Source organism: Gallinula chloropus (genome assembly GCF_964237585.1).
Source record: "Gallinula chloropus genome assembly, chromosome: 28".
In the NCBI taxonomy this organism is placed as follows: domain Eukaryota; kingdom Metazoa; phylum Chordata; class Aves; order Gruiformes; family Rallidae; genus Gallinula; species Gallinula chloropus.
In genome coordinates, this window is record NC_140113.1 from 4,698,588 (window position 1) to 4,838,519 (window position 139,932).

Consider the following 139,932-nt stretch of genomic DNA (forward strand, 5'->3'; position numbering starts at 1 on the left):
TAATGCAGATACGTGAGTGCAAACGTGCAGGCAGCAGTCTGCCCATCTCCTTTGGGGGGTTTTGGGGTCTGCTTTTTGGCCTCACGTGATTCCCAGATGTTGAGTTCCACTTGTAGAATCAGTTATCCTTACACTATTAAAGGACAACAGAATTACTTGGGGCCCCTCATCGAGTTTGGATGTTTAGTTCTTGTACAAATGGTCTGCAAGCACGGGGAGGGTTGTACCTCTTGCTCCAGGTGTGGAGCTGCTCCTATCAGTCCATCACCTTTGCAGGAATGTTCTCCCAAGTCCAGCAGGTATGTACGTGTGTGTGGGGGGGGGGTTAATCCCATTTTGACAGACAATAGGGTGTGAAGGGAAAGTTTAATTTGATCGTTCGAAACGGTCTAAATGCTCTGGATTTTGCTGCAGGGGAGGAAGCCTCTCAGGCAAAGCGAAGGTGAGGAGCGGCCCCCAGAGCGTCAAACCTCTTCTCACAGCTGGGGAGGCTCAGTCCCCCTGTGCCCGCGGCTCTGCTTTCCCAGGCCGCGCCGTGCCCAGGCTCTGCAAACTTGTCAGGCAACGTCCTTACCCACCCTTAGGTGGGTTTCTGAAGCCGGCGGTCACCGCGCGTTTGGCGCCGGAGGAGCTGAGTGGGGAGGGACGAGGCCTCACCGGCCGCGGCTGCTTCGGCGGGCGCCGGGCCAATGCGGGGCCGCCGCCAGGTGCCTCCCGGCCCAGCCCGTCCCCTCACGGCCCCTCGCCCCGCGCGCGCGGGGGGTAGGCGGGAAAGTGTAAAGGGCGCACGTGCCTCGCGCCGCGCGCCGTCTCCGGAGCGACGGGGGCCGTAAAGCGCGGCTGCGCGTGCCGCCTGGCGTTTCGCGGCACTTCCGGCCGGTGCGGCCTAGCAGCGGAGGCGGTGGCGGCGCCCCGTTGTCCCGCAGCCATGGAGATGCCGCTGCCGCCCGACGGTGAGCGAGGCCGAGGGGAGAACGGGACGGGAGGGGAAAGGAGAGGGGGTGCCGGGGCGGGAAGGGAAAGGGGGGAGGGGGGCGCGGCGGTGGCGGTGGGGCGGGCTGACGGCGCTGCCTCCCTGCAGACCAGGAGCTGCGGAATGTCATCGACAAGCTGGCGCAGTTCGTGGCGCGGAACGGGCCCGAGTTCGAGAAGATGACGATGGAGAAGCAGAAGGAGAACCCCAAATTCTCCTTCCTCTTCGGGGGCGACTTCTACGGTTACTACAAGTACAAGCTGGCCCTGGAGCAGCAGCAGCGTGAGTGGGGCCCGCGGCTTGTGCAGGGCCGCGGCGGGCGCTGCCCTCCTCCCTCGCGGCCACCGGTTCTCGGCCCCAGCTGGCGGAGCCGCTTCTCTCTCTCCTGGTCTCGCTCTGACCCGCCAGGACTGGTTTGCAGCCTCTTCCTGTCCTCTCGACTCCAGGGAGTTGGCTGAGCCCTGCCTGTGGCTCCTCGCGGCCCTCTGTGTGCGGGTTTGGAGGTAGGCTGGGCCCACTGCAGGCACCGGGAGCGCCCGGAGGGCCCTGAGAATAGGGTGGCCTGGTGCAGCAGCTCCAGGGACAGGTCTTATTTTGGGGTCATCCCTATCAAAGTGCATGAGGAGTTGCTGACGCTCCTCTACTGCACCAGCCGTCCTTGCCTGCACGGCTTTCCTTTCGTGCAAAGCAGCGTTGTAAAGAGCAGGGGTGTGGTTTGGAACTGGCATGGTTTTCACGTGTGGGCTGGTGGCAGCTTATTTCTTTGAGGTTTACTTTAAAAGTTTACTTTGTCTGATAGTGTTGTGCAAGCAGAATCAAGATATTGAGGCTACTGCACAGATCCAGCCACTGCCACAACCGTCTCTCCCACCGGCTGCGCCTCTCCCCGCTCCTCAGGGCACTCCTTCCGTGGAGGAACTTATCCAGCAGAGTCAGTGGAACCTGCAGCAGCAGGAGCAGCATCTGCTTGCCATGAGACAGGTTGGTTTCAGATCAGCACTTACCTGGTTCTTCTGAGGCTCCGGTGGCTGTAAAACTGGGGAGTGACCGGGGAGAGGAAGGTTTCCTTCTGCCTGGCAGCATCACGTGTTGGTGAGGAGAGGGACTATTGCTTTCCTTGGTTTTGTTCCATGGCAGCTGCTGCCACCTCAGAGGTGTCTGATGTGCCAGCAAGGTGGCTCTTTGGTTAAAACAGTTTAATGACTGTATGAAAAACCCTGAGGGTTTGCAGACCATGACTGGTTTAGTGCTGCAGATTGCTGGGAAATGAGACGTTCCAGTACTCTAAGGTGGGTTTTGATTAGGGGTGAAAGGGACTTGGGAGGTTGGAACTAGTTGATTTTTGCAGGTGATGTTTTGCTCTTAAAGCTACTGGGAGCCAAACTGGAGAGTTCCTGGAGGAAAGCAGTATGCCTATGTTATGTCATACATATTTAGGATCATCTTGCAATTTACTTGGTTTTTATGAGAGAGAGATTTTTAGAGGGTTAGTAAACGAGACTGCTTGAAGAATGAAGAGTCTTTTCCAACAAATGTGGTTATGTTGCTTGTGAAAGTTCTTTGAGATAGCTGCTTATGGTTAAGAGAACAGGATACAGTGGGTTAGTTCTCTAAAAGAATCTTGGATGTAATGTAATTCTCCTGGCCTTTTTTCCTTCCTTTTTTTCAGGAACAGGTCACATCAGCAGTAGCCCTTGCCATTGAGCAACAAATGCAGAAAGTTCTGGAGGAAACCCAGTTAGATATGAACGAATTTGACAACTTGTTGCAGCCAATAATTGACACTTGCACGAAAGACGCAATCTCAGTAAGTGATGTCAGTCTGAACAGCCCTTGGGCAGTGGTATGGATCACATACAGCTTGAATTCTGAGGCTGTGGAGTAAGCAGCAGCTTTGCTGTGGTGTGGCGAGTCAGGAGAGAGCGGTTACTTGAGAACTTCCTTTCTCGCAGTTGTTTCGGGGCTCTGGGGAGAGTCCACGTGATACAAACACATTCAGCTAACTTAAAACACTTTAAATTTGCTTTCCCAAGGCTGGCAAGAACTGGATGTTCAGTAATGCAAAGTCTCCTGCACACTGTGAGCTGATGGCTGGGCACCTGCGGAACCGTATCACAGCGGAAGGAGCTCACTTCGAGCTTCGCTTGCATCTCATCTACTTAATTAACGATGTCTTGCATCACTGGTAAGAAATTGGAGGTTACAGGGTAATATTTTGATTGATTTGATGACATCTCCCTCTGCTAGACACGTTGTTAGTTTGACTAGTCACTTTTTAATGTATTAATTGTTTTCAGCAGCTGTCTTAAGATGGCCATAGCCAGCACAAAGATCGAGTGCTTTAATAATCCAAGCCAGCTTTTACCTACTGTGTGTATTTGTCCTCCAAACAGGACTTTACAGTAAAGATGTCAAGGAGGGAAGGCTCTGTCTTAGGAACCCACTGCTTTTAGTGTGACAGAAGTCAGGATAGATCGAATACTGCAGTGTTCTTAGTGTTACAGAGGAAGGCACTGACTCTCTTCTTCCCATTCCTTTTTTGAAGCCAGCGGAAGCAAGCACGAGATCTTCTGGCTGCTTTACAGAAGGTGGTTGTGCCTATTTATTGTACCAGTTTTCTAGCAGTGGAGGAGGATAAGCAGCAGAAAATAGCCAGAGTGAGTGTCTGGGTTTGGTTTAACTGCCTGCTTTGCTTTGCTTTGCCTCATGGGGTTAGTGCTGGGCAGATTTGCACGTAGGAGGGTGGAAGAGGACTGCTGAGATTTGTTCTAGTGTGATTGTCTTAATGAAGTCTGTTACAGGATGTGCTTTTTAATTCATGTTTAATCTAGAACTTAAAGCTGCCTCGGCTTCCTTTAGAAGTTCCTGTAATGATGAATGCAGCTGAATCTTCTGTGGTTAAAGACAAGTGCCAAAACCCTGGGTCTTTTACCAAAGCTGGAGACATATAAATGCTGTGTCTCAATTTGCCTTTCATTGTTCCTTGTTTCTAAAACCCTTTTGCTCTTGAATTTATGCAGCTGCTTCAACTCTGGGAGAAAAATGGGTACTTTGATGAGTCAATTATTCAGCAGTTGCAGAGCCCGGCTCTTGGACTTGGCCAGTACCAGGTTAGCCACGACAGTAACACTTTTCTTATTAATATTCTGGAAACAAACTTAGGAAATGTTTTCTTTTTTTTGAAAGGTAAATATTAACCTCCCCTCCCTCCCCCTTTGAAGTTGTTTATAAGGGATTACAGAAATAATTTAAACCATAACCTTGTTACTTCAACCATTCAGTAACCTGGCTGCTGATACCTCTGCAGTCTGTGCATGTTGGACACATGTTCTCTTATTGTGGAAATGAATGCTTGGGAAAAAGGAAACTAAAGAAACTGTAGCTTTAAATTTTACACACTGAGCAGAGAAATTGTTGCAGCAGCTGGAACCACTCATTTTTACAGTTAATAGTGTATGCTGTTGGTGTTAGCTGTGACTGAAAGCTGGGCATTAATGTGGACAGTGGACTTCAGTGTGTGGAGAGGATTTTGGAAACCTTTGCAGAGCTTCATAGCATCACTGGGTGGTTCTGCCAGCAGGTCATCCTGCTTTCTTTTGTGTTTCTTGGGAGGGTGTGGAGAGCAGCATAGGAGATTTGGAATGAGCAGGTAGGATAACTGTCTAGGTACAGTCTTAATTTGCTCTTCATTTATCTCTATCAGGCAAACTTGATCACTGAATATGCCACAGTAGTGCAGCCTGTGCAAGTAGCCTTCCAACAGCAGATACAGAACCTGAAGACTCAACATGAAGAGTTTGTGAACAGTTTAACGCAGCAGCAGCAGCAGCAACAAATACAAATCCCCCCTCTAGAGAACGAGGTGAAATCGACCCCCCCACCTCAGGCACCCACCGCAGCACCAGCCTCGGCTCCGCCATCTGCCCCGGTCACACAAGCAGGTAGGAACTTTTTTCCTCCTTATTTAGTAGTGAGCTGCTGTGGTTTGGTTTAGGCAGAAGCCTTTGGGGGCTTGCAGCTGGCATGGTCTGATGCTGGAATTTAAAACAAACCAAAGATGTGAATGTTAAACTGAGACCAGAAATCTCCCCCAGTAGATTTGTTTACACAACCAACAAAATTCAGATGGAGCCAGTTGTGGGTGTGCCAGTGTTTTATTAACTACGTGTGCTCTGGATGCTTATAACAGTCTCCACTGTGTTTCAGATGATGGTAAATCTCAGCTGCCTCTAGCTGGTTCCTCAGAGTATGACACAGCGGGGTCTGGAGTGCAGGATCCTGCCTCTGGTGGACCCCGTGGCCCAGGATCTCACGATCAGATTCCTCCAAATAAACCACCCTGGTTTGACCAACCTCACCCTGTTGCACCGTGGGGTCAACAACAGGTAAGAAACATTGTGAAACATGATGGAGAGGGAGGTGGAGGTTCAGAATGATTGTTGTGGGTGTGGAAGTGTGGTGAAAAAGCTGAGAGAGTTGCAAATCCAGATCCAAATGCTAAGCACTCCCATTCTGAGCCCAGTTACAAACTGTGTTTCCCGTTTGTCAGCCACCACGCTTTCTCTGTGAATAGAATGAGAAGTATTGAGTGCAGAGCTGTTCAGCCCTTGTATTGGGAGGGTTTGTTCACTGTGCATGTTGTCCCACAGGCTCTGTTTGCTCCAACATGTAGATGCTTTATTTTGTAGCCTAACAGCCAGGCTTCTTTTCTTTCCTACTAGGGACCACCTCACTGTCCTCCGTGGAATAACAACCATGAAGGAATGTGGAATGAACAGAGAGATCAAGGCTGGAACAACCAGCGAGAGACACCTTGGAACAACCAGCCTGATCCTTCTTGGAACAACCAGTTTGAAGCCCCGTGGAACAACCAGCACGAACAACCTCCATGGGGTGGGGGTCAGAGGGAACCTCCATTTCGAATGCAGCGGCCACCTCACTTCAGAGGCCCATTTCCTCCACATCAGCAACATCCCCAATTCAACCAGCCCCCGCATCCGCATAATTTCAACCGCTTTCCACCTCGCTTCATGCAGGATGATTTTCCACCTCGCCATCCCTTTGAAAGGCCTCCTTATCCTCATCGTTTTGATTACCCCCAGGGGGATTTTCCTCAAGGTAAAGTGTGTACCAGGCCAGGTTTTCTTCCGTCGCGATGCTGCTTGCCATGACAAAATTCTGTAGTGCCTGTTCTTGGTGGACTGTTGTGGTTTTCCTGAGAAATACTGAGTTTCTGGGGTTTGGGAAGCTACAGCTAAAGATTTGATAGGAAATACATGCAGAGCTGGAGGCTTCTTCTCTTTTTTGAGCCTTCCTTTCCTAATGGATGCAGATGACTAGAAATTGTAATCAATACTCAACTCAGCATCTCTACAGGCTCTCCTTCTGTGATTGTTTCTCTTTAAAAATAGTAAGCTCAAAGGAGAGAAGCAGCATTTGCTTGTGAATTGGATTTCCTGACGTCAGGCCGTGGGTGAGGGTTCTTTGGCTGTGTCCTCCTTAGATGTAGGAAGTTAGAGGGAGACAGGCTGGAAGCATTTGTTCTTGGCATACGTTTTTCCACACCTGTCTTCTATCTCTTAATTTTCTGCCTTGATGTTGTGTGGCTTGGTAGTGTCTGGTGAAATGATCCTCACCTCCAGTCTCCCTTAGTGTTTAGTGTGCCCTCTGGCTGGCTGGAACACAGGGATATCCAAGAGCAGCTCCACACTGCTTGCCTGACCTCTTGGCTCAGGTTTGGCTGCAGGCTCCCTCGTGAAGTCAGGTGGAGTTCTGTCCCTGCATCCTTTCGATTCCACATGCAGAAGTTATGACTCTTAATGATCTTTATCAGCGTAAAGTCTAAAGATCACTCTGGCTCTGCGTGATGAGCCACTTAAGGGCAATTATCTTCCTATCTAGGAGTTGCTATTTTAAGCTTAAAAGATTCTCAATTCCCCAAGTCCAAAAAACATTGAAAACCAATAAATTAGTGCTTATCTGTTTAGGATTCTGATTGACTTCTCCAGTAGAGATCTTTTTTCTTTCTTTTTTCTTTTCCCTTGGGTTGTTGGTTGGTTGTTTTTCTAAGAGTTCTGGTAGCAGATAAGGAGAGCAGCTCTTCCAGTCCTGGGGAATTAAGGTTTAAGCTCAGGAAAAGATGCTCTATTCTGGTGTGTAGTGGTGATCCAAACCATCTGTTGCATCATGTAGAGTTGTTGGAGGAGGGGATCTACTAAAACAGATGGCTACAGTTAGGAAAGCAGTGGAGCAATGACAAAGCAGACACAGGTTCTGATGAAGATGACTCAAGTGTTACTGGCTGAAGATTGGGTAGTGGCTGTAATGACTTTTCCTGGCAGAGCTGTTGGTGCTGCTGCAGGTGTTGATTTCATCTTGCATTTTTTCTGTGTAGTGCAGAGGGTTCAGCAGGGTGTCCTGGCGCTCGTGGCACGTGGCTCGTCCATCAGTGAGTGGATGGATGTCATTCGCTTCCCTGTTCTAAGGGGATATTATCTCTGCCTCTTCTCCAAACACCTCTTTAAACAAAGTGTTTTCTTGTCACCTACTCATGTGAGTTAATTCCTGCTGTATTTATGTCATTGTACGTGCTGATTGGGCATGGAGACACAACTAATTCCAGGTCCGTGTGAATTCATGATTGTGTGTTTAGGCTTCAGAAATAGATCCCACTGGTAGCTGCCCTGCTGCATCTGGAACTATCTGTTCTTGAGCATATGTATCTTTCCTTGTGGTATCTTTTGACCACACCGTGTCCCAAAATAAGCAGTGGTTTAGGGTTAAAGCATCCTGTTGCCTTCAGAGTGGTTGCTACAGCCAGGGAGGGAGATGTGCTGCAAGATAGTTATGAATGTGGACCTGTAGCCAGCCTCTAGTTGTTCAGATCCTCTGCTTTTCTGGGTCTGCAAGGCTCTGGGTGCCAGGACTGTGTTTTGGGAGAAGTGCACTAATTCAAGTACATCTCTCTGGCTGCTTTCCTTTCTCTATAGCTAAATAAAATGTTTTAACCCTTCCACTCTGCAGAAATGGGACCTCCACATCATCACCCTGGTCACAGACTGCCTCATCCTGGAATCAGCGAGCATCCTCCCTGGGGGGGGCCTCAGCACCCTGATTTCGGGCCTCCCCCCCATGGGTTTAATGGGCAGCCTCCTCACATGCGGCGACAAGGGCCCCCTCACATGAACCACGATGATCCCAGCCTGGTGCCAAACGTTCCCTACTTTGATCTTCCTGCTGGACTGATGGCTCCTCTTGTGAAAGTAAGTGCCTCCAGTGGGCCCTGATGAGTAGGATTAAGAGATCCAAACCCTGTGGTCAGTATTAGGGACAGTTTAACGTGGACAGTTGTAATTTCAAATGTTTCCATCCAGCAGCCATTTGCTGCAGGATGTCCAAGGGCAGGAGTGGGGGGAGAAGGTTGTGAAAACAGTAACATTTGCAAGTGGTGTGTCCCAGGGAAGCCATTATTGCTCACCCATGTGAAAGACTCACTCACTCTGAAAATCGTACCCCTGTTTTTAGAAAACAGAAATCCCCAGTGACTTTTCAGCTGGGCAGAGGGACCTTGCAGTTCTGATGTGGCCACTGTGTACCGGTTTTGTATTCAGAGGTGTCTTGCAGTGCTAATGTTATGTATACTGTGAGTGAACAGGACATGTATCTGTGCCAGCAGCTTCAGGGATATGAACTCTTATGTGTTCTGTGTTTGGGGTGAACAAACAGGTCTCTTCCATCTCAAACTTGGTGTTACTCTCCACACACACCAGCTCTTGCCAGGCTTCCATCCAGCCACTGTTATCACAAAGGTGGATAGATGAGATCTGCATCTTATCTACCTGGTGATCCAGTTAATGCTGCAACATGTAGTGCTGGCTTGTCTCATAGAACCCAAAATGGGAGCGATAGCACGAGGAAGCACGGGGTCACCTGCAGAATCCCTATTTCTGGACCGTTTTTTATCCAGTGGTGCAATGTGAGGTCCCTACACAGTTAAACCTGTATTTATCTCTTCAGGTAGCCACCCCATGACACATGACAAGAATGTCATTTGTTTTGTTTCCGGCAGCTTGAAGATCATGAGTATAAACCTTTAGATCCTAAAGATATACGTCTTCCACCCCCAATGCCCCCCAGTGAGAGACTACTGGCTGCGGTTGAGGCATTTTATAGTCCACCATCTCATGACAGGCCTAGAAACAGGTAAGAGTAGGTGTAGCTAATGATATGGTAAGGAAAATGCCCTGAGAAGCTGTCTCGAACCACGAAGTGCCTCTCTCTTCCTTCGCCTGTGTCTTGGTTCTTCTAATGCTGAAATGAGTGCTCTTGTTGCCTTTTGACCTGCACACCCCGTTTGCTCTTGCACTGAGACCTTTTCACCCGGGCCCTTTGTTCCCTACAAAATCTAGTGGAAATCCTGAACGTCTCTTGGTCAAGTGGAACGTTACAGATGTCCTTTCTGTGTGTGGTTGATTTATTGCAGTGAGGGCTGGGAGCAGAATGGACTCTACGAATTCTTCAGAGCTAAAATGAGAGCGAGGCGGAGGAAAGGTCAGGAGAAGAGAAACAGGTGAGAGATCCTGCCTGCTGATGTGTGCCCATTCATTTGGAAGGTGCTAGGGGTAACTCAGGCTAAATGCTGAGAGAAGGTCCTGCTCAGTGATTCCCTGACTGAGCTTCAGCTGGTGGGAATTTGTAGAAAATAGTTTTTGCCACACTCAGGTTTTCACTGTCTGCAGAAATAACAGTGAGTTCAGTTCAATCAGAAGTGTAGTGGTGTTTGTTGTGCTTCTCTCAGGAGTTTCACAGGAGTTTCTCTGCTTCTCTCTGTGCAGTGGGCCTTCTCGGTCTCGCAGTCGCTCTAAGAGCCGAGGTCGCTCGTCCTCCCGCTCCAATTCTCGATCTTCAAAGTCATCTGGCTCCTATTCGAGGTCCCGATCTCGTTCCTGCTCTCGATCGCGATCCTATTCGCGCTCTCAGTCCAGGTACGGAGCAGCGGGCTGCCTCTTGGGAACTGAGGGGGTGGGAAAAGCCCAGCGCTCAGGGCTGAGTGAGGAACCCTGGGTGTTGCTCTGGCAACTTGTGTGTCTGACCTGGTGTGCTCTCCCTTTGCAGAAGCCGGAGCAGGTCCCGCTCTTCTCACAGCCGCTCACGGTCGCGGTCACGATCGAGATCAAAGTCGTACTCGCCGGGAAGGCGGCGCCGGTCGCGGTCCCGCAGCCCCACTCCCCCGTAAGCTTCTGTTTGTTCCTTCCTCCTTTTAACTGTGTGGTCTGGATGAGGACAGAGGAGGGTGCTTTCTCATGAGCATTTCAACAAACTGTAGAAGATGGAAAGCAGATTTAGCACGTATTCACATGCTGTATGTGCCTACAGAATAGAATTACTGGGTTGGGGGTTTGTTATAACAAAACGCTGTAACTACTAAGGCCACATGTGCCTTCCTAGGAAGCAGGAGGAATCCTCCCAGTACCCTGTGTGTTAGGGGCACCGTGGTGTTTGATTGCCCTTGCACTCAGAGGCAGTTAGGGTGTTACAATCCCTTTATAACACCATAACCTAGTAGTTTGTTAAAAGAATAGCGTAATAAAGTGTATGGGATTATACTGTATGTTCATGTTTAACAGAATGGAAGTGCCCTGGCTTTGCACTGGAGCAGTATCAGTTGTTAATTTGTTCTTCTTATTTCCTTAGCTCTTCTGCTGGTTTGGGCTCCAGTTCTGGGCCTCCTATCCCAGAATCCAGACTTGGAGAAGAAAATAAAGGCCATCAAATGCTAGTGAAAATGGGTAAGATGCTGTTCCTGCGCAAGGCAGGGAACAGTCAGGCACCCAACTCTGGGATAGAGTTAATTACTGCGTGTTTATAGGTCATTATCCCTTGGGATCCCAAGGTCAGCGTCAGGGTGGCCAGAGACAGAAGTACACAGAACACAGAGCAGTGGTGGGAGGGATGTGGAAGGCAGGGATGAGGGTTTGGCTTCAAGTAGAACTGGAAGCCCCAAGGTGTTTGGTGTGGATCAGCACCGAACTGGACAGGCCAGGCTTGTGCTCTGAAAAGGTTTTAGGGGCTGTGCAGGTGCTTGTCAGCTCCCAGAACCCCTGTGTGCAGGTGCTTTTGAAATAAATGGGATGGCTCAGGTGGTGGTTCACTCTGTGTCTTCAGAATTCTTGTAGTGAAAAAAAACAGCTACAAGGTTGTAATGCTGTGTCTTTTCTGCAGGATGGAGTGGGTCTGGTGGGCTGGGAGCCAAGGAACAAGGGATTCAGGATCCAATTAAAGGAGGGGACATCCGAGACAAATGGGATCAGTACAAAGGAGTGGGAGTGGCTTTAGACGACCCGTACGAGAACTACCGAAGGAATAAGAGTTACTCGTTTATCGCCCGCATGAAGGCCAGAGATGAATGTAAGTGAATGTTCCTCAGCACTTAAACCCTGCAGCCTCCATAGTGATTTTGTCCTGATTACTGCAGTCTGTAAACCCAAACCAAACTATTAGTAACTCTGAATCCTTTCTCATGTGTTGGATGCAGTAAACCCAACAGGTAAGAAGGCACGTACTCTGATTAACCCAGCCTCTTTTCCTTTTCAGGGGTTGTGTTCTATTCTGATTTCTGAAACAGTGATTAATTAATTAGCCTGTTGTGTGTAAGCCACTTCCTGGCTGCAATACTGAACCTGTGTCTTTTGAATGTTACCCTTAAACAGGAGCAATCCCATAGGTAGTGGAGGGAGCTGTACCACAGGAGGGATGGGTGCTGGAGCAGGAAGGGCTCTGTGGTCAGAGCACAGTTAGACCATGCTTACTGTTTAATTCAGCCTCACTCCAAGCTTCCTACAAGTAGTACTGTGCTCTGCCAAAGCTAGAACAGATAATAACGCACTGTAGTGCAGGCAGGGCTCAGGAGAAGTGGAGGTGCTTCTAGGAGATGAAGACAGTTACCTAAATGACAGATTTTTGCAGAGAGTCTGTAGTAGTAGAACTACTACACTTGCCAGTAATTAAAAGGGGAAGAAAATTGGCACACCAAATGAAAAGTCACTTCTGCCTCTGGCTGCAGTACATCTGTGTAATAAACCGGGTTTAAATACAGCCCCAAAGGAATAAAACACCGACTACTAAGAGCCCTTGTCCCATGAAACACTCAGACCCCTCAGGTGACTGCAGGATGTGTAAGAACTCTTTTCCCTATTGTTGCAGTGAAGCGTGAAACGCAAGACCCTCCACCACCTGAATAAGACTCTCTGAAGAAAGATGTCTTGCATCTTCCACAAGACATTAAACTTGTATAAATCCGGATTAAAGTCTGGAGGCAGCAACAAATGAATTACTTTTAAAACAAGTGGTGGAAAATGGAAAGCTATGACATGTACTTCAGCACTTGTCGCTTTAGTGTTAAAAAAGGCCAGTGATAACTCTTGACATGTCTAGCAACTTTAAGAATTTCCATTTATTTTGCAAATTTTTTTAATTAGTTACCCATTTTATACTAGACTAAAACCCCAGTCGAGCTGTCCCCCGGTGCAGGATTGTGACTCGTTCGTTCCTGTGGAATACAGACGTTATCTGCTGTGGTTGTATGTCTCTAGTTCCATAATGTATGTTTATTTCTCTCAAAAGGTTAATTCTATTTGAAGTGGAGGGGTGCTGCCTTGGGATCAAGTCAGACTGATGCTGAGCAGTGTATCCTAATGTCTAAATGGGGAATGAAGCATCTAGTTCCAGTACAGGTGACCTATGAGCACTGTGCGAGCTTGTTAGAACCTACCCTACAACTTAACACCCCTACACACCAGCTGCTGCAGTCCCACCTCTGCTCAGAACACGAGGGTTAAACTGTTGTAGCTTTCCAAGCGCTCTGAGGGATGGCCGATGCTTTGTAACGGAAGACATTCTTTCAGCTTTTTCTATTTTTGTATATACCCTTTAATAAAAGCTCATTAGCTGAATAGAAGAGAATTCACGTTCTCTGCTCTGCAAGTTTCTTAACAATGAAATGTTCTTGGAAACTTCCTTTAACCTAAATGAGAAAAAACACCCCGCAAACAACACCCAGCCTTTTGTAACCGTTTGCAGAGCCCACCAGCTCGAGGTGTTAGGCCCTGACACTGCACTTCCACTCCCAGGTCTGCGTGGTGGTAACCTCTTCCAGAGCCTTTTCTTTGTATAGCGGAACCCCCCTGAAACCTGTTCAGTTAATATGGTGAAATATCAGTTTGTTCTAGATCTACTGTAGTTGTGGAACTGTAACTGTCTGTGAATCAGCATATGACACCTGTATGTCATCGACTTGTGAATTTTATTGTTTTGCCCTCCAATAAACACGTTTTTTAAAATAAAAATAGATGAGTGGCTCCTGTTGCAGAGGAAACGGACCCCAGCAGGGTGGCTGCAAGCTGCCTTCTAGTGAGCGTAGCTTAACTTCACCTCTGTTTGGTTTTGCAGTAAGCTGAGAAGGATCATTCTGTGTAAACACTGTTTAAATGTGGTACTAAAGTCCTTCTCCTGTGGTGACATTCCTTGGGATAGTAGAGACTCTCCTCAGCAATCACAGATGTGATTGTGGCTCCCATATCTACCTGGTAAGCTGGCACAGTGTGGCTGTGAAGGCTCCTGCCTCCCCCTCTATCGTGTCACGAGTAAAAATAAATGAGGTCAGACAATCAATTATGTATCTTCTGACACAGAGATCTTCATATAGATCCTTCTAGTTCATAGTTTATACCTTATCTGTGTGACCTAGAAAGGTTTCTTGTTCTGGCTTGAGATCTGTAAACAGAATTTTTACATCAACTCCAGAGTCAAAGCAGCTTTTCCTCCTCTGCTTTCTGAATTTCCTCACGTGCTTGTTCAAGGGTCAGAGGTGGAGATTTGTGATTCTTGATGTACTGCAAAAAAAAGAGAGTTGAGTAACAAATCTTATGTAGATATACTTCATAGTACTTAATAAACCTTCAGGTGGAGAAGTGCCCTGCACTAGCACCAGAAAGTGAGGAGGAGCCTTGCTGGTGTGAGGACCAACAGCAGAAAGTTTGTTCTTTTGAAACTTTGTCCCCCAGGTGACTTGAATCTTTGTCACTCTATGAGCTCCTGTCTTCTATGGAGTAACTTACTCAATGGTAGCAGGAACTTCATCCGATTAATGAGTAACAGGCAAAGAAAATCTGTTTGCTACAAAGAGTAGAAGTGCTTGGAAGGGAACAAATTCTTATGTACTAGGCTGCTGTCCATCATAAATACCTCTTTAGTCTCTTCCAGGGTATGATAGTGGAACTTCTCATTCTCTAGTGACTCCACAAGGGAGAAGTGAAGCTGGTGAATGTTCTCTACAAACTGCTGAGTCAGCAGCAAGTGCTGTTTCAACATGGCATTTAGAACAAGAGCTGAGGGGCTGTATGCTGTCAAGGCTGCAAGAAAGGGAGGGTGGCTGCATTAGTGACCCATCAGAGTGAGGGTGGAACAATCCAAGCAGGGGTCAGGTGTATAAAGTACAGTGAAACAGGACAGTAACAAATGTTTTTCAGTACCTTCTACTGCATCTGTGCTGACGACGTGACTGGCGATAGGAACGGGATCGATGTACGTGTTTCCTACAGGTGGGTCGAGCGCCGCCGTGGTGTTTGCTGTGCAGAGGGTGAGATCAGAGTTAAGGTGTTTGGAGGGCAGAACAGTATGGTTTGTAAAAGTAGAGATACAATAAAAACACTGAATTCTATTTAAAAATGTTACTTGTGCTCTTGCAAGCTCTCTCACTAACACTGGTTCATCCACCCTGAGTTCTGGTGGGGTTTTATGGGGGTTTTTTAGCAATCACCAGTTCCAAGTTTTTCCTCTGTTTCTACAGAGAGCACATTAACATGTTGGGCTGTAGAAAGTTTTTAATTGAACAGGAGCTAGTACTGACACTAAGGCCTCTCAGCACTGACCAGGCCAGCCCATGAAACACTCAAATACCCAGTGAACTTACTCTTTGGCCAGCAATAGGTGAAGGGCAGATCCACTGTCTGAACCGCAGTCTCCTTGACCGTAACTCTGTGGACCCTGCCATGCTGCTCTCTGGCAAACGGTGGTGATGCTGAAGGTGAGTGTTTCCCAGAACACCTGCAGTGCTCAGAACGTTCCTCTGATGTTTCTGATACAGATTTTCTGTCTGTTGTAGACAGAGACCTTTCAAAGTCGTCAGAATACTCTGAGTTAACAGTTCTCTCATTGTCTTCGATGAAATCCTGTGTGTGTCTAGGAAAATCTGCAGAAACCCCACTTAAATGTTCAGAGATGTCAGCTTCAGTCACAGGTTTTTCACTATCCTCTCCAGAAGCATCTTTCACCACACTTCCTGCACTTATTTGAAGGGAAGCTTGGTCCTTTTCCACCAAGACTGCATCTTCTTGGGGATTTCGGTTTGATTCTTGAGTAGTCTGAATGTCTGTCCCCTGTAAGACAACACAGCTGTGTATTGGGAGACTCAACATACAACCTAGAGTATTCCTCCACTATTCAGCTGGTCTGTGGCACAGCACTGAGAGTTGGCTAATACTTATTAGGAAATACCAATGTATCTGTGTCACCTTGCAAACTGTGTGGTGCTGTTACATCCAGTGCAGAAATGGGGGCACTACAAAACAAATTTGATGAGGTTCCTGCAGCCCATAAAATCCTGTTGGAACTCTCAGAGCTGATGAGACACACCCACAATCAGAACACCCACAGAAGGATTCATTTGAGAATAGCCACCCTCCACCAAAGTAGAGAATGCAAACAGGTGCTGGTAGGGAGCTTCTGCTTACTTTATGCTTTAATTCTGCTGTCTCACTGGTGATACTTGGTGCCAGGTCATCAAGGCTCAGGATATTCAGTCTGAAGTCTGCAACCAAATGACATCATGAGACTCTGCATGGAAGGGACAGTATGCTTCCCTTCAAGTGAGGAAAGTGGTAAACAGGTCCATCAGTACTAGAGTCCCAGCTTAAAGTGCAATGATAAAAAGTAAAAGCAGTCAGCTGCTCTCAGGCTTTACCTTCATGGCAGCTCTTTGCAGTCTCCTCCTTTGCCTGTCACTGCATCTGCTAACCCAAGTCTGAGACCCTCACTGCTCCTCATTGACTTGTTCTCACTCAGACCTCACTGCTACATGAAAACTACAGCAAATGGTGCAGTCGTTTTGATGACACAATTAAGGACTGAGGGAAGCATCATTACACAGAGCCCATGACATCAAGAGCTAAGAAAAACACTAATACATTACACTAGAAAAAAAGAGAGATCCACATAATTCCTTTAGTAAAGCCCCAGTTTGTGTAAAAGTAACACTACTGGCTCCTTCCAAAGTGAGTATTCACCCCTGTTTATTAGGAAATGTGAATGTCAGTATGACTGATGCCAAGTCTACTGAGGCAATATTTAGAAAACTTACCATCTGAGCTGCTATGTGTTGGATCTTCTGCATCAGCTGCTTCTGAAAATAACTCATCTAATGACTTGATTTCACTTCTGTCCCTTTCAAGTGATCCTTGGCTTTGCTTGGTGTTGCCTGTTCGAGGCAGAGTAATCTTCACAGTATTGTCTTTAGTGGAAGATGACAGCGACTGAGCTCTCCTATGACGTTGTACTGACAGGTTTCTGCTGGCTGGTGAAGGTGTTGGTGAGTTAACACTGCCAAACCCACTTTTCTCTGAGTCTTTGCTATGAAAAGATGTTTTAGATACCTCTGTGGGTGAAATTTCCTTGTAAGGTGGTGGAGGCTTTCCTGATGAAAGTGGAGTCTTATCCTTCTGAACAACAGCAAAAAGAGATTTACATGTTACTTCATTTATTATGCACAGACCACTGAAAAGGAAAACAAATTATCCTGGGCAAAAAAAGAGCAATTTTAAAATGCAAATTGAGGCTAAATCATGTAATGAGCAAGCTACAAATGCAAAATCAAAACTGAGTTTCTTGTGTGCTATCTAAACAAAGTGCCCTGCCAATTAAAACAATTCCAAGCAGTGTAAATGAAAATACAGACTCCAGTGAGTCTGTGTTTTCGCCCCACTTAGAATCACTTACAGCAATTCTCTGATGCTCCCTTCCCTTGGAAGACTCCATGGAGCTCTCCATCAGTTCTCTCATCTCCTCTTCATCACTATCCAAACCAAGCTGCTGCTTAACCCTAAGGTTCATTTTAGGGCTTCGGATGCTCTCCTCTTCCTTAGAGCAGGCTTTACTGAGGGCTCCAGTTCCACCACCGGTGCTGTAATTCTTCAGGTACTTCTTGCCCCTCGTGCTGGGTTCATGACTGGAAGCAGAGGAGAAGGATTCTTCATCCAGAGGCTTCCGGCCCACGTCGGTACTTTGCAGCTCCCTCTGCTTTTTCCGATCCCTGATTTTGCTCTCCAGCTCTGCCGCTTTCCTCAGAGCTGAGCTCGACCGTGTGTGGGAAGCGCTACCCGGGACGCTTTTCCCCACAGGTCCGCTCGCTGCCTGCCCGGCGCCGCCCGCCGCCGGGCACCGCGGCACCCCGGGGACGCTCTCAGGGCGCATCGTCAGGAACCTGCCGCGGCAGCTCGGAGCTCTCCCAGTTTTCTCCAGCTCCGCCTCAACCCCGGGGAAGCCACCGCGGGCCCAGGGAAGGAGAAGGCCGCTGCGCCCGGCCGGGACCGCTGTCCGTCGAGGAGCATCGCCGTGTCCCTGCCGAGAAGGGGGTGCAAAGGGCTCTCAGAGGCCGGTGGCCCGGGTCAGCTCGCAGCTCCCCGGGCTGAGCACCAGCTCCCGCGGCCCCGCGCTCGTCCCAGCCTGTGCCGGGCCGCCTGTCCCCGCTCCCTGGCGCGGGCGCTCCCTGCACAAGGCTGGAACACCGGCCGGGGCTGCCCAGGTGGAGACCGAGCGGCGGCCGGGACAAAGGCTGGCGCCTCACCTCCGCTCTGGCCCGAGCGATCGCAGCCATCCGGGACGGAGCACCCTGAGGCACCGGCGGCAGCAACTCCCCCAAGCCAGGACCGCGTCCCAGAGACCGAGACTTCCCAACACTCCGTTCCCTCGTTGGCTCCGCACAGAACCCCTTCACGCGCCGGCCAATCACAAGGGAGCACACTGCCCACAGGAGCGCGGACTACAAGCCCCAGCATGCATTTCGCCGCGCGGGCACGTGCTGCTTACTCCTCCTTTAGAGGGGTGCTCAGCCAATCTGATCCCGCATAAATTGGAAAAGCGCAGCCAATCAGAGCCCGCCGTGGAAAGGGCGGGACCATAAAGGCGGGAGCTCCGCAGGTTGGCGCGATTCAAGGTGTCGGTGTGTGAGGGGAGGCTGCCAGGTCACCTGTGAGGAGGAGGGTGGGGAGCTGCCTCTCAGAACTCCCTTTGCTGTGCTGAGGCTGCTCCTTGGGGTGGCACTAGGCTCTGCCCAGGCTGCAGTGTGCTTTCAGGAGCAGTCTCTGGATGTAGGGAGGGTGAGGGTGAGGGGAAACAGCTGCTGGCAGCACCTGTGAGCGTGTGGGCTGCTGAGGCGGGAGTTCCCCTCACTGTGCTGTGCTTACTGACCCGAAATCGTGTCGTTGCTGGTGCTGGCATTGCAGGTCAGCCAGCTGGCAGAAGAGGTGGATGAGTGCTGAGTACAAGGCTGGCTTCCAGAAGTTTAAGCTCGCTGCAGGGAGGTCTTATGGAGATCCAGCATGAAGTAAAGGTATGTGGGCTTCACTAAGTGTTCTGGAAGCCCTGAGAGTTGGTGATTTGCCTTTATAGATGTGCCACATGTGGTGGTAAAAGCATTTGTTCTTTGTGGGTGGATAAAAATGTATGTTTGGATATTCTACTGGTATCCTTACAGGTCTACAAACTAGTGCAAGTTCTAAACTTTACGCTCTTTCCTCACAATTTAAGCCATTCATTCACAAAGGGAAAGCCCTGGTCACACTGTGAAGCATGAGCAGAAGGTGTGGTGGGGGATATATGAAGAATTTTTCCTCAGACTTAGATCAGAAGAAATAAAGTGGAGATATACATCATGTTTGGGGAGCTGGCAGTTACTTCTGTGTTGCTAAAATACCCTCATTGCTGTTGTGCAACTCTTAAAGGATGGCTGTGGAAATAGTAGACAAAAGCATGAAGGAAGGCTGCCTTAAAATAAGGATGTTGTGTCTGTAACAAGTTCGCTCTTCCATGCTTGAGAGATCTCTAAATATGTATTAACAAAATACATATTTATGTGAACATTCTGAGCTGATTTGAAGGACATAACTGAAAATTATTACAGTGAGCTTAGTAAAAAAATGTAGTTGCTCAGCAGGATTATTTTTTAAGACTTATCTGAAGTGTACTGTAGCCCATTATCTGTCTGTATACACTTGTATGTAGCTTCCAGTGACTTAGTGGAATTTCTGGTTTTATATATCAAAGTAAAACTTGTCATTGGTTATATAACTATACAGTTGTTCAGCTTGTGCCCTAGATAACTTTTATATTGCCTGAATTTTTGTTTTATGGGTTAGTTCTGAACTAAACCCAAACTATACAAAAATCTTTATTCTAAGGTAGATTTAGAGACTGAGTAGAAGCGAAGTCATCCATTAAAGATGGAATACATCAAATTATGTGGAATGGGGGAGATGCCTAGCAGAAATGGAAGGCAAAAGATAATCTCTTTGTACGGCCAGGTATCTGTGGATCTGAGACAGAGAGTCAGTGTTATTTTAAATTACAAGAATAAACCCCACCTAATAAGAAACCAATCAGATGCAAGGTAAATACACATTTCAAAGACACAATTTTTGACAACTTCTTGATAACAGATGGTGAGGTTTATGCATAAGGCTTTGGAGAGGAAACATGGGGAGAGACAAAGGTAACATGAAATTCTTGTGTCTGTTTCGGTTCTTTATTACCACATTTTCAAAATCCCCATGTCTAATCTCATCAAGGACCTATTGGTGCCTAAAAATAAAATCTTAATGTTAGGGTCCTGAAAAGGAAATTAATGTAGAGCAGAATGAGGAAGAGCAGAAGAAAAGCTTGCAAAAGAAAGGCTTACAGAAGAAAAAATGCTTTGACCAGCAGTTTAAGAAAAAGCAATAGAGAAAAAGTGATCTGGAAAGGATAGAGGAGTGCAGAACACTGTTGAGAAGGAAGAGTTCTAATTGTTACTTGATGTTAATATTTTTCTCACTTAAATAACTTAATGATTTTTTTTTTCACTTGAGGATTTCGATAACAACTTGAAGTTGAATTCAACCAGCATTTAGAAAGAAAAATTCAACATTGAATTTTGTGGCCAGTTTCAGTTACTTTTAATAAAACACCATGACATAGTTAAGTTCTCCATAGAAAAGGTTTCCTTTTTATTAGCTATATCTTAACACTGCTAAAATGTATTAAAACCACCTGTAATAAAGCACTAGGTTTTGGAACTCGTTTACACTCATAGTTTAATGCTAAATGTAATATTCATGCTCACTTTTGTTGGGGAAATATAATAAGCTGCTTATATTTCATTAAAGGGTTCAGCATGCCAAATGTGTGAAACATGTTTCACAACATACTTCAACCAACGGAGGAGATAAGCTTTGCTAAGCCTCTGTAATAGCTGTGCCCCTGTCAGAGTTTCCTGGATTACTGCAGCTGCAGAGCTGCTGTGAATGCACCATGGCTGCCCATGGCGCTTCTGCTGGTGGAATGCTCTTGCTCTGGGGTCACAGTGGTCTGTCCGTCCATAAATCTCTCCTTAGAGGTTTAAATGTATTTAGGGTTTTTTCCCCATTCAAAAATCTCAAATGAGTATGTACAGTGCCTGGAAGATGGCTTAAGTGGTTGGGGTTGTTTTCTGGTAGGGTAGGGAGCAGGAATTTGAAACAGTGAACCATGTGTCTCTGTCTGACCTGTCTTGTACTTTGTTCTTGTAACTTGGGATGAAGGAAGTGACTGACCTTCTTGGGTCTTTCTGCTCTTCTGCATTTCCTTCCCCTCTCCAAGAACTAGTGCTATAAATTTAGCAAAAACTGAAGCCAGGCTTCAAGAGCCAATAGTTTTGCCCTTACCTCTAGGCTATGCCAAGCCTGGCTGGGAAGGGTTTTGTGTGGTGAAGAGATAGGGAGCAGGAGGATCTGTGGGAGCCCTTGGTTTCCAGATGGGAGTGACTGAGGTCAAATTCTTTCACTTCTGCTTGTCTGTGCTGTCCTCTGCAGAACAATTCCAGTGACCTGTGGGGCAAAGAACTTTTGAAAACTGAAATGACTGTCACCATCTACCTTTTTTCTTACACATGCCACTGTTGACTTGGGTTTCATATGACCACATGATCTAGCTTTGTTCAGGCTGCTGTTTGATATTTATAGATTCCAGGCCAGGATTTGCTAGCTTTGTCAATTTAGTGCCGAGTACTTGATTGTAAACCAGAGGAAGCTTAATTTGGTGGAGGTTTCTTGTCCTGAAGTAACTGGGCTTGTCCAGGAGGAAGTCGGATGCCAATCGTTCCCCTACAAGGTCGATCAGGGCCGTGACTCGGTTACCTGGAAGAACGTTCATTCCGCAGGGCAGCTCCGCACTGCCCTAGCCCGACTTTGTCCGTACCGTGGGTGGGTCCCGGCCAGCTTCGCTGGAGGCGGCTGGAGGGGAGCCAGGGCAGGGGCTGAGCTGCAGCAGGACGGGCCAGCGGGAGCAGCCCCGGCTCGGCGGGGCGGGGAGCGGCTGCCGGGCACAGATAAGCCGCGGCCGCTTTATTCCCGGGACAAACACGGCTCCCGACCGAGCCGCGGGTGGCAGCGGCCCAGCAGCCCCCGTCCCCCGCCAGCCGAGGCCAAGCCCAAGCCCGGCCGGGCTGCGCGGTGCCAGGCGCAGCCGGCCCGTCTCCCGGCCGCCCGCCGCCGCTCGCCCCGCCTTCCCCCCGCCCCGGCCGCTGCCCGAATCAGTGGGAGGAAGATGGCGGCGCTCATCCCCCTCAGCCAGCAGGTAACCGGCCCGGCCCGACGCTGCCGGGGAGCGGCTGAGGGGAGGCGCGACCCCCTGGTCCCGGCGGCTGAGCGCCGAGGGGGGCAGGGGGAGCGGGGTCCCCCCGGTGCGGGTTCCCTCTCCCGCAGGCGGGTGCATCCGGGGCCGGTCGGCGCTGGGGCATAGGCCCTGCCTCTCCCCGCGGCCGGGGGGTGGCTCGGACCGTGAGGGGAGAGGGTGGGTGCGCGGCGGGGAGCGGGCCTCGGGCGGGGCGAGCAGCCCCCGGGTGTTCCCCGCCGACAGGCCGGGGTTGAGCCGGCTCTGTGGGGGCACAAAAGGCGCCGGCGCCCTCCCCTCATGGAGGCCCCAGAGCTGCCCCCCTGGGGAAGGGGCAGGGCAGCACTGAGGCTTTCCGAGCGTTTTCCTTCCCCGAGATGCAGCTCCTGCCTTTGAGCTACCGGGGTTATCGCGGTCCGGTGGCCCGAGGTCCGGGGCTGGGCTGCGGGAGGGATGGGGCTCGCTCTCTGCTCGGGACTCTGACTGAGGGCAGGTCACCCTGTTTGTAACGCAGGGTCGGCCCAAGCTGTGGGGGTGTCGTGACTGTGCTTGATATTTGGGAGGTAGTGCGGGTACACCGATGAAGGGCTCGGCGTGTAGGCATGGGAAGGAGGGGTTTACCCTTCGCCAGGAGAACGGGGCTTCTGCAGGGCGTGGAAGACCCTGAACCTTGGAGCTCGTCTCTGGCAAGGGAGGGCAGCATGTCCCTGGGAAGAAGCAGTGTTTGGAGCTCAGGTTTAATGCTTGGGGTCCTGGGGTAAATTATTGTTGTTTTTACGAGTTTTTTTTAAATTACTCACCCAAATAATTTAAACCTGAGCAGCTGATCATTGTTTGTTCTTTCCCATACTCCTGTGAAGACAGACAGTTTACTTACTTCCTTGAAAACAAAAGAAAAGCACCACCACTTCCATCCTAGTGCCTTGAAACTGAAGCTGTTGTCTATGCTGTGCTTAGGCCGGTCAGGAATCCAGAACAACTGCCACTGATAGTTTTATTTTTTAAAAAAAATATATCAACTTCCTTTTAATAGTGGACTTTTATTTGTGATAATCTGAAAATGTATCTTTCAAGGGAGTTATGTGATGTAGTATGTAATTTACTGTGCGCCTTGTTAAGAGAGCGTGCTGCTTATTAGCTTCTGAATAGCAGTCGGAGTCCTGATTAACATCTGTTTAATTAGATGAGCATGTTCAGAAACATCTGAAAACATCCATGCCCATGCAAACTTACCAACATTTTTCAAGTGATGCAATGCAAAACTTACATGTACAATAACCTCTGGACTTGAAATGGTTTGTTGTTGTGGAGCTTATGTAGTACATTGGTAAAAATGTATCAAATCTTTGTTTTACTGGGGCCGCTGGTTCTGTGAAGGTGTTTAAATGCTAAATAGTAATTGAGAGACTGACTTGAGGGGTATTTTCTTTTGTTAAGGGAAAACAGGCTGTTTTCTGTGAACATATCAGGCATTTTGACATACTATTTTCCAGCTAATTCAGCAGAAGCATTCTAGCTTTAAAACTACTTACTGTGCAGGGAACTGCCAAGAACAATCTAGCTGTAATCAGGGCGGTAAACAGAATTTCCCTTAAAATGAATATACTTCCTCTTTTAATAGCCCCAATTTCATTATTACTGTAGAGATAACATGCTAATTGTAATAAATGCCAGAAGTGGCCTTTAGAGGAATAGGGGAGGTTACATCTGCTGTAATGTTGAAGCATGTTCATTCAGAAAGATATAAGAATATTGGTATCAACATATTAAGAACTATAAAGAATATGGGTAATTCAAACACAGGGAAGTGCTTAATTATATTGTCATAAATTAATTCTATTATGGTACTGTTCTATGTAGTGATGTTTTTATGAAAGAAACTATTTAACAGGCTTCAGCTGGCTTTCAACTGGCTATGCATGAAATCAGTTGAAGAGCAAGAATGTAGAATCAGTCCTTGGAGTTAAACAACAACTGAAACTTGATTTGTCTTTGATAAGGTGATCAAATATTCAAGAAAAGAAAGTTATCAGTGGTCTTTCCACTGTGCCAGGCATGTTCAGCCTGCAGCCTCTGGACGTTGCGGAGAGTTATGTTAAACGCAGCACAGATCACTTTGTAGCTCAGTCTTTTGAGACAACTTGGGGTACTTGGCAGGTTGAGTAAGGGCAAAGGTAATCTTTCTGGGGCAGTGGCAACCTTCTTTTGGCTCTTTGTGGGGTACCATGTTCTTTTCCCCTTTCACAGTGCCTATTTTCATCCATCATATGATGTGACAAGAGTAGCTCAAAGAAAATTGTAAAACAGGAGGACACCAAGGAAAATAACCTGATCCAGAGCTCTTTGTGGCCCTGACACAACCTCAGGCAAAGCAGGCTGCTAGGAAATGGCTTTGTTAATTGTTCTGGTGGCAGCAGCTTATGCTGTCTTTAGTCCAGACCTGTGTTAAGGGACATGGAGACATATCCATGTGTGTGCGCTGTGTTCCACAGATGCCATGTGCCAGAGAGTGCAAGTTCCAGACTTGAACTTCAGGCTTTTTACAGGAAATCAGCTTAGTGACCAAGCAACAAGGCACCAGGGTTCTGAAGCATCTGTTTGGGAGATGGCATATAGTGTGGGTTACAGATGATGTTTTGGGGACTGTGAAGTAGGCATGGAAACCAGAGGGTTGTTCAACTGTGAGCAAGCTGACTTGTTACATCCTTTGACCACTCATCAACTGCAAACTCTTCAGACATGTTTTTGTCTGATTGCCAGCATTAGCACTGCCTTATGTAGGTTCTTTATCAGCAGATGCCATCAGGTTACAGAATCTTCTTGAATGTAGAGATGCAGTCTCGTGTGGTGATGGGTAGGTAGGCAGCGATGCTATTTTTATCACTTGAGCCCATTTTGTCTGGTTTGCTTCATCACAGAGATGCAGTCATTTAGGTAAATCGGTCAGGGAGGCTTCATCTTTGTACAGCTGTGCAAGTAGGGAAGCGACTGATGAAGTGCTTTCCAGTAGCACTGGGGTGAATGTAATGCTGTGGAAGAAACTTCACAGCATCTAAGCACATCGCCTTGGATTCCTGCCGCCTCTGTCAGGTAAGTCAGCTGTATGTCGTGGCTGACAGTAGCAAACGAGGGTGACAAGAATGTCTGGTGGCGGGATGAGATCACTCAGCGCTGCTGCTGGAGCAACTTCCTCTGTGCCTTGGTATGAATCCAGTCTCTGCGTGCTCTAGGATGCTCACCAACTTAGAGGAGCTTGCAGCTGGTCTTTGGTGAGCTTCTCTGGGCCTCCTGATAAGAGAGCTATATAGTTTGGTGACAGCTGGTTAAAATATACTAGACTTTATTCAGAGCTGGACAGAAAATTCCCTACTTCACACTTCCACCTTTCCTCTGAATTATGAGTTTCCTACTTTGGACGGGAACACAACGCTTCCCTGTGCTGATTGTTTACAAGCCAGCAAAAAGATGAGTCAGATTTATGAGCTATGGTCGCAGCTTTCTTCTTCTGAACTCCTGTGGAGCTTCTGGAAGAGCAAGAGGTTATAGAGGGTACTGGTGTTGGAGAATGCAGTGGTTTCTTCTGTTGATGGATATAAGTGAACTACATTTAAGACCTTTAGGGAGCTCTTCTGAAAATGTGTGATTTTTCTCATGAACCCTCAAACTAGTGTTCAAAGAGTTGATGTTTGCTGGTGTTTGGCTAATAGGGCTTAGTTACTTTGGATAGCTCCTTAAATTAAAATCTGGCATGTTTGCTGTACACTTACAAGACGATTCTCTTTGTGTAAAATAACCTTTCATGCTCTCCATTAGTCTTTTCTTACATCATATTTCTGGCTATCTTCACCTCAGTGTGGGCAGAACATCCGGAAGTCCACATGGATGACAAAGAGGATGGTAACATTTGGGAGTGATCAGAGGTAGCATGACCTGATAATTCAGGTGTCTGACTTAGGTCCCGGAGGTGGAGAGCGATTGTCCCAAGCAGCTTGTGGGAGGTTTTGACATCTGTGTCTCACTCATTAAACTCTGTCTATTGAGTGGGTTTGTTGCTTGTTTTTTAAGGCCTTTGACTACTCTAAGAGGTTTGAGACGGGCTTGTGCTGTTTTTGCCTCTTGGCATTGAGGCTGGAGAAGGTCTGGACTTATAACCTCTGTGTGGCTAGAATTGTATGGCAACTGTAGGAAACAGGTGAGAAGATGGATGTTGGGGCTTCTGCCTCTTTTGGCGTTCCAGTTCCCATTTGCTTGGTATGTTAGTGAGAGGGACGAGGAATCTGCTTGCTTAGTGTAATGAAAAGCAGAGCCTACACTTATGTCTGCTGCTTTGGTGTAATGCTGTGATAACACCAAGCTGAAATCTTCAAACAGCATTGCAGGGAATTGTGACATTTGTTAATTAACCATTTATTCTGTCATTTGTTTACTCTGTTTCAATTTAGGATCCTAGTCCTGAAAACACACAAACACAGGCATATCTTGATACCAGGGCTCAGTCTCTGTGTGTGTATAATTGTTGGCTGAAAATAGTCCATACCCAGATGTACAACCAGGAGGTAGTCAAGTCAAGTTGAAAACTCTGCCTTTGATAATCAGTAGTCTCAAACTGTGATCTGAAATACTTTGGCATAGTTCAAAGCTGTTCCATAAAACCTTATTACCATAAAATGTTGTTAATTAATAACTGCGTGAGTATCAGTATGAGTGCTAGTGATTAAGAGGTTTTAAGAGGTGGCAGTCTGTTTGCTGTAAGTTTGGGAGTTCACTGTTACCCACATTTAAATTTCAAGTGTCCAATTTGGAACACAGCAAATTAGCATACATTTTTGGTAGAAGGGATATGGAAATCACTATATGCTGCTTTTCCTGTCAGTCCCTTAGGGCAGGCTGTCTGTGATTGAAATTCATTCTTTGATTTCTTAATGTCTGTCTTTTATTTTTTTTCCAGTTTTCTACTGGGAATCCATTATATGAAACTTACTACAAACAGGTAGGTTCTTAAACAAAGAATGTTAAAATAAAGTATTGTTTCCTCTTCTCCAGGATTTCTGTTTTCCCTTTCCCCATTGCAATGCTCTAAGTTTTCTCTGCCAAGTGGCAACACATGCTTATGTAACTCCTTTTGACCAGGAGACAAGAGATGTTTCTTATCTCTGCTTGCATGACAGCCAGGCTTCAGCTGATTGTGGATTTTTCTCTTTCAGGTAGATCCAGCATACACGGGGAGAGTTGGGGCGAGTGAAGCTGCACTGTTTCTTAAAAAATCTGGTCTCTCTGATATTATCCTCGGAAAAGTAAGTTGAAGGAATTAGATAATCCAGTAATTATCTGTACGCTTGTTGAAGTGCAGCTAACCTTGAACTAAAAGCGTTTGCAAAACAAGAATTCAGTGGAATGCAAATCAAATCCTTTGAACATTGGGTTAACCCCAAACTGGTAATAGCTCCAAGGTCTTGTTCTGAGTTTCATAGGAATTAAAAGGAAAAAATGTCTTTTGTGTCATTTTTTCCGTTGTTAGTTTGAGAATTAAATAACATTGTATGTCATAACTTCAAAGCTGCAATGAACAGTTGAGGAAGGCTTGTGGGATGGACTGTTGAGCTGAGTCAAGTTTCATTTTAAAACCACAGTGACTTTTATTTTCTATCTCCACAGATATGGGATTTGGCTGACCCAGACTGTAAAGGATACTTGGATAAACAGGTGAATGCTACGTGCCTGTAGATGACTTAGGTTGCCTTACACAGATTAGCCTTGTTTCAAGAAAACCCTGATAGCCATAGGAGTTTAAACATAGTTGTGGCTTGGTTTTTTCCTAGGTTTTTGTTTACAAGATGAAGGGTTTTTCCTAGCACTGCTTGTATTCCAGTACATCTCTCAGTGAGACTGCTGGAAAAGTTTGGATCTAATTTTCTGTCCCTCTTGTTTTGTAAATAGTCAATGTGTGTGAGATCTATAGACACATAGTCATTGAGTCTTTAACAAAGACAAAGTATGATTTTAAGCTATATTTTAGAAGTCTTTCTTGCATGAAAAAAGTATACCTAGCATTACTAAAAAGGGCTTGGAATATCAAATACAGGTTACTTGGAGATATGGAGATTTTTAAAAATGTAACTGTCACTATGCAGTTAACTGAATGGGGCTGTGCATCTGTTGTTCCCTGTTGAGCTCCACGTGTGTAGTGTTAGTAAAAGTCATAAATGGGTTATTGGAGACTGATTTAGACTGGTTGCTTTTATTTTTAATAGCAAACACTGTTGTTTGTAGGGTTTCTATGTTGCATTACGCCTTGTAGCATGTGCACAGAATGGCCATGATGTTAACCTCAGCAGTCTGAACTTGACCGTGCCACCTCCTAAATTTGTAAGTAATATATACCTAAATGTATATATGTTTTATATGAGAGCTAAGGCTTCAGCTGGAATGCTGGAATAATCTTCTGTTTCATGAATGTGAGAGTTCTGAGACTTTGGGCTGCTGTCAAACTGCTCCTTAAGACAGCTGCAGTCATGATTGCCATGGTCCTGTCTTCCTGAATAGTATTCCTCCTTCCTGGACTGCAAAGCTGATGCAAGTTCAACTGTGGTCAGCTTGTTCAGGAAGCTGATGTGGCTAAACTCTAAATTTATGAAAAAAGAAAAGAAAAACAGGGACTGTTTGGGACTGGGTCAACAGGAGTGTGTAGGAGAGGGCACAACTGCAGCTTTGCCTGCAGTAGGTGCTGTGGAACCTCCTTCAGTTTGTCTTCAGTTCTGTGTTTGGGTGCCCGATGGCATTATTGAATATGGTAGTAGTATCAGTCCATAGAATTTGCTGTTTTAACTTGGGTACATGTGCAGACTATTTTTCAGTGTAGTTAAGCTTCGTGTCTATAACCGTTTCTTCAGGCAATTGGTAAGGATTAGAGACTGAAGTATGTGTATTTATATATGTAAATACATACGAAAAAAATCTTTGATTTTTAGCACGACACTAGCAGTCCTTTGCTGATCACACCACCTCCAACAGAGACTCACTGGGCTGTTAGGGTAAGTGTGAAAGACAGCACATTCATCCATTCTTTAAAAGTAAATATTTTCCTTGTCTGCAATTTCCCCGGTGAGAGAATTTTGTATTGAATATAATACCAGTTTCAGAGGGCCTGCACAAGACAGACTTGTGCACAATAGAGAATATTGAGCTGTAGTTTTATATTTGAAATAATTATTAAACAAGCCTTTGACAACCCCTGGTGTGATGTTTTTAAGGCACAATAAATTTTAATCTTCTGCCTGGATTTCTTCCAGAATCCTAATAGTAAGCACTTTGATGTTTGTATAAAGGAACCCCACTGAGTTCAGCAAAGCATTTCACAGAATCCATTCGGAAATATTAATTCAAAGCTTTAGTTCCTATGTTTGTGATACACACAATAGGTGTCATTGGGAAAAAGTAACTTCTGATACACACGTCTGAATATTTGTATTGGTGAATTTTCAAATGCAAACACTTTCTGAAAGGTAGAAGTTAAATGAAATTCTAATTATTTTTTTTTGCTTGTTGCACTTTAAAGTGGGGAAGCTAATTATTGGGGAAGAACAATTTGTAGTTCTACAGAGTTTGTCAAAGTTTGTTTAAAATCTGATCAGAATGCATTGTCCTTGGAGAACACTGCAGAAACACATCTGGTGTGCTGCATGTTCAAATCTCCTGTCGTAACCTTGGCCTTGAAATTAAGCTGCTAAATCTAGCTCCATGGGGTTTACATTTAAATACAGCATGCTGGCACTTGCAAGAAAGCTTGAAAATCTAGAATGATTACTGACCAATCTTAACTTCTTGCAAGATCTCATTTTCAACACTCACACAGGCACACTTTTTTACTTATTCAGGCTATTTCTTACCAACTAGGTGGAAGAAAAAGCAAAGTTTGATGGTATTTTTGAAAGCCTTTTGCCAGTAAATGGTTTACTTTCAGGAGACAAAGTAAAACCAGTACTGATGAATTCAAAGCTACCTCTTGACATCCTAGGAAGGGTAAGTACACTGTTTGGATTATGATATTCTCTATTTAGCTTCTCATAGTTGTAATGTTAAATATTTAAACTGAACTTATCAACATAGATCAGAGTTTGGCTGAGATTTTACATTGAGTGCATACTATAAAGCAAAAGCATTAAGTAGCCTTGAAGTCATCCACTTAGAAATAAGAATAATAGCAGTAATTTGGGCCCTAGAGTAGATGGGCTTCATTATCTCTATGTTCATTTTAAGAGCTGGAAATTTTTATTTCAGTGGCTTAAAAACAAGAAAACACTCTCCTAAACCATAATATCCCACTGTTTTGTCTTTTTTTCCCAAATACAAGTTATTAGACATACCATTAGATCTACTCACTGTACAAGAGAACACTTTAAACCATCCTAGTTTATTGTGGCTGTCAAATTGTCAAGTATTTATTCTGAGATCTGAGTTCAGTTCATCCATTACATATTTGCAAGGGAAGCAAAGCTTTCTGCTTCCATTTAATACATGTGTTCTTTAATGTTTTGCATGCTGATATGGCTGAGAGAGAATACCTTCTATGTAACAGCTGTATCTGTGTTATATACTTTGATTTATTAAGAGTAACTGTCTCTTTATCTGTATTATCTACAAAATCTGAGTGTGACTTGTTTTAATTCTGTACTTGAATATTATGAAGTAATCTGTCTCAAAAGGTTTTGTATTTTACCTTGTTATTGTCATGATAGAAATTCAGGAAGCTTTTTTTCTTGTTCCATGAAAACTAGACATTTAGGAATGGAATGCAGATTAGAAATGTATTGCCTTTTCTAAAACACTTCAAATTACTTGTAAGACAAATTTGGACAATCTACTAGCCCACACCCTCTGGACAATCCTGATATCCACCTCTGGATGTTTTTAGTCAGCTTGATGGCTCCTTAATTGCAACATAGAAAGATGAAAAACCTGCCTGTGTTGCATCCAGGACTTGTTAGCATTGGTGTTGGTTCACATGGCCAGAAAACCCTAATCCAGTCTGTTTCTTCAGAGAATGTTTAGCTAGGTCTAATGTAACTAATGTGGTCTTTATGCTTAACATAATGACAATTAACATCAAAAGCACAATATGTAATTTGTTCTCCAAATGGTTGTTTTTATCATCCTTGCTGTAGGTCTGGGATCTCAGTGATATTGATAAAGATGGGCACCTGGACAAGGACGAATTTGCTGTGGTAGGTTGCATTAGATTCTCAATTCACAGTGTGTCTGCTGGAGCAAAGGGCTCTGGGTTTTCTCAAGAGCTTTGCAGCTTTCTTTGCCACAGACAACTGTTCTGATCTAAACTGTTCACATGGAGCTATTAAATGATCTCTCTCAAATCCATCTACTGATGCTTGTCTGTGTCATCAGGATTCAGCTTTCTGGAATTACATTCAAAGTGATCTGCTCTGGCTTACATCTCTAATCTCCCTGTTTTACTAACATATAAATGAACGACACTAGAAAAATCTTGTTGCTTTTTCTTCTAATTGCTAATGTTATCTGACCTTTTTGCCTTTGCAGGCAATGCATTTGGTTTATAGAGCTCTTGAGAAAGAACCAGTTCCTTCACTATTACCCCCTTCTCTCATACCACCTTCTAAAAGAAAGAAGACGCCTGTCTTTCCTGGGGCAGTTCCTGTTCTCCCTGCAAGTCCTCCACCAAAAGACAGCCTCCGTTCCACCCCATCTCATGGTAGTGTCAACAGCCTGAACAGCACGGGGAGCTTGTCTCCCAAGCACAGCATCAAACAAGCACAGGTACAAATCTCTTTATTAGGGGAAATCAGTCAATAAGGAAAAATACCCATGTACTAGTCATTGGATTTGGTTGTGCCAGATAGTCAGCACATCTGACTCAATGTTATCTGTACTCAGTGCCTTGAGAAAGATGTTTATCATCTTCTAATATATAAAACTTTCTTTTACAGCCCTCTGTGAACTGGGTGGTACCAATGTCTGAAAAAGTGCGATATGATGAAATCTTCTTAAAAACAGACACAGACCTGGATGGTTTTGTGAGTGGCCAAGAAGTAAAGGACATATTTATGCATTCAGGTCTGTCTCAGAATCTCCTAGCACATATATGGTAAGAATTTCCTAGTAGCTGTATTTTTATAACTTGCTGATGTGGAAAGTCAGATTATCCAGCCAGAATTGTGATCCTAATACTAAAAAAAAAAGTGACACACAGCTCCCCACCCTCCCCCAACCCCTAACTCAACCTTTTTTAGCTTGTCCTGTTGTCACCCTATGACATGTAAGCTGTGTAGACAAACAAGGGGAAGAAACACTTCTCTGTGAGGGGGGTGTGGGTCACTGCAAATTGTGTTTTGGTTTGTTTGGGGGTTTTATTAGGTTTTGGTGCTCTACATATTTTCTCAGAGTAATACTGTTCTATTCAGTTAAATACATCCAATAAAACACTGCTGTTCATGGAATTCTTTCACTAGAATAAGCAAGATGAATCAAAAGACAATTACATGTATATGTGTATTTCAGGCTGCTTAGTAGAGGAGAAATAAGCTTTTCTTGCTTATAAGTATGATCTGTTTTTTACCAGGGCCTTGGCAGACACAAGACAAATGGGAAAGTTAAGCAAAGATCAGTTTGCACTAGCAATGTATCTCATTCAACAGAAGGTCAGTAAAGGGATTGATCCTCCACAAGTGCTGTCCCCAGATATGATTCCTCCCACAGAGAGAAACACTCCCATACAGGTAAGTTATTGATTATTGGTAGATAATACTGAACACATGTGCTTTGAAAGTACTGAGCTTTGAGTCTTTATTTTTTAAAAAAATAAAATTCTGTAATATTAGGCTACAGAATATTTCAAGAGGACATAAAAAATTGGCAATTCTTTAACATTTGAAAAATATATATGTGTTTTTAACAAGACAGTAAAGAACAATGCAGTAGAATATTGTGTAAATAAAAGAATAATAATGCTGAGTTTAGCATGAAAAATATTTTTGTCATAGAGAAGGTTTTATTTGACTTCAGGCAACTGTTAAAAGCTGGTTTAGTAGCCAGTTCCTGACTGTGATCAGGAATTCCTCCCATGAAAGTGTAGAAGTTCTTAATGGCTAAAGGAAGAGTGATGCATTCCTGGTTTCTAGGAACTGGTGGATTCAAAACCTTGTTAACATGACAGTCTATATCTGTCCAGGTTAATACCATTTTACTGGAGCATCTGATCTTTTGCTGAATGCTGCTTTGTTCCTTCAGTGGTGTGTTAATTTCTGAAGCTTAATTGCTTAAGTACTTCTATTGTGTCAATACATTCTTCTCTAAACTATACAGTATTTTCCTTTCCTTTTTTGAGTTTACCTAAGCAAAAAGCTTTTGAGCCTCTAAATATATTGAAACTGCTGCCATTGCTCTGGTCCTTTTAAGGCTTCTCCTGTATCCTTTTCCTATAGACTCTGTCAGGTTACTTGACCCCTGTAGGAACTGAGATCTCAGCACTAACAGAAATGCGGCGTGTGAGTAACTGTAACATCCAAAAGAACACAAATTGGCTTATGTTTGCTACCTGTAACCTGAAAGCTTTTGTTTTTATACCTTCTCCTGTCTCTTTGCTCTTGTGTTCTGTGACGCTTGCTGTTGGCATGATGAGAGTGTTGCAGTAGTGTGACGTTACCAGCGTTGGCTGTTGACCCAATGATCTTGCTTCCTGTAACAATGGTTTATCAAGAAGTTATTTGACAGGCAGCTCTGCATTGGCATGTTAAACTTGCTCAAGTACTAATTCTCTGAAGCTGTGGGCAATAAATATACTTTGGTGTGAGAGCTTTGAGCTTCCCATTATCTTCCATTCACTGTATCTTTTGTTTCCATCTACTGTGTTTTTAGCTGAATATAGCATGAAATAAACTGTATGCTGCTGTGAGCATCTCACTTGAGTCTTCTGTTCACATGGAACAATGAACTGTGTTATCCTAACTAAAAGGAGTTAGGAAATTGTATATAATTGCAGAAAAGGTTGTTAATTTGTGGCAGGGCACAAAGGCTGAAATTACAATCGGATATCACTAGGTTCCATGGAAGCTTTGCTATTGACTCTAGAAGAGCTGGGTTTTTAGGTTTTGAGTATTAATTCTACCCTTGGCTGCAGTTTATTTGTTGACATTGTGTATGTCCTTTAACTGCTGTGTATTTCAATTATCCCATCTGTTAATTGGGCATGGAGGAAACTCTCCTGTCTCCCAGGGAGAGTTGTGTGGCATGCTCAGTGGATGCTGCTTAATAATTTGATGTCTCCCATAGAATTTTGCAAATGAGTGTCATGAGGGTTGTGTCCCACCTTTGTCATCAGCCCTTGTAAAGGAAGATCTTCTGTTAGGACTTGGCATTTTAATAAGCTGTTTCATTCTTAACAGGACAGCTCCAGTTCTGTTGGATCAGGAGAATTCACGGGGGTGAAGGAACTGGATGATATTAGCCAAGAAATTGCACAGCTGCAGAGGTAATACTTGTGCACTACTAGCAAAATCCTACCAATTAATTATGTAGCACTGATGTGTTCATTACTTTGAGTGAGTTTATCGTTACTTGTCGCTGAAGTTGGTGGCAAATCTCCCACTGACACCCTACAGTTCGCCAGTTATGGATTCTGCCTGGTGCCTTCAGAAGGCTGATGGTGGCACAGATAGTAATTTTCAAAGAATAATACACCTTTACTCCTTTAAAGAATGTATCACAATATGGGCTGGCATTTTTGGTTGTGTGGTGTTTGGAGATTAATACTTAATTGATCTGTGTGTGTGAATGTGTGTGTTGTATTTAACTAATTATGAATACATGTGCCTGTGTTTATCCTGTAGAGAGAAATACTCGCTAGAGCAGGACATTAGGGAAAAGGAAGAATCAATCAGACAGAAAACCAATGAAGTTCAGGTAAAAACTCTGTTTATCATTATTAGTTTTCATTTTAATGTAAAATAATTGGGAATTAAGTGTTTTGTCTTCTGTCTTTCCTCATCTTGCTTCTGGGCAAGTCTTTCCTCCTTTCACAGGCTTTTCCCTTTAAAGATCTTTATTTTTCTGTTCTCCCTCTTTTTTTTTTTTTTTCTTCTGATGCTGGTTAAGATAATTAGAAGATGATACTTAAACAGTTTGAAATGCCTTTTTTGTTAGTGCTTGACTAACACCACAGTTCAGGAAATCATTGATCCAAGAGTATTGGTTTTGATAATTAGGACAGCTCAATTTCACGTGCCCTGTGCCAGTCTTTTTCCATCTTGTGGGCACTGATGTCTTGTACAAGTTCCTGCAGAAACAAAATGTATGTGTGCAGGGAATAACCTATATGACATAGAAAATCTTTAGGATTTCGCTAGCCTCTTTGTCTGTGGTTGATTGTTCCTATGAGGTAACAGCTAAATGTAAGTTACAAACTCTGTAATTTCCTCAGGAACTGCAGAATGATTTAGATAGGGAGACAAGTAACTTGCAAGAGCTAGAGGCTCAAAAACAAGATGCCCAAGACCGCCTGGATGAGATGGACCAGCAGAAAGCCAAACTGAAAGATATGCTGAATGATGTCCGGCAGAAATGCCAGGAAGAAACACAGGTGGTGAGTGTATGTTAGCTCTGGACGTGCTTAAGAGTGTTGTGTCTTTTGTTGAAGGAAATTCCATTCATTTAATGAATAAGTTTGCTTTGTTTATTAATTTATTATCATAAATAATGATTTCCACACATATACAGAGGTCCAAGAAAGAATTTCACTGATGTAGATACTTTTCATAATGGTCCTAATGGGGGAGGTTGAATCACATAATCTCCAGAGGTACCTTTCTGCATAAATTGTTTCTGTTTTGTGAATTTATTTAACCTAACAGGTAGTTGAGAAGCATTATTCCTGACCCAGGAGGTAGTCCATGGACAGTGCTGCATATTTTGATCACTGAACCTCATCGGTGTTCTGAGTTAAAAATGAGTTTTCAGGGGGATGCAATTACCACTGTAATTGCATGTTGTCTTGATATAGAAACTTAGCATATAAGGTCATGTGAAAAAGTGTATAAGGAGAGTCATATGTAGCTGTGTAATTTTAACTCTTGCCAGAGTTAAAAATCAACTTTACAGTACTTGATAAATGCCTGAATGGAAAAAGAGCCAAGTTCCAAAAACTACAAGGTGACCATCTTAGAAACACTTTTTAACTTCCGTTCTAATTAGTGTGGTATTTCTGTTTAAAATATTAATATTTCTTGGGTTTATTCGATGTGCTTTTAACAAGGATTTTGTGTAGCATAATAAGCAGCATGTACATATTCATTCGAAGCTCTCATATCTTTCTTAGCAGTTGATAAGTTGCTTTACAACTTTCTATTCTTTATTATAAACTCATGAAGTTACATTTTTTTCAAATTTCACTCTGATTTTTTGGTAACGTTTTTGTTTCAGATTTCCTCACTAAAAATGCAGATTCAATCTCAGGAATCAGATTTAAAATCGCAGGAAGATGACCTAAATAGAGCAAAAGCAGAGCTGAATCGCCTCCAGCAAGAAGAGACACAGCTAGAGCAGAGTATCCAGGCTGGAAAAGTGCAGCTTGAAACAATCATCAAATCTTTAAAATCAACACAGGAAGAAATAAACCAGGTATTCACTGTAGTTTATACAATAACTTTTTTGCTTCTTGAAAGGCTAAGAATTGAACATTACCTAGAAAGAAGAGAAAGAGGGGGAGAAAAACCCTCCTGATTCATGAAATGAGCCTTCTTGACTGGTGTTTAATGTTAATTCCCAGTTTGAGTCAGGAAGAGCTCAACTCTGGTGAGGGGAAAATGCAACTCTGGCTAGTGTGTTTAACAAGAATGACAGTGTTATTGAATGCCTAACATACTAAAGTGTTCTTCACTGCTTAGGCAAGGAGTAAACTTTCTCAGCTTCAAGAGAGTCATCAAGAAGTCAATAAGAGTATAGAAGAATATAATGAAACTCTCAATGGGATTCACGGTGGAAGCCTGACGAATTTAGCAGACATCAGTGAAGGCCTTGGGCAGACAGAAAGAAGCAACTATGGAGCTATGGTAAAAGCAATTAAATAACTGTTCTTTAGTGTATTTTACAATAATTAGGTTTGTAACTTGCACTGAATCTGAAATGAATGTGTTAGGTTGGCTTGGCTTGTTAGTGAATCCTGTGATCCCTGCAAGGCAGCAATCTTCAGTGCAAGGCAGAGATTTTAATGCTTGTGGAAATGCTGATTTCTAAGCCTTGGGTTAGATCTTGTGCTAGGATTTTGTGCCTATGGAGCAGTATGAATATGTAAGCAAACTAAGTAAATAAAAAAGGAAAAGGTGATGTTAACCCTTCATATGTAACTTGGCACATCTTTAGTCTCAGCAGGTAAGTTCTTTAGCTTACCAAGTCTTCTCTTGCTGTAAACTTCCCTTTAATCATGTATTTCTTTCTTGTTTCTAAAAGAAGCCATATACATTTCTCCTTTGTAGTGAATTAGGTTTATTACAAATTTCAGTAAAAAACATGTTCCCTTCCCAAAATACATACAGTTCTCTTCTGCATACAGCATCACTTACCTCATTATCTTTTAATCAGTGTTTTTCCTACTTCCTAAGTTCCTTCAGGTTCTTAAAGATTTTTCCAGTTGATTTCTTTGGTTGATTTGGGTATCTAATAAATTGCTGTAGATCACAAGATTTTCCACTTTTTAAGCCTGTTTCTTCACTTTAAGTATGAAAGTTGCATATTTGCTTGATTCTACTTAAACACCTGTTTGGTGCTCCCTCGTTAGGGTAATATACTTTCCTCAGTCCTTGTAAGCACAGTATTTACTATGGATTTAGTAAGAAGTTAACCATTTTATACAGCATATGAATAAATACTCATAGGACATACTACCTTTATGCCCTGCTTTACATTTTTTCTGTAAAAACAAAATGCTCAAAAGAAGTGAAGTGTAGACTAAAACCACCAATATGTTGAGGGAGGTGGCCTGAAAGCACTCTTTATGCTTCCATGGCCTGCATAAACTTTGTGTTTAATTTCTAGTGGAAACTTCCAGATGTTTCTCTTATTTCCAAAACCTGAGAGCCACTTACTGGAAGAAAATTCAATGTATGTTCATAGTAATTTTTTTTTAACCACTGTGTCCCTTTCCTGTTTCTTAATCCTTCCTCTTCCTCCTCTCCCCACCTCCCTCCCTGCTGTTCTGGGAAGTATTGATTAAGACTTAAGGGAGGAGAGAAATCTCGTCTCTTCTTCCTGTTGGAGGCAGTGTCAGTGTGTAGCTGTTACTAGATGTTTCTGATGGTAGAGTTGAATGGCTTTGATTCTCCATGGAAGCTCTGCTGGTGCTGGATGCATCTGCCAGCTGAGGCAAGGACTGTGGTTTCATCAGAGGGACCCACACCAGACAAAAGACTGGGGGTGTGAGATGCAAACGAACGTAAGGCAGGTGTTTCATAACTTCAGTTTTCTGCTGCTTCGTGCAGGATTTTTTGGTAACTTGGCAAGGCAATAGGTTGGCCTCTGCTGACAAACCCCTCATCACTGAAATGTTGGGGTAACACTTTTCCTGCCACGTAGTGCTTTGTAATGGGAAGTCAGTACTTGGAGATAGCTTTGAGCTCAAAAATGAGTCAACAAGGAGCAATCTTGAGTGTGACTACTCAGCAGTAATTTCTTGTGTTTGTAGTCCAGAAATGATTTTGGGATCCTTTTCTCTTAATTGCCCTGCCTGAAGCTGAGCTGTAAAATAACTGTGGAAGAAAGAATTTTTGGATGGTGTGGTTGTGCAGGTGCTTTAGAACTGAATATATTAATATGAGAGGCAGTTTAACCTTTTTATCTGAGTAGACTTTTGATGTTCTGGGTAGTCTCAGGCTATGTTACTGTGTAATTACTTCTGCTTAGAAACTGCTTATTTGGAAAGTTCTTTAGGAAGTAGTTCTTAAGATCAGCAGCCAAGATGCTCTAGAATTTCTGTGAAGTGAAATCTAGCATCTTAGTCATAGTAAGTTGCTGTAACGTTTCTCCCCTTAATTTTTAGGATGATCCATTTAAGAATAAAGCCTTGATGTTTACCAATAACACACAAGAGTTGCATACAGACCCATTCCAGTCAGAAGATCCTTTCAAATCGGACCCGTTCAAGGGAGCAGACCCTTTCAAAGGCAGTAAGTAACCAGTGGCTTACCAGAGACCTTGAACACCAGTTGTTGAGTAAATTACATTTTCACAAAATTTTACTATCTTGCTAAATAGTGGATAAAACAAATGATTTTTCTATTCTGCATAGGTGACCCATTCCAGCATGATCCTTTTGCAGAACAACCACCTGCTCCAGCAGGTAATAGCCCTTTTGATGACAGGGCAGATGTCATATACACAATTTGTAGCCAATCACAAAAATCTCAAATTTTCCTGGCTTCAGATTTTTGGTTTGCATGTGGGACAGGGTGTGCATCCAGGATCAAGATGTTAATAACCTGCATGTAACTCTATTAAGTCCATAACCTTAATATAAACATGTACTTGTCTGACCTTAGTAATACCCTGTTAGAGAGGTATCTGGAAGTTTTATTTGCTTGAACAAATAATTGTGTGCTTTCATATGAAAAATTACATCAGTGAGTATGATGTCAATTATAGAATGGTCCATTACAGGCATGGTAGGTGCTGTGTTCTATTAACCTCTCCATACTCCTCCTAGATCCATTTGGAGGGGATCCATTTAAGGAAAGTGACCCGTTCCGTAGCTCTGCCCCAGAGGATTTCTTCAAGAAGCAGGTGAAGAGTGACCCGTTTACCTCAGATCCATTCACAAAACCCCCCGCTTTACCCTCAAAGGTCAGTAACTTTTAAACCTGCACATAGCACATTTCTTTACTATTGACAAGCTTATTGTCTGAAAGAGGAATGAAATATCACTAAATACTCTTCTCCTACCTGATAGTAAATTTTCAAACTGAAGAGCAACTGCAACCACCATCTCTTTAAAAAGAAGCAATATACAGACTCTCTGAATTAACAACAATGTAAATGCCTGACCTGATTATTCAATTTCTTGCTTAAAAACTGAACACTTCGGGGTATAAAGTCTTCTTTTGCCCTGGCTACTAATACTGCTTGTATTTTAGCATGATGCACTTCTCACATTAATGTGTTTCACTTGTAGGTACTTGATGTTTTATTCAAGACTATCAATAACCAAATGTGCTAATAATACAGATTTCATAGAATCAGTCAATTTTATCCTACTATATGTCCACTCAACAGAGTTGTCTGAAATTGGAAAAAAATTTTCTAAGAGCAAAAGATTTTGATATGCATTAAAAGGCAAGTGCACAGGACCACAGAGCAATAATTCTGTGTATCTCTTCCTCTTTAGCCTGACCCTTTTGAAAGCAGTGATCCTTTTACGTCTTCCAGTATCTCTTCTTCAAAAGGTCCAGGTAAGGAGAAAAAATTTTCTCATGAAGATGAGTAAGAAATTATCTCTGAAAGAAGAGTCAAATGTAAAAGTCAAGCATAAAGAAAGTGTGAACTGTTAGCAGTTCTCATTGTGGTCCTGTTTCAGTTGTGAAAGTAAAGTCTCTTTGTATGCTATATGCTTCAGTTTTCTTCTCTCTCTCTCTTTTTCCTTTCCTCCAAACAACTTGTAGATCACTTATATTCTTTTATGGAATTCTTGTGCCAGATCAAAATGCAAGTGTTTTTTTTTATCACCTGCCTAGTTTTTTACTTTATTGTCAAAAAGCATTCTTCATATTCTTATCTTAAAGAACTTTGTTCCCCCTGTATCTCTTTCAGATCCATTTGGAACACTGGATCCATTTGGAAGTGGTGCTTTCAGTAGTGGTGAGGGATTTGCAGACTTCAGTCAGATGTCAAAGGTAAGGGTTATAAGGTCTTTTTAAAAATGAATGTACAAATAGGTGTTTTTTTCCAGGGTGTGATGTGATTGTAACTTTTAAGCTGACAACTCACTTTTAATTTTGTTCCGATCAGCCTCACCAGTCACTTAGCAAAGCATTTTCCATCCATCTCAAGTATGAGAAAGTCTTTGGTTGTAGATTCAGCAGGAATTAATGAATCTTTTCACAAACATTTTCAAGTTCCAGAGGAGCAGAAGAAATAACATCAAGTTTTTACTTGTAAGAAAAATTAGTTGTTCCAGATATTGGTGTATTTCAGTGTCCAACTTTATGTTTTAAAGCTTGTTTCTTGGGTACTTACCTCTCACAGCATTCTGACTTACTCTTAAAGTTCTCCATGAGTACAGGGAAGCATGGGAAGGTGAAAAACATGCTCTGTTGACATTTTATAGCTCTTAGTAGAACTGTTGCTTCCTTGGTTTCTTGGTATAGACTGTTTCAGATAGAGCTGGGTCCTTCCCCCCTCATCTGGATCAGGCAGCCTGCTGTTGGCTCTCTGACATGGAGTTTGGAATTTCCAGTTGACATCAGCTGCAGTTCCACAATAAAACTCGAACGTAGTAGAGTAAATATTAACTAGGAAATAGATTATCATATCACTTTGACTAATTAAACCTCTTGTATTTTTTTCTAACTTTTCTGACTGCATTTGAGGGGATTTTAGCTCTCCTCTAGGTGGCAACAGTCTTCACCAATATTGATGTGTTTGAGTCAGCTTGTAGTGAAGGTGCAGCTGTAAGTTTCTTAGCTTCGCATACAAAATCATTCTTTCTTCATTCCAAGATGATATGTATCCTTACCTGCCATAATTTGTCTGCCTTTTTTTAAATCAATAGAGTCGCTCACAAGAACCAGCTGAATATAGGAAACAGGAAAAAAATACTTTGGAATTCTCCCTAAGCTTTTGCCCAATTCCCTCCCCCAAACCAAATAGCTTTTTGTAACTTAAAGCTTGGGGGAAAAGCCATCCATTCTATAATCTACCTTTTTTTTACCAGTTACTATCGTGGTTGTGTTTACCCAAGTGAAGGTTGGACTGTAGTATGACTGTTCACAACCAAATAGTAAAACGTAGAGTTTTACTTCCTTTTATTTTTCTCATCAGTTTTTTGCTAAGACTAAAAGTTCTAAAGTACTTAGGTGATTAAGACTGTAAGTACTTCTGAATGTAAATGAAACCCTAGCACCTCTGTCAGTGGGTGTTAGCCTCTTACACCATTGATACAATTCTCTAAATCTGTCCTAATTTTTTTGAAGTGAATGCTTTTTACTTGAGTTAACCTGTAGCTTTCATGAAACAACAGATACTCTACAATGGGCTTAAATTCTTTTTCTTTTTTCCCCATGTAGTCAGTAGCTTCAGACCCCTTCGCCTCCTCTTTCGGAGGGGTGGGATTCTCAGATGACCCTTTCAAAAGCAAATCAGACACACCAGCGTTACCACCGAAGAAAAATGTCCCTCCACGACCCAAGCCACCCAGTGGTAAGGAGGTTCTCTTTTGAATAGCCATTTGCCCCAATTTTGTCTATGTTATTTGACATAAGGACAAGTTGACAGTCTTTCATCTCATCTATTTCAACCATGGAGGAAGAGATGAGATTATGGATAAATTGGTAGGAATTGTCAGTAGAGCTGTTTGGTTTCAAGTCTCCTTTTAACAACAGTGGCATAGTTCAGTGAATACTAGCAGTGAACTTTTAGTTGGCTAAAAAAAGCTGGATTCTACTTCTGTTTAGGCACATCATTTTGCCCTAAATGCGTGGGTCAACATCTAGTATTCTCATGCATCCACTGACACTGCTAGGGAAGCATAACTCAAAGAAAACACATCTATTACTAGTTTCTCCTTGTCTAAATATGTGTATTGTCTACCTTTGTGCTGTTGCATTTTGGAGCAAAGCATGTACCTTGCACCCATCCTGTTTATCACATGTATCATTCACCTGGCTGGTTTTGCAAGTGAATTATACTAAAACTAGTTCCTTGGATACCCTGGTAGGAGAAAGCACTTTCCTTGTTACCCTGAGGATGTCATTAACTACCCCATAGATTGATCCAAGGTTTGGAAAACACTGTCTAATACAGTGGGCTTAGGAGCAGACCTTTGCCATAGCATTTACGTGTTCCTAGTGCTGTGGTTCATGCTAAAACCTTGCAGCCAAATGATGAGGCTCTGTGAAGGTGAGTATTGATGAAAACTTGTTGTGAAATACTCTAGGATTGTGGAAGGGTTCTTGAAGCAGTCTGTTCCACGCTGGCTTTGTGGAACTATGTTCTACTATTGAGGTACTAGAGAGCTGTTAGTAATTAAAAACCCTCATAATATGTAATGTTGACCAATATCAACTCATAGGACACAGATGAATAAAAGCAGAAATGAATAAGATTGCCTTCAGCTTTTCTGCCACTGTGAATGGTGTTATCTTTCTCTCTTTGGTTTTCAAGGCAAGTAAGTGGCTGTCTTTTTAAGAAATGTCTACATAGAATAATTTAGTGTTTAAAGACCTGTACAAAGTTGAGTCAAAAAATTCTAAGCACACCTATATTTTCTCTTTCATGTGGTTTCTTTCTATTTCTTGTTTGAAACACAATTCTTCCTAGCAAATACAGTGTAAAAGTTAGCAGCAAAGATGAGAAATACATGTGGTAGGATTGCCTCACCTACATGGGTGGGTTTTCTTTTGCTTTATGTCCCTGGTTTTGTACATATTGAGGAACTCTGAAGAACTTCTAGGTTTGATAACTTGTTTTGATTCTAGATGTGTGCACTCAGCCTTTAATCACCCTTTAGAAATTTGTTTAAATGTGTACCTTCCCCTCTTCTTGGAGACACAGTGTGTGTAAGGTTCCGCTGGTCTGCCAAAAGCAAATGTTGTTATGATAAAATAGACTACGGAGGAAACAAAGCAAGGCTTTTTTTTTTTTTTTAAAGCAAATGAACCTCCTGTGTTGCCTATGCAGTTACACTCCTCCCTTCCTTCCACAACTAAAGCAACCTTCGGTGGTTACTTAGAGCATGAGAAATTATATAGTAATATACTGCGATTCTAGTAAGAGATACAGGCAGAAAGTGTGTGTCAGAAATGGGAACGTTGCTCAGAAAACAAACAACAGGCAAGAAACTTCCGTTGTTTCTTACCTTTCTCATTGGTCTGCTTAATTAAAAAAAAAAAAGTAGGTGATAAAGATCTTGTTGAAGGATGAATAAATCAAGTTATTACCAGGGAAACCTATAGTTTTTCTGTTCCCAGTTCATACCCTTTTTTAGTGAAACTGTTCTTTCTGTTGGGGGAGTTTTAATATAGAAAATCACCGGTATGGTTCGTTTGCATTTTCTAGACAGGTACAGCAAAGATCTAATCTAAAACTAGTCCTCAACACTCTACAGTCAAGTAGAAAATACTAATAGATAGCTGTTGATAGGAGAAACTAGCAAAACCCACCAGAGAGTGTTGCCTTCTTGCCCAGGTGTCTAGGTTTTGTCCAGAGGAACTAGGAGTTGATGTCAGGTCTCGTTTCTTCACAAGGACAAAGGTAGAGCAAACCTTTGGAGCTGCACAGACATAACCTCTGCTGTTTAGTGAAGGTCAGGTCAAAAGGGCTTCAGACCTACCTGGAGAAACCTGTCAAAGGAGCATGTAGTTCAGATTAACTGCTGTCCTAAGCAGGTTCTGGAGACAGTTTTCAGACCATGCTGAAGGGAGTTTTTCTGCCACTGCCAGCTTTGTTGATACCAGGGTTGCAGTGGGTAACTGCTGTCTGGCCTTACCCTGACCTCTTTGCTGGCTGTTTGTGAAGTGAAGGTTGGTTGGTTTGGTTTCAGTGGTGTTTGGGGTTTTTTTCAAAGCTTGGACATTGAGAAGCAGCTATGGTCTGCTGTCTGTATTAGCAGATACCTTGGTTCAAAGCTGTCTGTGGTCGTTACTACCTGCCAGGGAAAGGCACTTACTGTGTGGCATGAATTAGACACCTTTAAGATCTGTATCTTTCCCTTCTCGAAAACTAAGGTTGAGAAGGGGTGACAGCCATGAGATTACTTCCTTAATTGTATCTTAGGCTGACTCTCAGGCTTATGCTTGATATTTGTTGATAAATTATTTGCCTCCTTTCTCACTCCTTTTTGAACCCAAATCTTCAAGATAGCTCAGGTCTTACCAAGTCTTAAACTGATCCTTGCTTGGCCCAAGAGAAACTTCCATGGGCTTTTTTCTGATTAAGTGCTCTAGTGTGCTTTTTTCAGTATAACTGCCTAAAGGTAGAGTCCAGAACCTTTAAAGAGAATTGGAGGAAGGCTAATACAGCAGTGAGTAAAACCAGAGAATGACAAGGAGAAGGTGTTTCAGAGCCAGCAAGCCTGGATACCAGTGTACATCAGAGCTCCAACATAACTGTTACACAGAAAGATTTGAAAAAGCAGTATCTCTGTCCCTTATCTGGTTTAAGATTCTCTTCTTGGGTTGAGGAAGATCAGCTAAAAAAACCCCACTTTAGCTCTCCTGACTAGACTGTTCTAATAAAAATCCCCCAGGGAGTATGTGTGTGTTCTTTGTGAAGTTCCTAATGGACATCAGGTTTTGTACAGCTCCCCTGGGACTTGGCTGAAGTAATTTGGTGTTCACTAAGTGGTACTGGAGAACCTGATGAGTTCTTTGTAGAGACATGGAAGGTTTTCTATGGTTTTTTTGATTCAGTATCTTGAATAATGCTCAAAAAGCACCACAATGATCTAAAGAGGCCTGTGCTTTGTATAATGGGCTGTGATAAGTGGAATACAAGACTGTATACATAAACAAAAAATACAAGTCGTTTATATTGACATACTAAAGCAAAGGTCCCCTGTGACAGAGATCTAAATTCCAGTGCAAATTGTTTTCTCAGACTGTCCTAAGCTTGTGCCCTGTACAAGCTGTACACTTTATTTTTCTCATAGAGGATTACCTGTAGTGTTCAGCACTACCAAACCTCTGGGTGGGTTATTTCTTAAAGTGTTTTTGGGGTTTTGGTAGGACTCTTGTGTAGAATTAAAAAACCTGAAAGGGCTGATCCCCTGAAACCTGTCAGTTAAAATGGTTTTGTAGGTTCTCACAGATGGATAATTATGTTTTCTACCCTGAGCTGCAGATTGAAATCAGTCAGAGTTCACTGCTAACTAGTTTCTAGGTAAAAGTTGTTGATTACAGAAAGAGAGAACAGATTTTTTTCTCTTCTTTTTTCTCTTTTTTCTTTTTTTTTTTAAAGTACAGGAAGCTGCTGTGTGGGTGTCAGTGATTGGGTTGTAAGTAAAATTCAATGCTCTAGTGCTTTGATCGTGGGACCTACTCCTTCAGCCCCACCCTTACCACTTCCTTTAAATGAAGCACCATGCATTCCACATTGCGGTTATAACAATACTGTTAAACAGTGATATTAGTGGAAGAACCTTCACCACTAACCGGTGTGTAACCTTCAATCTCTTCTAAATTTTTATTGCTCACTTACAGTGGTTTTGACCTTTTAAACCTTGAAAGAATATAAAAGTCCTAATAACGCAGGAAGAAATTGCAGTGTGCTTTCTTCTTGCAGTGATTATTTCATAAAATGAAATATGTTTATCACTAGTTTGGGTTTTTTTAGCCTGTGTAAATGTTGTCATTTATATGAAATATTTTGTATGTTAGTGACTAAAAGTGGGGCAGGTATCGAATTCATAGTGAATTTCTCCAGTGCTGATGCACTTTAAAAATTCAGTTTTTCTTTGGGATGCCAATACATCAATAGCAGCAGAAAGACAGCATGCAACTTGGAATTCCAAGGACCACCTGGTGAATTCATCCCATGTAGGAGGGAAATCAGCGGGTTTGTTTAGCCGTTATTTGAAATACAGGCATTAAGGTAAATTATATTGGGACATTATTATTCTGCACAGACTGCACAAAGAGTTTGTTGGAGAACTTTAGCTTTGTTTTTGTTTTGTTGGGTTTTTTAATCCATTTAATCTTTACCTCTCTGATGTAGGATGGCAACTAAATTTCTAAATTGGCATTTCAGAGGTTAGTGGTTAACACCTCTGTCTTTGAGTTAGGGACTTTGAATCTGTTCTCACGCCATTTTTATCACTAGTAGTGGTTTGGAAATGTCAAAATATTGCAAAAAAGTCTTGTATACAGACCAGGGCATGAACCAGCCTTGAACTGAGAAGTATGATTTTAATCCCTGAAATGCCTGGCTTGTGTGGAGCCTCAGCAGACCTCAGTGTGAGCACAAAGGTTTGCACAGGTTTTAATGAGTGGCTAGAAATTATTACCAAATAATGGGAATTAGGTTGTCGATGCCACAGAGTTAGGGCTTGGTATTTTTACCAGAGCACAGATTGCAAAGCTGCTAGATGTATTTTGCTGTCCCACCAATGAAGTCAGAAGAGGCCCCTCCTGATTTAAGCAATGCCTGACTGATCGAGTCCTACTTGTTCATCTTGACAGTTGGCAGATAAAGAGAGATTCAATCTCAACCTGTTGATGACTTAAAACAAATGAAAAGGGGTCAGGGCTTGAAGATCTTCAGGATCTTAATATTTTGATGAGCTGATCTGAAAACTCTTTTAGCTCCCTCATCTACAGAAACACTTTTCTGGGTGAGGGTGCTTTGCCCTTTCCTCACAAGTACAGTTGCTGGAGAAGGTTCTTGTCAGCCCCAAGTTGGTTAGAAATACAGGAAAAATCATCAGCCAGCTCACAGAGCTCTTGTCCATTCTGTTCATGTGGTGCTTGGACCTTGGAAGGTCTGTTAAAGATAGATTTGCCTTCCAAGTGCTTGTGATTAAGGATTTCCAGAAATAAAACATCCTGAAAGCAGTTTGACTTCAGAGCTTTAGTGAGCTGATACCCAGATGAGGTATGCACACGTAGTCCAGGCTTACCTGGACCAGGATGGTCTTAACTGGAAGCTTTTGAGCTAGACTCATTCTCTGGGATGTCTTTGCACCCCTTGAACCATTTTAGATACCTCTTGCTGCTACTACTGTGCATGATGCAGCGAGCCAGTGCTGTGTTGCATGAATCAGAAGGGCAGTGCAGGCAGCTTGCAGCCGGGCGATGTTTGTACAGCCCTGCTCTGCTGCTGCCTTCCTTTGTGTTTGGTGCTTCCTCCTCCTTTAAGTCAGTGATAGAGTTCTTTTTTCATATGTGTCACCTCTCTAAACATAAAGGCATTTTATGGCTTGACTGTTTTTACCATTTTAGAATATTTTTCATCTGCAAAGCAGTACCAGAACACTGTCAGTTCACAGGGACCTCACATAGATAGTTTTCAGTGAGGAAAAAGCTGAGATCTAGGTTTTGAGTTGAACTTATAAAGGGCTTTTAGTAGTGTTTGTTTGCCTATGGTTTGTCTTCAGTGTCTGTTAGATGAGAATTAAGACTTCTACTTGTTCAGTGTAACAGCATGCAGACCAAAGGCTGAATGCTTTGTTGTGTGCACTTACTGATTTTGTTTCTTGAAAGAAAATGATGACGTAGGAATAGTTTAGTGTTTAAACACATCACGGTTTTGTGGCCATTCTTTTTGACCTGCAATGTTCCTAGTATATGAATTTGCATAGAAATTTACTCTGTATTTAGTGACAATAATGGTAAAAAGAAAGAAACCATGCTAGGTATAATAGATGTCATAGGAACTAAAGAAAGAACTGTGTTAATCTAAAAAAAAGTTAAAAAATAATTCCCTTGCATTTATTTTCATGGGCATATTTTGAGTTGAGGAGCTCAAATCATTTGGTCTTGAGGACAATACAGAGGTTCTGTCCTTTATTCATTGCGTGATCGCAGGAGTACAGGAGTGTGATGTTTTTCTGAGCAGCACCACACACCTGTTTCCTTAGAGCTGCTCGAGTCCCCAAGGTTATTCACAAACATCATGGTGCCTGTTTACCTTTAAGATTATTTTCCCCCTCATCTGCAGCTGAGAGTGAACAAGTCCGTTTCAAACTTTGCCTGGAACACTACTTTTTTTTTTAAATTATTATTATTTCTCATGCCTTCTAGAAGACCTGACGGTTGCCTTAGAATGTAGGCATCCCTTGTTGTGTAGGATAAATGACTCATGGGTGGAGCACCTGCCCAGCCACAAACTAAAAATTCCATTCACGCTTTGATTCTGTTGTTTATGCTGCTCTCTGACAGTCAAGATATTTCGGTATCGATTGTTGAGAGAGGTTGATCAGAACAGGTTGTTGAATCTCCCAACGAATTCTCTAACCTCACCTTTCAAGAAGTTTGTAGCTTTCAGAATATTTCTCTTAAGCTGAGGTTTTTGAAGTTAGGGACTAACCAGCTCAGGTTGCAAGTTTTGCAAATATTAAGCAAAAGCAGTTTCAAGGGCTTTTTGCATAGGAAAAAATCTTCCTTCTGCTACTAAAATAATATGGTGTGATTTTTTTTGAGCAAAGAACTCTTATCACCAAACAGCTGAGTTTGAAATACGGTGCACAGATAGCCCCTGTTGTGGACAAATACCTTGTAATATTCTGTAGAAGATTGGTATTAATTTAACTAGCCTTCAAGTGTGTTTTAAAAACCAGTAAATTTTTTCATTAAGTTCCTAAAGATCACAGTTCTTAAAGTTTTAGTCTCCCTCAGTGGAAGAGCTGGATAATTTACCAGCGTGGTGGAAAACATGCTGAGTAAATTAGGAATGATCCATAAATTTGGTCAAGTGCCAAGAGAAAGATGGGCTTGGGAGGCACCTTACATACTGCACTGTCGACAAGGTTTTCTAGAGCAACACTTCCTCAGGCTTGAATAAGATGATATTAGATAATCTCTGGTATGGACCTGACTCATGCTATCACCAGTTATCGCTGTCCTAGCTGGCACAGTGACTGACTTCTGACTTGTTAAAGTGTATTTTTCACTGTAGAAAGGAGTTTCCTGGAAAGGGGAGCTTGTTTAGTGAAAGTTTAAAGTCCTGTCATCTCAAGTCTGCCCTGTTTGCCTGTGAGCATGCAAAATCCAGTCCTCACACACATGAAAACTTGCTGCTTCTCCTAATTCAGTAAGATAATTCTTCTCAGCAGAAAGTTAGGACCATTGTTGAAACTTAGAGGATTGAGAAGACTATAAATGTTGAACTCCGTTGCCTCATTGTCAATATCTTGTAATTCAGTAAGGCAAATTCTGCAGTAGCCTCCTACCAGGGAGATGATATTTGCCTTGAACTATAGTTCTCAACCCAGAAGCTTGCGGTGGGGTATGAAATTAGATAAATGTTTGGTATGGGTGGAGTTCACTACAAGTTAACAGCATTTACTGTGGTAAACCATTTTGTTCATCTCTTTTTGCTGAAGTTCAGTCCTCGGTGTGGTTTAGGTGCACCACTTGGGTAACTGCTGAAACTGCTGTGGTTTCAGAATAGGACCTGTTTTGCTTTTTTCTAAACTTTTTTCCCCTGAAACTATTAGCAGAAAAATCAAGTAAGTTAGGGCTGCAACTGTTTGCCTGCGCGTTCCTAGTGCCGTACCTCAAAAACCATGAGCAGCATCATGTTAAAATGTAGTATATTTTTAATCTCTGGTAAATAAGATTAATGCAATCTCAGTTACTACTAAGAGCATGTTTTGCAGTGGTAAGATTTTACCAGTGTCCTTCAATTCAGCTGGTGACACTTGAATTGTGATTTGGGTATTTTTTGCTTTGCATTTATAGAAATATTGTACCCCCAGTCTTGAATACTGAACACAGAAACCTTCATGTAGCTCAGTATGTGCTCACTGCACTGGGAGACTTATATCTGGTGTAAGCCAGCAAAGATGTGAGAGAGGTAACTCTGGTGTCACTATTACTAATTGCTGGCCAAAAAGCAACTACACTTGAACATTTAACTGAACCAAACAAACTTCTGCCAGGCCTCAAAACCATAGTTGCTGAGTGTGGCAGGATAAAATAAACTATAAGTAATGTACAAAGTGTCGGAAAGAGAACTCAGTCCTGAGTGCCAGGATTGGCATTGGTCTGCAAAAAACTAAATCTATTTTTATAAGGGCTTCCCTCTTTCATCTTTTCCTTCAAAATGGCAGGATTAAAGCCCTTTCCTACCCTTTAATAGGAAAAAACTATCTGAGGAAAATAGCACTCAAAGCAAAATGAAAATCTGCAGTCTTGTTAGCAGTATCTCCTGGGGACGTTTCCTCTCCAGCAGAGTTATTCTTTGTGTTCTGTTGTGAAGATGAAGCAGAAGAAACCCCGATGATCTTTGTGTACCTTCTGAAACCACTAAGGGCTTTGTGCAAAAACATTAAACAGGCCACCTAGAAAAAACAGGTTTGCTGAGCAAATACGCTGCAAGCCTTGTGTTCGTATTAAGTCACCAATTCCACAAAGTGGTTTTGGCAACAGATTTAACTGAAGAAAAGGGAAGCTTGAAATGGGTCTGTTTTGCCCCTCTCAATCACAATTGGTGAAGGGGCAGTGTAGGGGGAAGATACTTGGTGGGGGAGGATTTGCTTGCTAGTAACTGGCAGTAGAGGACAGGAGGTAATAAAAGGTTTTGCCTGGACTTTAAATTAGAACTGCAGATGCATTATTCTCTTTGTAATTTAAAATACTCAAAGATAAGTTGCTCTTTTATCTGGGTAATTCCATACAAAACCCTGAGTTGCTTTGCTTAGTTCCCTAACATCTCATAGCTGTGACTGAAGGTGGGGACTCCCAAAGGCTGATGAGGGGGATGTTGGTGCCACGGTCTGTTTCAGAGAAGAAAACTTAGCCTCTGCTGATAGTAAAGGCAGTTTGGAACTGGGGTGCAGGAGTGGCCATGCTTGTGGGGTGAGCAAATACCACTGGTATGTCCTGTATATTTTGTCAATTCTTTCTATCACGTCTGATCAGCCTGTCCCACGTGTGGCTGCTAATATGGGGATCTGTAAGTCTTCACCACATCTATCAGCCAGGATGGAGCATGTACTGAACCATGAAAGAGAGTACTGGGGGTGAACTTTGAGACTTCATTTATCCTCAGGCTTCAAGGCAGCTAAACCAGTGTCATTTCTAGAAACCGTTTCTCAGACCTTACAGACAAGTTCCCTGGGTGCTCCTGGGTGTTCTGCAGTTGTAAAAACGTTTCAGATTGTCTAATCTAAATCTTCTTCTGTAAAATCTAAATCCGTTAGCCTGGTTCTTGGTGGAAGACTTGCCTCCAGGGCTGTGATGGGGTTTCCTTTGAATACACTTTAAGACTAAACAAATCTCGTATCTCCTGCTGCATGTGTCTTGTTTTCTATGCCTCTTTCTGTCTGCTTGTTCAGCTGTGGGCTTTCTTGCTATGTGTGTTCTCTGGAGCACAGTGCCTTGTGAGCAGTCCCTGTATTGCATCTGAGATCTGAGTATGATGGTAACACCGAGCTGAGTCTGCATGGTTCCCTCAGGTCCTGGGTGTATCTGTGCCTGGCTGAGTTTGAGGGCTATAGGTCCCTGTGCAATCAGTAAGGAGGTATCACCAGCACAGCGTGGAGCCCTTGACTCACGGGGCTGTATGTCTGGCAGGCTGAGCAAAGGCAAGATGGACTTTGGGCTGCCCCTGGGATAGGAGAGGCTGAGCTGTGATTTAACGGCTGGTGAAGACTGGCTGCTGGTTAGGTTAATTAATTAGTGCAGGTTTGCTGATCACTGTGACAAAGGGATTTCCAGAGATTTGAGCAAATTTTATGAAGTTCATGAGCAGCCACCAAAGTATCTTGTTAAAAGGTACCAGGCTGTGTCTTGGACATGCCAAGTACATGAAAACTCAGGGTTCAACTCCCTTTCTCTGTGCTTTTTGAGTATGCGTATGCCAGTGCAAATGAATTATAAGATTCCTATTACATTATATTTCAAAGAATGAGCCATATCAAGAAAGATCTCTTTATTAATGCAGATAACATATGTAATTCAGATTATTATGCAGGAAATTGTAATACCTGTTTCTTTCAAAAACGTTTCTAGATTTTCCTTTATCATCAGTCAGGTACACATTATGATCAGGATTGTTCATCCAAGGAGTATTTTCCCTGGAGACTAGACTCTGTACCTGTCAACAGCAGTAATTTCTTTAAGAGAGAAAACAAATTACATTTATCTGTTTAGTTACTGACCTAACAAAACAGAGCTTTTTGGAGGGGGATTGAAAATTAACCATTGAGCTTCCAAATGCAACATATAAAGACATCCATTATTTACAAGCATGCTCAATATTCCTGTGACTTTATGTGTTACTGGGGTGGAATATAAGAACAAGCAGTCACCTACAAAAGGTGGGTTGCAGAGCAAAGCACCTCAGATCAAGGTGATTCCTTAATCAGTCTCTTTTCCCTTGTACATGTGGTGGTAGAAGGATAAACTTGTTCCAGGAAAAAAAATGCAGAATGCATGCATTCTGTAAAGGCTCAGATAAGTTAATATTTAATTTGATCATTTATTTTAGTGATACACGTGTACTTGAGTATTTTGACTTTTCTATAATCCCACACTTAACCTTGAAATATTCTAATCCTGGAAAATGAACTAAGTTATACTTCTCAAATTCTTCTGATCAAATGTCTTTATATTGGGTTTTATAATTGAAAATCTTGATGGTATTAATACTGCAGTATGTATAAGTAAGATGATAAATCCGTTTACATAAAACAACTGTTTGAGAGGATTTGCATTAAGAAATGAATGCCATTATATTTGGTTAAATTTTAAACCACGCCAGGAAGAATGGATGATGCTAAAGTGTCAGCACAGTTTCCTATTGAAGGGCTTTGCGTTGTCCGTGGTAAGTAACTTCTCTTTCTCCTTTTGTTTTTTGTTTTTGTTTTTTTTCCTAAACTTTCCAGGTAAAAGTACTCCTGTAAGCCACCTTGGGTCTTCAGATTTTCCCAAGCCCCATGATCCATTCCAGCCATTCGGGGCTGACAGCAGTGACCCCTTTCAAAGTAAAAAGGGGTTTGGGGACCCATTTAGTGGAAAAGATCCATTTGCTCCCTCCTCTTCAAGTAAAACTTCTAAAGACTCTTCCTTGGGGTTTGCAGACTTCAGCTCTGTAAGTTAAGTTCATTGTCTCTGAGCAAACCACTTTCTGCTCTGCTTGCAGCAATCTCTTGGGTTTTTGTTTTAACTGCAAACCTACTGTTCACTGGCTTCTGTCTCTTTAGTACCTTCATGCTGTCCTCATTGTTTTTGTATTAATATTTCTGTAATAAAAAGGCATTATTTCAATAAAAAAAAAGAAGTTTCATACTAAATTTCAAAGGGTTTACTTGCATTTAAATTATTTTAGTACAGTGTGCCTTTACTCACCAATTCTTTGTAGCAGAATCTGTATTGTTTTTGTTGCATGGAGGCTGTTTTGTAAACTGATTACTTTTCTTTTTTTTGGAGCCAATGATGTAAAGATTCACAAACAATTGTTGAAAACATTTCTATAGCAATTTTACCATATCTTGAGAAGCAAATACTTAAAGGGAAAGATTCCATAAAGTATTTGTAATTGCTTGTGGGGGAAAAAAAAAGGTCTGGCAATGTTTGCTGTGTACGATGGAATGTGGTCATAAAGATACATATACGAGACATGGATTGAGAATTTAGCTGTTGAATTTTGTTCCAATTACTGATTTTGTGGAAAAGACAAAGAAAATAAGATTGTTTTTGTAGAAACAGCCACACTGCCCTCCAAAAGACAGCATCAGAAGGTTTGAAAGCAAAGCCCAGTACCCGCTCATTAATAAATGCCAGGGTTTCCAAATGCCTGGCTTTGTTTTTAGCACTGGCAGGTACATTATTGCCTTGGAAGTCATTGTAAATGTAGTAGTTGTGTGGTTCTTAGTGCTTCCACGAGTAGATAGAAATCTGTTCCATCCCCAGTCTCAGGCTTCTTCCTCCTTTCATGTGTTTTTGTTCTGTCCCATTGCCATGCAGTAAAATTGCCAACTTGATCTGTTACTTTGATGGACACCGTTCTGTGTTCATCAAGTGGCAGTCTTGAAGTATTTCAGGTTGCTTTTTTAATGGTTCCCCCCCCAGTTATTAGTTAATAGTAAATGTGTATTGCTTTCCTATTTGCTGTTGTTAGTTGAGGTCATCTGTGCAGACTTTTAGCTGGCCTCAGTGCTTTAATTTATTTCCAATACTGAAGATGTCAAAGTTCAAGATACTATGTATGCTTTACCACAGTTAGTACTAGCCTGTTGAATTTGCACAGTCAAACCCTGTGATTGTATACAAAATGGTGACATTCTTAATAAAAATAAGACGTAAAACTTGCTTTATCTGAAATTTTCTTGAACACTTAATTTCTTCCTTGAATGAAAGACAGCTAATGGAACGGAGTGACTGTTACCAGCTACTGTCGTCTTTCTTACAGACCTCACTTCTTAAATTGGAAGCGTGGCTTACACTGAGTGGTTATACCAAATGATCAACCAAAGTCCCTGATCCCCCACCCACCATCCCAGTGGATGCTTTAATGTTAAATTTGCTGTGCCATCAGGTTTTCAGGAGACAAGATTATCTTTAGAAAAAGAGGAAATAGTAGGATGTTGAGCAGTAGCCACTTGTAATTACCTGTTAAGTGGCACTTCATCCAGTTAAATGAATTTTTAATTGGTTTTGTGAATTGCTTTCTACTGCTGTAAGAAAAAGTATTAATCAAATTTTACTGAAAAGAGAGAGATGTTGATCCCTGCTCTTTTCAGTTTGATGGTATGGGGGTGTTTTGCTTGCCTTTGCCACCATTATGTTGCTACACTTGATAATCCCTAATCCTTCTGAATGAAGTCTTTAAGTGTACTAGTTGCCTTGTAATCAGCAAGAACATTGTGCTTGTCTTTGCCTGATGTTTGGGAAACTGTTTGGAATGGAAATGAAAAGCAATTTTACTGTACTGAAGGTTTTTTGACATGCACTTTGAGTCCCTGGAATCTGAGAACAGAAGCATAGGCTTGAATTGTGGAATAACCTAATTTTTAATTGAAATTATTATTGTTGCAAAGAAATAGCATAAGGGCATTCACTGGATTTCACTAGCTCTCCAGAAAATTTGGTGATTTTTTTTTTTTGAGATGCTGGCAAATTTATACTCCCAGAGATGGAGTATATTCTCATTCCATTCTTAGCTTTTCCCCTGGCATTAAACATGGCTCTTTGGAACAAAGTGAAGTCTTTGGGCAGCTCATATTTCAGGTATTTCTAGGTTCCAGTTTCAGTTTGCAGAACAACAAGAAAAGCAATCTTTCCACTAAAAGAAAGCATTTAAATTTCCAGGAAACAGAGCACATTGAACTAATTTTTTTCCCCTCTTAATATAAACTGGTAACTCAGTAAACACGAGTCAGCATAGCTTTCTGTGATCTGATTCATTCACTGCACTCTGCTGTTTTCCTCATTTATGCCTTGGGTCTAACTCTGCTTCTGAAAAAGGGAAAAAACCCTGGTATTTAATGAAATGACAGAGATGTGATACGTATTTACAGGCTTCCTGAAACCTGGACATGTACCAAAAGCCAAAGTTACTGTGTTTAAATGACTTGTGATTCATTACGTTACCTTTTTATAGGCAATCTGTGCAAGTGGTGTTGATGAACTCTGGTTTAATTCACTGTCTAATGGTCAGAATTATATTCCTGAAGATTTTCTGCATGCTAACCATTTCTAAGGAGGCCCATCTGGATCCCTTCCCAATGAAGCACTTGCCAGTTTTTCTCCTTTTTAATGTTTTACTCAGTGCTTTTAACCACAGAAACATTAATTTGTCTACAGCATTAAACAAGTCATGATTGGGACTTTATAAGCTTTGGAAGACTTATCCTAAGATGTGAGCCATACAAGTAAAAAGCCTTATCAACATTTAAAAGTAAAAAAAAAAAAAAGATGCCTCAGAGGGTTTGACCAAAGCTTATTTCATTTCTGAAGCTGTTAATTCTCCATCCCAGCTATGTGATCTTTTAAATTCTCGGAGCAAGTGGAGAAGTCCTACTTCCATTTGAACCCATCTTTACTGTATCTTGGGGGAAAAAAATGATCTGTTTAAAATCTCAGTGAGCTTTTAAATCTTACCTGTCAGCTGGCGTTAGCTAGATGAATAATGATGATAGGTTTTCTTTGTTTTAAAAGTAAAATAGCATCAGGATTGTGGTGCTTCTACTGTATTTCAATGACACTGAATGCAAAGATCCTCATGTAAATTTTGCCAGCAATGAAAGCAGAGGTATTGTTTGAAGAAAAGTAATTTTAAAATACTCCTTTTTTTTTTTTTTAACATCAGATCACCTGAAAAATCATATTGAGAGACATGAAATGAGGAAGTGTGATCATCCAGAAGCACATAATACAGAATTAGTTAAGTTATGACTATGTGAGAATTGGACCTGGGTTGAAAGCAATTCAAATAGACAAAACCTATGAATTCTAGAGGCATCGTGGGGACAGCCAGGCACAGCTCTGGCACCTAGAGATGCATTTAATACTCAGTCCCGTATCTCAAGCTTGTCTGGGAAGGTGCAGCCGCATCACCTAGTACGACAGCTTATTTAGCTGTGTTCAGTTGTGGACCACAGTATCCATTGAGCTGAAACTGAAGCTGTAAATTCCTTGCAGTTATCTCTTCCCCAAAAAACCCACAAATAATATGTTTTCCTGAACGTTCAAAAAAAGAGAGGACGAAGCAAGTTCTGGAAGCGGGATACAATGGGAACATTTGCATGCAGCTGTGGAAAGCTGCTGTTAACATCGTCCTCTTCAGCAATGCTAAAATTAAACAGGAATGGATTATATTTTAGGTTTAAATTGTTAGGATTTCAATAACATATCTCAGTGCTTTGTGCAAAACTTCCACATACTTCAATGGTAAATACTGGGCTATGATTTTGGAACAGTTTTGCTGCAGTGTGCTTCAGTGTGTTTTGGGAAGCTTGAACAGGCTTAGAAGCTGAATGCTATAATGTGTTATGTTTCCATAGTGTTTTCTGCTGAAGTCAATTGGATTCTCTTACGTTATTTCTTACTGGAAGAGCTGCATGTATTTTTATGTACAGTAACAGAAGTGCCTTTTGTAACTTTTGATTTGATGATGGAACTTCCCACGAATCCCCAGTCTCCAGAGTCATTATTAAACCCCTCACCCTTAGCAGGGAGCGCTACAAGAAAACTCTGCGATGGAGTTGCACAAGAGTAAATAACTCTTGGTCTTTACCAGCTATTTACTATTCTTAAAAATGGATGTAGGTTGCTATGCTCCCAAACCACTAACTTGCTTTTTTTGTGTTTGTGGAGTTTTTGTTTGGCTCCAGTCCTCTGGCTATTTTCATACAAAACTGAGACATGGATGCAGGGACGTGCAGCCCAGATGGGTTAGTTTCCTGGTGGGAGGAGGAAGAAAATAAGGAAATAAATTAAAGGATGAAGTGAGGAAATCAGTGAGTGAATTTTTATCTTAATCCAGAACTAAGACAGCTTTCTATCCTCGATTCATATGTTTAATGAGTATGATTCGTTGTATTTTTCACATCGTTTCTTCTGGCTTTTTGGTAAATGTATTAATTTCTTTTCCATTTTCATTTTTTAGTTTGGAAATGAAGAGCAGCAGCTGGCATGGGCAAAGCGTGAGAGTGAAAAAGCAGAGCAAGAAAGACTAGCTCGATTGCGGAGACAAGAGCAAGAAGACCTTGAGCTGGCTATTGCGCTCAGTAAGGCGGATATGCCAAACTCTTAAGCAGAGGTTCTTTGGCTCCACCCTGTCCGAGTGAAACCTTTAAACGTGGCTTTTATAAAAAATACTAACTTCCTGGTTCATGTTGTGAAAATAATTTTAGTCACCTTCAACTCTAAGCAGGACTGGCTGGTCACATCAAACTGGGCTCTGTGTGGCTTTTCAAGCTCATAATATGCAGGAAACACTGTATAAGCTGTATTATATGTTCTAGATAAAATTTACTGCTTGTAAGAAATTTAATGTGTGATCCTAAGATGCTGAAAGCCAAGTTTCTTTATCTGGAGGACAATGTTGCATATAGCAAATGGCAACTCGTGAATCTGGCTTTTTATGACCTGAATTCCATTGGGGTTTTTTGAGGCTGCAGTATGAATTTCAAAGAAAAGATCATAAAAAGAGAATATTTCTAGAATTAGCTTTCACTTCTTACGTTTATTTAATAATTCATTGTATCTCATCTGCATCATCTATGTCAAGGTCTTCAGCATAAATTCATTATTAGATGGTCCCTTTTTATCCAGGAGATATGGCTTTTACAAAAGAGCCTGGCAATTTATATATGACAGCAAACTGTAGAAAATCCTACAAATCTGAAGAAGTTCTAATTTAAACATTTGTTTGCATTGAGGTTTAACAATTGCCTGTGGTGTTGGGAAAGAGGGAGTTAATTCAATTGCAGTAAATCAGACAAAAAAAATTGGTGATTAAAGCAAAATTTTACCGGAAGATTCATCTCAGAAGCAGGATTGTGATACAAATCTGATTGAGCTTTTGTGCAGAATCGAGTGATGGAAAGCTTCCTGAGCCCTGGAAAGCTCCCTAAGCTTGAGCAGTGTTCATCCCTCCAACTCCTTTTACCCTCTTTTGCTCCAGCCACCAGAGCATGGACAATATCGTTTGTGTTACCCAGTCAACTGTGTGAGACAGTCTTTACCTCTGTCTCTTTAATTCCACCTGTCTTGTCTTATGGGGTTGCATCTCAAACCTGATTCTGTTGAAATAAGGCCAAGTGGAACCAGATTTTATTTGCCAAATCCACGTTGGTGTGTAAGTTTTGGGAGTGCTGGTAGACTGGATTGGCTCTGGAACATGGCTTGCAGCAGGGAGTCCCAGTGGGAGCAGATGTTATATGTACATGTGGAACTTGGTACTTTCACCTGCTATAGATACCACAGGATGTGTTTTACATGTCATATATAAAATAAGTTGGTATGAAAAGTCTGTGAATTATTTGCTTACTAAAAATGCCTTTTCTGATTGCAGGAATTCTAAAACTTCAGTTGTCTTTGCCTTGTCTTATATTGTCTGAATAGAGTAGGCACCTAGCACAGAGTTTCTGGAACATCCTTAATGTCTGCCTGCTTTCCTGTCCTTGGTTCTGTAGGTAACACGCTGTGTTTTAACTGACACAGCCCTTATTTCACACCATTTTCTCTCTGTTTTTTTAATGTGGTATTCCTCCATCATCTCTAATGCATTCATATGTTTATGTCCTTGCTTCCTTCTCTTTACTTTTCATAACACAACGACAGTGCCTGTTCACTGAATGAAACCAGTCCTTCCCCAGTCTGTTGTGATTGCCTTACTCTGGATGCTTTCCTTACGCAGAGATAAGAATCAGATGGGATGGTTTTCCTCATCGTAACAGTTTTCACCTCTGAGATGTGTCACTTGTTGGTTTCTGTGAGTAGGTACGTGGGTGAGTGTGTGTCTGTGTGTGTACATACAGGCACATCCACCCATGTACGCAGGCAGCACTACGTACAGCAAACCCAAACCCCACATGTCAGCGTGCAGGTGTAGGTGTCACACTGTGTGTGTGCTCTGTGGCCTCTCTACTACAAATAATGTGAATCTTGAATTCCCCTCAGAAGGGGAGAAGATGGATTTAGTACCAAGAACAACCATGTAACGATCTCTAATGCCATTGTTTAATGACTCCTTGTGAATGCAAGTGGTGACACTGATAATTTTACAGGGTTAGATTTGAAATCGCTTCCAATTATGGTAATTTTTCTCAAAAATATGTTAGATTAAATGATCAAACATACTAAAATGTTGATAAATTCACTCTTCTGTTGGTGTACAGGACTTGAAGCCTCTGAAGGCAACTTTGGGTGTCTCTATGGCTAACTTGAGAGAAAACTTTTGCTCTGAAAAAGCAATTTTCCCTATTGAATGGCTGGATGATTCTCAGTGAAGTTAAACAAATTGTATCCATGTGTAAGATTCTCCTTCTCATTTGGGCCTGAGCATTTGTGATGTCTCTTCTGCTACACTAAACCCCTGTTCATATGTAGTGCCATTTTCAAAAGGAAACCCACTCTTGGCCTGCTGCTTGGATGATGTCACTCCAGCGGGACGGGGTGGAGGAGCTAAACAGCTTGATTCATGTTCTGAGTTATGTACCGTAACGAGACTTTCTGCTACTTTGTCAGTGCTCTAAAACACTGCAATTTACAAAGCTTCTAAGGCAACAAGTCGGTGTTTGCAAGGTGCTCAGCAGGAAGCCAGAACTGTGAATTAATCTAGCATTCCACACAGCATTAGAGCTAATTACTCATTTTCCTCTCATTGACTCATTCTTCATATTTGCTTGGACACTGACAGAAGATCAATGAGCAGGGACAGAGCATCCTCTGTGCGCAGTGTCGTAGGAGTAGTAACCTTAGGTTTACTAAATACTCGAGTTACAATTTAGCTGCTGCACTAGAAGAAAACATAGCTGTGATTTCTCCCAGTTGTATTTAAATCCAGCTTTCCCTATAGACAGGAAAATTACCCTCGTTCTTCCCTTGCGCTTGTACCTCAGCGGTTTGTATAATACCCATGACTTGTTCTTCAGAGACAGAAGTTTTATGGCAAGATGTTGATCTTCTTCCTCCAGAACAATGAAATTTAAAGCACAAATAGGCTTTAATTTGGGCAGAGAAAATATGTACAATGCAAGATATATAAAATGTGAGTATACACAATGCATATACGATGTACATTGAGATCCATATTATTTGTGTCTATGTGTGTATATATATAGAGCGTATTGTATAATGTAATAATAGTGTGTGTATATACTATATATGTCCACATGCTACGTCTAGTATATAGTTACTTGTGCTGTATATAAAAATGTGTATATACAATGAATATGTAGAATATGCATATATATTCTATATATTAACGCTTGTGTGTATGTATGTATTCTCTAACAGATGGATGCAGGAACAGAGCTTTTACAGAAGTGCAGGTTAGATCACGGCTCGTAGAATTTCAGAGTTCTGGTGAAAGAAAAAAAGACAGAAAGGAGAAATGACTCCTTGAATAAATTTGTTTCAAGATGACTTTCATTGGCATGAACAATTCTGTGTGCTAGCTGTGCCAAGCGTGACAGAGAGAGAGAGAGACCTGGCAGAGAGTAGGTATCATCTGCACTCCGTGCCATTTCACATTCTTTGGAGGATTTTAAAGTGTCTTTTTGAAGTGCAGGCTCAATTTCTGATTTTCTGCATGGGATGGGCATGTCATCGTTGCTTTTTTTCTCTAGGCAGAGGCAATGATTTTTCCCCTACATTTGCTTATAGTTTCACTTCTTTTCCCCTTTTTTAATATATATATATTTTTAAGAGCTATTCCCATACACACACCCCTCCCAGAGAGTCACACACTAAAGGTGGAAAACATGTTTTTCTTGCTTCATTCCAGTTCTATAGGTTGCACATAATTGTCATCTGGATTTCAGCTCTGTTTTTCCTCCCTTTCCACCTAAGCTGTTCCTTCAGGAGGAATGCCTATCCCGTTGCATTCTTGGCTTGGAGGGAAGAATGGAGGTGATTCTACTTTCTACACTGGGTAAATTATTAGACTCTGTGGTGCGTTGAGCAATCGCAAAGAGTTGAGGAGGCTTTTATAGTGGCAACACGTGTGTTTTACACAGAGCATCGTCACTGCTGGAATGACTCATGGAAACCTGTGGATTGCACCCAGCGCCGAGGCACGACAGTTAAAACAGGAAAGACGGACAATTACTCACGTTGAACCTCCACATGCAAACCCTGCATGTAGGACACAGGTATTGAATTACCCACATTATCCTTTATAGACCAGTGTGTTCACATTCGCCTCGAGTGCTTTCCCTGAGTTAGATTCAAATAGGCTTGTTGTAAAACATACCAGTCATTCTGCAATAAAAACAGATGCTCGTAAAAGCAGTGCTGCTACAATAATGCTGTATGAAATATTTTTATATTGGCAAATTTTTCCTTATGAAATCTCTGCCCTGTGAGGACTGTCAGTCCTTACTGTATTTTGTTCCATGTAATGTGCTCTCAACGTGTCGGAAATTCCAAGCTGTGTCTGCTTGTGTTACTTTTTTTTTTCTCTTTTATTTTTTCCTTTTTTAATTCCTGACTCTGAAATATGTGGTCAGAAATTCTGTAGAAATTAGTTTGTCATCTTCACGCTCAAAGAGAATGCACTTTTCTTGGATTCTTCTTATAATCCTTTTGGGGTTACTATTTCTTCCTTAGTGTTTCTCCATTGAGAAGAGTATTTATTCTGTAGAACTGAGGCCCAAAGAATTTTGGTCCAAGAAGAACTGTTGCTTTCTGTTGTGTAAGGGTTTGATTTCTCCCCCCCTCCTGCGTTTTATTCTTCCCTCTCAGGAATCTCATTTCTGTTTAGTCCTCATTAGAGTTGAAACTCTTTGGTCTGTGCTAATAAACATCTCGTTCATACACCTTCCTACACCAGTGGGACAGCTAAGGTTTGGTGTGTGTCAGCTGTTGCATCTCTCTCGACTTCACGACAAACATCTTTTCTTTAGAGAGGAATTTTGCTTGGAGTATGGTGGAATCATAGAAGATTTATTTTTAGAGCAAATATGTTAACTATTATTCATTGACACCCCTGTTTTATCAGTTGATATACCGCTCTTTTTACTTGAAAGTTTTATAAATAAAGGCTAATTTGTTATAAAATGGGATTTTCATTTTTCCAACTTTCCCCTTAAGCTTCACTTCAAAAGAAAAACTGGTGATCGTGGTTCCTTCTGCTGTTACAATTAGAGCGTGCTCTTCTAGTGTCCCTTTTAATATGACATTCTTTAGTCTGACCTAAAAAAAGGTGGAAACACAAAGTGGAAACTGCAATGTTGACCTAAATTTCACTAATATCTCCAAATATGTACATTATTGTAGCTATATTTATCTTTCAAATATCATAACAAATTGAAAGGTATTTTAATTTTAACCCATCTCATGTTTATTGTTTAATATAATAAGAGAAATGTTATTGTTTAATATAATAAATGAAAAGTTACTTTTTGGAGCTCTGAGACTTCAGCAATCTTTCTTTACGTTTTTGTTTTTTTTTTTTTTTTTGGTCCACAAAATCTCACAAGCTTTTGTGTGGAGTTTGTGAATCTTCCTGTGCACAACTGGATGCTCTGTGTTGAGACATGTTCTTTTTTCTTCTGGCTGGCGTGCTCCCTGCTCTGTTTTCCCTTCTGTCCTTCCCCCTCTTCCGTGTCCCAGCCACATTTGGTCTGTCCAGACCAGTCAGAATATCCAACGCCGCACCCTTTCCAAAACAATTTGTGTGCCGCAATGCTAAACATCCAGGCAATTTATACTGGGAGGGGTTAGAGAGATCACCAGAGACAAACCCTTTCTGCTTGGGTGGAAAAACACACCTCACTATCGGACTATTCGGCATTATTCACGTTGACTCATTATTCTCCCATCTGTTTTATTTACTCTGCTTCTGCACACATTGGCATGGTCAGCAACAGGTTGCCAAGACAGGTTTCTCTTGAATGTTTTGGAGCACGTTGATGTTTTGAAGCCAGGATTTGACTGTGGTGTGGCACAACTTCCTACCCACGTTCTCTGGGCAGGTGATGCTCCTCTTGCCTTACAAAAGCTTCGTGTTTTGCTTCCACTCCTCTTTCTGACGTCTGATGATAGACCAGGCATCGCATAGTGGCCAAGAGGCTCTTCACTGGGAAGGGAAGGAAAGCATCCTGTGTGAGGAGGAACACTTGAAGTCCAAAGTCAAACACAAAGGAACTCTAAGCTACGAGCTCAGCTGTTAAATGTAGCATTTGTTGACCGTACCTAAATTCCACCCAGGACCAGCTTGTGCTGTGAAAGGCTGAGCTCTCAGAGCCTTTGCCTCCATCCCTACTGCTCAAATTGCAGTCATATTTCTCTCAGGAAGGTGCTGCCAGGAGAAAATTGCTGAATCTCCTGTCTGCTCTACATGACTATCAGTTTAGTCACTCTGGAGATCTTTTACCTCCTGTCTGCTTAGCGTTTTTTAACGTAATGACTGCAATTAAAACTCTTGATTAGTGCTGGTACAGCGTCTCTCCTAAATGCTGTAGCCGTCCCTGTTGATAATGTCTCATGGTGCTCTTTGCTGGCTGCAAATATAACACATTTCTGTCCTTTAACTTCCCCCAACTGCCTTTGGTCATGGCGTTTCAGAAGGGAACTGGACAGAAGGACAAAGCCCCATGTGCTCTCTGCCCACCCCCTGCACCCTCAGGGTGAGCACCCAGGCACCCTCCATCATCCTCTATCCCTTGTCATGCAAGTGCTTGTGATATAAAATATTAATATATCAAACCCCCCTTATGCTGTCATCGTCCCCAGGCCATAAAAACCAAAGTGGCTGTTGGGATTTGAGGAGTCTCTGTGTGTGTTTTGGGTTGTGTTTAAGCCTCAGGCTCAGTAGCTTCTCGCCTAATATATTAACTGTTGGGGGGGGATGTCCAGTGTGATATTCCAGATGTTTCCTGATGACATAATGATAGGTCAGAACTCCAGGAATGCTCTGAGCTGTGAGAAGGGCAAGAAACCAAAGTCAAAGTGACTTAAAGGGATACTGTATCTAATTACAAACCCATAACAGGTAAGTTCATCTGCACTTCTATGGTGCTGAATTAATGCCTGCCACAAAGGCAGAGGACTTTAGATTTGCTAAAAGGAATTGTAATTGAAGCAGGTAATTAACTATGGTTACAGAGTAAAATAAAACTGTTGCTCCTGCACTCCTTGTGCCTGGAAAGGTGCTGTTCATACAGCTAACACATCATTCTATAAAGCAGTGCATATGACTCATTTTTTGTGTGTCTACATAAAATACTGTAAGATCAAATATTTGTGGCTGAAAAGTCAGACCTCAAAAGATTAAATCAAACATACGTTCTGCCTAACAAGTTTAGGATAAATCCTTGCCTCCTCTGTGCTTTTAAAATTTAAAGTCCTATTTCAGAGCAGAGGCTGTTCCCAATCTCTGTGATGGGGAATTGGGTTGTCTGGGATCAAACAGTACAGAGCTCTGAGGATTCTCTGGGAATTGATAAGCTGAGCCAGTTACCTCTGGGGCCTGTGAATTGTGTAGGGCATGCTTTAAGTTACTGGTGTTTGGCTTGTAAATCCGTTCCTTCTCTTCCAAATCGATGGGAAAGGTGCTTCTGAGTGGAGGTGTGCCCAAGCCTGGGACTTCAGACGTGGCAGAGAGGGAACAGAGCACCCCAAGGAGCCGTAACCGCTCCCCTCTTGGCACGCAGGATGAGTCCTGGGCAGGTGGGACCTGTGACAGACCCAGTTAAGAGCAGCTGCTTCAAGGACACGCATGGATTTCAAGGTTTGTAGATGCCACCAAGCACGTTCAGATGTTAGCTGGGGGAGCAGCTTTTGCCCTATTAAATTACATGGGATTTGGATTGAATTCTCTTCTTTATGTTTCCCCCCAACACTGCTGGTTACCATAGCGATGGCTACATGATTTTGTTGTAGTTATTTTATTTAAATATAGCAAGAGAAATTGCTAGAGCTGGGGATTCTGGCTTCGAAAGCTCAATTTTAAGAAAAGCCTAACAGCCACTCTGTGTTGTAGGTGCACAAAATAGCTTTAGAAACCACAGAACTTCTATGGCAGAAAACCACAGGACCACACAATCCTGTAATTTGAAAAATGGACAAACTCTTTTTTTGCACTGCTTGTAGCTGGAGGACCAAAGCTTAGAGGGAGTCGACGTTTTCAGGCAGTTTGTAAACGGCTGCGAGTAGCCAATGGATTCATGGGGGCTGAAACGCCCCATCCCTGCACGAGGTGAGCTATGGCCAACAGTAAATCTTCAGCTCCTGCAGCTGCCATCAGCAGTGAAACCACAAATCTAACATGAACTTCCAGAAAAGCCAGGGAGGAGGGCATGTTTCTAGTCCAACCTTCTACTTCAGGGCTGAGAAAATCACTTGGAAAGCACCCTGACCACCTGCTCTCAGGGTGCTGATGTGGTGCTGGGGCTGCATTGGAGGGTGCTGATGTGGTGCTGGGGCTGCTTTGGAGGGTGTTGATGTGGTGCTGTGCTGCTTTGGAGGGTGCTGATGTGGTGCTGTGCTGCTTTGGAGGGTGCTGCGTCTCCCTCGAGAGCTGGAAGGCAGAGGAGCGATCACAACAGCCCCTGGAGGTGGCAGGACGCAGGGCTGTTCTTGGTGCTGTTTCAGCAGCAACAGCCTCTGCGTTAGGGTGTTTTCTGAGGGCGAGTTCCCAGGCAGTACAGCACTAACTGACTCTTCTGAAGACGCCAGGTGACAGAAAAACGGTTTTCAGCCCAGCGAGACGCAGCAGCCTGAAACCTGGAGGGGAATTAACTGACTTGAAACAGTAACTCCTCTGGATGGAGTCTTGAGTTCAGAAATATTTGCTGAAACTTTCACTAGGAACATTGCGCAGGATTTACTCGTTTCTGTACTTAACGTGCTCTATCTAATCTGGCAATCTATCTTGCAAGTGTAGTGAGCCCATCACTGTGGTATCTTATAAGAGCATGTGTGAAAATCTTGTTTACAACGGACTCTACATTTCCTCCTATCAGGTTTAACTACTTCTTTTTTTTTTTTTTTCCCCTTCCCTAGCTGCAGATGGAAAGGGCAGGTCTTTGCTGCACGCTCCCTGGGAGGCACCAGGAGTTCTGTCAGGTTAATTAGAACAAAAATTACTTAAGAGATGATGACCTGATGGTCTATTATTAGAAGTGGTTGCAGAGGGTTAGTGATTTCCTGCTGGCCAGGGGAGGCTTGGTAGGTCACACTGGTGGGATCACACTGACATAGTGGATGTGCTAATTTAGGGCAATTAAATTTAAAAAAAAAAACCAAAAAAAAAAGAATTGCCATTACTCATAATAGATTGTGAGAAGAATGAGATCAGCATCTCTTTCTTTCTTTATAGCACAAGATGATCTTGAGATTCTAGAGCCGGCAGTTTCCGGTAGAGACCACACAGAAATTATCGTACATGTCCGCCCTGAGACAATTCAAGCTGGTCAGGAGTTTTTATTAGTGCCTTGTGCCCCCCTCTCTTCCTCCCTACCTTGAGAGGCCTGTTTTTGTATCCTCTTCTATGGGGTTTTTAGTATTTCTGTATGAGGATGGCTTTGCCCTGTTGTCACTTGAGTCACAACAGATCTAAAAGCCCAGAGGACACAACTTGCTTATCCTCACACAGGGAGCGATGCAGAGCAGAGCACGTCCCCGCCGTCCATCATGATTGGAGAGCTGTTTGGTAACACGGTATCATGCAGATAACAAGCATCTTATCTGGAGACCTTCTGGTGAACAGGAGCAGAGGTGGCAGAGGTTACAGCTAGGCTGGGGCAAAGGGACGCTTGGCCGTCCTCGTGCAGAGGCACTGGAGGAGGAGCACCCATGTTGTTGCTGTGGGTGCTAGTGAGGAGCAGCACCAGTGGGTTTTTAAGGGTGGGTGAGTGCAATGTAACATCTCTCTGCGTGCAGGCACTGCTCACGCTTTGTGCTGCTAAAGCTTGTCATTTGGGGAGGACACAAAAGTGGCCAGACCGAATCCCACCTCAGCTCAGTGTCCTGCCTCTTAGAGGTCAAGAGAGATGGCTGGGGACGAGCAGAGCCAGGTAAGCATGTCGTGATGCTGCCAGGCATGTTGGGATGCTTCCAAGCTCTGTCCCCCACTGCTGGAACGCTCCATCTGGGGACCTTCCCGAGCCAGGCGTGGGGCTGCACCCACTGCAGCGAGGCACCCAACCTCTGTGTCTCTCCTAATTACATGACGGGAGAGGGAATAGTTTAGGATTGTGATGTGTCACTGGAACCTGGGAATGGCTAAAACCACTGTTGGCTCCTCAGAAAGAGCAAGGGAAAGCCAGGTGACCATGGAAAGGTGGGGGTAAGAATTAATCTCAAGAAAACCATGTTATAAGCCCCAAAGGACTTGCTGAAAGATGAAAACCTTCAGCTATGGGGAAAGAGAAGGAAATACCTAGAACTGTTGCAACAATGAATGTGTTAATTTTAGAACATCTTTAAGTCATCCTCACTTTCTGGAATTAGATTGTGCAATTTTTTTTCTAGCAAATAAATGAGTTTTGTTTTTAATGAAGAAATGTTAAATCTCCCTTATATTTCACTTTGAAAGAGCTATAAAATTGAAATGTGGAACTCGTTCTTCCATGTCAATGATTAGAAGCCCAAAATACATCTGTTCCACATGAACAACTGCAGACTTTGCTTTCACAGAAGAATAGCTATATTTGTACTTACTTTAAATGTATTCCTGTTGATTTCATTCTTGTGTATTCTAGCTCATAAAGTCAGAAAAATGTCACAACCTTGATTAAAATCAAGTTCGAAGTATCCAGATGTTAAGAGGAAAAAAATGCTCCAGTATTAAGCTGACTCTGCACTCTTAATTAACAGTGATTTTGCTCTACGAGTATCAAGGCTCACTGCTAAGCCGTGGCTGTAAAAACAGAGGATCCTCATCAGAGTTTCAGGGTAATTGCATATTGCACAGGCACTGCTTGGACTTCCCATCTCATTTACAGCTGGGGGGGGGGGGAGCTTTTTGGGGGGTTCCAGTTGACTTGTTGCAATATCCAGTTTATTTCAAATTAATTTTCAGAATCTGGATTCCTGCCTAACTTATTTTCCCCTAGCATAGTAAATATCTTTCTTAACTCCCAGCATCTAGGTGGGATTCAAAATTACAGAGTGAATTGAAGGGTTTGGGAATGAGTTACGAAGGTATTTGAACCTGTGTTGTGAATTTATGTTTAAATTCCACTACTGTTCTAGTGGAATTCGGCACTGAGCTCTGGAGAGCAAGGATAATTTATGTACAAGAATGCCTTAAAATAAGCCTCCGTAATTACAAAAATGCAGTGTTTAAATTTATAGTAAAAACCCACACACTGCTGGCAAAACTATAACTGCATCTGGAAAACATTAAGGATGCTATTAAAATAGTCTAGCATAAACTAGAAATGAGACTGAAATTACAGTGTTGCTTACTTAACCATTTTTAGGAAGTGTATTTTGAACGTGATCTACTTTCCTATTTGACTTTTTTTATATATACATAAAACCCTGTATTGTATCTTGTTTACCACTGCGAATGAATTACGGGCTCTGTTATCTTTTTAGCTTGGATTTTTTAAGAGCAGTTGTTGATAAAACATAACCAGGTGGTTGTTTGGTCCAGCCATGGGGGGAAAGGTAACAGGGAGATGTCAAAGGAGAATAAAAATCCCAGCAATTAGAAACTTATTTTATTAAAAAGATGAAATGTTTCAAACATTGAAAAATTACGGTTTTTATAAAAACAGAAATAGGCAAAAATACCCATTTGTCTTCTATTTACATATATTTGTATAAAATTATTTACACTATATAAAAAAAATTACAGTAAAATAGGTTATTTTCTTACAAGACATCAAGCCCTGTACTTCTAGTGTAGATCATGGCAAACAAGAGTATTATTGCACCTGTGAAACGAACAGTCGAACAATAGGAGTGTTCTCTTAGCCATGCCTTCAAACCGAGATCTAAAATAACATCGTTAGCTACAGTAACATTCATTTAATCTCTTCTAGGGTCAACTTCAGGCAGTTTCCATACAAACATTGTCTTGCAAAGCTTAGGACTGGGCAGTTAGGATCGGAAGGAAAAACAAACAACCAAACATATTTACAGCTTCTTCTGTACAATCTGTATGGAGTCTCACGGAGTTCACCCTTCCCAGAAGCTGCATAAATAACCCCTACTCTCCTGACCGGGACAGGCAGGTCGCTCAAACTCTCTCTGCAGGAGATGACTGGCTAAGTCTCCTTGTGTCAAATCCTCCTCCGCTTCCATCGCTAGAGCATCGGTGCCTCCCTACGTAGTACCAGCTACAAGTTTTTAACGCTTCTGCACCTGAGCAGTTAAATAATGTCCACTGTTGACAGGTCAAGGAGTCTCTAGGGCTACATGTGCCGCTTCATGTGCAAAGCCAGGTGGTCTGACCTGGAGAACGCCCTGTCGCAGAGGTGGCACTGGAACGGCCGGTGCCCAGTGTGCTTCCGATAGTGGCGGGTGAGTTCGTCGGAGCGAGCGAACTTCCAGCCGCAGCCTTCCCAGTTGCAGTGGTAGGGCTTCTCACCTGTTGGAGAGATCAGAGAGCGTGACTCAGCGCGGCACTCCCACGTACGGGCAGCATCACATGCTCCGCAGCCTCCCGAGCTTTATCTCCGCGTATCCTTTTATTTGCTACCGAGCCCTTCCACAACAAGCTCCACAGCCAAAGGAGCCTGCCCACTCTAGCAGTTCCTTTACTAGCTTAACCCCCCCCACAGTGAGAAGTCTTTTGAGAAAGGGTGTTGGGAGCCCTTAGAGAAGCTGTGACCTACACATGCATAGGAACTCCTGGGCTTTAAGAGACTACGCAGGGTTAAAGCTCAGGCTGTAACCTGTTTTATACAGGCGGCTATCACAACCGGCAAGCAGCGTATCTCTGGGTGAAGGCAACCAGCCCCATTTACCTGTGTGTGTCCTGAGGTGGGCCTTCAGGTGTGAACTCTTGGTGTAGGTCTTCCCGCAACCTGCGTAGGTGCACGTGTGCGTGGCTGTCCTCTTCCGTGGCCAGGACCGACGTCCTCTTTTTGGTTTGGAGTCCAGCAGCTCCAGAGGGGAGGAAGGAGGGGTGAGCATGCCTCTGGGAGCGGAGGGTTGTAAGGGCAGGCTGTCCTCGTAAAGACCGAACTGGGAGGTGTTCTGGTACGGGAGATGGGTCTGCGGGTGGTGGAAGCCGGAGGCTGGGTGGTAGCTCTGCTGGAAGGGCACGGACGAGGGGCACATCATCTGCGTGTGGCAGTCGTTCACCATGAGATCGTCGGGGCTCAGCGGGGGTGTCTCTGCCCCGGGGATTTGCGGGGAGCTGGCCACCTGGGGCTGCTCATAGGCCATCATGCAGGTCGCGTTGCCCTCTTGTTTGATCTTCGGGCAAGCCTGGGGCACCAGACCCAGGACCGGTCCATAATTGTCCATGTCAGGCTCGGGCTTAATGTTCTCAATGAACTGTGGGCCCCCGAAGTTGGGTGTCACGAAGAACCGCCCGTGAACGTTGCCGGGAGGGCAGTAGTTAGAGTCCACCTCGGAGCGCATCATCTCAGGCACCATGCCGGCGTTGTAGGGCGGGGGGCTGCCCTGCTCCAGGGCACTGTAGCATCCCGGGGACGGGTTTGTCTGGTAAAAGTTGCCGGTCTCCCCTTGGGCAGGGGGATAGTCCCCACCGGTGGAGCCCTGGCTGTAGCCGTTGCTGCCCATGGAAAGGATAAAATCCAGCACGCTGTTGAGGTCTTCATCCTCTTTGCGTGGGGAGAGGCCACCCCAGCTGCCAGCGGGGGTCTTGGCCTCCTGGTCACACTTCCACCTCTGGGAGAGAAAGAAAAGGGAGAAGGTTAGAGGGGGGCGTTTGAGCGGGAGGGGGGAACGGGGAGGGGGAGAAATTTAGGGAGAAGCGGGGCCGCGGCACCGCCGCCCACCCGTGCGATGAGCCGCGCCGGCCTCAGCGCGGCGGCGGGAGGGGGAACGAGACTCACTTCGTGGAGGGTTTTCTCGCGGCAGGGGCTGGCGAAGGTGGCGAAGGAGGGCAGGATGGTGTCGCTCAGCGCCATGGTGCGGCCGGGCGGGACGGCAGACGGCGCGGCGCGGCGAGCCGCCCTCCCACCTTATAACGCGGGCGCGGGCGCCCTCAAGCCAATTGCAGGGAGCGGAGGAAACGTGTTCCGGACGGGGCGGGCGGGAGGCAGCGGCTCGGGCTGCCTAAATTTAGCCCCGGTATAAAAGGACGCGGCGGCGGCGGTCCCAGCCCGAGCGGGGCGGAGCGGAGCGGGGCCGGGCTGGGCACGGCCCGGCCCGGCGCGGGCCGCCGGCCCCCTCGCCGCTTTCCCCTCGGCGCGGGGCTCGCGGCCGGGCCGAGGGGCAGCCGTAGTGCGGAGACCCCCCTTTCCCCGCTTCGGTCCGCTGCTTGTGTGGCCGCGGAGGGATCCTCGTCCCCGGGGACACCAAAGAACCCGCGTAAACCGCGGGGTGTGACCCTGAGGGATGAGGCGCCGCGGCCGTCCCAGCCCTGGGGACTTTGGGGACCCCTCGGTGACAGGAGGGGACCGTGTGCTGAGAGACCCCGGGAGGGACCTGCCGTAGGGCGGGGGGTGCCGAGGGTACCCGGCCCTGGAAGCCCCACGGGGTTGCCCGTGACATGAGGGGACACTCAGTGGGTCTGAGCTCTGAGGAAGACTCTGAGGGACCTGCTGTGGGATGGGGGATGCTGCAGGGGGTCCCTGCCCCACGGTCGGTGAGGAAGACACAGTAAATGAAGGTTTTGACCCCACACGCAGTGGCTGCCCCACAACCTGGTGTCATCCCTGGGACACATGGTGGGACCCAACCCAGAAAACGAGGGTGGGAGATGCTGTGCTCTCCTTGGGTGAGTGCACAGGTGACAGGGCTCAGGGACATATCTCAGTGCTGGTGGAAAGGTGTTTAATGTTGCTCTTGTATGGTCTCTCTGCAAGGAAAATGCAGGAGACTTGAGTTTAATGGAAGTCCGGGTCTCTCACAGAGTTTCCATTTGCCACACAAAGATTGCCAAAATCAATGTTTCCCTATGACATTAAGAGAGAAATAATGTAAGTAGCTTCTGTGATCTCCTCTGGTTAGGGCCAATTTATGGTCCTGGGCTGGATTTTTCAGAAGGGAAGGCTGTTCTCCTCCTTTACCTTGGCCTCTAGCTCAGATGCCCAGTCTGAAGGAGCTATTCTCCAGTCGTTATTGATAACGTGCCCCAGACTCCCATTTTTCCAGGATCATGGCTCCTGGCAGTCATCCAGGAGCAAAAAAAGTGGCTATTCTTAACAGAGTAAAAATGATGGTCCATCGCAGGACAGGCTGATTCTTTGAGAGCCTGTTCTGAGAAAGAGCTGTGCTTTCCCCTTACCTCCTCCGTATTTCCTCTGCGGTAACTTCTAGAGGGATTTCTAAGGGAGCTGTGGCTCAGAAGGGTGCAGGAGAACAACTCTCACTTTTAGGCACTGTGTGCCCCATGAGGGGAGGGAGCAATGGCCCTCCATGGGCTCTGGCTCTCAGAAGCATTTTCAGCATGTTCTCCAGAGCCCGCCCCGGGCTTGTGGCTGTGTGCAGCCATCTCAGGAAAGCACGGTTGCTAGGGTGAGTAAATGATCTTTTCAATAGCTGCACATGTTTTAAAATAATGAATATCTCTTGTTTAACTTTCTATACTTCTTACTCGAAAAGTTCACAGGATGGCCAGGAGGAGCAGCCAAACTTCTGTGACTGGAGCTGAATCAATACACTGAATGCATGGTAACGAAGTACACAAAGATGTATGACTCATAGCTGTGTAATGTCACACTTGTGTAATCTTTCAATGTAAACTCTTTTCCTCTAATAAAACGTTCGTAAGTGTACGATACGTATATATGGCGCTGTGAGTCAGCCAAGAAAATACACTCTGATGAATTCAGAATGAATGTGAATGTTCCCTTGATAACACACCCCGAATGTCTGTGTCAGTTTATGTGCTTGTGATTTCAGCAACAGCTATAACAAAATATTTTGTTTCTAGGATATACAACTCTACGTGTAGGTTTCGCTGAGAAGCTCCAGTCCGACGGCACTGGAAGGACGTTTGTTTGTAAGGCTGTGCTGACGCTGTCACCTAACTCTGCTTTTTTTTGCATAAAGGAAACGTTTAGTGGGTAGGGAGGATGAAAGCCAAGTCCACCAACTAAGAAACTCACCGCCTTTAGTTTCTTTTTGTTGTCAAGTAAAACGGGGAAGCTAAAATCCTATAGCTCTGCTAAACCTGGTGAGACAAAAGTGAGAACTGATTTAATTGTGTGTCACTGGTTCTGCACACATCAAGTACAGCTTTGCCATGACCTTCCACTCAGTCCATGATCCTCGTGCTGACAGTTTCTGGCTCTTTGCTGCATGCAAGGCTTATTTTAAATATCAGGAGCCTTGCACTACTCTAACTTATGGCAGTGCAGATCAGGAGTGATGCCACTGGTGTATAAATGTGAAGAATGTGAGATTAGAAAGTATTTGTTAATCTGCTGTGGGTAGGAGAGAGCTAAATGATGTGTGATCTGTCTTCCAGCCAAAGTAAACACAGGCTCAGCCATTTTTCTATGGCAAAGTTGATTTTTCTAGGTGTTGCTGGTGATCTCTGTTGTTGCTTTTACACAGAGAGAAACTTTTGAAGAGGTTGCAAGAGAAGTTCCACATGTTAACAGGAGACTCAGAGCTGGGGCTGCGCAATGAGCTGCACCCCGGCAAAGTACTACGGCTGGATCGGCTGGTGCGAATGCCCACGTCACCTGGCTGCTAGAGCACTGAGTCATTACAGAACTCAAACAAACAAACAAAAAGCTTCATTCTCATGGGATTGTTCTCAGAAGGTCCTGACTGCACCCAGAGCAAACTGTGGTAACACCAGAGATGAGAATGACACCTCTTAGCATCCCTGTGAAAAACTGCCGGGGCCAATCGGTTCGTGTTTACATGAGACAGGCATTGCCCTAGGATTTCCCTGCCTGCATCTCAAATTGCCATCGTTTCTGTTAACTATAAGTTGGGCTTGGGTTGGTGTTTTTTTTGTTGTTTGGGTGTTCTTTTGGGTGGGTTTTTTTTGGTTTTTTGCCATTTGAAACTGGGGATTCTGAGGTGGTGCTTCTTACAGCCTGCTCTCAAGGAAGTTGACAACATGATGTAAACAACCACATAAAATGAAATACATAGTTATTGTTTTGGACAGGCATTTGTTAATTTGGGCAGAGTGATTTAATCCTGAGAGCCTTTGATTTGATTAAAGTAACATTGTGAATTAATTGGCTAAATGAGCCTTTTTGACCAGACCTTTCATGACTGGAGTTGGTTCCCAGGCAGGGACTCCAAGACCAAGGTGAACCCTCTCTTTGCTAAGCTGAAGGGACTCACCAAGTTTTTAGTATGATGTTTTTCCTTTAATACTGTTTTGGTGATTCTCCTCTGAACTATGCTCATGTTTTCAAAATCTTTCTTGAGGTTTGAGCACTGGGAATGTGGAGCAGCAGAGAAATACCCATCACCCATCTTTAGCCAAGGACCTGTGCGCTCTCAGTCACGGCACTGCACTGGAAGCTCACACACACAAGTTGACTGCTTGGTGAAGCCCTCCTCTCCCTCAGCTCTTCCATCGCATCTCAGCATCCCTGTCAGGGGCACCACCAGGTCTGTGCAGCCTGCACTCGGTGCTGGCTCGTGGCTGGGTTTCATTTCTGGCAGTGGTAACGCAGAACACGTGGGGCACATGGACCAGAGGATGTGGTGGGAGTGTGGATGGGCCACGGTGCAGGGCTGGGAAGTGTCATGAGGTGCCTGGAACAACTGGGAGGAATCCACCTTATTCAGGGTGGCACAGATGGGAAGTAGAGACTTGCAGAAGGCACTGCAAAGAGGGGCATCTCACAATTGCCAACTGCAGCAGAGCAGTTTTGCTGCCCCAGTGTTGTTACCTGTTGGCTTAGATAGGAACCTATTTTTGTCTGTGCCAAAAAGCAGAGCTGCTTGTATTTTTTGTTCCTAGAAGCACGGCCTTAAGCCTGTCTATTCTTGGGCTGTGCATGGTGTTTGTTTCTGGCTGGGTAGTGGAGCAGGTATAATAATTCTTCAACAATGGCATATGTTCTTCAGATCACGCTGCACTTCCTTGATCTTTGTCATCTAGGACTTTATCGGTAACAATTTCTGTTTTCTTCCAGTCATTGTTAACAACATCGAGTGGTAAGTGATGATAAAAAGATCAAGAACTAATAAACCTGCTTGATTGAAATTTAAATTACATTTCAAGATGCATCAGCTTGTGTTGGGACCAGTCTGCGTGTGCGCGCTGTTGGGATTTGTCGTGCTCTTGCTCCTTACCCTGTAAATCACGCTACACCCAGGCAAAGCCTTACTGAGATTTGCCTGTTACATCAGCACCACCACCTTATTTAAACCCCTGCTAAATGCCATTGTCATTAACTAAACCATCTTTATTTATAATTCTTCTTATGTGCCGAGTCCTTCCAGTCCTTTGCCCGGGTTTATGTGAGGCTGACAGGCGTAGCTGGGTCGTTCTGTTTACCCTGTTAAAGCACTGACATAATATTAGCATTCTTCAAGTCACCTGGGGCTTCCCCGCTGTTCTCAGATTGATTGATAATAAACATTAACCATCTGGAGATGTCCTTAGTTGGTTCTTTTGAAAAAAACTTCTCTTATAAGTTATCCAGACCTGGCAACTTAATATTGTTTGAGTTGAGTAGCAGTTGTTTTAACATCCTCCTTAGTTACTGGAATGGAAAGTATTTCAACATCATTATTGTCTGATCTGAACGCAGCATCTGGCTTTTTTCCCAAAGAGAGAAGAGAAATATTTTTTTTAGCACTTCCTCTTTTTCAGCACCATTATTGACAGCTCCATCACCCCCATTCATTGTGATGGCCATCTAAATTCGTTTGAGGGAGAGCCTTATTAACTCTCTTTGCAGAGATCAGCAAGCGGCAGGTGTCGATGCCTCCCCACCGCCGCGCGCTTTCGCTGGGCAGATTTCCACCAGTGAGAAGGGGAAAAAGAAGCTTCGATTCCATTTCAATAAATAAATCAACTTATAAAAAGAAACCCCTTCTCAGAAACCTGCAAGAAAATACCGTTCGCTGCACTGAAGCATCTTCACGGTTCAGTAAATCATGCAAAAAATCCCAGCTGTTGGGTGAATCTAATCGAGGTAATTATGTATTGTTGCTGGAGTTTGCTGCCTGAGGAATGATGGCGTTCAGCTGTAAATGATTTTTTGTCATTTTTTTGATTCGGGGGACTCTTCAAACCTAAACAATTTCTGCCAGTGTTTTAATTATCGGCTTTGATTAGGTAGGGAGCTGTGTTTCTGCCGGCTTTCACTGGTGCGTGTGCTGAATGCACATATGTTGTATTGCAGATGTCCCTTTCAGCTGTCAATTAAAAACACATTTCAGAGATCTTTTTTTGTTGGTTGGTTGGGGTTGTTTTTTTTTTTACAGAACTGTGGAATGATACCACAGTTTCAAAAACTCTGCCCAGTGTGTTTCATCCCATCAGTGAAACTGCCTAAAATATCAGTCGCTGCTTACAACGAGCAGGTTTCAGTTGTTGCCAAATACTTTTGATTACAGAGTCAAATATGTAGTGAAGAAACAGGTGGGAAGGGTGTGGAATAACAGGAGCACAGGGGAGAAGGTGTCCTTGTGCTTTCATTCAGAAAAATTGCTGCTACTGTTTGCAAACACGTAGTAGCCTCCACGAAGTCAGGAGCCCAAGAGGAAACTTGTTTAATTCTGGACTAGGAAGGGTGTTAACAGGGAGATTTCATACTAGTCACGTCTTTCCTGCTCTGCCTTTGAGGAGAGGGGTTAAATAATTGGTTGGAGATGACAGGAGAGAAAGTAAAATGATATCTTATCTCTTGTGTCCGCTTGGGACAATTAGTAATGGTGTAAGAAGTGTGAAGTTAACTGGTTTTAGAAGTGAGAGCTGTGTTTGGGGGTTAATTAATGCGGGGGGGGGGGGGGGGTGTTGAAAATCTGTTTGAGGGAACTTCAAAGAACTAATCAGATGCACTTTTCTCTCTCTTTAATTTCTGAGATCTGTTGCAGTCTGAGTCAGCACGGCAGATGCAGATGGCCTTCCGAGCAGGGTTCTTGCTGCTTTGAAGTGCCCAGGTTTTAACTGGGGGAGGGGGAGAGGAGACTGGCCGACCCTTAAACCAGCCACAGGGACAGAATTACTCGGCAGTGAGGAAGACTGAGGGGTACTTTTCCCTCCCTCATTGGCATGCAGGACATCCTTACAGGTTCTGGGTTTATCTGATAAGTGGGGGTTTATTCACCAACTATACAAAGTAGGGATTCATATAGGGTGCAGGGTGGAAAGCCTTGTTTAACGTGATGAACATGTGGGGTTTAGTTCTCCCTCATAATACCTTCTTTGTGCTACACCTGTATTATTTATTAGTCATATGTCCTGCAGTTGAGTAATGGGAAATACTGGAGCAAGCATTTCATTAACTGTGACACTGCTAATTGGTATTGCTTGCTGCCTGGAATTACTTTCCCTGTTTGAATACATGGAAGTATGAATCAGAGCTCAGTGAATTAGCCAGCCAGAGGAAGACGGGCATCTCTGCATGATGGGCTGCATGTATAGAGCAGCTGATCTCATTTGTCTTCCTGGACTGTGGAGTCCTTTTCAGCCTTAGATCCCTGAAGCATTCCAAATGGTATAGATTATTATTATTTTTTTTTATCCCATGACCACAGTTAGTTGTATGATTAAGCTCTGAAACTTCAGGGGGGGATATTTTGGGACAGACTTTTTTCCAGACACTTACATCCATTGTTGTGGCTTTTTTTTTTTTTCCCTTGAGCTATTAATGCCTGCCTTTTAGGATATTTATATATTTAAATTCCTGGATACGTCTGAGCTCAGGAACAGTGCTTTCTGTCTCCTAGAAGACGTTTTCTATTCAGAAACAAAAAAAAAAAAACCCAAAACAGCTTAATTTTTTCACACACCTGAAGATTTCCTCCAGATCATGCAGCCTCCAAGGAATGTCACACTGATCACTGACAACTGGGTCTAACTAAGAGCCACTCAGGGTTAATAGCAATCAGAATTATTCATCCTGGGTGCTATGGTATATACAGTAATTATAGCTTAAGAGAATAATGCTGTTGAAATCCCTTGAACGGTTACAGCTATTCTTGAGCAATAAAATGCTTTTCAAGGGACAGCCTAATACAATGCAACTTTGTAGAATGAGTTGTGAAATTTTCTTTTCATTTGCCACATAAAGTGCCAAATAAATGTTTGCAATAAAAATACGAGCCTGGGAAGAATGTGTTTTGCCAATTACAGCATAATGTGGGCTACAAAGAAGCGTTCAGGATGGAGTTGAGTATGGATGTTAGTGTCAGGTTACAGCAGGGAAAAGGGTGCCTTAATTTGCCAAATAACTAGCGTGGTGGGGGGGTTTTATTCCACATTTGCAAGGAGAATCACTGCCTTTGGAAGAAAAGAGATGGGCCTTATTCTGTGTGACGTTAATTCAGCCAGGAGAAGCAGGCAGGCTTTGGCTTGGTGAAAAACTGAGAAACTGAGGCACAGGGACTGCGAAACACTGATTGAGGGTGGCTGATGCCTTCAGCAAGCAGTTGCCACACTTGGCCCTTCCAGTTGGCCAACGCTGGGCGATGGGGGGGGGGGGGGGCACAGGGTGGGATTAAAGCTTTTATAGCAGAAGTGGTACAAGCCACATCGGGCTCGGTGGTAACAATTCAGGGGGCCCTTTCTCCTGTTGCTCAAGCACTCGCATGATTCACCCTGTTCCCCTTTTTTTTTTAAGTTTCACATCACAGAAAGCAGTTTTTTTGGTTTGTTGGGTTGGGGTTTTTTTTTTCCCTCAACACAACTTTTACTTCATGCCCCAAGTTAGGTACTGAAAACACCATGTCCAATGCCTACAGCTTCACTCAGCCCCACGGCGCTCCCAAAATGAAGCCTTGGGGGTCCCACTGGCTGAGCCCTCACAAAATAGGTCCTTCTTCACAGCCCCTTTTCCCTCCTCTCCAGCTTAAAAGAACAAACCACCTGCTCCGATGAGATGGCAAAGTGTCTCATTCACATGAAATCAGCGCGAAGCAGCCAGCCAAGAGGCAGCGGCGCGTATGAGCGAGAGGGGATCCTTCGCAGCCTTTATATACCAGAGTTATTTTTAACCACAGCCTCCATGCTTATTACAGTGTTTCCTCTCTCAGACGCTCAGGAAGCCCACTTGGCTCTGTTTCCTGCTAACATGCGGCCCTGGCTCACAAAATCTCTGAGAACAACAGGCCTGAGACTGCTCGGCTCCATTAAAAAAACTGGCAACTTTTCAAGCCCTGACAGAAAACCTTTGAAAGCTCTGGATTTCCTCCAGCTAACGTATGAGGCTCCTACATCAGTGACAAATTAGACTGAACCAGCACAAAACGCTCCTATGTAAATAGCCCTTTTTCTGCGCTCGCCCTTTTAATAGTTCAAACGTTATTTATAGTTAGTTCTTGGGATGGAAAAACATATTTTTATATTTTTTTTCCAAAGATGGGTTCTAGTGAAATGTAATGTTTTTCCTGGTTTGTTTGGGTTTGTTTGTGTTTGGGGGTTTGTTGTTGGTTTTTTGTTTGGGTTTTTCTTTTCCTTTTTCCTTGGAGATTTTCGTGACAGTTTTCTTAAGCTCCAGGAGCAACTTTTCCTTCCTGGAAACCGGGACAAAATGGCTGGTTGTGAGTTCTCTGGTAAAAGGCCTGTGTCCAGCCCTGAGCCCCGGCCCCTCCACGCTGCCATTCCTCAACTATTAAATAATAGTTCTAACAGGCACAACTGACTTCTGATCTCCCGAGGGGCAGCATGAGAGGTCAGTTGTGCTTTATCGCTGCCTTTGCTTTTTGTTTTTTACCTTACTAACTTAGCACTGCAATTCTGGAGGGACTCCTGCTTCCAAAACTCGAGTGTAGGAATAGATGTGACCTTCAGTGCTGAGATCACTGTTCTCTCCTGAGCTGACATTTAAAAATACACTAAGAAATCTCTCCCTGAAGCAGCTTCCCGTGTCTGTCAGTAATGATGACTCAGGATCATAGGTGATAACTCTACAGAACTTCAGTGATTTTCTGCTGTTCAAGGAGTGTTTCTGGTATTGTCATCTTTTTCCAGGTCACCAGCACTGTAAGGGTTATTTATTGCCCTGGGCATGAACAAGACCCATCCGAAACATGTACCTGGCATCCCCAGTCCCAGCGTTTATCTCAGATGCCGGAGGGATGAGCACAGTCATTGCCAGGAGCAGGTTCACTGGAGCAGGGTGATTTCCTTGACCAGCCCTCCTTCTTGCTAGCTGGATAATAAGGTGTGTTTATTCTCCCTCCCAATTTTAATCAACCACAGCTTGAGAATGTGGGCTAAGGAATTGTCAGGCTTTGTTTGTACTTAAAGGAGAGGGTGATGGAGAATTCATCCCGCCCTGGGAAGATACAGACAGTTCCTAGACAGCTAAAGGCAATTGCAGTTCATACTATTCCAGCTCCACAGGCTTGTGGAATTCCCCTATTTTCTATTTCCTCCTTAAAGGACCCTCTTCAGTCCTTCAGCTGAACCCAGAACCTCTAGGTTATGCCTTAGAGAAAGAAAGAACACGAGTTGTTCTAGTTTTAACACTGACCATCTCTGTTGGTTTTGTATGCCAGCAGGATATTTGCCTTCTGCCTTTCCCTGGGAGCTTGGCTATTGTGTGAGAGCATCTCCAGTGGGAAAGATCATCTACAGTCTAAGGAGCAGAATGAAATTCATGTCTGTTTTACTGGTCTCAACAACACTGCTCAAGCTGCTGTGCTTTGCTACTCTAGCAGCAGTGAAATACTGAACTGGGAGCTGGGTGTATCAGGCATGATCTTGAATGAGTAACTACCACCATCTCTCAGATGACCCCTATTCTGATTGAAATCATTTTACTCCCAAAGTTATCTACGTTTCACACAGATGTGGTTAACTTCTGCAGCTGAGAATTACTCTTATGAGAGAAGAAAAATGTAAACAGTTTCTGGCTGTGAGGGGGCTGAACCTCATGTTTTGTAGTTCTCAGCGACTCATTCTGTGCCTTGTTTGTTGCTTGTTTGGGGCTTTTGAATCTCATATCATACCCAACAGCTGGACTTTGGCTGGGCTTTTGAATCAGCCCTGGCAAGCAAGGCTCTGAAATTCAGAGGGTGGGTTTGGCAAAGCCTCAGTGTTGTAGCTGCACTCGGAGCTCGTAGCGTTTCCCCGCGTTGCTGATGGAACAGGCAGTGTGCAGCAGCAGCTTCACCTTTATTTTCAGGCAGGAAACCAAGGGCACAAAAAATGCCTCCTAAACCAAAGGGTCAGGGTGAAGGTTTTTTAAAGAAGGATCAAGGTGGTTGAGCTGCGTTTATCACGCGTGCTGGAGCAGGCTAAAAGTGACTTCTTGTTTTGATGCTATTTGGGGCTGGCTGTAATGAAAAACTGACTGTGTGCAGATTGACTTTCTGCGTCACAGCCCGTCTTGGGACAGTAATACCAAGAAGGACAATTAGTTTAACTGTCGTTCACAATTGCTGTTTGTTTGTACTCGGTGGTTTAGGGTAGAAGCTGCAGGACAGCCTTCCATCTGCGCTCTCACCAGTGGTCTCGGTAATTGCCCGCTACTCACCGGACAGGCTCACCATGGACTTTCAAAGCTAAGTTACCCTCCTTCAAATATAACTGAAATTTATAGCTAGCAGCTTCTAAAATAACTCGCATCACTACCACCTCCAAAAACAGCTTTAGGCCCATGTGGCCTTGTGGTTATGGCTCTGGGGTTGTGGTGATGAAGTCAGAGATTCAAATCCAGTTGTAGGGAGATAAAAAGCTTCAAAGAAAGTGAAACTGTTTTTGCCTTGATTATGTGGAAATAAGAACACCTCGTTTTACTTAACACCTGAAAAACAAAATTCATAGCTAAAAATAAGGTAGGGTGCTGAATAACTGTGTCACATCAGGAGACACACTGTGGATAAGAGCCTGTGGCTGCAATGAAGAGAGTTCATTCGCCTTGACATGGCAGAGGGCTTTGCTTCTCTTGGTACATCACATCAGGGCATAGGGTGATGAAAGTCTGAAGCCTCCACAGGCAGCACAGGCAGAGGTGAAGGAGGTCCACTGCACTTTTCAGTGGCCCTTCTGGCTGACTGACTGGGGACTTGGGGACAGAGATGGAAAAGACTTTGTCACCTTACTTGCTTAGAGCTGCCCAGAGGTTTCTCTAAGCTTTAGGGGCCGTTTGCAGCATGTGGAGGGAGCTACATGGGAAGGATGCTATGGATGTGATGCTATGGATGCTGTACTGGAAATGGGTATTATTGTTCCTTTGTACATAGGCTGTAAATGTGAAGGTGTATTTCAGGGCATAAACGCCTACAGACTCTCTAACAAGAAGATCCTGTGGTACTATTAGTCCTAAGAACAGCTATTATTGGGGTATGATGACATCTAGAAGCCCCAAGTGAGCTTGTCATATTTTTCTGATTTATTTAGTAGCATTTCAGTGGGAAAACACAGAGGTGATAATGAGCATCAGTAGTACATGGTGTCCTTACAGCACACAGGGAAAATCCAAACCTGATTCATCAGTGACAAGCTTGGCAGGTTGTTCCTTGGGCTGCTTCAAGATTTAGTCTACAGTAGAGACAAGCACTAAAGCATTTACAGAAAGAGACCCGATGTTTCCATTGTTGGAATCCAGTGGATATCAAAGATGTCTTTGAATTTCTACAATTAGAAGGAGCCAAATAAAAACCGAATAATTTTCTGAGCAGATGGCCTTAGCCCTCAATACCCAAATTATCAAAGTCCCTAAGTAGTGGTTTTAAGCTGGATGTTAATGGATCTTTGAGCAAGGAGCATTAGTGATCTGGACTACGGCAACATTTTAATTAAAAAGTTGTACAATAACAGACTCAAAATGTAAACTTCAAAACATTTAAAGCCTAAATTACCCTGGGTTAAGAGCTGGCATTGAGTATGTAATTTTTAACATTCCAGACTGCCTTCATTATAGTTCAAGAAGCCACAGAAATACACCGTTACGAGCCAGGAATAGTTCTTCCTTTTATTTGGAAAGAGAATTACAGAGGGAGCTATTGGGAACTGAAGTTTAGTTCCTAAAGCAGGAGCAGGCTACAATATTTTTATACACAACTGCAACCACAGACTTGCACTCACTCAAACATGCCGGACTAAACGGTGCCGGCTGTATAAATACTCAACACTAAGTTAAAACACAGGTTCTTTTTTATTTCAGCTTTGAAGGTTTTATCACGCTATTTCTACTTTTGCAATATCATTTAAAGTCTAGATGCCTTTTATATATATATATATTTATATTTATAAAAACAGCATGCTTGTAACAAACCTATGAATTAAGAGTGTGGTTCTTCAGTAGGTTTGGAGAAAGGCTGATTCCATCCTGCTCATTGTTGATGGACAATGCTTGCTTTCACTTGTGATCATGTACTTAAAATTACAAAATAAATCCTTAACTTCTTTTTTTCCCAGCCAGTTACTCTTCAACTGCATCATAATGCTCACATAATCTCCCCCACACACACACACAAATTGGACTCACATAACTTGTTGGTATGCAAAATATGTAAGGCCCCAGTCTGCTCTGAATTACACCCATGCAAACCGTTGCAACTTAAAAGGGAATTTTAAATATGCATGAGTAAGGAAAACAAATGGAGCCCTCAATTTGCAAAAGCACTTGGAGATCTTTAGAAGATCCCTGTACGCTTTTATACCTGTGCCTCCAAGACAGGGAGGGGAGAGGATCTGATGCTTAAGCTAGGATTGTGGAAAACTGGGTTTTAGCAGGGCTTTGATAAATCACAAAGGGTAGGAGCAGCTACTGTCCCACACCAGTGTTCTGAAGTCAGTCTCATTAATTAAAAGCTCTAATGGAAAAATAGCCTAAATCTCATGGCTTGTCAGAAATTGGGTTTTTTTTGCCAAGAGCAGTAAATAAACCTGACGTGAATAGACATGAAAGGGCTCTGTAGAAGTGGTTGGCTGCGATAATTCCACTCAGGAAGCTGCTGAAGAGCAGCAGAGACTGGCTGCCTTCACGTTTGCCGGCTCTTTTCCCTGTTGTTATAAAAGAGGGGGAATTGATTTTTGTTTGTAGCGTTCGTTGACTTGGACACATGGAGATGTGCTTCAGATCCCTTAATTCCAGGAGAGAACCCTTTTTACATGCCTTATAAACTGTTTTGACTCTTTTCAGATTGCCTATTGAACCGCAGTGGAAGTGTATGGATTCAAGATATTTCTGGTGATTGTGTAACTGGAAAAAACTGTCCTGATTTTAAAGTATTTTTGGCATACAAGTGAAAGTAAATAAGCAATTTTAGAGACTCACTGGAAAGTAATTGCTCCTGCAGGACGCGGCCTGTGCCAGGATCTCTGGCAGATGCACTGAGCCCTCACTAGTAAGCTTCAAATCAAAGCATATTTTTTTTTAATGCAAAAGATCAAATCCAAGGATATATAATGTAAAATGTAAGGAATTTGGAAAGAACGGATGCCTGCGAAGGGAAATGTCTAAACACATGAACTGCATTAGGAGGGAACACAATGGGAGCGAGGCCTGATAAGCTCCAGAGCCGCCTTGGCTTGTCGTGGTGCGAAGCTTAGGCTGCAGCGGCAGCGACAGGGCCGTGACGCTGGCAGGAGGGTGTTGAGAGCCCAGAGCCTGCCCTGGGGATGGAGCTGCCTTTCCCCACGGCTCTGCTTGGGGTTTTCGGATGTGATCTTGGGCTGACAGGCCCTGCAAGAGCTTGGACCAGCTGAATTGCTGATGATGATGCCATGAGAGGGCAAGAGCAAGAGAAGGCCCGTCTTCTGGGTGACAGTGAACCGCCGGGACAGCAACCTTTAGATAGGAACAGTCTGTCCCTGAGCTTCCATCCAGTGATTCATCAGTGACTACGAGGGAGTCATAAAAGCCCCAGTGTCAGCCAGTGTGTCATTAAAGGAAGTGTTTGGCTTTTCTTTCCTAAACAAGACATTAACAAAGTATTATTTTTCACTGCCTTCATGCTGTAAGCTGCCATTTCAAAGGCTGGAGCTACTGTCCTTTGTTGTTGCTTTACTTGATCATCTTGAAGCTGTAATTGAATCCACTCGGTGTTTTGCAGGCTCCTGAACTGTCAGTTCTCGCCACGACTCATCTGTGTAAAACCCTGACATCAGCTCCAGCAGCTTAATAGTCGATCAGTAAACCTCAGTGGGCTGTGGACAGCCACATACTCCATAGTAAACGACGCAAGAAGCTTTGAAACTGAAGCCACCTGCAGAAAAAAAACTCAAGAGATGTTTGATCCCCCCCTCCCCCCCAGTTTTGTTTTTCTTTTCTCTTTTCCTTTCAACCAACGTTTGCTCGTGCTGCCCTTTTCCTGAGCTTCCCAGCCTGGGGGCTGGAGCACAGCAGCAGCTTTCTGTTTTAACGTTATCCTGGATCTTTGTAGATGTTCCTTTGGCAATCCAGCCCGAACATCCATGTCCTAAGAAGCTTCCTGAGATGCCCAGAATACTGCAATATGGGATGACAGATGAAATTAAGCATTTTTAATGTTTAAGGATGCATGACTTTGTCTTTAGGATGTGTATCCAGGTTCAGTCAACAATGTATCAAAGTATTAAATCAAGGATATGAACATTATGTCTCCAGTTGCTCTAATGGGACATCCAGTTCCCTTCTTCTGAGGACAGGAGAGAGAGAAAAACCTCCTGAGGGAGAGAAAAGCTTCCAGGTTACAATAAAATGCCATCCAGGCAGTGAAACTGAGCTACATGTCCATCTCTGGGCCCATTTCCCTGAAAGCCAAGCCATGAAACTCAGCTTGGGCTCGGTTGGCCGCTCGCTGCACACCTGCTCCCTTGCAGCCGCCAAGTAAATGAAAGTTGTTTCCCTCCATGTGAGTATTTTTTTATATATGAAGCTGTCTGTGCTGGCCTTGGGTCAGGGGTTTAGGTTTTTCTTTTGCTCTTTTATTCTGTGTTCTTCTATAAAACACCGTCAGGGACAGTAAGCATCAGGCAGCGCAGTGTTAATGTTAGCAAAGGTCCAGTTTTCCTGACTGGTAGAGATTTATAACATCATAACTCATCTTTTATTGGTCCTTCAGTTTTAGAGCAAGCATAGTTAAGTCATCGCATTCTGATTAAATTATATATATTTATGTGCATATATAATATATAAAACCCATCTCTGTATAACCTACATTTATACACACGTGTGTGTACAGCCCCCATGGAAACCCAAGGGTTCGAACTGAGGTGCACTGGGGAAAGGCTGTGGTAGGAGAAGGGCTCTCGACTAGGCAGAGGTGTCTGTGCAAAGAGAAGCTCTTCAGCCACAGGGCAGGTTTTTAGAATTAAATGCTTCAGTAGATATTTTTTTTGGGGGGGAGGGGAAAATCCCAACAACCAAACCCAACAGAAACCCCTTTGGTGTGTGTATAAATACATATGAGGTTTGTATAAATACAGCAGAACCCATTGCTAGAGTATCAACAAATGGCACAAAACGAGCATCCCCCCAATTAACCCTCCCAAGAAATCCCAGTCAAGGCTCCAGCCTTTAAAAGGCCAGAGAACAAAGTACAAGACAACCGGTTGTGGGGTTACCCCGCCGCTATACAGCTCATAAGCTGTCCTATCGTGTGTTCATCTGGGTGTTTTTGTTTGATTGTTGGGGTTTTTCCCCCCCGCCCTTGTAAGCCAAGCCCATCCCTCCTGTGATGCTGGCAGCTCAGCTGTGGCATGGGGAGGGCTGCTATGGGATGTGCTGCGTGTGCCTGTGCCTCTGGTTGTGTGGCAGTGCTTAATGGTTGGACTTGATGATCTTAAAGGTCTTTTCCAACCTTGTGATTCTGTGATTCCCAAGAAAATGGGCTCGGAGCAGCAGAGGCACAGCTCCTGCCAGGGATGATCCCACAGAACATGGCTGTATGCCTCAGAGGAGACACTGGCACCAGGGCAGCAGCAGGGCCAGGAGGAAACCGGGGCAGCTCTGGGGACGTAACGGAGTCGTTTCAGGGACACGGTGCTGCTCTGAGAATTGGCTTTTCGTTTGGCTGTTCTGGTTGGGCTTTGCCAAGAGCACAGCTGAGCTTTTCAACTCCTCCACAATTTCATATCAACCGAACAAGTCGTTAGAAACCACCGAAACTCAAACCTCTGTGAAAGCAATGGGCCCATGAACCATGAGCTGCTGTGCAGCACCTGACAGAGCACGAGGCAGAGTCATGAGTAGCAGTGATCCTTTTCCCTTTGGAGCTGATTTGAAGGGTGCTGCTGTGGCCGGGCAAGACGCTCCTGGAGAAGGAGATGCCAGCCCTGTCACTGCAATGCCTGGGCAGCAAGACCCCGGTGTTGTCATCTCCCCCATTGGCTTCTGGAGAGCTCAGAGCTCAAAGACCCTTTTCTGCCAACCCCACAATTCTTTAAACTTACTGTCTTTGAAACTGAGCATGCACAAAACTCAGTGCATCTCACTCAGGTTTTGGTGGCATTGCCCATCTCCGTGAGCACTCAGCTTTCCCCATCACTGGCACTCCTGTGCAAGGTGGGTGTTGCACAGGTGCTGACCCTACAAAAGAGCTTAAAGATTTAAATGTGGCTCACTCGTGAGCTCGTTAGGGCAAGGACTGCCATTTCCCTTGGGCAGGTGTTTGGTGCAGGGGAGACTTTTCCTCTGCTTGGGACTCCTTGATGCTGTAGCACAAGCTGGTGCCATTAAAACACCAGGACTCATGACAGGTCAGTTGTAGGGCTGGTTAAGCAGTGGGTGATGTAATATCGCTGTACGCAAGAGCCCATCGCTGAGATTTGCAGCCGTGACGGGCTGGCTGCGGGTGAAATTCTCTGGCCCTTCTGCTGTGGGTCAGAGGGGGAATCACGGTGCTCTCCCTGGGCTTCAGAAAATCTCTTTCCCTCTCTCTCTCTCTCTCCCTCCCTCCAAATTGTTTCTTGGCTTCTCCGCTTGTGCAGCTGGTCAGGACGTGCAGTGAGGCAACTCCTACAGCCACTTTGGATTTTGAAATGTGCAGCGCAGTGAAGCAAGTTAGTCATCCTCATCATCCCCCCCCAAACCAAAAAGTCCAGGAATAATATCTCAGAGCCAAAGCGAAGGCTGCCAAGGAGCGAATGCCCTTGGGTGGAGATTGCTGATATTGTATTTGTTGTACTAGGCAGGAGAGGCCGGGCGATTCTTTAAAATAAGCTCCAGTAAACAAGCTGGGTAGCTGAGCCCTTCAAATGTTTCATTACTGATGGGTTTTAACGTTAAGAGCTTCTATCGTCCGGATCTTGATCAAGTTAAAGATAAACGTGCTGTTTTTTAGCATTTCACTACAAACACGGTGTTTATGCCAACTGACACAATGATTAAATATGATCCTCTCTTCTCAGAAACGAAGAGAACTGTAACCACACCGAGCTCTCTGCCACTGATACGAGATAAAAAGAGTCAAATTGTGTGTGGTTTCCTCCAGACCAAACTTGTGGCGGAGCGTTTCGTGAATGATGCCGGCCAAATTCAAAATAATCTGGTTTTGCCCAAAGGTATTATATATATATATATATTTTTACAAAAGGCTGTGAAGAGTGTAGGGGTTTTTCTTCTAGGGACTAAGAGAAAAATGTTGTTTGTCCTTTGCATGGTGCTCGGGGCTCTGGCTCTTTGTTAGTGAGCAGAGAGGTTCAACGCCCCAGTACGGAATTAACAGACGCCCAGTTGCTTTCATTCTAACAACGGCTAAAAAAAGGCAAGGAAGCTTTAAAACAAGCTGGGTTGTGTGCTGTGGGTTTGCTGTTTGTTTGGGGTTTTTTTTTGTTTGGGTTTTTTAAATATAAAAGTTAATATTCAGGATGTTTTCCCGCCACTGTGCCCCAGCTCCTGGGTGCTTTTGTCTCGCTGCTCTTGCCGCTGATAACACACAGTCCCAGGCTCAGCACTGTGAAGGCTGCCCCATCGTTGGTCCCCACTGAAGCCACGGGGCTGGTTAACACAGAAAATGAAAAGCAGCTGCTTGTTTCTTTTCAAGAGTATCAGAAAAACAAGAGGATGATCTCCTCCCCATCTGGGCCAAAGGCTTCTTCAGCCTTTCCTCTTCCAGCCACACCGATGGCAACAGTGCTCTGCTTTTCCTCCATGGAGCTTTTCCTGCCTGGTTCATTGATGTTCTCTGAGAGCCTGTGGGAATCAGCTGTGACCATCCTTCCCCTGTCACAGGCCAAGACAGAAGCAGTGACGGAGCCACCCAAAAAAAACCAACCCAACCAGTGGTGAAGAATTGCAGCCCCAGCCACGTTACCACCCTGAGGGTGCTGCAGACTCTGTGCTTTGCGGCCTCTCAGAGCCCTGCAGAAGGCTGGGTTTGCTCAGTCTAAGTAGGGTGCCTCACCCTTCTGATGAGCAGAGAGCAGCCGTCCTTGCATTTCCTTCGCAGAAAGCACCGACACCGCAATGGGAGCTCCAGTTAGCAGCAACCATTTTGGCTCCACCAGAACATGACCCTTTGCTCAGCACAGCTCGGCCATGCCCCGTTCCCAAAGCTCCAATGGGTTTATCCCAAGCCCATCAAGCTCTGCTTTACAGGGCTCAGTGCCACCCTGCTGTGCAGATGTCCTCTTCTGCAGCACTCAGACAGCTTTAGAGACTGGCACTTGGAGCATCAGGAGCATGATTGTGGAGGAAATAGTGCTGTGACTGACATCTGCTAATTCCTCCAGTGCCCTGAGATGGCCCCGATCTGTGATACTGGTCTTGAGACCTTTCCTCTGCTCATGAAGCTTTTTAACAGCTCTGAACTGAAGCTGTGACTGATGGGGTCCAGAACGGGGCATGATAAACTGTTGGACCATAAAATGGCACACCAAGAGCCTCCAGAACTGCACTGTGGATGCAGGGAAAAGCAGCTGTAACATTTATATTCTCTCTCACTCTGTGGGTTATGGGGAGAGGATATGGTCTGAAGCCAGGAGACATGAGGCCAACATCCCCCACGCAAGTGCAAAGCCAACAGCTTCTAACCCATATGGGTGTCCTGGGGAGGGGGAAATACCTGGTACTCAGCCTAAAAGAGAGGTGATGTTTCCAGCAGCGGGCTGTGTGTGTGGATGGAGGGCAGGGAACAGGATGGTTTTGGTACCAGCACTGAGGCAGGACGGGACACACCATGCGGTGTCACGCCTTCCCACGCCACCGGCTTCCCCCGTGCTCTCGCAGGGCTGCCACGTTCTCAGCCGGGATCCGTGCAGGAAACGGGGGTGAGGAGTTCTCCGAGAGCAGACGTAATCCCTCCGCGGGCAGCCCACAGAGACACCCGGGTACCAGCCTCCCTCCGGGGCGGGTTGACTCAGCGCGTGGTGCCCCGTTTGCAGCCGGGGACGTCCCATGGCACCTGCAGGAAATTTAAGCTGAGTGTGGAGGTGTGTGGCTTGCTGCGAGGGCAGGAGCTTTGATGAGCTCAGCAGGGCAAGAAAGAAAACCCCAACCCTCTAGGAAGGTTTTCTCAGACGTTCTGGAGGTGAGGAACCGCTATGGCCCCTCACAGCATCACCGTTAGTGGCATGCTCAGCACAGAGGACACTCCACAATGGTGGACAAGAGCAGGAGCAGGAGCAGCTCTGGCACTGCGGCTCTTAGAGGAGATGATCCCCATCTTCACACAAGGACCTCTGAGCTCTCCCCTGCATTGGTTCTTCCAGCATAAATTCATGTGCACACACACGTGAGCACTGCTGGAAGCAAACCCTTCTTTCCTAGCTTTGCTTAGCTCTACCTTCCAGCCACTGCAGCTGCTGGTCCTTTCCTCTGCTGAATTCACGTTCTTATCACAATAAAACCCCCCAAAAAATCTCATTTTTGCAACAACAACAACAACAAAAAAATCACTTCATTAATCTAAAGCTCTCTGGCTATGCTGTCCCAAAGCACTGCTTGGAAACAACCCAAGCTGCTCCAACAGCGCTGCCTCGGAGAGCGCGGTTACCGAAACGCTGAAGACAGGAAGACCAGAATGTTCCCTCCTTTCCCGTCACCTCCACCGACGTGTTGCAAGAGTGAAAGGGAGGGAAAGAACCTCTCACAGTGCCCAGCACCGTGTCAGCCCCTCAGAAATAACCCCGGTGTCATCAGCCCCTGGTATTTTTGGCATTTGACACAATCTGTGGTTAGATCATTTTGGGGATGCAGTTTTGTACAGCAGCCCAGAGCTGGTAGAGTGCTGCAGCTCCCTGGCTCTTGGGGCACGGCTCTGGCTTTGCCCAGAGATGTCAGGATGGTTTTGGGACAGCATGGCCCAGGCAGGTGCAGCACAGCATCTGTCAGTGAGGCATGCTGCATCGTGCTGAAGGAAGCTTGTGTGACCAGCCCAGCGCTGGAACGAGCCTACAGACTGCTGAGGGTTTGCTGAGGGTTTGCTTTGTGTGTGTAAGAGTAAAACAGAACAGAAAATCCTGACTTTCCTCCCAGCTTGAGCAGTAACAAAACGAGCCTCTTGCCCATCTCTACCAGAGAACTGCACCAGAAGTGACAGGGATTTCTGAAGGGCAGGGATGTTTGAGAGAAATCGTGGTCAGGGTGGAAAATAGCACATCAGGAACATTTTGGGAACGCTGGAAACGCAGCCAGGGAGTCGTGCTGTAATGCTTGAGGAGCACTGTGTATTCCAAATTGAAATGAGCCTCCAGCTATTACCATTTCTCATGATGCACCTTTCAGGGCACTTTTTGGGCTGTCCTTGTGCTGGGGTTTTGTTGCCTTTTTCCCTTCTCCATAGTTAACAGCGACTTCGGATCAAAACATTGACAGCAGCTATGGAAAAACCCACTCCAGTTTATCAAATGGCCCGAATGAGGTTTGCTACAACCAGTGAGTGGTGTAATTCCACACAGAATATTAATTGCAGTGCTGGCCCCCCTCCAGCTCAGCTCTTTACAGTTCCATGTAAACGCTGTTTGCTCTGATCTAATGCTGGTTGTCGATGTTACCGGACTTTCTGTGCCGCAGAAGGGCTGTTCCTTCCCACACACAGATCATTCAGCACAAGGAACGAGTCTCATTTCAGAGCCCAAATGTAACATTTTATCATCCAGTGAATCTGAAATTTGCTTGGAGAGAGCTCAGTCCTGCGCCATGGAAGCCTGTGAGCAGTTAATGAAAGCTAAACAAGGCCTGCATTGATATGATTTATGGATTTGGTGTTTATTTGCTGAAGGCTTCCTTACAAGACTTATATCACCACGTTAATTACCTTAAATATGTCCATCTGCAGTCAAATAATCAAAATATACAGATGAGCTGTAATGAAATACCACCCTGAACCATGCAGGGCAAGAAAAATCATTCATGCTGCAACTATAGCAACTACTAAAATAGCAAAGCACACTGATTCCTGCCATGAACCTGTTCCTAGTGTCCAAAAGACACTGTGTGCTGCGAGCTTTATATACCAGCTCCCAAAATATCCGAGTCCTGATAGGATGAGAAAATGCTGTCATGTTCTTGCACCAGGCCAATTACAGAGCTGTAGTTCCTGTGGCTGGTAAAGATGTTTCCTGTTGATAACGCAGAAGGACAACATAGCACTTAGCTGCTAATGTTATCTGGGACCCTTGTGACCTCTCGGAAACTTTAACAATTGTCGAGTTCACAACACGTAGAAGCGTTTCTGTCTTGTGCTTCTTTGTTTTAATAAATAAGCCAGAGAGAAAATAAACGCTCGTTCCGCAGCCATGTGCTCAGCTATTGGCCAGGGAGGGATGAGAGGTGGCTGGGATGTAGATGAGAGCGCGGCTCCGTGAGCGAAGCGTCCCTGCGGCTGGCGTGGGGCAGTGCTGGAGGGGGAGAAGTCCTTTTCTAAACAAACACGGTGGGAAGGGGGAATTTCACACTGGAGGGTTCTGTTAGTCCATTTTAAACATGCTCCTTTTCAACTTTACAGACTGGCTTTGTAATGTCTGGAGATTAAAAAGCAGGTTTGATTTGTTTATAATGTGGCCATCTCTACCAGACCTCACTGGCTTCCTTTCCCCTGAGCCTTTTCTCCAGCTTCTCCACTAAAGTCTCTTCAGACTCTTCCTGTCTGCGTAGCTTTGTCGCATCTCCTTGGCTAGACCACCGTGGTACACAGCACTTCAGGAGCTTTAAGGACCTCTTGAAACTGTGAAACTCCAGCTGGATTTAGGTATTGCATTGCCTCTCAGCTCTGTGTTTCTGAAGTACGTTGAGATGTCCCACTCGAAGGCCTATAGGTATTTGCCAGCCTGTTCCCCAAGCCCCAAATCTGGCCCCAAGAAGCCGAGCACCGCTGCTGGCTCCTGGACTTTGTGGGACTTCCAAGTTCCTCATTCCCTGCTCGTGCAGGAGCACATCTACACTCACCACAACACGGGCAGGAAAGAGCAGCTTCTACAAGCTCTTAACTAAGGCTTAAAGTGGAAAAACCCAGTGTGAGATTCATCCTCTCTCTGATTTGGAACACAGGCTCAATTCCTGGCTTCCCAACAGTGGCATCCAGAGCCAGCCTCCCTCTGTGGAGCCTTCCCTGCGATGCAGCAGGTCTATCGATGATGTGCAACCCAGTAGCTTCAAATTCAGAAGTAGCAGACAGATGGGCTTAGCCTGGGCTGCCTGATTCCCCATGAAATATTGTCTGTCCTTCAAAGTCCATGGTGCAACAGCTGCTCCAGGTGGGCAAAGCAAGTTTCCATCCAGCTACAGGATGCTCCTCATGCAGGAGATTTTTAAAGCCCTATTTGGGCTTCAGTTGTGTGCTGAGACCTTTCAGTGCTGCTTAAAACACCCCGTCCACTCTTCACCTATACCTGCCTAACTGGAAGAGCAGAGATAAAACTAGTCAGCGTTTTTCCCTTGCTCCATTGTTATTCCTGCTGGAAAGAGGCAGACCTTCTTGCGATAGTTTCCTTTGAGCAGTGCTTATTCACAGCAAGTCACAGTGGGAGAGGGTGGGAGGCAGAGTTCATTCATTTTTGTAGCATAACATAGAGCAGATTGTGTTTGGATTTCACTAGGTATTTGTTGTTTTACGTTTCTTTGCTTTATATTGGAGAAGGGCCTGCAACAAAACTTTGATCCAAGGTACAAATCCACAGCCAAGATTTGAACTAAGCCTACAAAACTTTCTCCAGAACGGGCCGGAGCCCAGCACGCTGACTTTGGGAGCGTCTTGTTCTTCACGTTGCTGATCACTTGATTCAGGCCTGTTTCTGCTTATTTATTTGACCATCAGCCTGCAAATGAACTTGGAGGCTCCAGGTTCCAGTCCCTAAGTTTTTTTGAGAATAACCCAGAGTAATTCCACCTACAGCACGATGAAGTTGCATCAGTTCGATGTTGCAACTGCCAGCGCAGTCGAGGAGACCAGAACGAGCATAAAGAGATGCTGGCAGCTTCAAGTGGGAGGAAGAGGAAGGAGAGAGGGGGCAGAAGGTTAAGCTGGGCATAATTTCTGATATTAAACTCAAAATTATCCCAATCCTCTGGTTCAGCAAGCCTGCCAACAACTGCAGAGCAGCACAACAGCTCAAGTAGGAGAAGCAGCTTTGATCTTCCCATGTGATGCCATCGGGTTTGCAGGGCCAGTGCCGATCTCAATTTCCGATGCTGTTTGCACCAAGTTCCTGGGAACTTCGCCCAGAACGTGTGCTAATGAAACAAGAATCCTTCAGTTTCAGGAGAACAAATGCAGAACCGAGTTTAGCTACAAGCCCTACCTTGAAAAACATATGATGTTTTTCTGTTTAGGAACACGAGCCGGACGCAATCTGCCCAGAGCAGTGGTCACATCGTAAAGAGCCCACAGGCAGAGCTGGCCACCAGCTGCACACAGACCCTGCGCTGCCACAGCCAGAGAGCCAAGTCACAGCCCAGCTCCCCGAGCCCCGGGAAGGGAGGAAATACAGAAGAATCCCAAATTTCTAACTAATGTGCGAGTAACAAAGTGAAATCGCTATAAAAGGGAAGCTCCTGCCTCTGCCTGCAGCGCGAGCTGTGACTAACTGTGCTTCCATAAACGCTGAGTCAAGACAACGTGCCGTAACTACAACAGCAACGAGCTTCATCTGTGCACAGGGAGGGCATGACTCCTACCACACCGATTGCACAAAATTCAGTGGAAAAGGAGGTTTACGATCGTTCACGCTTCCAGCGCAACTTCTCCCATAGGATACACGACATCTCTCTATCGTTAATTACCACAGCAATTAAGATTATTTGTATAGTCCCTTAACTTTGCTCTCTGACACCGTTTTCTGCAAGGCCATCGAGCCCCATGGTACCAGGGCTGCTGAAGTTACACACAGCAGTGGGTGTCAACCACGGCGAGGGGGAGGGAAGCGCTGGCCGAATTGCAACACACTGCATTTGGCTCAAGATAAAGACAGAGGTGCCAGGGTTTAGCCTGTTTCTTGTCACAGAGTAGAAGCCAGAAATAAACAGGTGCAATCTCGTAACCAAGCCACTGGGGATAAAGTCTTATTGTTTCTCTTTTCACTGGAGAACTTTCTGTAGACCAAAAGCAGCTCAGATTAGAGTTGAGAAGCGAACATGAGCAGTCTGAACAGGCAGGAAAGGGTGGCGGTAAGGAAGGAAGAGTAGGAACACCAAAAGCAAGCCAACCAAAGGCCCACTCCAGCTGGAAGACAGAGGTGGGATGGAGGTTTTCCAGTGCACCTGTTTGGGAAGTAGGTTCTGGGTTCTCCAGAGACAAAACCAGGTTTCTCTAGAAGTAATCAAGTGGAATATAGGAAAGAGAGACTCTCCCCCCTATTTTGTAACAAACAGGAGACGTGGCCCCCAGCTGGGTGTTAACTTGGGGCTCGGAGTGGTACAACTCGGAGTAGCTGCAGCACCGCAGAGCAGCTCGTCCAGCCTCTTTGCGCTGATGCCCTCTACTCACAGTACTGCCCATAGCAGCCACTGGAGAGTAACAGAGAAGTAAAACATTAGAACTGCCAAACTGAGGAGGAACTCCCTGAACTTCAGAACCATACTGTGTAATCCTGAGAGAAACACAGCTTTTCTCTTTTGAAATGAGCTCTGAGGTGCTCACGTAGCTGTACCGTCCAGAGGGAAAGGCAGAGTCTGTACACGCTGTTGGAGCAGAGTCTGCACCCGCTGTTGGAGCGTGTCACTTGCGGATCATTAAGCGTGCAGCGTGCTCAGAATGCCATCTGCTGGCAGCCTGGCTGGGGAGGGGAAACAGAGACCTGGCTGCTTGCTGCAATCTTTCCAAGAAAGCCAAGACACCAGACACCCACACCGCGACAGGAAGTCAAGCTACCTATTTACTCCACTCTGACGCACCTTGAGGAACAGCTATCTCATCAGGCAGCAATTAAACAATGCGTAGATGAGGTTAGTTTTGCATACCTGGGCAGGAGGTGAGAGGGGAACGCTTCCTGCTGTGCAAATAATCGGAGCCAGCAGAGCGTGGTAAGGATGGAGCGGGGGGGGGGGACAGGTCTTGCTGAGAATAAATAGGCTGCTTCTGCACTTACTACACAAACAAGGCTGCAATGAGCATTTAAACACTGCTGGGTTAGCATTGGAACGGGTGTGTGTGCAGCCATCTGAGTTCAGCCTTTCAGTGTGCCACGTTCCAGGTAACAGAGCTATGAAACTACACAGAGCTGAACACAGATACTGATCCGAATTATGCAAATTGTCTTTTTAAAGTACTTTCTATTAGGCAGTTATCTGTAACCCAGGGCCAGACCGTTGAATTTATGGTTTTCCACATCAGGCAAAGAAGAGAGGCCACTGAGCTGAGGAGGATTGAGCAGCTGCTGCAAGAACAGATTACATAAAGAGTCACTCCTTGAACCAGAGTTTGCGACAGGATGATATCACAGCTGTGTGAGGACACAGGGACCCCATGGTTTGAGGATGAAGAGGTGGGTCTTTTGCTTTCTGAAACAGAAGAGGGTGCAAACAAGCACTGATTTTATGGTGCACGTGCATATTTTGCAGAGAACAATGAAAAAGCAGATATTTTGTACTCCTTTTCTTTACCAAAAACTGACAAGTAACTTCCAGCTCCTATGAGCTCAGTTCCACTCATTAGGCTGCTATCAGAACAGTCAAGGTCCTCTTAAGATGAGGGGATACCACTTGCTGTAGATCAAACTGAACAAAGAATAGTGAGGTGCAACTGCTCCCAAAAGGACTTCTTGCCCTTCCTGGACAAGCACAGCTGATGCCCCAGCATCAAAACCCAGTCAAACTGTAACAAAACAGGAGAAAACACCATTCTGATCCACAAGGTACAACCTTCAATGAGAAAACAAACGAGGCTCCCAAGAGCCACATTTTACAGGCCAGTAACTAAGTCAAACACTTGGAAGAACAGAGCCATCAGAAAGCCATTTGTCAACCAGTTACAGTTTTAATATAAAAAGGTTTAGTCCAGTCATAAGCTTAATTGTTCAAATGAAAATGAGTAGTGGAACCAAAATCTTGAACAAGACGATTTAATTTAACATCAAGCTTGTTGGGTGACACATACAGTAACCTTACTCCAGAATATACATGTCCACACCTGCTGCTGCCAAAGCAGCTGCCCAGTGATTGCCTGGATACCTCTCACCATCAGTCCTTCCCAAGGCAAATCCTCCTGTAATATTACAGCAGCTGCATCACAAGGGAATTCAGGTTTTATTTCTTAACAGCATATAGATATATCTGTGCATATACCTCACCTATCAAGGTTTAGTGGACTGAAGTTTCTCCTCAGTCTTGTGGGAGAGTCAAGGCTTGTCAAGAGAACGGTGTGGAGAACCTTGCAGTGTGTTATGTCACATGTATTTAGGCTATGAGGGTTTAAATTTAGCCTGTCAACAGTACTAAATTCAACCCAAAACATTCTAGAAGTTGTTTGAAGAAAATACTGATAACTGTCAAAATTTCTCTGACAAATGAAAATAATTATGTACACCCAGGCCAGGCTTAGCTTCTCAGAAAAAACCCAAAATAGCATGTAAAAAAAAATAATACCTTTAAGTATGACATTCTGAACTGTTGGCCGTTCTGCCAGGAACTTAAGAGTAGCATTTTGTTTACAAACAGAAAAGACTGAGAAAGAAAGCACCTCCTCCTTAGGGCAAAGTTAAACAATACTAGCAAACTACAGCAAAAAAAGGAAATATCTGCCCTAAATTAACACAAAGGCAAGCTGGAAGAAAGATGGCAACTGGTTTTTTATCAGCCTCTTCATAAACAACAATCGATTTTTAGGAAGAGGTTGGAGTAGGCTACTATTAACTGGAAACATAGAACCCCCCCCAATCTTCCTACCCAATTTCATCATCTCCAAAACTGTTTTGGTCTTTTTTTTAATTTATTAAATTAATCTAAGGTCTTATGCCTGCCTATTACAGTTTGGAGCTTGTTTTATGAACAGAATTTCTTTTAAAAAAGCAAATATTAGTCAATTGGCATAGGGTTTTCATGCCCTGTCAGTATCACAGGGTTGAAACTCCTCAAGTCTGCCATTTCACCTAACTTGAAGTAGCAATCATCCTGCTTCCACAGAGAAGCTCCCACAGACATTTACTTCTGTGATCTCTTGCTCTCAGTTAACTTAAGTCTTTAACTCACCACACTTGTGTTTCCAAACCCCTCACCTCAAGTTGTTCTGTCATATTGTTTGGTTTAAAACCACACAGAATGATTTATTTTTTACTTCAGATAGATTTAACTCATATCCTGCAAGTTTTGATAAGGTAACAGAGCTTCCAATGAGTTAAGGCACCCATATGCCCAGAAAAAAAATAAATACCTTGGGCTAAATCCAACTAAGTGTTCAGCAGTCATTTAATTGCACAATCAACTCCCTAACTCATAGCATAATGCTGCCAATGTCTTTAGAGACCCTACAAATATGAGAAACTCTGTGGATGTAACGGACAAGGCTTTGACAAGACATTCTCAAGGTTCAGTCTGTACTCCTGGCTCTGCAAGGTAACTGCTACTCCTAACGTAATTAGCATTTAGCAGCAAGATCAGCACGTTCTAAGAATGAAATAAATATTCACACAATCAATACTAATGGTTCAAATGCTCAAACACATTATTGAAAACAGTAAATTTCCAATCTTTCTCCTGCCAATCCATGATTGCAGAAACAAGACCCTTGGCAACAACATTCACAGCTCTCAGTACCACAGAAGCTTCTGCAAACAAATCCTACGCCTGAAGTTTGGTCGCCTGTGGTGCTTGGGAGGTGTGTTACTGTGTTCGAAGCTGGTAGTCTGCAAAGGGGGGAGAAAAAACACCAAAAAACCTGTTTTAGTAAGTTGTCTCACTGAAGGTAGGAAAGCAGATGAGTAAACTGGGATGAAGCAATGTAAATCCAAATTTTTGTGTGGAACAGCCAGGAAAACGGTCTCTAAAGCGCTGAATGCAACTGCAGGCAGTCGTGCTTCCAAGCCAGGAAAAGTTAATTAGCGAAACCACCAGAAACCCCACTGCTCTCACTCACAAATCATCTAGTACCTTTAAGCAGGGAGCTGGCAGAGGCATGTGTGTGTGCAATTTCTGTTCAGATTTATATTCCAAAATCTCCCCAGCTTAACTACAGCACACTTGAGCAGCATTACTGGGCTCTCCCATCGTTAAGGCACCAAAACAAGAAAAGCAGCATGTGCCTGGCATGTATCTAAACCATACTGGTTAGTACTGGGGAACACGAGGAAGCTGTATTTCAATATAGAATACTGAAATATATACATGTTTCAATGTGTATGCTGGAGAAATAAAACAGGTGAGATGGAGAGGAGCCTGTAGGTTGCTGCCTGCCACTCACCTCCATTCTGGGTGATGTAACGAACCCACGGGAGAGCCTGGTAGCCACTCTTCTCAATTATCTTTAAGTAGCGAACCTGGAAAGAAAGGTCGTTAGGAAATGAAAGTCCTGTCAGCCAAGCAGCATTTAGCAAAACAAACCCCAAACAAACACACAATTATTATTATTTTTAATTAAAAACTGTGTTTTATGGATAACACTGAAAAGGAATCATCCAGAAGATGAGGAAAACTTGTGTGTTAAAAGCCTAGCATGTTAACTTGCTGGTATTTCTGTTTTCAGCTACTAACCTGGATTCCTGAAGTGGTGAAATAAGGAATCTCAAACTTTACACTAATGGGAGGCTTCCCTTCCTTATCTTCAGCTTCAACGCTTGGAAGTCCGAAGTGAGCTCTCATCAGGTATTCTTTTCCACCCTACCCAAAAGGACAGGTTTATTGTTTTCTTGAAACAAAAACAACCTCCAAAATTGCAACAAGCAGTTTTCCCAAATTGCTGAACTCCACTATTCATTGCAGCTCTTCTCTTGGGCTTAAAAGTGAGCACTTATTTTTATTTCAAAAATACTTTTTTTTTTTCTGTTTCAAGATGCAGATCAAATTAAGACCAGCCTGAGGCATAATTCATTTTCTTCCAGCCTTGCACTCTAAAAGAACAGGGTGCTGTTGACCATTCTGAATAAATGGTGACAGGCAGCTGTACCATGCCACATCGTTAGCATTCGCAAGAGCTCATGCTCATGGAACCACCCAAGAAGCACAGTCAGACAAACTAAAACAGCTGCTGCTAAATCTAGGCCAAGGCATTACACCATCCAGAGCCAGCGCTCAAAAATCCGCTCTCTAACCTAGTTCTGAAAAATTACTCCAGTTAAATATAAGCAACAGTATCTTAATTATCTATTAGCCAGTTCCAATCCTTCATCCAAGGGAAAAGAAGCAGTGGCCAGCACTACTTGTCCCATAGTATTAGAATTTGCTTTAGGCAGAGTCTGAACATTCATAAAACAGTAGAAGTACCATAAGAGATAAGACTGAAAATCCTTACTGGAAAAGATTTAATGGACCAGACGATTTCACTGTTCTCTGGAACCCATTTGACACTTCCAACAGTGGTTTTAAACTTTGGCGAGTCCGCGTCATTGGGGACTGGAATGTGAATCTCCACATTGTTGGCAGTTGATCTGCGCTTAAACTGACTCTTTGCCTAAAGAATAATCATAAAAAATAATCAGAAAAGCAAACCTCTAATATTTCCATCATGCTGGAGAGCTCAGAGCCCACGAGGCACACAATCCCCCCTTCCAGCCCAATCTACGTTCTGAGAAACAGAACTGTAACACAGAGGTCGTAACTTTGGAGTGAAGTTTTCAAAGAGATGCAAGTCCCACAGAAACACTAAATACTTGCACAAGAAAGGCACATACTTCTGGGCAAGTTTTGAGAACAAATGAAATAAAAGACCAAAAATGATCCATAATAATTTGGGATTTCTGACCTTGATCATGTACTCGATGCGGCTGTGGGAATGTTTCTCAATCACAGACTCGATCCAGATGAGTGGTTTTACCTAAAGGGGGGGGGAAAAAAACACCCACTTAACAGCTGTAGGTTTTACTTTGACACCGTTGTGAGAGTGTTGCTTCCCTATAAAACTACGCTCAACACGTGAGCCCCAGAGACAACAGAAAGTCTGTGGTGATGGAAATGACAAACAAGTTGCTGGTTTTCTTTAAAAAAAAAAATAAAAACCAAAACCAGTTATACAAATGAGTCAGCACTGATGCACCAACGTGCAAGTGTTACGAGAATTACAGGCTTGAAAGGCATACCTCACACTACTACCTAACAACAACCACATTCCAAAATAGCTGCTAATAGGGACTAAACCATGACAAGCCCTAAAAATAACGCTGGGCCTTATTTTTAGGGCTTGTCATGGTTTAGTCCCTATTACAGGACAGGGTTTAGTCCCTATTATCAAACTACCACCATTAAAACTAATAGTAAACTCTTGACGTGTTGTCTCCTGTCACAGCTGCACAGTGCAGATCTCCTCTGTATTGAGTTCTTCCTTTGCTGAAAGGGAAGCTTATCCCTCATCACCGCTGCTGGAGTGCTTTAATACAGTGAAATGACATAAATACTGCTGCTGCCAAGCACAATGGATTGCCCCACTGACGTTTCATCACTAGTGAGCTAAAACCAAAAGTCATGACAGGAAGGTTATTTCAGAGACAGTTTCAATTGTAGTCAAAAATGAGAGTTATTGCCAAGTTATTTCTAAACTCATTCTTACTTCCTCCAGAGGCTGAGCACGAAGCTTTGCTAATAACGGTTGGGCTGAGAACTACTATGCTGCCCCCACTTTTAAGGGGAAAAAATAGTTAAAGAGAAAGCCATCAGCAGATCTGCCTCCCACCTAAACCAGCCACAAACAATGAAATCCATACATCCAGACTTACATGGGTGTTCAGCCGATACGACATGAGCTCAAACTCTCCATCAGGGGGAATGAAAGAGATGGTCCTGTCGTTTTCAAAGCGAGACAAACGCACACACTGGTGAAACTTTACATCTTCCAGTTCTACTGATTTACTTTTGCCACCTAGCAAAAAACACACGTTTCAAGGTGCTACACAAATGACAGCCACAGCCTTATCACAGCCAGTTCCAGGCAAAGCAGCTCTCTGCTGACATTCCTCCCTTACAGCCAGGATTTCCTTTAGCTTGCTGGAGGGTTTTAGCACTAAGAAATCTCAAAGAAGAGAGATGAGGAAGCCTTGATGGCTACCCTGTGTTACTGTAGCATTCCATCTTCCCTTGGCGGTGGCACCCAAGACCCAGGTGAGCAACTGCATTGTGTATCACCAGTTTCATATCTTTTTTGCTCTAAAGTCCTGTTATCATTGTTATATTTTATCTTTCTGCTATTCTAGTACAATATCCTTATCCCAACTCACGGGTTTTTGGTTTCTTGGTTTTGGGGTTGTTATTTGCCCCTTCCTTTTCCCATCCCTTCCCTCACACCCCCCCACACCCCCCCCCCCCCAATTCTCCCCCTCCTCTTTTCCTTTAAAGAGCAGGCAGCTGCATGGATCTCTGCTCTCAGCCAGGGTAAAACCACAACAGTCTATTTCTACGCTGCTAAGGGGAGGATTTCTGTCAGCTTACAACAAATCTTTTCAGCTGAACCTCAAGCATCCCAAAACACAAGACTCCAGAGAGCAGCTTTCCTGATTCCCAAGCTATGACTGATATACTTACGGCCTGTGTTATCAAAGAGAACTTTGTCGTTCAGGCCGAGGCGCAGCTCGGGCATTCCCGAGAGAAACACTCGCATCTTAATGGACCCGACGATCTCGCTCCGTAACACGTTCCCATTGGCACTGACCTGAACAGAGAGGGAAAGGAAAGTGAGGCTGCTCTGATGTGATGTGACACAACACCAAGCAACGCTCCCAAGCCATGCCCATGTCTTCTCATAGGTCTTTCTCCTACGTTAATCCAGTAGAGGAGAATTAGGTCAGGGAGGCAGAGGTGGAGGAGGACAGGGTATCAGAAACCAGCAATGCATCCAAGGAAAGCCTTATCTGTCTACTGGATGTCCTCAGGGATACTCAGTCGTGGTGACTAACACCCTTCTGCGCATCACAGTACAGCAGTCACAGCCACTCTGACTTTTTATTGTCCCCTTGCAGGTTTTCAAAGAAATCTGCACTTTCCAAAGCTCTTTCCAACACTTCCCACTCTAATTCCCTGACCTAGTTGCAGGTGTCCCTGCTTCCTGCTGGGCGTTGGACTAGGGGACCTTTAAAGCTCCCTTCCAACACAACACATTCTGTGACTATGAATTCTCACTGCAAAGGTACCCACCAAAAGGTTAACAGACTCTATGACATCCAGGAACACTTCATTTTTCCTGTATTTTATCCCTTCTGATCTCCATGAAACAGCATTTGTAACAGTGGCAGGTGGACGTGGAGCTCCAGTTTCAAGTTTGTGCCCTTCCTGAGTGATGTACCTTCACAGCCAGGGAAAAAGGAGAGTTATACTCTGCAACTTTTGAAGCAGATTAGTGGCAGATTCATGCCAGCAACAAGTTTCATACAACCAAGTGACACTTTATTGAGCATTATTTTTTAATATTTAGATATTTGTTTGTGTAAGGAAGAATGCTCAGCACTTCCCAAGGGGGTTGTCACTGGGAGTGATGCAGAGCAATACTTACTCTTGTAAGATTTTACTATCAGTGGTCTGTGGATAACCAAAATCCATAAGCTCATCTAACAACTCATAAATAATAACGAAATTATCCCTAATGCTCTCTTCTTCCAACTCCTTGAAATACTCAGAAAAAACCTGAAACAAAATAACAGGAGGGAGGGAAAGGAGGACGTTAGCTGAGGAAGCACAGCACGTTCACAATGTGTTCCTGCAGCTAAAATAGTCATTGTTTTACAGAGCCCCAAATCAAAGCCCATAATTCACAAACAGCATTCTGTTCAGAAGATAACCCCCCTCAATTAGAAGAGAGCTAGAGAATCCTAGAAGCAACTCTGACTAGTATGAAAAATATTTATTCTGGAGAAAATATTTTTCATGCAGGTACAGATGAACCAAACACCAAATCTGTGTGATACACCACTACCCATGCATCAAGTTCACAGTTCTCCTCTCAGTTCTCAGGTCTTGTGCAACTACTTACAGCATTGTGTCACATCCTTTGCCTACTCAGCTACAAAATATCAATTCCATTATTAGTGGTTAGGAAGAGGGTTCTATAAAATAATCAAATATAAAGTAAAAAATGCTATTACCAGTGTTCTTTGGAAATGAAAAAGCTCTACATAATTCTATTTAGATCTACACTGAACTGGAAAGGCAGAGGGTAGTTCTGAGATGGCATACTCACCTGAACTACTTTATATAAAAATGAAAACACCAGTGATACACAAGCATTTTTCTTAGAAGTAGCAACAACTGATAAAGAATGTTCAGGAAAATGCATTCACAGTCAACAAGGTTTTACTACAGCAGCTTTTTAAAAGCCTTTAGGCAATTAGTGCTGCCAAAAAACCCCTGAGTTAGTTAATTAATTAAGAGTACCTCTGGCACAATGACATATGAAGATAAGCATTCAGGAAACAATTTCTTAAGAATAAAACTAAAGTAAATAGTTTTCTGCACCCTGAGCTGGTGGTGTAGGTGATACTATGTAAAACAGAATGATGTCATTTAAGGGAGCCTCCTTAGGTCACCTCACCCACTCTCTAGCTTTGCATTTAAATACAAACAACCACCACAATAGCAGCAGCACTGGGTGTATCAGCCCAGCCAAGCTGTCTGTGGTGCAAAGGATACGATATAAGTTGTTATGTTTGATCCACATGAAGCGAACTCCCCCGTGTGCTAGGATAGGAGAGAGCGTCCCCTCTTCCTCCTTCTCCATGAGGATGGGCATGAAGTGCTCCACCTCTGACATGTCCACATCTCCACGGTAATTCCGACAGATCAGAACCTACAAAGAGAGGATTCATACAGCCCCTGGATTTCCCCCCTTTCAGGAGGCGATGTTACCCTGCAAAACCCACACAGCAGGTGCTTGGAAAACTGAGATGACTGTAAAGAAGCCGCCAAGCCTCCCTCCAGCCTCTGTGCAGGGTGTCAGTGCCAGGCACAGCGCTGAGGCACTTTGCTGATTGGGATGCAAATCTGAAGCTCTCAGTGCAAAGCCCTGTGCTAATGTTTTCCGGGCCTATTGTTCACCTACTGCTGCACATGCCCTAACGAGATGGGAAAACGCACAAGTCCCCTGGGACAGGCTACCTGCAATTACTGCGGAGGTTAATTAGCCCAGATGGGATGCCCAAGGGCCCTGCTACCAGCGGCCTCCTCCCCCTGCGCCTCTACCTGCAAGGGGGGGATGCAGGGCTCCCCTCTCGCAGCTCAGGCCCGCAGGGCCAGACGATGCCTTGCTGGCTGCAGGGAGGGGCAGGGCAGGGGAAAGCGGCTCCCGCTGAGGCCGGGGCTGCCCCGCCAGATCGGGGCCCCTCACCGACCGCAGCGTGCCCGGCCCCCGCGGCAGCCCGAGGCGAGGGAGGCGCCTCCACTTCGGCCCTGCAGAGACCGCCACGGCCCGGGCCTCACCTTCCCCTTCAGGTCCAGCACGTAGACGGCGCTGGCCGACATCGCCCCACCGCCGCCCGCCCGGGCCGCCGTGTCCCCGGGCCACAGACACACCGACCGACTTCCGCTTCCCGCACCGCACTTCCGGCAGGAAGTGACGAAGCGAGGCCCGGCACCGGCGCGGAGGGGGGGGGGGGCTGAGGGAGATACGCGCGCAGTGCTGCCCCGCACTGGCGGAAGAACATGGTGACTCACCGAGAGTTAAATAGTCCCGGTGGGGGGTTGGAAACGGCCCTGGGACGAGGGGCCACAGCCCGTGGGGGGAGGTTTGGGCAGCCTGAGGCGGGAGCCCCAGGCAGACACGGAGAGGCCCCCGGGGCGCAGCCAGCGCCGGCAGCAGGGTGAGGTCAGGGAAGAGTTGTCAGGACAGGGGTGCCCCTTCAGAAGCTCCCTGCACAGACAACTGTGTTTATCGCACATTTCAGAGGTGAGTCAGCACCAGAAGAGGGTGGAAGCCAATATTTTAATAAGTTACACTGAAGTTACAATTTACAGCAGCCCTCTCCTGTTCCTCTATGCAGAAATAAACTATACAACTCGCCCCAGCAGCCAGTGCTACGTGAGACTGTTGGGCTTTCCACTTCCAACAGGAGAACTGTTAGTATGGCCCAGCTGGCTCACAGCAATCAGTTCTGGCCCTAAGCCCACTGGGTGTACTAGAGAATAAAAAAAAGCCCTCTGCACATACATAAATCAGAGCTCGTCAGCCAAGAGGAATTTGTTGAATACTTGGTTTAAAAACCAGCCAAACAACAATGGAATAGGATAGTACAGAGTCATAAACGTTCAGGAGGTATATTAAGCATTCAGTATGGTGGATACACAGATTTACATGGCAGCCCCGTTCAATACAAACAGAACACAACTCCGATCCAAAGCCCTGAAGTACAGTCCATTCACTTCGTCCAGCTGACTTTCGGGATGTCGTAATGCTCAGTTAGGGTATCCAAGTGCCTGTTGAAGTCCTAGGGGAGAGAAAGAGAAGGAAGATGTTTAGTTTTTGGTGTTGACATCTCCACCGTTGAACCCTCTGCCCTGCCACTGCTGTGTTTTGTGAAGGCAGAACAGCTCCACCAGCCTAACAAGCCTGCATACTGGTAAACAAACAATGGTCCGAGTAAATCAGTATGGTTTAGCTCACCTCCACTCTCTGCTTATGGGTTTTCGATGCCTTCTTCAGGATCCTCTCCATTTGCTGGAGGAAGACACAAGAGGCACCGGTTACTCCAGCAGTCGGAGCCCTCGGGGGCACATCGGGGATTTTATACACACAGCCCGAGCACCCAAACGGGGCCTGGCCCAGGCAGGGCCGCCCCACATCCCTACCCGCTTCTCCTGCATCTTCTCGTAGGCCACCTGCGCCGGGGTCCGCTTGTCCAGGCCGCGCTTCTTCTCCTCCTCCTGCTTCTTGCTGCTCACGATCTGCTCCAAGATCTGGGCCTTCTCCTTGGCCTTTTTCTTCTTCCTGCGGACAGAGGGCGGTCAGCGCCCAGCCCCGGCTGCGCTCCCCGAGGTGTGTGAACCCCCCACCCCGTCCCCCGCCGCCGCCTCACCGCTTGCCGGCCCCCAGGGCCGCGCCGCTCCCCTTCAGCCGCAGCGGCCCGCGCTGCACCGCCTCGTAGTCCGCCATAGCGCTTCCGCCGCGGCGCCCTGCAGCGCCCCCTGGCGGCGCGCGGGACCGTTGCTGCGTCGTCTCCCTCTCTGAGGCGAAGCCGCTGCGAGCTGAAACCGCCCTGAGAGGAAAGTCCGCAGGGTCGGGAAAAACCCTCCTAAAACAGCCTCAGTCCCCCCATTTCCACGCCGAACAGAACAATTCCCAATTATTACCTGACAGGAGGGTGTGGAGAGGTGGGGGTTGGTCTCTTCGCCCTAGCGACGGGTGAAAGGATGAGGGGAAATGGCCTCAAGCTGCGCCAGGGCAGGGTCAGGTCAGACATCAGGAGAAAATTCTTCACCAAAAGGGTTATTGGGCGCTGGAACAGGCTACTCAGGGAGGGGATTGAGTCACCGACCCTGGATGTGTTTAAAAGACGGGCACATGAGGTGCTGAGGGGTATGGGTTAGTAGAGGACAGGTATGGTTGGACCCGATGATCTCAAAGCTCTTTCACAGACATTCTGTAATTTTTCCCTCAGCAAAAGCTTTGTCAAGCACTAGAACAGGCTGCCCAGAGAAGCTGTGGTGGCGCTTCCTTGGAGGTATGTACAATACATGTATGTGGCCCCTAGGGAACAGGGCTGAGCGGTGGGCTTGGGGGTGCCCTGTTAACACTTGGACGCCATGATCTTAAAGGTCTCTTCCAACCCAAACGACTCTGTAATCCTGTGGTTATTTCATGAGGCAGCCAGCATTCCTTTTCTAAGCGGAACGGATTTCTGCTAGACAGAGGGGCCCATCCAGCTGGATGGTAGGAGTGACCCAGAAACGAAGGTTTTTCAGCCTGCCTGTGATCAATAAATCAGCAGCCTGTCACACGCTGTAGTTGTACAGTCAGTTCCTCCTCCCCCCCTTGTTTTTCATACTTCATACAGCCTGTAACAACATTTCTGTTCTCATGTATAAAGTATATGCTCACATGTATTTTCAGTGTAAAGGCCACATATGTATCAGCATATGTTTATCATTTGTTAGCTGTAGTAAATTATTAGCAGATAATGCAGAATAAGGGTCTTTATAGATGCCACCTCCAGTATAAACTACCATTAGGGTTATGGAGAAGGAATGGACAGGGAGTTACTACTGCTAATTTCCAGCATTTGGTTTTAGTTCTCACACACAGACATTGCTAATGCTTTTCAGATTACTTATCTGAAGGAATGAAAAAGCACACCCCACGAAGTCTACCCCCCGCTTCAAAAAGGCAAACAAGAAGCTATTAGTTGTTCAGCTAAATACTGTAACATGAGTCTTTGTTTTGCACACAGCAGACAGGTGAGCGATGCTGGATAAGAGCCTTAAGTAACCAGACTAAAGATTTGATGAAACGCTCCTATTATGATACTTTACAGCCTGTGGAATAGGGAAGCTGGTTACTTGATCCTCTGCTATACCTGAACCTCATTGTTGTAGCCTTTAATAACTGAATATCCAGACCTCCTATAAAGGTGCCTTTGAGGACAGACCGATGGGACAAGAATCAGCATTCAGAGGCAGAAATGGGCAACAAGCAAACCATTTTCACTCCGGAGCAACTGGATGCATATCAGGTATGAAACAAATAATGTGGCTGTTTGGACAGAACATTGAATAATGGTGAGGGCTTTATTAAAACAACCTCTTTTAAAGATTATTAAATAGGAGTACTAAATTACAGCAAAAATTTTAGTATCATAGCTTAATTCTTACATCAAGAAGGGTTATAAAATACTAATTATATGCAAAAAAAAAAAAAAGAGCTTTTATGCTTGGCCACATATAATTACATTGAAGTCACTGTACAGAGAAAAAATTTGGGCCAACGAATGCTAAAATCTCTCATCACATGTTATATCTTTTCTTATTTCATAGGACTGCACTTTCTTTACAAGGAAAGAAATTCTGAGGTGAGTCCTGTGTATGCATTTTGTGGTTAAAGGCAGGTTACATAGAGGGTGAGGTACTTCAAAAAGAATTTTTAAATGCGTTTACACAAATTTAGAATGATTCCTCTGGGCAATCAGTTTTGTTGGGGTTTTTTAATGTACAAAACCTATGAAATCTATCCAAAACTGAGCCAGAATTCTCCATTCTGTATCAAGGTAGCAGTCTGTCAGAAACAAAGGTAACGAGTTATATTCTCAGTGCATACTTTGCCAGTGACTTCCATGCTCCCCTCACCTGGTTTTGTGACAAACACTTCAAAATATGCTGTTATTCTTTGGGATATTTTGCCTGGTTTATCAAAACGATGACTTGGTCAAATTTTAGTCACATTTCTTATGTCTTCATGTAAATAATTATATCATCAAGGGCATTTTTCCCTGAAGCCTTCACGAGCCTCACTGAAAGCTCCGTTTAGTCTCGGGCCAAAGGATCTGATAAACACGCGTCCAGTGTTCTGTTCATGAGGGACTTGGAGGCTTCTGAAAACATCAATTTGTGCTCCTCTTGTAAAATTTACTTACCCAAGTCATAACATAGCTGTTCCTGAAATTGCATTTGCCTTTCCTAACCCTGCAGTGTACTAACAGAAAGGGAAGTGTTCAGTTTCTGCATCACTCAAGATGTTGTTGCGTATTTTTTTGCTGATTTCCCTGCAGGGCAGAGCACGAATGACAGGGTTTTTTTTATGGACCACTTTCCCCTTTAGAACCTTGATATGGCATCTGGGTATGAATTCTATACAGGATAAAATATGAATGCCTCTGTAATAATAAAAATCTATATCTGTTTCCTTTCCACACAGTAAATAGAGGCCAGAACCATAACTGTGTCATAAGACATTTATTATTGATAAGGAGCCTTTTTAAAATTCTGACCTATTGTTTTGTTGGTAACAGCTGTGAATGGGATCCTTACTTTAGCACAAGGACTGAAACAAACAGCAAGCTGTAACAGTGGTGAATACATTCAAATTATTATCCACATTTTCTGTCTCTTGAACCTGAGTTCCATGGAAAAAAAATGGGAAGATAAAAACATGGTGGAGGTGGTCCCAGATCTCTCTCTTCCTGCCACTGGCTTGAGGCGCTCGGGGTTTTAATCTGATATATAAACTGAATCTTTCATTCCTTGTGGAGTTGGAAAACAGATCCCTTTCACCTTGCAACAAGTTATTGTGTGTTTTGAAAGGGATTGGGTGGAGCTTCAGGTTGAAGGTCTTGTGCCTTGTTATCACGAACACAAACCTAATTACACCACATGCCTGAGCACCACTGCTGGCAATGTGGAAGTGAATCTGAAACTGTAAAAATCTGGTTTCAGATAAACACTATCTAGTGGTTTGGCTGCCTGGCCTGGGTTGTTCCTCAAGCATGAGGGGTTTGTATTTTTTCACCTGTTACAGTACACTCTTCTTTTTAATACTAAATCTCCCACCAACAAGTACAGACCATACAAAATCCTATTTAGTGACTGGTATCTTCCATCTGGTAAAGGATGCCAAGTGTGAAGAATGTTATGGAGAAGGCAAACACAGTGTTCTCAGTGGCCTGGATAACACACGCCTGCCTTTCTGTTTCAGACTGTTCTACAGATACCGAGATCTAGCCCCACAGCTAGTTCCACTCGACTACACCGATAAACCAGACGTGACACTTCCCTATGAACTCATTGGCAGCATGCCCGAGCTGAAGGTACTGAGCAAGAAACACAGCTGGAATCAAGTGACACATTTCAGTTTCATCTGCCTCTTTTTTTTCTTTTTTTTTTTTTAATAATTAATCTGGTACTAATTGCTGGGAGGGTGAAATACAAATCAATTTTGGCTATCGAAAGCGAGTCCTTCTGGAAGCTTCTAGTGATAACCCTGAAAACACCCTGGAATTGCACAAAGGTTAAAGGCAGCTGCAGCTGTGTCTACCTCTGATACAGCACTAGGCAAGAACATAACAGCAGAAAGGGGAGTATTTGCTAAAAAAAAAGAGCTACAACAAAAATAATCTTGCTCCAGTTGTCTTGCCTGCACTGAAATAGGTGGTAGCAAAGATGACCTGCCCTTGCTCCTGTGTTCTGTTTCCCAGGACAACCCGTTCCGCCAGCGGATAGCAGAGGTTTTCTCAGAGGATGGAGATGGCAACATGACTTTGGATGATTTTTTGGACATGTTTTCAGTGCTGAGTGAAATGGCTCCCAGAGACTTGAAAGCTTATTATGCTTTTAAAATTTATGGTGAGTGAGGCATGCAGAGAAAGTAAACGTTGGGGTAATCTTGCAGCTTCATGTAGGGATGCAAAGTACCCATTTTGCCACCATATGATTTCTAGTCAGGTATGTTTTTAATCCAGCTTTTCTTCTCACTGCATTTCAATGTCCTTTCTCTCGCCTGTAAACTCCTGGTCTTCTTTATCCTCTTCTTCCTACTCTTCTGTTAGTTATTTAGGATTAGGATTTACTGCACAATCTACAACCCAAAATTATCTGCAGTTTTCAAGAGTTGGTAGACATGTAAGAAATACTTCTGTCTGAGGGGCTGCTTGGGAAAGTGCAGCACAAGGGATTTGGCTGCCCATAAATCTGCAGGGTGGTTTTGCTAGGGGGAGGTGGAAGGCAGAGAAACACACTTCTAGCATTTTTTCTTCAAGGACAAATGTAAAGATTTATTTGTTTATTTTTATTTTACAGTCCCGTTTTCAGTTACTTTATGATCAGCTGAAGCCAAACAATATATCAGGTTTTTTGGGGTTTTTTTTTTGCTATTTAAACTGTACATGATTCAAAGGTGTTTAAAAAGTGAACCCCCCTCCAAAACTGAACAGCCTGTTCTCTGGCTTCTTACTAGTTCTTGTGCTCATTAGTACTGATTTGCTAGAATGATTTAATTATGGCTTGACTATGTTTAGTGATTAAACTGTTTACAATTATGTTAGATAAGGGGAAACAATTCCAAGCTTCTTATTTTGTTGCTCAAACTTCCATTCAAGCTGATACAGGTAACGGCCAGACTTCCTTTCTGATTTCAAAGTTCTACTTACACAACCACTCTGTGGCCCCAGAACCAAACCCTGTGAGGTGCTGGCATCAACCACGTAAAGCACTGCCTTTTGTCACTTAGATTTGATTTTGTTTCCTTTGCCAGATTTTAACAATGATGATTACATATGCAAATCAGATCTAGAGAAAACTGTCAACAAATTAACCCGACATGAACTCACCCCGGAGGAAGTTAAACTGGTGTGTGAGAAGGTGATTTATGAAGCCGATGTGGACAACGACGGCCTGCTTTCTTTGGAAGACTTCCAGCATATGATAGTACGAGCTCCAGATTTCCTCAGGTAATACTTGCTTTTCATTTCTAGCATAAAATTGCTTTTAGGCTTTCCTTCAGAAGCCTTTGAATTGGGTGTTTTACATCTTCTCAGCCATTACAGATCATCACTCTTCCCTGACAGTTCCCAGTAGAGGCGCCCACTGCAACAACTGGGAAAACAGACGCTTGATAAAGTGTGGAGGCTTCTTGTCTTGTTGAACCTCTGATACACATTTCACATGACAAAAATCCTCACAACTTAAAAGCTAATATTAGGCTCCATTGATGAGTATATGAGATTAGCTCACTCAATGAGTAACAGTCTTCCAATTCATCATGCAGTCCTAGGATTATTTGCAGTGAATCCCTTTGATTAGAGGGATACATAAGTGATCATTACTTTCTATTTTTAACAGCACATTTCACATCCGGATCTGAATCTAGTGGAACGTGCAGAAGGAAATGCTTCTTGAGCCTTCAACAACTATCACTTCACCTGAGGTCACTGTCCCCAAGAAAGCAAAATGAAAGGACTGAAACGGACAGTATCTGGTAACTGAAACAGTCAGAGAACTCAGTCTCTTGTTTTTAACTCTTTGAAAAGAATGATTAATTAAGCTCTTCATCAAGATTTCCCTGTAATTTAATAAAATCCCTGTTCTCCCTCCCTGGCCCTGGCCTCAGCAAGAGCAAATCTAGCCGAGACAAAGGGGAATCTTGTTTCTTACAGTTCAGACACCACCAAGTAGTAGAGGAACTTGTACCAAACAACAGCTTCTAAAAAAAATCCTAAGAAAATGCCTCTCCCAGTAAAACAACCTTGACAATTGATTCAAAACTGTTATGGTTAATCAAAATTGGGTAAGCAACTCCTCTGATCAGCTTTAACAAATGGTCCTGTGAATCAGTTTGCTAAAGCAGCCTCCTAGTTCCTCCCAGAAGCCCCTTACAGGTCCTGAGAAGAACATGGAGCAGAGCTCTACATTTCAGAATTGCTAATGAATGGTCAACAGACTTTAAAGAGGAGAAGAGCCTGCCCTGGGCTCCTGTCCCTCTTTTCTCTTGTTAGACACACCCTGGTTTCCATACAATCAGCTATATGCACAAATGAGGAACAAGACTGGCAAACTAAGTTTGTAAAATTCTCTTTTCATAAGAAGTTTATTTATGCAGTGCTCAGGGTCCTGTACAACAGAGTAAAAACATACATACTGTAATAAACAACAGTCTTGGTTTTAATACAAACAGGAGGATCAATGAGGAGTGGTTAAGAAAGCAGTTGTAACGTGGGAGGAGGGGCAGCCAAAAGTGGTCATTCTAAAAACACAATTTACAGTTATTTCTAAAAATCCTGGGATGCATTAAGTTCCCTTCCAAACAAAGTCAAAAGTCCCAACTCCCCCTCAGAGTAGAGCACAGGATTCCTGCAGGAAGGCTGGACAGACCGGGCTGTTAAACTCTCATTACCCACAGAAACACTCCAGTGATGGGTGGAAGAAAGAAACCAGCCTGAAATAACCAGACTGCTCGTTACCATAAACGTTCAACTGAACAGCTCTTTATTTCACCTCTAAATGAAGACAGAAATCAGTCATCATTCTTCCCCAACCCCTACAAACTTCCTGTGCAAATGGAGATCACCCTTTTCGCAGCTGTTTGTCCAGTTCCTCTCCAGCACAAACACCAGTTCAAGCCCAAGAGAACAAGAAATCACGGTAGCTTTTGGGCATGATCACCAACCAAAACCACCACCATCACAACACCCTTCACAATTGTCAGTGAGATAATCAGCATCCCACGTGGCAGGAGAGACCAAATGATTCTCAGCAGCAGTAAAGAGACTTACAATCCATAGGATTTATAAAACTGAGGCTGAACGGCTGATGCTGGCGTAAGGCTCTGATGTTGAGGAATGTTAGATGTGCCCATCAGCACAGGACCCAGACAACATCAAGTGTTAAAACAGCAGTTCCACCACTTACTGACAGATGAGCTACTGACAGATCTACACCTCTCAAAGGGTGAAGACTATCCAAAATATTGCAACCAGCCTCAAAAATAAAGTCAACCACAGAATTCTATGATACTCATTAAGTAAGGGAATTTGAGAACATGCTCAAAACCAGGTTTGTTTTCTCTACAAACCAAGTGTTAACTGACTACTGGAAATTTTAGTGGCATTTAGACACAGAGAATGTGTAGCAAGCGCATTGTTAGTTTTTCATATCCACTTCAATTCTTCAGTTTTTAACCTTTTTTTGTCTAATTTCAGATTTTTTCCTCTTTAGTTAAAGAAAGCTTACATGTAAATACATTATTGCATTTACACAGACCCTCTTCTGAGTGTTGTTTTCAGTACAATTCATACTTTAAAACCACAGTAATTTAATCGTGTGATGGAAACACCAGCTACATACTGTACTTGTCCAAGGTGTGATGTCAGCACACAGAGCTGAGCCCACCTGCAGCTGCACTGCCTGGAACTCTCTCCTGTCTTAACTTGCATTTCAGGTTTCATATTGCTGACACCCATTTGAGTTCTGTGCAGAGTCTGTATGCCCTAGTACAGCAATAACTGCAGTCACAGGGACTGCATGAAACTTCCTGAGATCAGGCAATGATGTAGTTGTTCACAGAGTAGAACCAATCCTTTTGTAAAAGGAAATCATGCTGTAAATTAGGTACATGTGCAACACCCAGCATGAGTTTAAACAAACAGCATTCACGTACAGTTAGCTCTGGATGCAAAAAGAGTAACTTAAGATTTGGAGTGGAAAACACAATCCCATCCTTCAAGTTTTATCCACTTGCAAATTCACAGGGTTTTCTTTCTCATCGCAAGAGTTACGGATTCAGAGCCTTCCAACAGGCAACACCTGGTATCATGGTGGCCAGCCTGGGATACCAAGTCAGATTAACCACTTATTGTTCCAGTCACTTTGAAAAATAATTTAATAATAAAAAAATCTGTCTGTGTTAAAGTAGAAGGATGGATGAGAGACAATTCACATTTACTGTTAAGCCAGAAACAAACCAACCTGTTTTGTGTAAGCAAAGAACATTCAGAGCATCCCTTAGCTCACCTCCCCATTCACAGTCTCTCTTCAAAAGCATCCTTACCTCACAAGAGAAGCATTGCTTGGCTGGTCTATAGCTCTGTATTCACTACACTTTGAAGCATATACTGGCTGGAAGGCTCTTCAGTAGCTTAACACGATTTTATCCTGCAAATACATCTGAGGGTCATTCACTATGGTGCGAGCTCACCAAGTCCTCACGTTAAAAAGCCACAAGTAAACAAGAAAAATCCCCATCATGAGGTTGTGGTTAGAGGAAAGCTTTACATACCATGTTAATCACAAACAGCTCACTGTAATCTGCTAGCTATTAAAACAAAAAAAAGTTGGTAGCATTTAAACCACATTTTTATAAACCAGTAACTAACAGAGTGAAATCTCCTTTTTCCATTTTAGAAACACCAGGCAGGATATTCCTGTTGAGCCCAACTGCATGCTGCAGGTTTATAAAGTTCAGTTATGACTCTGATAGATCTTTAACTGCAGGAACACGAGCGCTACTTGGAGGGCAGAATAGAACACCACAGATTTGAAGGAAACAGAACTGGTGAGTAAATGCATTAACTTTAAAATCAGCTTTAATTTTACCCTTAAGTGCAGTTGTCAATGTAAACAGAGCAGGTTAACAATTCCAGTGAGTTGCAGGACACAGCCGATACCGTCACTTGACTCACATACACCACGACTCCACTCACTCGACAGCAGACTCCAAAGCAGATGGCTCTTACTGGCTCCTTTTGTCAGTCTTAGAGTTAACTGAGTCAGGCTCTGAACTGGGAGCAATTAGCTACCCAGGAGCTTTACTTGGCTGTTAACACTTTATACATCGGAATGTAAGAGACTGTGTTTGTAGGAATAAATACACAGAGTATTTCCACTGAGGACTGAACATCACTTGCATTGATGCACGCTATGAGCAGGGTTGGTGCTGCTGGGAGGCTGAAAGGATCAATACACAGCAGCAAGGCAAATCTCAGTTTAAAAAAGTCTGTTTTCAGAAAGTGTTCGTGTGTGCAACATTTATTTGCATATGTGAGTGAGTGTGCATGAGGACACACAACTGGAAGCAGTGCAATACATTTTCTTGTCACGATTTCAAACTAGCTACTACATCACCACAGATCTGGAGTCGTTCTCAGCAGAAGGAAAAGCCACCCACTGAAAGGTTACAAATTCCCAGTGAGCGTCCCTGCCCACAGCACGGTCACTGCTCTAAGAACAGGTGACTCCCTGTAGCTATCATCTCCTGTTAAACACATCTAAACCTCTGGAGTATTTAAGAATGGTCAAGTCTAACACAGATAAAGTCATTCCTGATGGTAAGGATCCTTTATATTTACAGCACACTTTGGTTTTTTAAAAAAATAGAGATTCCTTTGAGGAGGATTTTCTTTAACTTCAATTGTACTTGTGGATTGTCTCGAGTGACTCAACAGGCAGGCAAAGGGTTTTCTCTGTAGTAGCAAAGAGGTGGAGATGCTGAAAGCTTCCTTCTACCTTCCGAAAAGGTAGACGCTTGGGCTGCTAAGTGCATTTATTGGATGTTCAGATGCAACTGTTCTATAGGCATGGATATGCACGTGTATCATGTACACACACCTCTACTTCATTAGTACTGGCAGTTCGGTTTCTTGTTTTGATCATAACTTAATCGTTCTAATTCCAACACATCACAGATACGAACAAAAGAGATTGAAGCCTGTCAGCAAAGGTGCTGTCCAACAGGTCCCGTTTGATCTGTCCTCCCTCTGCTAGACAATACACATGCCCAGTGGCAATCTGACAAAAATAAACTTGTTTCATCTCCAAAATTGAAGAGTCAGACAATTACCAAAATAAACAATTTCTTATTCAGATGGTCACAAAGTGACGAGTTATGCTGAAAACGCTAAGTCCACAGACAGAGGAACTCTCACTCAGAACAGGCACAGTCCAGTCCCGTTGAGCAGACGCTCAGATTAAGGCCGTGTCCCTCACAGAAGAACACATCGGAAAAAGCTGCTTTTCTTTTGCTGATCTGGTGTGATTTTGACTCCCTGGTTGCTGCCTTGTGGGCTGTTGCCCTCCTGAAGACGCAAAGAATATGAAGTTACTTATTGATACTTCATGCCTGTAGCATCGCTGGAGGATCTGGCATCCCCACGTCAGCTATTCATCCAGAACCCATCACGAGGATCAACAGGAGCTCCTTTATTTCAGCCTTAGATCTGCCACTGAGAAGGCAGAGAACTGCACCTACTTCTGGCTTTGACTAACACACCCTGTGCCCAGTCGCCTTCCTTCCACACAGTCCAAGGCAGCTGAGATGGAGTTAAAAACTTGCTGAGACACTCAGGAATCATCAGCAAGTCCCCAAATGTCGCAGCTCCATCAGCTGCTAGCTTTATGTTGTAAGGAACAGATCAATACTGATGGATGTTAATAGTTGTGCAAAGGATCCCAAGTCATTTCTTGGGACGCTTTTGCAAAAGTGATCAGGAAATTAATTAGTCCCTTTCCCTATTTTTAAACACACTGGTTTGAAGACTACCCTGCAGTATAAAGCCTCCTACGTGTCTGATTTATGAATCTGGTTTTCAGGCTGCAAGAGCAAGAAACATCACTGAACTGCTCTACCACTCAGCTTCCACTAAAACGAGTAAAAGGTTATTTTATTTAGAAACCTCAACCACTGCAGCCAGTTCCTGAAACACAGAGACAATTCTTCATAAGGCAAGCTCAGAGCAGAGTTAATGTCTAGAACCTTCAGGGCTTTCCCCATGAAAGAGGCCAGCAAATACTTTTCCCGCCCTGGGAAACACCACTTGCTCTCTGGCTTTTGGATGGGTTTTTCCTATTTGAACACAGTGTGGATGAAGTAAAACTTACTCACCAACTTCTTGTCCATTTTTGCTTTGATATCTCTTGCAAGGGTGAAAAATGCCTGTGAGGAGTAAAACCATTGAGTGTCCCGTGTTAAATTAAATCTATTCTAACGTTTTTCTTTAGTAATGAGCTGCCTGCCTAAGTTTCTACACAAACTGAACTCCTGAGGAAGGACAAGTTCATAGCTCCCTCCCTCCTTCCAACGCTCCTTCTCTCCCCGACCTCCCTTCATCAGCACACAGCAGGGCTGTGAGGGCTTAGGGGCAAACCGATCCCATTACTGAATGCAAAGACACAACCCATGTTTTCAGCGTGTGCTCTGATGGTATTTGCTCTACACCCTTGTGTTCTGCTCCAAGCACCAGATGACAACGTTCAGCAGAACATGGGCTGGACAGTGCCATCAGGAAGGCAGGGATGAGTCCTTAACAGCCCCCCTGAAGCATCTACAAAGTTTTGCATCCAGCCAGGAGGGGCAAAATTCTGCTTGTTTACACCAAGGGGACAATCAAGGGAAGAGAAAGGTCAGAGTACTTACGTTCTCTATGTTTATGTTTGCTTTTGCGCTGGTCTCCATAAATTTAATCCCAAAACTTGCAGCCAGCTGGACAGAAGCAGGTTACATGTTAGTTGGGTAACTGGGGGAAGAGGTACGAACACAACGAACTGCACAGGATCTAAGTGTGACTCAGAGCAACTGGGGGATGTCCCCAAGCAGAACAAGTGGCAAAAACCAGGAACTACATCTCAGTCCCACCAGCATCTGCTCCTTCTGTGCTTTGTTCCTCTGCTTTACACCCTGCAAACTGTTGTTTCAGTTTCTTTCTTGCATGGATATCTCATCAGCCTCTGCAGGGATGCACCTCCTCTACCCTAAGGCACACCTGATGCCACACAAGACAGTTCTGCCTAACAAGCCTTTTCTTCTCCTTGCTACGAGAAAATCCAGCTTGTTCCTTTGCAACCAACAATCCTGACCAGATAATCAGCAATTCCTGACACAGGTTTGGGTTTTTACCAGCATGGGGAAACATATTCCAAGTACAGCTTGGGAGCTGTTCATTAGTCCTGCTCAGAACCACCACCAAGGCAGCAAAGAAGCGTGCAGAGAACGACGAGTGCAGTGCTCACACTCTGGAATGCTGCAGTAGAAACACACGGATGCCACAGCACTCACCTTCTCCCCCTGCTCGCGAGAAACTTGTCTCTTGTCGTTTGCATCACATTTGTTCCCCAGGATCATTTTCTCAACGTCTGGAGAGGCGTGCTGGGGTAGGAAGGAACAGAACACGGGCTGTGCCTCGGGTGGGTTGAGACAAACGAGACCAAAAGGAAGAGGCACATGGCACGGGCGTAACACGGAGATGCTGGTGTTACGCCTCCTCTGCGGATCAATGGGCTCCCCAACCCCTTGCCCACCACAGGCACTGACTGCCCAGAGGCAGCTCTGGGCTCACGTGCGCTGCCAGGAGAACAGCAGCTTTTAGATACCCACGTCACTAAGGGTGACCGTGGTCCCAGGCTGGCTCGCAGGTGCCACACGTTGCCCTTCTCAAGGGCATCCCACAACTTGTGACCCACTTTAGTTCCATTTATTTGCCAAGCGCCCTTCAGCACAAGAATTCAGAAGAAACTTAATTCTGAAGAATTCGGCTCCTTTCGGAGGCAGAAATACCACCTTTAAATTCAGCAGGTAAATAGAGAAATTACCTCTTCGATGTTCCTCACCCAGTTTCGGATGTTTTCAAAAGACTTCTCGTTGGTGATGTCATAGACCAACATAATGCCCTAAAGGTGAAGGACACAGATTGTTTCAGCCAGTGTTGGTTTAGGCAGGAGTTAAACATTTGTCTGCAGCAGAAAGGTGTGACTTAACAAGGGTTGTTTTTACACAGCTGGTTCACAGCTCCACGTAACATCAAATCGCAGCTTGTGCTTTGCTAGATAAGGGTGCAGGACACGTGTTTATAGAGTGAGTCATGGAGGAAAGGTGCCTCCAGGAGCTGCCGGTTGTCCCAGCACAGCTCCAGCACCGCTGGAACTGGGAGCACCACTACAAAGACTTATCTAGCTGAGTGTTCCCCATTAAACCCAGCTGATGGGGTGGTGAGAGCTGAACCCCCTGGGTTAGGCTCAGCCTGCCCGTAGCACTCCTACCATCGCTCCCCTGTAGTAGGCGGTCGTGATGGTTCGAAATCGCTCCTGCCCGGCAGTGTCCCTGGAACAGACAGAACACGGGGCTCACACCAGCCACACGCTCAGAGCCACAAACCCGCGCCGAGCCGACGCACTCGAGTCACCTCCTCACTTCTGAGGTACCACAAACTGCTGAGGAGCACAACTGGCCTGAGACCTTTACGACATCACCGCGCCGCACAGACGTGACGTCAGCAGACATGACCCAAGGCCGCCCCGGGGAAGCCTTACCAGATCTGCAGCTTAATTCTCTTCCCGTCCAGCTCTATAGTCCTGATTTTGAAGTCGATCCCTGCAAGAGACACAGGGCGCTGACCCGTCGTTCCTGCCCGGGTCACGCTCTGCCCTCTCACTTCCCTGCTCGGGTTCCCCGCTCTGCGGCCCCAGCAGAGCAGCTCCCCCGCCTCGGCCCAGCACAGACCCGTCACTCCGCAGACGCGCAGCCACCCGCGGAGCCACCGGCCGAGCCTCCGCCGGACCCCCGCGGGACGAGGCGAGCGCAGCAACAGCAGCCGGAGCCGCGGGGCTCTTGTCCCAGCGACGAACCCGGCCCCGAGCCCCGCGGCCGCCCGCGGCGGCAGCTGCGGAACGAGCCGCGGAACGAGTCGCTGCCCGGCCGCGCCAGCCGGGACCCCCGGCCCGGCCCGGCCCCCCCGGGCTCGGCGCAGCCGCTGCCCGGCCCCGCTCACCGATGGTGGAGATGAAGGTGGCGTTGAAGGCGTCCTCGGAGAAGCGGAAGAGCGCGCACGTCTTCCCCACGCCCGAGTCGCCGATGAGCAGCAGCTTGAACAGGTAGTCGTACGTCTTCGCCATGTTCGCGGGCACCGCCCCTCGGGCCGCGCCCGCCCCCGGCGCCGCCTCACGGGCCGCGCTCGCCGCCCATCACCGCTCGCTGCGCGCCTATTGGCCGAGCCCAGCGTACGTCACCGCGGAGTGCGGCAGGAAGCGCTCGGAGCCGGCGCGCTATTGGCTGGCGGCCTTCGCCCCGTATGCCAGCCGCGCCGGGCCCCGCTGCGCGCGCCACGGCCGCGCGTCACTTCCTGCTGCGGGCGGAAGGCGCGTGCGGCGGCGCTTACACGAGGCGAGGCCGGCCGGTTACGTCACGGCCCGAACCAGCCCGTGACGTCATACGGGCAGCAGCTCTCCAAAAAGACCAGGGGACACCTCGGCACTGCGAGCACTGTTTAATAGGAAGCACCAACAGGCGCCCGCGGAGGGCGACACGCGGGGACGGCACGAGGGGAACAGCTACTTAGCTGGGAGGGGCAGCGGCGGCCGCGCTGCCGGCAGGGACACCGGGCGGGGGGACGGTGCCGCCCCAGGCACGGCTCCTGCTCGCTGCCTCCAGCAGCTCGGGGCCGTGCCGCGGGCGGCAGGGGTGTGAGGCCGCCCCCCCAGCTCCGCCCGGAGCCCTGCGTGTGTCTGCCCCGTCCGCGGCTCTGTGGTGTCCGGGGATGGAGCGAGCAGCGGTACGGTACATGCAGAGGGGTGTCCGTGTCTGTGGCCGCGGGGAGTCCCTCGCCGCCTCATATACAGTTCAGTTCGTTTAGTGTCTGGTCCAGTGTCTGATGCAGCCCCAGGTTCTCTTCTTTTGCTTGAGCCAGTTTTTCTGGTGAGAAAGAAGAAAAACCCAAGACTCAGAGCAGGTTATTTTGCAGCCTCCTCCCTAGGTAACCCCCGTGGTGACTCACCTGCTCACGGCAGCACTACGACCGCGCCCGCACAGCAGGGCCAGTCTCTTCCGTGACTCCCTTACGTGTAACGCGACAGACGGGGGTTGATTTATGTGGCTCACAGGACACGTCCCTCAGGAGCCGTCGCTAACGGGGCTGACGGCTCACAGGGACACCCCAAACACGTCCATGGGAACACTCAGGTGCCCACCCACACACCACGTCCTGCCTGTGCTGACCTCATCTGCCTGTGCCCAGCGTGAGGAGCTGAACTAACTCTGAGTGCTGTTCCTAGTGTAGCCTGGGTGACTGCTAAGGAAAGAAACCCCCAAAGCTGAAAGATAGAGGTATCTTGTTTTTATTGAGCTGAGTTCTTCCAGAGGACGTCGAAGGCTCGTGTGGGGCAGCTGCGGAGAAGTGACAGGGACAGAAAAGCTCGAGAGATGGAGCGAGTGAGAGCTGCCCCGCGCTCCCCGCCGTGCGCTCACAAGGACGTCATGTCATTGAGCGCATGGTCGAGCTCCTCACTGATCGCTTTGTACTTCAGCTTCTGAGCGTACAGCTCATCTATCGGTGGTGAGGGCAGAGGGTGTGTGTCAGCAAGGAAAAGGAGTCCAGAGGAAGAGGCACGCAGGAGACACGCAGACAGTCAAAAGGCAGCAGCAAAGCAGTTGGGGAGGAAAACAAAAGAGAAGAGGTGTGTAACAGCATCAGTATGAAAGCGAAACACCAGCAGGCAGCTGCCAGTCAGAAGGTTCATCTACATTTCCCTTTTAAATCCCTCAAAATGACTTTCTGGTCATCAGATTAACCAGAGCTCTGACCGCGGCAGGACCAGGAAGCGCCCTCAAGCCCCCGTTACCTGGGAGCCAGCTTCCAACTTTTTGGAAGAGTCCCTCTCTCAGGAAAACTTTGGGCCAGGAGGGACAGACACAGCCAGTGGACACCTGGCACTGACCTACCACTACACCCACTGAGCCCCTCTGCCCTTTCCCACTAAGAACTCGCATCCTACAGTTCTGTTAGACCCCCCTAAAGGGAACTCGAGTCCTTCCCTACCTTCCAGGTCGTCGATGGACTTTTCCAGTTTGGCAACGGTTCTCTCCGCAAATTCAGCCCGAGTTTCAGCCTGTAAATATTAAACACAGTAACTGGGCACTGTCAAACCAGTGGTGCCAGGACGCGGCTCGGGGATGGTAAACTCACTTCTTTAAGCTTGTCAGAGAGAATCTTGATTTCTTCTTCGTATTTATCTTCTTTTTCCGAGTACTGTGGAAACAATAAACACCCTTCAAGCAACAATAGGCCATGTTTATGAAACTGTGACCTGTTTATAACCACCTTTCCTTTCACAGCAGCTGCCAACAGCCTCTCCGTGACCCGTCACCCTCTGGCCCGTAAACCATCATTTTAAGACAGGGGATGTCCAAGTTCTGTTGTGTGTCACACGAGACCTTAATGGGGTCACCTTGTGCAGCACAGAACTGACTGATGTGCAGGAGAAGGTGAAGCCTTCCGTACAGAGCCAGGCTGCCCAGGGACAACTGCTCACAAAATGGGTTCCAGCCATTTAGTGGGAGGGCAAAAAGCACAAGAGCAGCGAGAACAGGGAACCAGGGGCTGTCAGGGGTGCACCAGGGTGGGAAGGGGAGATTTGGGTGCTGGCTCAGAGCAGTGTTGTGGGTCAGTATCAGGCTGCTGACTTGGGTTTGGGCAGAACAGCTTCAGCGTTGTCACCAACAGCCTCTGTGAAACAGGTGGCAGCTAAAGCCTCCCACCTCCTCTGTGCTTCTGCCCCATTTCTATGGATTTCATTGGCAGGTTTTGACTTTGCCCCATCCCACAGTTCACAGCAAGAACCAACCTTTTCAGACTGAGCTTCCAGAGACTTCAGGTTGTTAGTGACATTCTTTAACTCCTCTTCAAGGTCGCTACATTTACTACAGGAAAAGAAAACCACCCAGTGTAAATTACTACTCTCCCTGTTAGGACTTAATTTAATTTTGAAAGAGTGTAAAAATAGAAGAGATTAAGTATAAATCTGAAAGGGGGAAATCAGGTATACAGGGTACACACACTGCATGCCTGCCTACCAGTAGAGGATTTTTCTAACCAAACAGAGCTTTGACCTTTACTGTGTTCTAAACTGCTCCAGTGTATGTGAAGCTACTCACACTTCGGACACCTCTGCACGCTCTTCGGCTCTTTCCAGTTCCCCCTCCAAAATAACCAGTTTACGGGCAACCTGTGGAGAGACAACAGCCCTGAGTCTGACACGAGTCTCTCTACGCGCTGCGCTCGCACTTTCCTTCTGAACAACGAGATTAAAACCTCCAAGTACAGATGTGACAGACCCTTCCCCAAGGACGGTGGATTCTGCAGTGTCCTTAGCATTAAATGTTCTGAAGTTAATGGTCACACAGCGAGAAATGCACAGAGAATGACTAAATTGAAGAGTAACAGTTGCCCACAGTCCTCTCCTATGTTGAATCACTTCCCCGTCCCTTTTACCTCCTCGTATTTGCGGTCGGCTTCTTCAGCAATATGCTTTGCCTCCTTCAGTTGCATTTCCTGAATTTCCATTTTCTCTTCATCTTTCATTGCTCTGTTCTCGATAACCTTCATCCCTCTGCAGAAGTAAAAGCAAGCATGTTTAATGCAGGAGCGTTTTAGCACTTGTATCTCACTCAAAGGGCCCCATGTGGAATTCAGGATTTGCAGCCAAAAAGCAGCCCGTGACGCCCATACCATCACGTTCCTCAAGGCTCATAAAAAGCCACCTTTGGTTCTGGGGCTCTGAGCTGCAGTGCACGTTACTAACACGTGTGGGTAACACACAACACGGGAATACTTTATTCAGATACACTCAATGAAGACAATGAAGGCGCCGCACCTCTCGCTCTCATCCGCCGCTTTCTCAGCCTCCTCCAGCTTCTGCAGGGCTGTGGCGAGCCGCTCCTGCGCACGGTCCAGCTCCTCTTCCACGAGCTGGATGCGTCTGTTCAGAGCTGCCACCTCGCCCTCAGCCTGTACAAACACAGCCGCCCAGAAGAGCTGTTACGGACAAGCCACTCGCAGGGCAACAAGTTCTCAACTCATCAGTTTCCTTAGAGCTGCAAAGGCTGCTCCTGGTATGTGCAAGAAGCTCTAGGAACCTTCCTGTCTCTGTGTTTTGTTTGATTAAGCTATGGCATCTCAGGAATTTCAAGGTATGGAGTGTGTGCTTCTTGCTTTTTCAGTGGTACTTATCATTCCTGCCACACAACAAAGGATTCCACACCGCCTGCCAACAGAGAAGCCCTTTCAGATCACTGCACTGGGCTGGATCTACTCAGTTAAAAAACAAAGTTTCCATACTGGCTTGTTCCAAAAAACTTCACAGTCGATTCCCCTGTTCTTGGTTTCATCACAAATTGCAGCAATATCCTGTCCCACCACACTGCTGCAGTTAAAGCATCTCATTATCCTGTTCATGCTATATAATCTCTCTGTGGTCAGCTGGGCAGACACAGTTGGCCTCAGCACGGGAGAGTCAGTCGTCTTTGTACATAAATAGGGCAAAATTAGGTATGGTCTTAAACTAAGTTCACTTCCTTTTTCATTGCTTCCTGTGGTAGTTAAGGCATTAGGCAGAAAGCATTTCTTAATAACAATGTCTGTTTATCTATTATTGAATAAACTGTGCAGTAATTGGAAACACTATTAATGTTTAAAACCCAGACTAGATAATAAATGGAGAGGTTGTTGGGAGAAGCGCTCGCATACAGCAACATGAGCCAAACGGTGCCCATAAATCCATTGTGTTTATTAAGATATGTCTGCTTTAATTGCTTGCTATTTGAAGGAGAATAAAGCTCTACGTAATAACTTCCAGGTTTGTGCACTTATGTGTCCCCAGTATAAATAAGATGAACTTAAGAAAAAAAAGATTAAAAATCACTGTAACGGGCTATAGATCCTGGAAGGGCCATTGTTTTACGCTCTATGTTATCTGAAAAAGTATTTGGTTTGCTGCAGCTTCTCAAATCTGGCTACTGACTGCTCCTCCTAAGCTGGAGGAAGTGGTTTCCATTCATAGCCTTCCCATCTTGGAAGGATTTCAGTGACTGACCCAAATGGATTCCTCTAGTGGTAAATGATCCAGCATTTCACTGGGTTTCCACCCAGCACTAAGCATGTAACTTCCTCCATTTACTCATGAGGCATCGATCATGTAGAAAACTGGCACTGTTACATGGCAGTCTGCAGCTCCTTCCGCTAGACAGGGCAGTTTTAAGTCATATTTTAATTAAGCAAGATTCCAGAGCAATGGAGACGGGGCCACTGGGAAGCTGGAGTTGGCTCCACCTCTGCCAGCAGCAGCCCGCAGTCCTTATACGGTAAAACTAACTCGCTGACATGTGATAAAATAGCAGGAAGATGCCGGGAAGGCTGATCACACACAAATCTAAGTGAAACCAGCTGTCCAGCCCCGGGAGAGCCGCACACTAGTGGAGAGTTCTCGTTTCTCTGTGAAAACCGGGAGGGAAAGTTATTTTCCAGCAGTTCGGACATTTCCCAGCTGTGCTGGAGCCAGCGGTGCGGCGCCGAGAGGCGGGAACTCCCCGCTCCTTGTCATGCAGCGCGTTCTCCTAATTAAACAGCCATTTCCTACTAAACTCCTAACCCTTTCCCGGTGCCGATCGGTGCTCGCAACGATTTTTCCGACGGGAACAGCCCCAAAGCGCGATAAGCAGCGGGCGCCTGGGACGAGCCGCCGCCGTGCCCGGTGCCCCCGGAGGACGGTGCGGGCGAGGCGCTGCGGCAGCGCCGGCCGCTCCCGCAGGGTGCTTTGCGGAGCGCAGCAGTGGGGGGGACAGCTGAGGAATGAGGGCAGCCGGCGGCCGAGCCATCCTCCCGAAGCAGGGGAGAGCCCGGCACGCCCCAGCGAGAGAGAGCCAGAGACAGGAAGGAAGGAGCAGGGCAGCCCGGGAGAGAGCGACCGAGAGAGGCGAGCAGGCAGCCCGGGCGGTCTCACTTTCTCCCGTAGGTCCCGTTCCAGGTCCAGCTCCCGCTGGAGGACCTGGGCGCGATCCTCCGCCTCATCCGCCTGTTGCTGCAGGCACTGGATCTTCCTTTTCACCGCTTCCAGGGAGCTCGGCGCGGCCATGGGCGCGGCGCTGGCGGCGGGCTGAGCGCGGAGGTGCTGCACGTGGCGGCGCGCAGCCCCGCGCCTTTCAATGGGCCGATGACGTCACGTCGCTGGAGATGGGAGGTGGGTGTGGTGACGTAGCGCAGAGGAGTCGGCGCAAGCAGCGCCGGGACGGCCGCACCCTGAGGCCGCCCGGCGCGGTTCCCGCCCCATCCAGCGGGGGCTCCCGCTGCGGCCCCGCTCAGCCCCGCATCGCTCGTGATGGCAGCGCGGCTGCGGGACTCGGGGGCTCCCCGGGCCAGCCCGGCCGGGCTGAGGACCCCAAAGGCGAGGTTCGGCAAACCGCCGCCGGGTTCCGCCCTCCGGGCCGTGGCTGCCGCGTTTGTGCCCGCGCAGCGCAGCCCGACCGAAGCATCCGGGCCGGGTGCGGGGCTGGGTTTGGAGGCTGCTGTGTGGCTGAGGCCAAACGGCATCCTTCTGCCACTGCGGCTCCCTGCTTCGGGCCCAGCTCCCCTCAAAGAGCACCAACGTGTTTACTTTGACTAAAGGGTATCTCACCTTTCCTAACAAATCCCTGCTCCCCCCAGGGGGGCGGTGCTACGCACCCCCTTTGGGTGCGTTAGGTCCCGGGAGCCTCTGGCTCTGCTGAGCGCCCGGTGCAGAGCAGCCAGCCCGAGTTCGTTCTGCAGGGTGAACAGAAGAACTTCTGCTCCTGAAACACAAGGCTGCCTGTCCTGTCCCCAATCCCAGCACTATAATACACCCTCAGCAGTTCCTGTCCGTGGTGTACAGCATACAAAACACACAGAGCACAGTTACAAACAAGCATTAGCTGCAGATACAGATACATACATCAGTGGCCTTCTTCTCAGCCTGCTCTAGTTTCTCCTGGGCATCTTTGAGAGCCTCCGAGTACTTATCCAGCTCATCTTCAGTTCCTTTCAGCTTTTTCTGCAGAGCTACCAGCTCATCCTCCACCTTGCAAAATAGGAAGAAAAAACAAACCCACAGTAAGAATTTTGAAGTTTTATCTGTTACAGTTTCATACAGTTAAAACCCCTCTTCACTATTTGTTTTAATTTAATGTCACAAAAGACCTGATCAAAGTCCTGCTGGGGGAACAGCCTGAGAAGCTGGCTGCAGCTGCCAGGAAAGATCCATTAGGAGCCTATCATCCTTAGAACAACATTTCCTCCCACTGCACACACAGAGGTTTAATGAGTAACTTGGTGTTAAGCCCTTTTTCACCTCATTTCTATTTTAGACTCCACAGCACCCTGCCACAGTTAATTCTACAACATAATTAAAAATGGTTTAGAAGGATGTCCTGGGGTTTTTGTGCTAACACTGTTACCTGGTGGTTTGTCAGGAAACCATTACGTTCCTGTATAGCTAGGAAAAGCGAGCGGTTGTTCCCTGATCCCCCAGCCAAACGGGACACTCTGGAAGCAGAGGAATCAGAGGGACCCTGCTGTCAGCGGGAGCCGGGACTCAATGACCTCCGGAGGTCCCTTCCAGCCTCAATTAATCTGTGACTAATTGTGGGCCCACAAGGTATCTTACCATGGGGTTGAGGCTGTCTCCTGCACACCATATAAATCCATATTGTAAGCCAGGATGTGACTATTTATAACCTGCTGGGAGACTGGTTAGCGACAACCTTGTCTCATGCTCCCTGAAGAATTTACATTATCAGGAGGCTTGCTGCTGATAAGGGTGGCCTGCAAACCCATCTGCTCCATCATTCTATTTGCAATACAAAACAGCTCAGTCTGTAGAGAACTGATTTAACTACTGCTCTCTGCCTTCCATAAATTTAGTCAAACAAAATAGTTGGCTCAAAATACTTTGTGTTTTCATGCACTGTCTCTGTTCTAGTTTCAAAGATAGCTTTAACAACAGTTTTGGTAGTGTGCTATTCTTGAGACTTGTTATGCTGCTACACTACTCAGAGTAACCAGACAGTGTAAGAGAACCGAACGCTCGTTGGGATGCTTTAATGGAGGGACAGTAAGCAGGATGGAGGGGGTGATGCTTGCTTTGTGTATGGCTTTAAAATCACTACTCAAGTACTACATGCACATTAAAAGCTGAAAAAATTGAGACAATTCAGAAGAGAGGACAAGATCTAAGACTTATTTTTCTTTTTAAGCTTCTTTTTATATGAGGGTAACGCACAATAGGCACTACACTAGAAGGACTGTGTAAGGTACTCACATCTAAGTACTGCATGGAATTCCCACAGGTGTGTCACTCATCACTCTGCAGGAAATCACCTTTGAGAGCTAAATGGACAGGAAGGCCAAGTGTTCAGTCACCAGTAACTGCTGCAGCTGAGACTGAGTGCAGAAAGATTAGCTGGGCAAACTGTGGCCCAGCAGCACAGCATCTGATCAACACCTCTGGAAGCCAGGGAATAAAGAGGGACTATGGACACGTGGCAATGAGTGTGGCTCAGAAACTCATGGTAAGGCACAGGAGAGACCAGCTGTTTTCCTTACATTGGGGCTGGAGGGGAAAGACAGCAGCAGGTGACCTTGAAAACTTAGTTCCATCATCCAGGACCTCAAACTGAACCTGAGCATACAAAATATTTGGCCAGATGAATGCTAATAACATGTTAGAGCAGTCTGGGAGATGCAGGAGCAGCCACATTCAGAGAATGTGAACAGAAAAGCCATGGTAAATCACAAGAAATACTTCAGCCTAGTCAACTTGTCAAGATTGTTCTGAAAATACCAAAGCTCAAATATGAGGTAGATACCCAGAATAAAGAACAGAACCACAGAATCATTAAGGTTGGCAAAGACCTCCAAGATCATCTAATCCAATCATCCCCCTACCACCTGTATCACTTCCTAAACCATGTCCCTAAGTACCTCATCCAATCTTTACTTCAACACCTGGAGGGATGGTGACTCCACCACCTCCCTGAGTAACCTGTTCCAATGCCTCGCCATTGAAAAGCAGAGTAATAAGAAAATGGTATCAGTAAAATTCAGTTTAAAAGAAGAACTTCCACATTAAGCTATTTCTGATTATTCTTAACAAAAAAGCAAGACATTGTCTACTGCTGACTCGCAGCCAGCACCTCGAAGGGGCACTCTGTATACCAAGGGGTAACCAAGTGAACTTTATTCACTTCAAGGAGAGGCTCAATTAACATTTAGCCATAGCTGACTTCAGGAGGTATTGACACTAATCTGACAGGTGCCCAGGGAATACAGCTGGGAGTTTGTGGGGCCTTCTCCATGGAATCACAAGCACAAGAGAATTAAGGCAAGTACATAAGAGTCAAGAAAACTCAGGCAAAGTACTCGTAACAATCAATCTGTGGATATTGCTAATTTGGCAGACTCAAATGGCTGAAGTTAATAAGTTAATGAGCTGGCTCTATGTAACATCACAAAAAGGCAGAAGACCTAAAAAGATTAACAGAAAATCTGTCCTCAAATCAGTCTGTTGAATCAGCAAGCTGCAGCACAGCCTTTTGTTACACTTACTTCCACAGTGCAAACACACAACCAGTGATTTTATTTCTACTTACCTGCTTGCATTTGTCCTCAGCTGCCTTCTTATCCGTCTCAGCCTGCTCTGCTCTGTCAATGGCATTCTCCTTGTCCAACTTCAACATCTGCATCTTTTTCTTGATAGCTTCCATTTTTGCTGAACAACAGGTTTTTATCTGTCAGGCAAATGAAAGAATTCCCAAGAGTAAAGTTTTAGGTTTTTTAAACAGCTTGGGCAGAGGTAGAAGTCGTGCCCAGCAGAGCACAGGGAAAATGAGCTCAAGTGGTTGTAGAGAGCTTTAAACCCAGAGACCCTTGGACAAAACCCAGATCTACCGGCCCCTTCTATGATCTTTCACACACAGTCTTTCTAAGGAATGAGCTGGAACAGGCTCACTAGAGGAATCTTCAGCGCTCCATCATCTCCTTATTTGGGTCCTGTTTTCTTAAAGAGAAAACTGTTTCCATTTTTAAGCTTCTGACAGAAGCAAAAGTGTTGACATATGAACACATGCTTGAAAGACAGCTTATTAGCACCCCTCCGTGTTTGTAGAGCAATTAAACAGCCCAGTAGATCTATGGGGATAGTCTGGCTTCTTATAATAACGGCAGAAGCCTAAAGAAGTAAAGGGGAGGATCGTTTTGGATCACTCCAAAATAAATCCATGCATAAAATAAAATAAAAAAATCTACACTTAAGAGGTAGCTAAATTTATGTTATAGAAAGAAAGCAGTCACCTTCTGTCCATCAGGCAAGGCAAGAGCAGGCTCTGGAAGGAACAGGAGGAGCAGCTCCCCTGAGGACATCAGCAAGAGCACCCGGCTGGGATGGGTCTCACTCCCTTTCCCAGCCCTAATAATACATCCCCATGCCCCAGCTGCCCTCTCCCATCCTTTCATATGCTCTAGCTTACTTCAGCCTATGACACCTGCTTCATCCTGACTGCAGGAAGGGCTTACTCCACATCCCAGAAGAGACTGAAAGCACTGGTCGTTATTATGCAGGGCAACTTGCACGCTGTCATGTTTTCCCCCCCTTTTGTTTCCCAAATCAACCACCCCAGATCCCTTCCTCCCCAGCTCTGCTCTCCACAGTGCCAGGCCACACACAGCCCCATCTCTGTACCAGAAGACTTAGAAACTCCCACATCCTCTGGAGTGAGCTGGTATGGCACCGAAAGGCTTTCAGGGGAGACTTCTGAGGAAAAACTGCTCCTTAATAGCAGAGTGACACGAAGCCACCAGCAGCACAACACCCATGAGGGCGAGAGCCCCACAAACCACCGCTGAAAGACCACCGGGCCAGTCAGAGTGCTAGGCTGCTCAACCCACCTTTTGTGAGAGACTGGGTACTTTTTTCGATTCAAAAAACCCAACATTAACACTAAAACGGGGACCTCATCCGGTCCCCGCCTGAGGGCTCCAGCCCCCCCCGCCCCAAAATGGCTGCCAGGAAGCGCCCCGAGGGGCTTTGTCCTGGCGGCGCCAAGATGGCGGCGCTTCAGAGGACTACACTTCCCAAAAGACCGCGCGCCATTGTCCCGCCGCAGCGCTCAGCCCCCGACCGGGCACGCCCAGCACCCCCTGTGGCAATTAACGGCAATTAAATGACCCTCCCCGTCCAGCTGCTGGGCTTTGTTTTTTCCTCCCATCTATAAAACAATGCTCGGAATTTTTAATAGCTGTAAGCTGAGTGTTTTCTGGGAAACTGGCGCTGGCGGATCCCGCCGCGGCGTGCGCCGGTGCTCCTCCGTGTGCCTCACCTCATTAAATGTGTTTCCTCTCCCCCCACCCCGAAATCAAATATTTGCCTCCTCTCCTGTGGCCTGCAAGTACTACTGCAGCAAGGTAGCTGCACAGGCACTTTTTTTGTCTGGTCCCATTGATTTTAACAGTTAAAAACACAGAAGTCCTGAGCCTGGGAGCTGGTTTAAGGAGCTGGGGTCAGGCAGTGACTTAACAGTGCTGCTGAACATGAAGAAATGGCATTAAAAACTAATAAGCCACATTAATGATCGTCATGGCTTGCACTTCCCGTTGCCCTCCTTTGCTGTGGGTTTGCTGGCTCAGCCCTGGCTGAGGGCAGCGGGTTGTTGCAGGGATTTGTGCCGGTGGTGAAACCTCAGGTGCCACTGCAGGGCCAGTGCCAGTGCCGGTGTATTGCAGACCAGTGACCACAAACCAGCGCTGAAGTGCCCCGGAAACACCCAGGGTCCAGGCAGCCGCCACCATGCTGCAGCTGCCTCTCTGGCACAGCCGTGATGGTCTCCACTAACTTTCTTTGGAGCAATGTGCACCTTTAATAATTCTCTTCAGCTGGCTGTGACCTGGTGGTCCAGCTCCTATGCTGCTCCTGTGAGTTCAACCAGTTTGCTGCGTTTTATGGCTCCTGTGGAGCTTCCCTCCCTCAGTCACACCGTCACTGGCATCCTGTCTCCAGACTGCACCCTCCATGGCTGTACCAGTTTCACCCTGCCATCTGCCACGAGGGGTGGATGTGCCACAGGCCTTGTTTTGTAGTTCTTTTTTCAGAAGGAGCAGGTTTTGGAGCACAGCTTTGGAGACACATCGGGTGGGGGAGAAAGGAAGGGGAGAAGGACTGCGTCAGCCCTGGCTGAGCTTGCACAGGTGGGAACTTGCCAGACACAAGATCGTGCATGCTTCTCCCCAGGACTACAGCTGCACATAGCCTTAGGTGCATGTTTTGTGGCCTTTTCATAATTTCTGATTATTGAGAGGAACAGAGGTGACTTTGCAGCTCCAGCCAGCTCACCAGCCACAAGCTTGGGCACGCTCAGAATAAGGGCTGGGGAAGCGAACATTGAGCAAGACTCTTTTGCCTTTGTATTTCTACTGTAGCACAACTCTTGAGCCACATTTAGAAAAGGGACAGCAAGGAACGTGTCACTCTGTGTAGCCCTTCAACCAGGTACATTCCCTTCTTCCCTTCCCTGCTTCACAAACTGAAGAGAAGTACCTGAAGAATTCACCCTGGTCTCTCAGTAATGATAATCCTGTCACTCCCACAGCCTCTGGCTTTCATTAACTTGGGAAAGAGCGAGCAAGCAAGAGAGAAAGAAGAGCCCTCCAGACCATTTTTTATCCCCAGGCAGGCAGGAGGGTGCTATAAGGAGTTCCTTTGTTTTCCCTTTTCTTTCAGAGGGACTTTTTGGGCCTAGTAAGGCTTGGCGAGGTCGGGTGTGTAAATATGAGAGGATACCAGAAGGAAATGAAGCTGGATTGTTCTAGAGTGTGCTCATTTCTTTGGCAGCACTCTGCATGGGAAGCGTGTCACAGCAGGCATTTTACAGACCGGGGGCGGTTGGACCTGTGGCCTGACGTCTGGCAGGTCTTAGTATTTTCTGTGCTCTCCATCCCTACTCCTTTTTTATTGCTCAGAATTAGCTGGGGCCCACACCATGACCCATTTTGCTATCTAGGAAAAGCAGGCACTCACATCCCCATTTTCTCCCACCAGCTCCTGCTCCATTCTGAACTCCTGGTGATAAAAGATCCCCTTCCTCTCTCTCACACTGAGTGAGCTCCAACTCCTCCTCATGTGCAAAGCTGCACGTGGCAAGGCTAGAAATGTTCCAAAGCAGAAGGAAGCTGCTGAAAATCCCTTTGCCAAATTTATTTTGGTTTCTTAATGTAAGTATCTCCTAAGAGTGCATTCCCCTCTTGGAGATTTTCTGTTCTAGAAACTACATACCATGGTGTATCATGAGCAGTGTGCTGCAGCAAAGGTGACACTAGAATGAATATCAAACTTGTCTCTTCCTGGCATTTCCTTTTAAATGACAGAATCTGTAAACCCTCACATCTCATTGCATTGCTTTTCTTTGTGGGTTCTGCCTCTGGGACTCTCTCCCAGAGTGAAGGGTACAGCAGGGCAGTAACAATCTGTAATACCCTAGTTCTGATGCATTCCCATTAAATACCCATTGCTTGCCACAGATGAAGACAAGGTACTGAGCCAGATGTTAACCAAAATGGTTGATCTACAACTCTTCCTGTGCTCAGATCCAAGGGGAATTTACCTCTTTTCTGAAATAATCCTGGTTATCTGCATTTTCCAGGAAGGTCTTAAACACCTGAGATGCTCAATTTGACACTGTTTTGAATGGGATGGCAGAATTCACTCGGCACCTGACACACACACCTGCTTGGGAAGCCTGTGTCGCTGCCAGTATCTGGTACACCAGAAGAAAGCAAATCCCATCCCCTATGCATGTTAGAATTCCTGGCTAATACAGGGTGGAGTGGAGAGGATGCCAGAAGAGGAGGAACGAGCAGCCCTTATTACAAGACTCTGGCTGTGTTGCCTTTGCTCACGAGATCCATTCTATAGCAGAGAAGGATTTGCCTTCAGACCAAAGGACAATCATCTGTACCGACCATCCCCTTTGCCATTACCAGTCCGTTTCTGAGCACACAGAAAGCTGCCAGCTCTTCCTTGCCATTAGATGGCAATGTAGATCCACAAATCCTCTTTTTAACTCGAGCCCCTGGAAAACCATCTTGCTGCTGGTGGGGTGAATGGCTGGTAGAACCTCACATCTCTTTCTGCCTACCTCACCTTCTAAGACTGAGGGAGCCTGGATTTGTTTTGCCTGTAAATGATTTGAGCTGGCTGCCTGGGATGCCAGCTCCTCTGGAGTGCATGAGTGCTCACCCTCTGTCTCCACCCAGGCCCTCTTTTTGTGCACAGAGGTTTATTTTTTTGCTCTTCCAGCAATTAATTAATTTGTCTTGTTTTGCTGTTACAGGACATTTTGCTGTCTTCTTTGTTTCCCAGCTCAGGACCTGGCAGGCGAGTGAGTCATGGGCTGCTGCAGGCCAAACCCCAGAGGATACAGACTTCTTCTAGGGTCATGAATCTCCCATCTGGGAAGTTATAAAGAACTGCAGTGAGAAATAACTCTGACTGCAAAATGCTTTCTCCCATACCCATTTTTCAGCTTTTCCATTGTCTGCACTTGACTGGTTCATTTAACAAGTGCGTTCCTGGGGTTTTTTTTTCCTTCATATTTCCTTTTCCACCAGAAAATGTCACCAACTCACATCCAACTTTTGCTCAGAAAACTTGCAGGTTCATTTGTGTTCCAAGACCAAGCAAGTTTGCTCCTTCAAAGCTGAATATACATAGGTTCTTTTATTTTTTTCTGGAGCCTGTTTAAAGATCAGTCCCATGCCAAACAGTCTACCAGCTCCCAGTAATGCAATATTGATGCTGGGCAGCTAGCCAGGGAAGTTGCAGGGTCTTTTGGAGTCTGATGCTGATACCAAGCCAGACAGATCCTGCTGCAGTACCTTCAGCAATGTCAGTGGCAGAAATCCTCATTTGTACCAAAAAGAAAGAAACTGGGATCAACTCCCCTTTTTTAGACATCTTTTTTTAAAAAAGTGAATCTGTTCTGCTGTGGGAGCAGATGGTGAGCTCCTGACTGTTGTCTAGAACAGGGCAGGATGACAGGGACATTTTCCCCTGTGCCAGGCAAGGATGGAAAATCATATCTGGGAATTCAGTGGGACAGAGAGGCCCTTTTGCCTTGGGAGCACAGGACCCTACAGCTTGACAGGCAGATTACAGGACGGGGTCGGCACAGAGACTGTCACTGCCCCTCATCACTCACACCTCCCAGAGATGTTAACATCTGCACCTTCCAGCTTTTCTGGATTTTAAATGGTCTAAACAATGAGGATTTTGCCCTGATCCCCAGGAGAAGTGCTCCTCCACCACAGAAAGGCTCTCTCTATTCCTGGTGTGCAAGAAGTTAATAGCATTCCTAAGCTCTCTTGCAGATGTGAGCAGTGTGCTGCAGATAAGTTCTATCAGGAGAAAGCCCTATTGCTTGGGCTTACATATTTTGTGCTTATCCACTGGACTCTAAAAAAGCTGTTGCATTTAATTACCCATTTTTCAAAGCCTTTATTAATCATTTATTAGCTCTTTGTTCATTTGCTGCAGATGTAACTTGACATATAAAGTGAGCCCAGTCATTTTATAACCAAGCACATCTCAGGAGGAGGAGAGCACTGGGTGATAGGAAAGGTCTTACTCATCTTACTTATCTGTAAAGCACTTGGCACCTGGTCGTACAGCTCTTGCTGGGGCCTCTGTGTACATCAGGAGTATAAATACTGGTGCCTGGAGCTGCCCCATCACCCCAGATATCTGGGCTGTGGAATGAATTAGGTGGCAGGCTGTGTATTGGACTGGAGATTTCTAACCTTAAGTTATCGCTGGCCAAACTCACCATTTGTCCTGCACATCCATTCCCTCCCAGTGAGTGAACCTTTCCCAGCACCCAGTGTGGGGTTCAGAGCTCACAGTGCTGCAGCCTCCCCTCTGCACCACCAGTTAACAGAGCAGGGGGACAATCACAGGGCAGAGAACGTGCCCATCAGCAGCACCTCACACACAGCCCCTCTTCAGTACCCAGTGCAGGTATTGCATGGCCAATCTGACAAAGGCACTCACCCCTCACACTTCAGCTCTTGCTGTCTGTCTGCTCCCAAACACAAACTCACCCCAAACAAACAGCAGAGGAAAATCTTTAGTGTTCAGCACTACTGGCCACAGGTCACAGAGCTTCATGAACCAGCCAAATATCTCCCCTGCCTGAAACACCAGCACTGTGAGAATGGTTTCACCAGAGACTTACAGGTTCTGCCAGGGGAATCAGGATCAAATGTTCCCCAGATGCTGCAATTTCCCTATGACTGCTACCAGGAAATAAGGAAACCTTCATTTCCTTATAGAGCAACGTCCCACTTCTCTGTTGTCCTCTGCAAGGAGAACAGCACAGCAAGCAGCAAAACTACAGCACTGCCAAAAAAACCCCAAACAAAAGGTGCCTGAGAACTGAGTATCTCTATTCTGGCATCATAAGAAGACATTACAAGGCCCAGCATCATCTCAACCAGCTTGAGACATCTTAATGAAGCACATCTTAATTTAGGCAGGTGTT

At 45.0% G+C, this 139,932-nt stretch overlaps 9 protein-coding genes across 13 annotated transcripts; 3 read left to right on the forward strand and 6 right to left on the reverse strand.

Moving 5' to 3' along the window:
- Positions 1–928: 928 nt before the first annotated feature.
- CHERP (calcium homeostasis endoplasmic reticulum protein) lies at positions 929–12,955 on the forward strand (the record flags this gene model as incomplete). 2 transcript variants are annotated; one of them, XM_084276507.1, is made up of 18 exons in its annotated part: positions 929–953; positions 1,082–1,255; positions 1,773–1,954; positions 2,643–2,780; positions 3,007–3,158; positions 3,519–3,630; positions 3,994–4,083; positions 4,677–4,914; positions 5,180–5,358; positions 5,695–6,091; positions 7,997–8,235; positions 9,042–9,175; positions 9,456–9,542; positions 9,808–9,957; positions 10,088–10,204; positions 10,667–10,761; positions 11,195–11,380; positions 12,596–12,955. In XM_084276507.1, the coding sequence occupies 18 exons, from the start codon at positions 929–931 to the stop codon at positions 12,598–12,600; spliced, it is 2,700 nt and encodes an 899-aa protein (XP_084132633.1). In that variant the 3' UTR covers positions 12,601–12,955. The 2 variants fall into 2 exon arrangements, with proteins under 2 accessions (XP_084132633.1, XP_084132632.1); XM_084276506.1 differs by lacking the exon at positions 12,596–12,955 and adding an exon at positions 12,176–12,357.
- Positions 12,956–13,108: 153 nt separating this feature from the next.
- LOC311201730 (uncharacterized protein C19orf44 homolog) lies at positions 13,109–17,497 on the reverse strand (the record flags this gene model as incomplete). Its single annotated transcript, XM_084276157.1, has 7 exons — positions 13,109–13,863; positions 14,216–14,382; positions 14,503–14,598; positions 14,943–15,408; positions 15,763–15,839; positions 16,389–16,746; positions 17,024–17,497. The coding sequence occupies 7 exons, from the start codon at positions 17,495–17,497 to the stop codon at positions 13,777–13,779; spliced, it is 1,725 nt and encodes a 574-aa protein (XP_084132283.1). The 3' UTR covers positions 13,109–13,776.
- A 4,365-nt stretch (positions 17,498–21,862) lies between these two features.
- Positions 21,863–58,715, forward strand: EPS15L1 (epidermal growth factor receptor pathway substrate 15 like 1; the record flags this gene model as incomplete). The annotated part of the gene is made up of 24 exons (XM_084276387.1): positions 21,863–21,892; positions 26,877–26,918; positions 27,133–27,222; positions 27,584–27,631; positions 28,199–28,294; positions 28,897–28,959; positions 29,822–29,947; positions 31,090–31,149; positions 31,481–31,717; positions 31,888–32,045; positions 32,520–32,676; positions 34,342–34,427; positions 34,786–34,858; positions 35,376–35,537; positions 36,374–36,571; positions 36,838–37,002; positions 38,985–39,111; positions 39,234–39,284; positions 39,648–39,784; positions 40,326–40,389; positions 40,748–40,830; positions 42,223–42,355; positions 53,700–53,905; positions 58,424–58,715. The coding sequence occupies 24 exons, from the start codon at positions 21,863–21,865 to the stop codon at positions 58,568–58,570; spliced, it is 2,739 nt and encodes a 912-aa protein (XP_084132513.1). The 3' UTR covers positions 58,571–58,715.
- Positions 58,716–70,135: 11,420 nt separating this feature from the next.
- Positions 70,136–72,560, reverse strand: KLF2 (KLF transcription factor 2). Its single transcript, XM_084276374.1, has 3 exons — positions 72,468–72,560; positions 71,409–72,300; positions 70,136–71,029 (listed from the first exon to the last, which is right to left on the reverse strand). Exons 1-3 carry the CDS (start codon positions 72,540–72,542, stop codon positions 70,854–70,856), a joined length of 1,143 nt encoding a protein of 380 aa, XP_084132500.1. The 5' UTR covers positions 72,543–72,560; the 3' UTR covers positions 70,136–70,853.
- A 26,441-nt stretch (positions 72,561–99,001) lies between these two features.
- On the reverse strand, positions 99,002–107,624 carry AP1M1 (adaptor related protein complex 1 subunit mu 1; the record flags this gene model as incomplete). Its single annotated transcript, XM_084276510.1, has 12 exons — positions 99,002–100,879; positions 101,434–101,509; positions 101,724–101,849; positions 102,481–102,639; positions 102,931–103,002; positions 103,898–104,040; positions 104,700–104,826; positions 105,309–105,456; positions 105,664–105,794; positions 106,348–106,415; positions 106,797–106,953; positions 107,583–107,624. The coding sequence occupies 12 exons, from the start codon at positions 107,622–107,624 to the stop codon at positions 100,857–100,859; spliced, it is 1,272 nt and encodes a 423-aa protein (XP_084132636.1). The 3' UTR covers positions 99,002–100,856.
- Positions 107,625–108,070: 446 nt separating this feature from the next.
- FAM32A (family with sequence similarity 32 member A) lies at positions 108,071–109,271 on the reverse strand. The gene is made up of 4 exons (XM_084276225.1): positions 109,175–109,271; positions 108,948–109,086; positions 108,763–108,816; positions 108,071–108,586 (listed from the first exon to the last, which is right to left on the reverse strand). Exons 1-4 carry the CDS (start codon positions 109,249–109,251, stop codon positions 108,518–108,520), a joined length of 339 nt encoding a protein of 112 aa, XP_084132351.1. The 5' UTR covers positions 109,252–109,271; the 3' UTR covers positions 108,071–108,517.
- Positions 109,272–110,776: 1,505 nt separating this feature from the next.
- On the forward strand, positions 110,777–114,945 carry CIB3 (calcium and integrin binding family member 3; the record flags this gene model as incomplete). Of its 2 annotated transcripts, XM_084276381.1 has the most annotated exons (6): positions 110,777–110,827; positions 111,129–111,163; positions 112,783–112,894; positions 113,282–113,429; positions 114,337–114,532; positions 114,924–114,945. In XM_084276381.1, the coding sequence occupies 6 exons, from the start codon at positions 110,777–110,779 to the stop codon at positions 114,943–114,945; spliced, it is 564 nt and encodes a 187-aa protein (XP_084132507.1). The 2 variants fall into 2 exon arrangements, with proteins under 2 accessions (XP_084132507.1, XP_084132508.1); XM_084276382.1 differs by lacking the exons at positions 111,129–111,163; positions 112,783–112,894.
- A 4,612-nt stretch (positions 114,946–119,557) lies between these two features.
- On the reverse strand, positions 119,558–123,464 carry RAB8A (RAB8A, member RAS oncogene family; the record flags this gene model as incomplete). Its single annotated transcript, XM_084276286.1, has 8 exons — positions 123,335–123,464; positions 122,877–122,937; positions 122,607–122,667; positions 122,160–122,237; positions 121,627–121,716; positions 120,988–121,053; positions 120,457–120,507; positions 119,558–119,650 (listed from the first exon to the last, which is right to left on the reverse strand). The coding sequence occupies exons 1-8, from the start codon at positions 123,456–123,458 to the stop codon at positions 119,558–119,560; spliced, it is 624 nt and encodes a 207-aa protein (XP_084132412.1). The 5' UTR covers positions 123,459–123,464.
- Positions 123,465–123,814: 350 nt separating this feature from the next.
- Positions 123,815–133,127, reverse strand: TPM4 (tropomyosin 4). Of its 3 annotated transcripts, none has more exons than XM_084276474.1 (9): positions 132,997–133,127; positions 130,302–130,427; positions 127,212–127,345; positions 126,830–126,947; positions 126,493–126,563; positions 126,183–126,258; positions 125,525–125,587; positions 125,378–125,447; positions 123,815–124,254 (listed from the first exon to the last, which is right to left on the reverse strand). In XM_084276474.1, the coding sequence occupies exons 1-9, from the start codon at positions 133,108–133,110 to the stop codon at positions 124,172–124,174; spliced, it is 855 nt and encodes a 284-aa protein (XP_084132600.1). In that variant the 5' UTR covers positions 133,111–133,127; the 3' UTR covers positions 123,815–124,171. The 3 variants fall into 3 exon arrangements, with proteins under 3 accessions (XP_084132600.1, XP_084132602.1, XP_084132601.1); XM_084276476.1 differs by having other exon boundaries at positions 123,815–124,885; XM_084276475.1 differs by lacking the exon at positions 132,997–133,127 and adding an exon at positions 129,336–129,559.
- Between the last annotated feature and the right edge of the window lie 6,805 nt (positions 133,128–139,932).

What these genes read in the sequence shown, in the direction of transcription:
- FAM32A (XM_084276225.1), bottom strand. Translation starts at nt 109,251, where the DNA reads ATGGCGGACTACGAGGCGGTGCAGCGCGGGCCGCTGCGGCTGAAGGGG. An exon ending in AGAAGATGCAGGAGAAGCGG is followed by an intron (nt 108,817 to 108,947) that starts GTAGGGATGTGG and finishes GTCTTCCTCCAG; the next exon opens with CAAATGGAGAGGATCCTGAA. An exon ending in CCCATAAGCAGAGAGTGGAG is followed by an intron (nt 108,587 to 108,762) that starts GTGAGCTAAACC and finishes TCTCTCCCCTAG; the next exon opens with GACTTCAACAGGCACTTGGA.
- KLF2 (XM_084276374.1), bottom strand. Translation starts at nt 72,542, where the DNA reads ATGGCGCTGAGCGACACCATCCTGCCCTCCTTCGCCACCTTCGCCAGC. An exon ending in GCGAGAAAACCCTCCACGAA is followed by an intron (nt 72,301 to 72,467) that starts GTGAGTCTCGTT and finishes TTTCTCTCCCAG; the next exon opens with AGGTGGAAGTGTGACCAGGA. An exon ending in CCACCTCAGGACACACACAG is followed by an intron (nt 71,030 to 71,408) that starts GTAAATGGGGCT and finishes TCTCTCCAACAG; the next exon opens with GTGAGAAGCCCTACCACTGC.
- TPM4 (XM_084276474.1), bottom strand. Translation starts at nt 133,110, where the DNA reads ATGGAAGCTATCAAGAAAAAGATGCAGATGTTGAAGTTGGACAAGGAG. An exon ending in TGGAAGCTCAGTCTGAAAAG is followed by an intron (nt 125,588 to 126,182) that starts GTTGGTTCTTGC and finishes TTGTTTCCACAG; the next exon opens with TACTCGGAAAAAGAAGATAA. An exon ending in GTCCATCGACGACCTGGAAG is followed by an intron (nt 124,255 to 125,377) that starts GTAGGGAAGGAC and finishes CTTTCTCACCAG; the next exon opens with AAAAACTGGCTCAAGCAAAA.